General features: G+C 42.0%; 4 protein-coding genes and 1 long non-coding RNA gene across 6 annotated transcripts in view; 3 read left to right on the forward strand and 2 right to left on the reverse strand.

Moving 5' to 3' along the window:
- The first annotated feature begins 24,866 nt into the window (after positions 1-24,866).
- LOC134087019 (uncharacterized) lies at positions 24,867-27,308 on the forward strand. Its single transcript, XM_062540219.1, has one exon. The coding sequence runs from the start codon at positions 24,867-24,869 to the stop codon at positions 27,306-27,308; it is 2,442 nt and encodes an 813-aa protein (XP_062396203.1).
- Positions 27,309-33,961: 6,653 nt separating this feature from the next.
- On the forward strand, positions 33,962-36,364 carry LOC134088264 (uncharacterized). Of its 2 annotated transcripts, XR_009939935.1 has the most exons (5): positions 33,962-34,024; positions 35,034-35,126; positions 35,225-35,351; positions 35,778-35,870; positions 35,969-36,364. It is a non-coding gene; the product is annotated as an uncharacterized LOC134088264 (long non-coding RNA). The 2 variants fall into 2 exon arrangements; XR_009939934.1 differs by lacking the exon at positions 33,962-34,024 and having other exon boundaries at positions 34,968-35,126.
- Positions 36,365-39,257: 2,893 nt separating this feature from the next.
- LOC134087372 (interferon-induced very large GTPase 1-like) lies at positions 39,258-64,937 on the reverse strand. The gene is made up of 8 exons (XM_062540822.1): positions 64,728-64,937; positions 59,085-59,159; positions 55,440-55,695; positions 55,202-55,238; positions 54,831-55,094; positions 46,873-47,130; positions 46,509-46,778; positions 39,258-45,359 (listed from the first exon to the last, which is right to left on the reverse strand). The coding sequence occupies exons 2-8, from the start codon at positions 59,090-59,092 to the stop codon at positions 40,624-40,626; spliced, it is 5,829 nt and encodes a 1,942-aa protein (XP_062396806.1). The 5' UTR covers positions 59,093-59,159; positions 64,728-64,937; the 3' UTR covers positions 39,258-40,623.
- Positions 64,938-69,177: 4,240 nt separating this feature from the next.
- LOC134087373 (ribonuclease inhibitor-like) lies at positions 69,178-112,666 on the reverse strand. The gene is made up of 7 exons (XM_062540823.1): positions 112,644-112,666; positions 111,238-111,442; positions 108,233-108,337; positions 90,220-90,393; positions 80,359-80,532; positions 70,964-71,137; positions 69,178-69,828 (listed from the first exon to the last, which is right to left on the reverse strand). Exons 2-7 carry the CDS (start codon positions 111,321-111,323, stop codon positions 69,645-69,647), a joined length of 897 nt encoding a protein of 298 aa, XP_062396807.1. The 5' UTR covers positions 111,324-111,442; positions 112,644-112,666; the 3' UTR covers positions 69,178-69,644.
- Positions 112,667-125,553: 12,887 nt separating this feature from the next.
- LOC134087374 (transmembrane protein 198-like) overlaps positions 125,554-126,199 on the forward strand; it is a 9,306-nt gene continuing 8,660 nt past the window's right edge. Inside the window, exon 1 of the mRNA XM_062540824.1 lies at positions 125,554-125,578. The gene's annotated coding sequence lies outside the window, so the exon portion shown is untranslated. The remainder of the gene's footprint in view (positions 125,579-126,199) is intronic.

Consider the following 126,199-nt stretch of genomic DNA (forward strand, 5'->3'; position numbering starts at 1 on the left):
TGTGTTCTCTGCCGTCACTGTCACTCCAATATCAGATAACACACACACACACACACACACACACACACACACACTCACATGCGCACGTGTGCACACACACACACACACAAACACACATACACAGGCACACACTCACACACGCATACACACACACACACACACACACAAACACACACACACAGGCACACCCAGAGAGAGAGAGAGAGAGAAAGAGAGAACACACACAGAATACACACAGATAACACAGACACAGAGAGAGAGAGAGAGAGAGAGAGAGAAAGAAAGAGAACACACACAGAACATGCACATACACACATATACACACATGCAAACACACAGATGGGCACACAGAAACGCACCCACACACACAGGCTATAGTACATCACACACACATTCACTTCTCAGCTCCGGTAGTCTCACAGAATGTACTCAAAGATGTGTGTGTGCATGTGTGTGTGTGTGTGTGTGTGTGTGTGTGTGTAGGTGTGTGTAAGGGTGTATGTGTGCATGCGTGTGGGCGTGTTTGTGCATGTGTTTGTATAATGTTTTATGTACATGTGTGTATGTAGTGGTGCGTGTGTGTGTAGGTATGCGTGTGTGTGTGTGTGTATTTATGTGTGTGTGTGTGTGTGTGTGTGTGTGTGTGTGTGTGTGTTCCTGCATGTTTGTTGCACCCAGAGCAACCATTCTCTTTTAAAACATATTTGGAAACTAGTTGATTAAAGGTTTCTAATGGTGTCACTTATATGTTTCTAGGACAAAAACTAGCAGAGATTGAGATGTTTGGAACAGTTTTTGAAATCCCCAGGGGGGGATTTAGACCACCATCTACTGGCCGATGGGTATACAGTCCTGAATGTACACATAAATCCATTTATTTTATAGCCCCCCATGGATGAAATTCCACAAAACTTGGCATACTCCCAGAGGGTGTCAGGTTAATCATACACATGAAATTTGGTGCAGTTCATAACATCTCATCTGAAGATAGGGGCAATTAAAGCAATATTACATTGCATTTTCAATTTTTACGATGGGGGGGCAAATCAAAAATGACTGGTTATAAGCTAAGTTGATGCAAGCTCTAGAGAACAACATACCATAAACATTTTGTCATCCTCGGTGCCACGGTTCAGGTAGTTATGTAGGAAAAACTGTCATTTTTGGGCTTCGGGCGGGGGCAGCGCGGGGGTGGAGTGACCCCCGGGGACGAAACGAAAATTTTCCATAGAACTCTACTGGGGCTACATGCCCACCAAGTTTCATGCGCGCCGGTGTTACGGTGTCCCGGGAATCGTTGACGAAAAATGACGGGAAAAAAGAAAAAAAAAAAAAAAAAAACTTTGACAACAACTATATGACCGCTTCGCTAGCTACGCTAGCGGCGGTCATAATGAGGAAAAGGGGATAGAAAGGAAAAGAAGAAAGAAAGGAGGAAGAAGGAAGAGAGGAGATGGGAGGAGAAGAGAATAAAAGAGACAAGAGATTAAGAAGAGAGGGTGAATAAGAGTGGAAAGAGGAGGAGATTGAATGAATACTAATGGCTCTGCTATTAGCCATTTTAAACCAGAGACCACACACTTCTCCACATCACTCCCCCTTGTCTCAAACACGTCTCCTTCACATCTCAAACACGTCTCCTTCACATCTACACGTCTCTCTCACATCTCAAACACGTCTCCTTCACATCTACACGTCTCCTTCACATCTCAAACACGTCTCCTTCACATCTCTAACACGTCTCCTTCACGTCTCAAACACGTCTCCTTCACATCTCTAACATGTCTCCTTCAAACGTCAAACACGTCTCCTTCACATCTCAAACACGTCTCCTTCACATCTACGCGTCTCCTTCACATCTCAAACACGTCTCCTTCACATCTACATGTCTCCCTCACATCTCAAACACGTCTCCTTCACATCTCAAACACGTCTCCTTCACGTCTCAAACACGTCTCCTTCACATCTCTAACATGTCTCCTTCAAACGTCAAACACGTCTCCTTCACATCTCAAACACGTCTCCTTCACATCTACGCGTCTCCTTCGCATCTCAAACACGTCTCCTTCACATCTACACGTCTCCGTCACATCTCAAACACGTCTCCTTCACATCTCAAACACGTCTCCTTCACATCAACACGTCTCCTTCACACCTCAAGCACGTCTCCTTCACATCTCAAACACGTCTCCTTCACGTCACACGTCTCCTTCACGTCACACGTCTCCTTCACATCTCAAACACGTCTCCTTCACATCTCTAACACGTCTCCTTCACACCTCAAATACGTCTCCTTCACATCTCAAACACGTCTCCTTCACATATACACGTCTCCTTCACATCTACACGTCTCCTTCACATCTCAAACACGTCTCCTTCACATCTCTTTAACACGTCTCCTTCACACCTCAAACACGTCTCCTTCACATCTACACGTCTCCTTCACATCTCAAACACGTCTCCTTCACATCTCAAACACGTCTCCTTCACATCTCTAACACGTCTCCTCCACATCTCAAACACGTCTCCTTCACATCTCTAACACGTCTCAGTCTCCTTTACATCTCAAACACGTCAAACACAGACAACAGCACTACAATCATCTCCTTTCATTGCCAGTTTCTTTTAAAATGTTAGACCCCTCAATCCACAACAAATAAACAATCATACTTTGTCTTCTTTGTTACTAGAACAGTTCAATGAATGAAGTGCAAATACATGATACAAATCTTACATTATTTAACCAATATTGTATTGTGTACCTTGTAGAACCTAATGATGTAATAAATCCCAGATCATGTAATAACCCTGATAATGTAATAAAAAATTGCACTTGCATCCATTGAAAATGTAATAAAACCTGATAATGTAATAACTTCCCGATAATGTAATAAAGTGCAAGACTGACTACAATTAATCCTTGAAATCTTTAGAATTTGATCCAATCCAATGGCGAAAATCCGATCAGATAACTTTTGACCATTTGGCCTAAGGAGCTTTATAGGACCTCTTTCAACCTACGATGGATAGGTATTTAAAAGCAAGAGCAAGAGAGACCCCTAGTGGTTAAATCAGGTACTGACCTCTGTGCTGTTGAGTCTGAGCGGATGAGAGGTGAATGCTACACTGTTTATTTATTCACCCGGGCATAAGACAGCCATCTACACACACACACACACACACACACACTCACGCTGCCTCAGAAGAATAATAAAAAAGGAAAAAAACGTCACATCCCTCCCCCCACGAGCAGCTTCACACATCAGATCAGCTTGTGGGCCATTAGTCTATATAATCTTATCACATACACTTGCGACTGTGCGCACACATGCACAAACACATGAGAGTGCGCACACACACACATTCACTCACACACACACATTCACTAACACACACACACACACACACACGCGCTAAAAGTGCCTAAGATAGTTTATTTCCTACTTGCTGGGTTTTGATGATATATATGACAAAGTCATGCTTCTCCATCAGACTTACAGCACAGGTCAGCTCAACGGGTGTGTGAATGCTTCCTTCCCTAGTCAACCTTCACAGTAAATCTGAGGATGTTCTAAAATGTTCTAAATGACAGACCTGTTCTGTCTAATGTACATTAAGCTGGACACTCTACCGTCATTGAAACTGAGGTGTTCAAGAGGATTTAAATAAACTTTGGGTTTCAGTACAGCAGCAAGTCATGACTATAAGTACAAAATTGCTTAATTTAAGCCACAGGTTGGGGCTAATTACCTCCGCCAAGGAGGTTATGTTTTCTTTGGGGTCTCTTTGTGTGCCTGTCTGTTTGTCTATTAACTTAGCAATATAACTCAAAAAGTCAGAGATAGGTTTCGATAAAATGTTCAGGAAAGGTCGGAAATGACCAAAAGAAGAAAGGGTAAAATATTGGGAATGATCCAGATCCAGACCACCTGGAACCAGGAGGCAGGGTTTGTTTAGGAGGCGGGGGGTTCAACATTCAACATTCAACAGTCAGTTATTTTTTACCATAACAATGAAAAACCTACTGTACATGTTGCATATTTAAAGCAAAAAAGCAAAGGAAAATACACCCATGAAACAAATATGGTTACTGTGTGATTTATTGAATACTTACAGTAATCAAACACGTTATTAAATCATAAAATCACTGAGGCCAAGGCAGTGAAGATAAATCAGCTCTGTGTTACTGCAATACAGTTTATGTACTGTATTGCATGGATACTACCCCTCAATTAGCTTTGTAGGGTTTGTTATACAGTACACAACTTAAGTCCCCCACTCCCAACTGTCAGAGTAAAGTCAGAGTAAATTGTACAACAAAATTATAGAACTAAAACCATTTTTACAGTTTGGTCTAAATGCAATGCAATGAATGAAGTTCTAATGTACAAAATATTGCAATCTTGTCATAACACCATCACCAACGAAAGATATACAAAATGAACTAAATAAATCACTTCACTGAAAGGGCTGCAGAATAGAACGAATACAGTTTTGATTAAAACAAAATAAACTAACTCTACTGTACTCTAAGTGATTCTGAACAACATAGTCTGCAAAGGGATAATGAATGATATGGAGCAAGTACATGTATAGAATTAATAAAATAAATCATTAGGGTTGCTGAATTGATAGAATATCAATTATGCACCATTAAGGAAAATGAGAATGTCACAGTGGCCCTCTATGCCAACACAATTATTTTGCAAAGTCATTAAATCTTGTAAAACCACCACATGGAACAAGTATACAATTAAAAAACATAAAATCACTTTACACAAAGGGCTGCAGATTTGATAGGATAAAGTTATATACAAACTACTTTAGGTGACTGAACATAGCCTGCAGAGGGATAAAACACCTGATATGCTAACATTAAAGATAGGCTGGAGATAGGATACCATAGTTGACAGAGCAATTATGTGCCCTATAGCCTATCATTGACCATCAAAAGCAATTCTAGCTACTCCAGTTTACTCTGTGAATACTGTGGAGAAGGAAAAATAGTTCATACGAGTTGCAGGGTTCAGATTTCCCATAGGCTAACACTACTCCTAATAAAAACACTACACTAAAAACCAAAAGACAGAAATCCCCTCATGTGATGTTCAAATATGAACTACAGTGGGTACGGGTTGAGAATGCACCTTCTCCCGCGGGACTCCCGAAGAGATCCCGCAGTGCGTCAAACCGATTTTTTTCGAGGCTAAGGCAATGTACCCAAACAACCACCAGGTGGCAGAAAGTTTCAACTGCATTTAATGATGAAGACCGCATATCCGTCAATAGTCGACTCCTTAATCTCATTGAATCATTAAAATGAAGGTGATGACTGGCGAAATTATTCAAACGACACTTCAATGAACCATTGTTGAAATGAATGAAAATGGTTATAGAAATCGCCTACAGCCAGCGTTATAAGAAATATATAAGTAGCCTAATAGTTAAAGTCTTCTTCCGTATTAAACAGATAGCCTACGGGACGCTCTTTGTTCCGTAGGCTATTTTAAGGAACTACTCAATGCACACACACTGGGTAAACTGGCGCGCTACAAACATTAAAATGTCAAATCATATTTATTTCTCTTTGTCGCCATGATATTGGGGGAAACGCGGAGAGGCGAGATGGTCAGTCCTCGTATTTGTTCTTCGCGTTTCGTTATAAGAAATATATAAGTAGCCTAATAGTTAAAGTCTTCTTCTGTATTAAACAGATAGCCTACAGGACGCTCTTTGTTCCGTATTTTAAGGAACTACTCAATGCACACACACTGGGTAAACTGGCGCGCTAAACATTAAAATGTCAAATCATATTTATTTCTCTTTGTCGCCATGATATTGGGGGAAACGCGGAGAGGCGAGATGGTCAGTCCTCGTATTTGTTCTTCGCGTTTCGTTATAAGAAATATATAAGTAGCCTAATAGTTAAAGTCTTCTTCTGTATTAAACAGATAGCCTACAGGACGCTCTTTGTTCCGTATTTTAAGGAACTACTCAATGCACACACACTGGGTAAACTGGCGCGCTAAACATTAAAATGTCAAATCATATTTATTTCTCTTTGTCGCCATGATATTGGGGGAAACGCGGAGAGGCGAGATGGTCAGTCCTCGTATTTTTTCTTCGCGTTTCGTTATAAGAAATATATAAGTAGGCTAATAGTTAAAGTCTTCTTCTGTATTAAACAGATAGCCTACGGGACGCTCTTTGTTCCGTATTTAAAGGAACTACTCAATGCACACACACTGGGTAAACTGGCGCGCTACAAACATTAAAATGTCAAATCATATTTATTTCTCTTTGTCGCCATGGTATTGGGGGAAACGCGGAGAGGCGAGATGGTCAGTCCTCGTATTTTTTCTTCGCGTTTCGTTATAAGAAATATATAAGTAATAGTTAAAGTCTTCTTCTGTATTCTCTGCCACATTCGACAACAGCATTCAAGTCAGTGATGCGCGGGCTGATCCAAATCGAGCGGGCGACCGCGGTCACCCGCGGTCACCCGCGGTCACCCGCGGTTATGGGTCAAGAAAAAATATTTTTAATGATATGCGGGTCATGTTTGGTCGGGTCGGTAAAAAAAATATGCCCTTATTTTTTTGTCATTTAATAACATTTAACATAATTGTCTTTAGAAGAGAAAGACATAGGTTGCAGCATTCCCACTGAAACGCGATTCTATCCCCCACATTTTGTCACGAACATGTAGAAATGCACTTGTTGTTTCTGCGTAGACAGACCCTCGGCTACACTTGACATGCAGTTGTGTTCTGTTCTCAGAGCATGCTTTCTCTGTCTATGATCTGCAGCTTTTTTCTCGAACTGGCCAGCAGAAAGTGGCAGAATCGTCTACTGAGCAGCGAAGTTGCCGATGCAATGCGTGCTTCTCAAGTCTGATAATTTGCAGCAAGATCGAATGGTATGGAAAGAAAAATAAACTAAAAGTTTCCCAAATCAGGAAATACTTCTTAATTTAATGTCATCAAGTCATATAGCCTACAATTGGTATGAGCATACAATGTGCGTCCTTGCGCAAATTATATAGGCCTAGTGGCTCGTTGGAAAGCCCCACGTCTGCTCTTCCCCACGTCGTGCAATAAAGGTTTCATCTCGCTGAAATTTATAATCGCGGAGCAATGGACTTTTGGTCCATTGATGAAGACGTTAATAAAGAGTTTCTTAATAATATTCTATGCCTGCATTTCATGCTTGGGAGAGCTTCAAGGCATTCATGTGAGGAACGGCTGAAACAGAATTTGTATAGGAAAATCCTAGGCTAATTATGATCAATGTTGAGTCAAATAGCCACATTTTTGGATGAATGGTGACACGGAACAAAAAAAAGGTAGACTAAATGCATGTTTCCCAAATTCTGAGCAATTATAGGCTATATATAATTAGGCAATATATATTATTGTTTTACATGCATATGAGATAGGCGTAGCTCAATGACGCTACTACTAAGTTAGACTACTTTTTACAATAAGCGGGTCGGGAAGCGGGTCGGGTCCTGTATTTCAATAATTATTTTTTGCGGTCCGAGTTGCGGTCGGGTTAGTTGTAGACGGCGGGGCGGGGCGGGTCGTTCAGACACGTACCCGCGCATCACTGATTCAAGTTCCTTCTCAGCACGAAGACGTGACTTTGCTTGCTGTTGGCCCAGAACAACATGCTCGGATTCACCAACAGAGTCGCGGCAACGTTGGTAGATACGGATGCCTGCTCTTCAGAGCCATCACCACAAAGGAGCACTACAGAGCCTGGTGCAAAACCACCAACTGGGATGGATCGAAGGGCAAGCAAGCACTGCCACACAACGTCAAGACCTTTGTGTTGTCAACAAGCAGAAAGTTTCCTACGATGGGGAGAAGTGGCCGCAAGGACTGCATCGATAAGATCAACGAATGCCTTGGCAAGCCCCGAAACCCTGGCGATACATTTTCTTTCCTTTAATTCAATAAAACATTGTTTATCTGAAGAACTTTTCCGAGGTTGTCTTGTCTACCAAATCCTAAACTTAAATAGAGTAAACATTTTATCTTATGAAAAAACTCTTAGGGGGAACAGTTAGGCAGCCCTTCCTCCATTATCGTAGTAGGACTATAGGCAATTTATTAGAGGGGTAAAAAAAAACTCATAAAGTAGGCTAGACTAAATGTGTCACTTTAGTGATTGGCTCTTTCAAATGCAAATTAGGTGGATGGGCTTTTGAATGGGCCTGCTGCAGGTGAGAGGACAAATCCTAAGAATTTATTGTTTTTAGAAAGTGCCATTATCATTGCCATATTCTCTTAAAACATAGGCTATATATTTGAAAACGAGTTGATTAAAGGCTTCTAATGGTGTTTCTATAATATGATAAAAGCAGAGATTGAGATGTGTGTTTGGAACAGTTTTTCAAATCCCCCGGGGGTATTTAGACTCCAGGGTGTTAAGCACTCATTCACAACTGTCCCATCGCTAAATGCTCTCTTGTGTTGCGTGATCACACAAGTATACCTGTCGTAGGCTAGTGTGCTTTTAATTTGATAGGCCTAATTATTATCTCCGCCAAGGATATAACAAAGTCTATGGATTTGCTATCCAGTAGCCTAATTAGGCTATGTGCCACGTCCGATTTCGCAAGTGGTGTAGTAGGCTACATTTAAAAATCGACAGCCGCCTGTGAGATTCATTTCATGAAGAGCAATTCTCTTGTGCGATCATTCCCCCTCCCCCACACTCGTCTAACCAGTTCACTACATTATAGCCTAGGCTACCTATAGGCCTATGCGGCACTGAGGACGACACTTGAGCCCGACACTATGTCAATGTAAAAATGTGTGTGAGTGCGCGCTGAACCACGAATTAACATATTAACTTTTCTTTTCAGCAGACATCGCAAACATAAAAAGAATCTCAAAACAGAAAGTCTTTCATTTTTCTTAATAAATCGATACATTTTGTTTTGATGGTTTCCGGAGAGGTTCCTCGACTGGGTTTTGAACGCCGGTCGCTGGCGTACGACACCTATGTTTCAACCTCTCGCGCCACAGCTGGATGTGATCTACGACAGGCTTTATTCGGCAACTGTAGCCTACTTGAAACGCCGATCGAAGGTTCTGACATGTTAAACTGACGTTATTAATTCACCACATGATAAAATGCTGTCATATAGCTTGACGTCCAGCAGCCTATGGTAGTCTATGCCTATCTCTGAATAAACATGAACATCCATACGATACATAGCCTACGTTGCTAGAAACTTATTTTGCGGAGCTAGGCCTGCTAGTCGATGGTTACAATGAATACCCTCACTGCCCTATCGCATATCTGACCATGACAATGTTACAAAATGCGCGATCTTCTCCATGCATGTAGCCTACGGTTATAAGTAAAGTGACAAGCATAGGCATGTATTAAAGAGATTTCTGTTAAATACATTTTATTTTCAGTCGTCAAAAGTGGTGGGGACAAAATCTGTGACAAGTGCTGGGTACATAGGCTACCCAGCGTCGCCGGTTAAAATTAACATGCCTCCGTTTTAAAATAGCCTACACATTTCTAAGTATTCCTAACATGTTAATGTTGCCAAAATGTCCATCTTGTCCATCTCTTTCGTCTTCGCCTTGACGTTGACAATAATAGCCTATCACGGAAATGCGGTCTTGTAACCGTAATGAATTCATGAATTAATCTAAGGTTGCCTTTCGAGTATTTCAGGTTGAATTGAAGGCTATTTCCTTCTGATAGGCCTATATGTTTCTAAAACCATTTTCATTCATTTCAACAATGGTTTATTGAAACGTCGTTTGATTAATTTCGCCAGTCATCACTTTCATTTTAATAATTAAATGAGACGGATAGGTATGCGGTGCATTTCTCTCCCTCTCCATTGACCAAAACGTTGCTCTGGCATCTCTGCTGGACTGACTGAGTTATAGGCTACGTCGAGTGAGAGAGCTGTGAGGTAGGCTGTAAACATTCGAAAACTCTGCAACTGCAATCTAACATGCCGAGCGTCATGTCTCTTTTCTCCGCTTGTCACCAGCGCGGTGTCCTCGGGTTTTTCCATGAGCCGAACCTTCATATTATTAGGGCGGTCTATGTTGCCCCCTTGCGGTTGCAGTTTTCCCGATGCTTCGGGAGTCCCGATGTGCGGGAAAGAAAGGAGCATTCTCAACCCGTACCATCTGTATACAGGTGGAGGTTGGGTTGCAACCATATTATAAGCAGTTTCTGGTTAGACTTCAAGTTAGCTCCATATTAGACGTCTCTCGTTTTCCTTGGAATTTAGATTGTAATAGTCCTTCATCACATCCTCTGAGGGTTCAAACACATCATCTCAAGCTGATTTGAGAAATCATCATACATGTCAATAGTTGTTATCCCTCCACACGGTTTGCACTGGGGCTTATTATAGGACATTTTTAAGCCCATCAGTGCATCCTCTGGCGTCAGTCTTTTCCACTCTTCTGGGATGTCTGCAGGTTGTCCATCATAAGCTTTTGCAAACTCCTTGTTGAACTTCTTTAGCACATATTTCCAGTAGTCTGAGGCCTCCGTGTTTGGATTTCCTTGTATCTCCCACTCAGGGTAGATTTTCATATACTCTTTATCAAGCCAAAATTGTCCCTTTGTCTCAGGATTGCGAAATCTCACATCATTGGTCTTTCGTGAAAAATATTGTTTAGGAGAAAAAACATGTTTTTTATCAGAACTCACAACACAAGTGGTGCATATGTCTATTACCAGTTTCCTGGACTTCCACCACCTATATCCTTCGAAAGCTTGAGGGCGGTGCATGGTGCAGAAATGTTTGCGATGTCTCTTACCTGCTGCTTCACAGCGCATCCCACAGAAAGGACACTGATGCCTACATACATACAGACTAGTGAAGAGCAGCTCAAGGGGACTGGAGGGGAGGTCTGTAATCATTCTATCAATATCAATGTCAACACTGCCATCATAATCCTGAGATAATGAGTCCTCTAATTTCTGGATGCACTCTGAGAGATACATGGCAAACTGGTCTGTCTTGGCCTCATTGAGGCTCAAAAATGTGCGTAAATCATCTTGTGGGAAGACCAGATCATTTCTAATATGATCGTAGAATTCTTTAATGAACACATGCAGGGCTCCATTCTTTGAACTACTGGTGATTGCGTTCATTATTTTTGGAACAACCTTATAGAGCAAGTTTTTCTGCAGTTTTGCCATTTGTCCACATTCTGACATTTTCTGGATGATTTGTGTCTTTATCCAGTCTCTAACAAATGTTTCATTTGATGTTGCATAATCTTTATAGTCCTCAAATGAGTCCCTCATAAGCAGTTGTTTTAAAAGGGCAAACTGGAAATCAAACTGTGAGCTGTAGACCTCTCCTCCGTCTCCTGTTTTCATGTCATCTGCGATCGCCTGCGATCCTTAACTAGTGGGGCCACACATGTGTTTGTGAATTCAGCAGCTTTCCTCTGGCACTGATCTTGTTCACTGAAGAATTCTAAGAATTTCTCCTGAAATATGTTTTTCGACTCCAACAGACATTTCTGTGGATTATTGCGGACATTGAATTCTTCTTGTTTTCTCTTAAACAGCTTTGCAGTCTTGCCACAGATGTGAAACTTCAGTTTAGCTTCACATTCTGCAGTAATATGACTGTTATTCACTTGGTCATCAATAGCCTCGAGGACCTCTTTGATGTATGTGTCATGGTAAGCAGTGTTATTTTTCTCCATGGCCATTATACGTTTTGCAACAAGAGCATCACAGTTTCTGATGATGTGGTAACAACTACCTTGAATTTTAGCAATGAAGTCATTTGCAGACAAAGACAGGTCAGGAAACCAATCAGTTCTAACAATGAAATTCCCCTCTCCACATGATTTCAGGTTGAGTGTGCTGAGCATTTCCGAGATAGATCCGCCCTTTGATTTTAAATTCAAATTGAGTAGATGGCTTACATCCGTATAAACGTCTCTGTCTGGGAGGCAGCCAGTCAGCTCAGACATGATTCCTACCCACATTTTCTCAAACTCCTCTTCCAGTTCTTCTTTAGATACACCTGCCTTTTTGCCATCATACTGTTTAAGCAACTTACGGACCTTTGTCTCAATTGTGTCTATTTGCTTCTCCTTGATCTTGTTCACCATCTCCATCCCCTCTTTGATTTCAACAACCCTCTCCAGAGAATGTTTTATCAAATTAGTTGTCTCTTGTTGGAGAGACACGGCACTTATATGGAATTCCTGTCTATATTTCTCAACTAAAAAGACTTTGCTGTCTTTTTTCTCAAAGTAATTGTCAAGGTTTGACAAGATTTTCTGCCCTTCTTTCAGCAACATTTCTGTTGCTTCATGTATTGTATCTTTGAGTATGTCTCGTAATTCATCCTTTTTAGTCCACCCAAAGTTGGATAACATTGTTTCCTTAGATGTAAGCCACTCATTTATCTCCTTCTGGAAAGACCACTCCCATTTGTTGTACTCGGTGCATAAATTTGTATATGCATCAACCATCAAGCTGTTCCTGAAATTAAAGATAACATTTTCAAATTTCACACTATTCCACAAACTCTTTGTCCACTTCAAAAACTCCTCTGCATGACTGCTCATAATGTCATCAGACTTTCTCAAGGAGTCAATCAAACTCTTCCTGAGTTCATACACAGCTTCACTGTAGTCGGCATTCACTGGCGCCATAGGAGGAGTTCCATGCCAAAGTCCAGGGATATAGTAGCTGTCTTTATCAGGGTCATATACCATCACATCAGTGAACTTAGTGTTGGCTTCCATTTTCTCCATTTTGGCTGCTACTTGGGTCATCTCATTCAGCTGCTCTACCAGCTTTTTCCTGTCTCTCATGTTGCTGTCATGAGCAGACATGTCTGACACGTTCTGATGCACAAACACACATCTGGGCTTCTTCCCAACCTCAGTCATCCTGAGAAAGGCATGGACCACAATCTGCAGAATGTCCTTCATCTCAACATTATTCTCCATGGCTACATTCACAATGGTGATGTCACTGAGGCCTATAACTAGCGTAGCTAGTTCATTGTCATGTTCATAGCTTGTGTCTAGTGCTGCTAACTCAGGTGATTTTAAGCCCTCTGTGTCAATGACCATAATGAGGTCACATTTGAGCTCAGATCTGAATTTCTCAGAGACTTTCATCAGCTGCATGAAGGCTCCTTTGGTGCATCTTCCACTGCTGACTGCAAACTGAACTCCAAACATGGTGTTGAGAAGCGTGGACTTCCCAGTGCTCTGTACTCCCAGCACAGTCAACACCAGGATCCTACTCTTGGAGTCCACCAGCTGATGTAGCTGAGTCAGGACCTCTGATATCCACTTCATTGGGATGTTTGCTGTGTCTCCATCAACCAGCTCTACTGGAAACCCATCCAACAGCAACTGAGCACACAAAACAGGTAGGTGCTGGACTTGTTGTCTGGTTTGGTGGTCTTTTGGAAGAGAGCTAGCAGACTCATAAATCTGGCCCAGCTCACGGAAGAAGTGCTCTGGACCTAAAGAAGATTTTGAAATGCACTCATCTAATTTTGAAATCTGGTCTTTGTTGACTGGTGTGTTTCTACAGCAGTCTTTGTATTTCTCTCTGAGTTCAGACAGTTTACGTCTACAGAGGGTGTCCAGCTTAATTTTCAGCCACTTCATGACGTAGAGACGTTCTGTTCTGAACTGTGAGATTCCAACAATGAATTTCTCCATTGTGTCGGACACATTCATCCTGTGTTGTTCCTCTCTCAGTTTCCTTTCTTTCACATTCAGTGAACTCCTGTAGTGTTCTATGCTCTTCTCTCTGTCTGCTTTTCTCAATCTACATCTCTCTTTCCCCAGTTGACTGATTTCCCTCCAGGTGTTTCCATGTAAAGGCAGTTGGTTCTCCTTGAATGTCATGATATCTTTAATATGGCCAGTGATTTCTTTAGCCTTCAGTCTGCTATTTTTGCACTCTTCACAGTCCTCATCAACAGAAATTCCAACCCGATGAGCAACATCAGCCACGTTTTCCACTGCTGTCTTGACTGGACTCTTTTCAGCAATGCTACTCACGTGCCTGCGTAAAGCTTGCACAAAATCAGCACTGTTATGACTTTCCTTGATGAGCACATTTGTTTCCTTTATTTTGTTTCTTCTGCATGTATCTCTGAATGTCTCCCTGTTGAAGGTCTTACTCTGAGAGTTAGTCACCAGGAATAGCTCTGCTTTGCATTCAGTGTTGGCCACAGTGTTGAAGTCGCCCTCTAGTTCATCACTGAAGATGAGAACTGCTGCTGAGGTCTGACACAGGAAGGACATCTGGGTCTTAAATGACCTGCCATCTCCTCTCAGATTTGCCAAAGCCAATGGCTCTGTGAAAATGTCATTATATCCCTTCCCACGGGGAAGATACCAGCTGATTTCAACAAGTCCATCTGAGATCTTCCTGGGCACATTCCCATATTCCATGTCATGGTCAACAAACGCATCACTGTGCTGATGAGAACTACTAAGTAACTTATTCAGAATCTGAGATTTGGGCAAACTGCTCTTTCCTAGTCTGACAAAAGACAGCAAGGGAATATTCATTTCTACAACTCTGTCCTCTATAAACGCACTACCACCTGCTAGAGATTGAGGCCTGTACTTTTTAACCAGTTCCCTCATGGCCCACAGCATCAGAGTACACTGCTGTGTGTCACAGTTAGGCAGAAGCAGTGGAACAGCAAACTGGCACATGGACATTTTGGAGACCATTTCCTGCTGGAGGAAAGGATCTGCACAATGGAACAGAGCAGTAATAAGATCTAGAGGATTCATGACATCAGAAGTTTTACATCGTTTTTTACCAATATCAGCAGGTTTGTCTTTCTGCCTTAGTCCATATTTCCATTTTCTAGAATTAACATTGGACATACAGAGTCTCTTTAAGAAGTGGAGTGGTAGGTGCTCCAGACGTTCAGCTGGTTCATCAGACACTGTGTGACTACCGATCTCCAGGACTGAGCTGAGTGTGAGCTTCCCTCCTCTGTAGTCTTCCAGGTGTAATGCAGACAGCACATCAGAGAGGAGGACCCCTGTTAAAGACCAAACACCAGATAATGCTTAAAGAGACCCTATGCAACTTTTTCATAGTCACAAAATCGCTTAGAAATCGTTGTTTTGCTTGACTGACCAGTTTTATCAAAAACAGTCATATTTCCTCCCGCCCCCAGTGTCCCTATCCGCTATTGTAACCTTGCAGTTTGTCTAGGAGGTGATCGCTCCTTGTTTACATCTGGAAGTCTGAAACGCGTAAGGAACAAGAAGAACCACGCTTGCAATTTATAAATATATAGTCTATATATGTATAAATATACACACTAAAGCTGTAGGGGAAGCTCTGAGAAATATGCAAGCATAAAACGAGCGAAAACGAAAAGCGAAACCGAAACCGGAGATGAATGCATAGTTTCTCTTTAAACTAGATGTACCGCCAAGTGGTACAAACTCTAACCGCCGCTCAGTCCTGCACATTCTCTCCACAAAAATAAATTATGTTTTTCAATTTGTTTCCATCTTCTACTCCATCACCTACTGCAACTTTCATGTATGTAAATGAGTGTGTGCATGTGAGTGCTTGCTTTTGTGTATGTGTGCTTCTCTGTCTGTGAGTTTTTGCTTGTGAGTATGTGTGTGTGAGTTTTATGTGTCTCTGTGTGTGTATGTTCACTTGTGAGTGTGTGTGTGTGCGTGTGGGTAATGGTGTGTGTGTGTGTTTGTGAGGGTGTATATGTGCGTGTATGTATTTATGTGTGTGTGTGTGTGTGTGTGTGTGCAGGTGTGTGTGCATGCCTGCCTGTCTACTGTGTATGTATGTGTGTCTTTGTGGGTGTGTGTTTATGCCTGTGTGTGTGTGTGTACGTGCATGTGTGTGAGTGTGTGCGTACCAGTGTGTAAGTATGTGCATGTGTGTGTTCATGCTTGTGTGTGTGTGTGTGTGTGTGTGTGTGTGCGTGTGTGTGTCTGTGCTTCTCTCTCTCTCTCTCTCTCTCTCTCTCTGTGTGTGTGTGTGTATGTGTATGTATGTGTGTATGTGTGCTTGCATGTGCGTAGTGTACAGTCACTAAATGTGCACATATATCGGGTAGGCAAGGTAGGCAGAACTGATTGTTTCTTGAGGTCAACCAGTACTGTCGGTACAAAAAAAGGAAAGAAAACAGATTCCTATGAGAAAAATCGCCGGAATTCTTCTATAATAATGCTTACACTTGCCTTTGCAGCGGAGATGTAGAGTTGTGGCCATAAGTTTACATACACATGTTAAAGTTGGCTAAAAAGAGGTATAAAAAAACTTTAAAGACACCAATTTTCTTTGTGAAGGAATAATGAATTGAAATAAATAAATGTTTATACACATACCTCACTATTTCTTAATTAAGGCAATGGCATTAAGATCAATTTACAAAAGATTATTTTGTAAACCTCTCTAGGGTCAATCCACGTCAAATCAACCAGAGCACACGCACTTGCGTCTCAAAAAAATCTGAAAAAAATACCATGCGTGCCTATGTTACTCAGGAGACACTCTGTAAAATGTTTTTTGTGCTACGATCAATACTTTTCAAGTAACAGACAGTTTTGCGGGGGGGAGGGGGGTGTCAAATTTGTTCTGCCTCTTTTTTTTGTCAAAGTTCACAAGCTCGTTGCTCAAGAACTAGAATCTGTAGGAGGCTCACATTTTGCAGGCTGGTGCATAAATAGGAATATGCAGTCAAATCACCACGAGTAGTCTGGATGATCCTCCATGGTCATAGCAGTCCCTCAAAGTTTATCAAAATGTTTTTGGAGTTCTTGGCTGGGCTCTGTTTAGGCTTACAGAACACACATTTTTACTCAACATAGGCTCTTGATTTTTTCCCCCTTATTGAGATTAGGGTTGGGCATCGATAACCGGTTCCGTCTTGGAACCGGGTTTAACTTATCAATTCCATCGACATCGTACGTCTTTTTTGTTATCGATTCCCTTAACGATTCCCTCAGCCTGCATGACGTCGGACTTTTTCCGGTTTTCCTGAAACCTCATACTACAAGTCAACCCTGAGAGGAGGAAGAGATTCAAAGCCTGGCCCCATTTCACTAAACGTGATGAATATTCTGCCGTCTGCAACCAGTACAGTATTGTTATCGGTAGTAATACCAGCAATATGTTAAAACATTTGTCCGTGAAGCATGGGATTAAGCTCCAAGGGTGTCATGTGTTCGACAGCCTACGGAGGGGTGCTAACGTTGCCAGGTCCAGGGCTCCAGAGTAGCCTACATATGTGCCCAAAATGTTTAAGAGTGTGCCTGAAATTAATTCTAGGTCGTACTGGTGCACCTGACGCTGCTCGGGTGAAAGCATGCGTTTCCTTCACAAGTTTTAATTGTAGACTATGCGTGCAACTTTGCCAAACTGTATAGAAGTAACCCCCTTGGCCCGCTCTCCAGGGCCGTCGCTAGGCGGGGGTAGCTTATGACAAGTATAGGGGCCCATGATTGAGGTGGGGCCCAGCAAAGTCCAAATATTGTGATGCTAAAAGACAAAATTTTGATTATAATAAAATGATTAAATGTACATTACAGTTTTGCAATTCCTTGGTGTCTAAAACATAGGCTATATGTTTGGAAACATTAATGCCCATTGGGCATGCCCCCCTCTCGATTATCGTAAATGGTTCATTCCGAAATCCACATGTCAGGCTAGAGGACGAGCTGACACACAGCTGACTGCGCAACAGAACGGCACAGCAGCATTCACCAGAGAGTGAAAATGCCCCACAAATCGGGCAGTCAAAAACGAAAAGAAAAAAAAGGGAGAGAGATAAATGAGGCAAAGGGTCGACAGTATGTGACCCAGTATTTCCTTTAAAAAGGTGGGTATTTGTAGGCCTAGTAGTCTAAATGTTAGCCTGCTTATTCTAGCGAACTTTTGGGCAGGGGTAGGGTTGAATAGTTTTGTTTAGCCTATAAGGTAGGCTAGGGCGTTAGGTAGCCTAACGTTCTCGCCATGTTGCCAGAAAGAAACCTTCTTTTCATTTTGTAGGCCTATGTTTTAGGTAAAATATCAATCCAGTCAAATTTAAGCTATTATAGCCAGGCCAACTGACATGCCTCTTATCTGTGGAAATGGCTCGTTCTGAACGGGCAAAACTAAAAAAGCAGACCGCATCACACTCTCTTTCTTTGAGTTCGTTTTAAGACTATCCCGAATATAATGTTTTAAGCAATAGCCTAGGCCTTTCTCATCTATAAACGGGCTAATAGTTATGTAGCTAGGCTACTAGAAACCCCCCATTTGCTGCTAAAATCCTCTCAACAGTAGCAAGTGTGTGTGGTCTCTTTCATTTTTGACACTATAGGTAGGCCTACTGTTTTTAAAAACGGCAGCAACTGTTGCCCAGTATTTTAGCTCAATGTGAAATGCAGTCAAACATACTTTGTCAAAATGATGCCTTGTTCAAACAGATTCAAGTGCACCAGCAACTTCTGCTGTCTCCCAACCCCCAACTCCAACATCCCCTGAATCACCCCCAGCGCCCCCACATGAAGATGAAGGTGAGCGGTAGGCATAATGTCTCAAAGAAGACAGGCACATAACATAAGGGGCAGGCATGGAAAAGATTATGCTACATTAAATTAAATTAAACCAGTCAAAATAACATGTTCAGCCTATACATAATAAATAACCTATAGGGCTAGTAGGCTATAGGCATAGGTATTAGCCTATTTCACTTGAATTACACAGCCTCCATCTTCATGACCAATGACACTTAGCCTACAGTAAGGAAAGTGTGCAGAAGCTAGCTTAAGGGAATGTTATTGAAAATCACGTTGTCTTTTGCATTTTTAATAAAATCAGCTTAAAATAAGAAATAAAAATGAACTCTTAGCCTTTATTATAGGAAATGCTCTCTTATGTATTTCACTTACACTACAGAGTGCAATTATGGGTTTCCAACTCATGAATATAATGTAAATAGGAAATGTTACCATGGTCTTCTATGTTGAGGAACCCAGTTTATATTGCCCTACATTGGCATTGTAAAAATAAGTGAAAGCTTGATTTTGTTTCATAAGTTAATTAAAGATAGTCAAATGTTTCATGAAATTGTGTTTTGCGTGACATATTTACTAGGCCTATTCACTCAAAATGAATGCTAATTCTATACAGTTATTTCTATACAGTTATTTAATTCCATTTGCTCAGTGTGCTCCATTGTAAAAGCCCTCTGAGCACTATATAAATACATGTCATTATTATTATTATTATTATTATTATTGTTATCATCTCAACTGTCTTGTTACAAAATGTGAGTGATATAGTCCAAATACCATATGCACATGATTTTATGTAGGCTAAATCAATATTTTAAAACATCATCTGTGTAGGGGGGGCCCAACCAAGATTATTGTTATAGGGCCCCAAATTCCTAGCGACGGCCCTGACTGCACCCATACCCCCCCCCCCCCCCCCCTCCCCGCCCACAGCACCCCCTGCCGACCCCCAGTAGCCGCAAATCCAGCGCAAAACATAAACATCAGACGTGCCTGTGACAACGTGCACCGTGAACATGTGACTTGCACTTGCACTGCTGCAGCCAGTGCCTTCTCTCACTTCTGTTGCACATCTCCTGATTTCGTGAATGTAGGCTATGGAATTTCAATGCGTGATGAGACGCCTGTGACCAGCCTGTGAGCAACAGACTTTTACAGTATAAAATAAATAATTAAAACTGCGTTAATGCGAGATAAAATAATTGTCGGCGTTAAATGATTGATGAGTTAACGTGATATTAACGCGTTAACGTGCCCAGCCCTAATATATATATATATATATATATATATATATATATATATATATATATTATGATGTAGCATACAATAACCTTTTCTGTGCCACAAGGGCATCAAGTAAACACATGGAATGTCGAAGCATTGTGACACGCATATTTAGGAGAAGTTTAGGAAGTGTGTAGGCTACCATCCCATTGTAAAAGCCTGAGCTGCTTCATCTTGGGTATTTAAGTATCTTTGCTACTAATATTTCAATCACATATACGTTGTGGTTGCTAGGTAACGGTAAATAAATTAAAAGATCGTAATTCTTGATGTTGCTTACAAACGGACGGTTTTACCCGTTCACTGAACAAAGTTTATGGGAATTTAGCACCACGTTTCCATCAAAACCAGTACAGTTTTCAGTTCAGCCCCTTACAAAGCTTTTTCATTAGCTTATGAGGCAGAATAACTAGCCACCCAAACAGGCAAACTCAAGTGACCAGGCATTCAAATGTTGATTCTACTGTGGAAAATAACATTAACTTGTGATAGTTTATGTTACCCAGGATATTGTTACTAATCTTTCAACCAAGGTTAGGGGTCATGTTAATTAGGTGTGTGCAGCACGGATAGGCCTAAACTCAATATATAGCCTACAGATTTTTCCAGATGTTGGATGGAGAAATTGATGAGAAACTTACTTCTGGATCTGTTTCGGCCTCACTCTGACCGTCACTACGGTCTAAAAAGGAATGATCACCTTCGTTCTGCCTATCACCGAGACCATATGTCAAAATAGTCATGTCCATGACCTCCGGAAGCAGAACGACTTGCGTTAATAAATAGCAGAGAATCAGGGGCGGTTCTAGGGGCGGGGCCACAGGGGCCCTGGCCCCTACTGAAATCTGATTGGCCCCCGAAGTGCCCCTGTTCCATTAATCGCGATGAAAGAGCAACCAGAGTCTTTTTACTACGGTCACAGATGCAATACCACACCAAAACAGTTGGCGGCAGTAATGAGTTGATGCACACCTGGAGCTCTTGACCTTGCTTGAAACGTTGGCTACCAGAGCCAGAGCTAGCTAACGTTACCAGAGCTGGTAGCCAACGTTTCAAGCAGTGTTGCCAACTTAGCAACTTTGTCGCTAGATTTAGCGACTTTTGGCCGTCTCTGGCGACCGAAAATCTTATCTAGCGACTGACAACAAATCTGGCGACTTTTTCGTGTGTCTGGCCGGCGACTTTTCCTCCTCCTTGTCTTGCCTTGTCACTGCACTTCACGCAGCTCTGAGCTCTCGTCCTCCCTCCCTCTCCCGACCCCGGCCGCCTCTCCCTCCCGCTCCCTCCCCAGCTGTGCACCACCACGTTCGGTTCGACTGACGTTCTACAGGCAGCCGCGTGCTTTAACCCAATGAGCCCGACAGACGCAAAGTGCGTCAAAAAACGCACACATTTTCTTTGTTACATTGCTCCGCTATTATTAGTCACAGCGAGATGAGACTTATATTGCAGGAAAGAGCAGAACCGGGGCTTTCCAACGGTACTAGACACTTGTCTGTACGATCAAGTATGAAAATAAAATAAAATCATGAAGTTAAATCAAAGTATATCATATTTACAGTCTATAATGCTCTGCGTTCACCGGCGCATCCAGAACTCTCGCTTGAATTACTCGCGGACCACGCATCGCACAGACATGACACGCATATCAAATGAAAGAGGAGAAGCAGAGCTTTGCATTGATACCAAATACATCGATCATTTCGTATTATAAAATCAGACGAAGTTACAAACAAATAATAATGTCATATAGCTTTGGCTACCTTTACTCTCGTTTGATTTCCTCGTGAAACCGCTATCAAAAAGATATGGCACGCATGTCAGATGAAAGAGGAGAGCTAGAGCTATCCACAGATACCAAATACAACCTTCTAGGCCATAAAACAGACGAAGTGACAGCAAAATAATAACTTCATTTAGCTCCACTTACCTCGTGTTTTTGTGTGGCATAATAGCCTATGTTCATAATCCAATGTTATCATGTGTTTCTCTTTGACAAGTCACGTTCATAACACGGTTTTGAGATCCTAGCAAACTCCTGTATGGTATCCAATTCAAGACTCATATTGCATCCAAATTTGTTTGACAAATAAACACTTTTTGCCTTTACTGTGTTCATTGCAATGCAGTAAAACAAATATTATAGAGAATCATCATCTGTGCACGTCATGTGTGCTATCGCAAACAAGTCATGTCAGATCAGCTAGTGTCACAAATATGGAGAGCAAAAAGTGCCAAAAAGTCATTTTTTCATCACTAAATAAAAATTGCCATTTATTTCTGGGGTAAGGGTAAGAGTATGTGTATCAGATCAAGAGAGTGCTGGATAGGATAGAAAAAAGTGACCACGCTCCTTGAGTTTGTTGCTTTTCTGGAGTCTTTCAAATAGATGTTCCATGAGCTTTTCAGGCTTGGCAGTATTGCTGTAGTAATGTGTGTGTGTGTGTGTGTGTGTGTGTGTGTGTGTGTGTGTGTGTGTGTGTGTGTGTGTGTGTGTGTGTGTGTGTGTGTGTGTGTGTGTGTGTGTGTGTGTGGTCTATGCATTGTTGTATGCAGTGTAGCCTACCCTTTATGCTTAGTATAAATAAGAGTAAGGGTAAGAGTATGTGCGTGTGGTGTGTTGCATTCAATGCATTGTGTCCTTTACGCACAGTATAATAAATGAGAAAACTTGAACTGAATAAATGATTTTTTGTGCTTGGATGTACCCTGTACTCGGCCCCTGAATGTAACATCTGGCCCCTTAATGGCCCCTGTTACAGAAAAATCCTAGAACCGCCACTGCAGAGAATGCTCCCGGGTCAGTCTCTTTCTCCTTCTCGCCTCAGAGACCTTGTGAGTATTGAAGAGACTTCGAGACTTCTGTAAGGTAAGGCATCACTTACGTAATTCGCTACCTGCGTGGTACGGGTGCATATTATTTGCCCCCGAGGATTGGAGTGGTGTTTTTCTTTCAGCTGAGCTAGCTTTTTGTTTAGCTTACATTGCTGTTTTGAGCGCTAGTTTCCGGGCTATTTTGTGTTGTTTACTGTGCCTAGACGCCTGTTCGCAGCCGTGGGCTTTGTGCGAGCCCACTAGGTGCGTGCGCGCACTGGTGTGGGCCGCCGTGCGTCTGTGCTTTGTTGTCGTTGCAGCCGAACTTTTTCGTAAGTCTGCCTGTTATCTTTTGTGTGTTACTGCGTTGTGCAGCCGGATTTTGTGTTGGCCTGTCAGTTTGCAGCAGGCCACCTAGCGCTAGTGTATTGTTTATTCTTACACGGTAAGTGATTACGTTATTTTGATATTGTGTGGTACTCTAGCCTGCTTGTGCAGTGAGAGGTTTAGTATTGTTGCACGGTTAGTAATACTGTTGCTGTAATATTTTCTGTTGCTCTAGCCTGCTTGTGCAGTGAGGAGTTTATTATTTATTGTAGCACGGTAAGTAATCACGTTGCTGTAATTTTCTGTTCCTCTAGCCTGCTTGTGCAGTGAGGAGTTTATTATTTATTGTAGCACGGTAAGTAATCACGTTGCTGTGATATTTTCTGTTACTGTAGCCTGATTGTGCAGTGGTTTATTGTTGAGTGTACCTGGATTTATTTCTGGGGTGTTCTCTGTTGTTGTATAGCCTGTTTTTTGGCTTTATTTGTGCTGTTATTGTGTGCTTCTTGTTTGATCACTGCAGTGCTCCTCTGTGTCGCCTCCCCTGCCACGCCCTATACCCCTGTTCGCAGCTGGTGGGGCTAGTGTGCGCCTGCTAGGTGCATTCGTGCGCTGGTGCGGGCCACCTCTCTGGTTCTGTGGCACCCTAGACCGCTGTTCGCAGCTGGTGGGGCTAGTGTGCGCCTGCTAGGTGCATTCGTGCGCTGGTGCGGGCCACCGGACTACCCTGGTGGACTGATCGAGGAGGGCTCCAGTCATCGACACCGCCTAGGCTTCTTGGGCCTGCGATGGCTTCACACTGCTGCAGGATCTGCAGGGCCTCCATGAATGCCAGTGATGGACACAGGGAGTGCCCCATGTGTCTTGGGGCCGCACACGTCCTGGAGGACGTCGACCACCCCTGCAGCGCCGCCTGCGACCTCTCCAGGGGTGAGAGACAACGCCGGGCCGCCCTGATATGCGGCCACGTGCATGAGGGCCGACAGGAGAGGCGACGTTCCCCTGTCCAGCCACTCCCTTTCAGCGGGCATGGCCGTAAGCACACTCACAAGCGGGACCGACGGCGTGGGTCCCCCCACAGGCCGTCCCAGGGAGCTGCACCCACTCCAGCTAAGCGTCCGGCTGAGCGTCCGGCTGAGCGTCCGGCTGAGCGACCGGCTGAGCGTCCGGCTGAGCGTCTGGCGACAGCTGCAGCGACCGAGGGTGGTAGCGCGGAGTCGCTCCAGATCCTCTCTGCTCTCCAGGCTCTGGCACAGAAGATGGACCGGCTGGTAGATCGCCAGGCCTCTTCTCAAGACACCCTGCCCCCTGGCCAGGAGGGCACCCTCTCATCCAGGCCTGAGAGCCATGGTGAGGAGGAGGAACAGGACGATGCGGATGTGCTATCCCTCTATGCTCCCCGAACAGAGTCAGACCACACAGGTGACGACCTCATGGGCGATCTGCAGACGGGCTCTGCAGTGCTGGGTGACAGCTCCGTGGGCGCGGGAGAGGTCCCCGTCAGCTCCCTGATGGCGCGGGTGCTGAGCGCTGCCAACATCCTGGGCCTTGAGGCGCCCACACCTGCTCCGGCTCCCATGGGAGGTATCTGGGAGGGCATCCCTTGTGCTACCCCACCACCCCCCGTGCCGGTGCCGCCTGACTACACGGCAATGCTGTGGTCGTCATGGGGTAAGTTGACGCAGCTGCCGCCAGCTAGCAACAGCCACGTACCCCGTGGAGACTGGACTCGGGGACATGCCACCGGTCGAGCCGTCAATGGCCGCGTTGACATCTCTGGGCCTCACTGGGGTGTCGCCCAATCCACGCTGCCCCCGTAAAGAGTGCGCGAAGACGGACCACCTGGCCACTCGTACGTTTAATGCAGCAGCACGAGCGGCCCGGATGGGTAACGCTCTGGCCATTACGCTGGCGTCGCTTCGCAAGACACTGAGTCGAGACGACCAGGACGCCAGGGCCCTGCTGGATGCAGCTCTGTCATCCCACGCCCAGCTGACCCGTGATGTGGGAGACGCCATGGGTTCCGCGGTGTTGTGCCGCAGGCAGGTTTGGCTGGCACAGACCTCCCTGCCAGAGCCCATCAAGCAGGAGCTGCTGAACCTCCCAGTTGCCCCTGGGCATGTTTTCCACCCAGGATCCCAGGAGGTGCTCGACCGCGCTGAACGTGCTGCAGCGTCAAGGGAAGCTGTCCAGCGTGTGTGCCGTCAGCCTGCCTCAACGGTCAGCAGGGCGCCCGTGGGCGGATATAGGCCGCGGCTGCCGGCCCGGCCTCTGCCGAGGGGGAACATCCCACAGTCCTCTGGTGACCGACGATTTCGTCCACCCGACCGGAGATCGGCCCCATATCCCCGTTCCAGGGGTAGAGGGGGTCCACAGCGAGGCACAGGTAGGGGTGCGGTAGTGGTCCCGCATAGCATCCCAGGGGCGCCCGTCGATTGTCCTTCCCAGTTGTCACGGACCTCCTGGGAGGGGATTGTCCCAGACCCTTGGGTCGTAGCCACGGTGGCTCGTGGCTACCGATTGCAATTTCGACGACGGCCCCCTATGTTTTCAGGGGTCAAGGTAACGTCTGTACAAGACCCGGTTTTAATGTCCGCACTTGCCACAGAGGTTCAAGAGCTACTTCTGAAAGGGGCCATCTCAGAAGTACCGCCCAGCGCACAGCTCGCTGGGTTCTACAGCAAGTATTTTATCGTCCCAAAGAAGGATGGCGGTCTTCGGCCCGTTCTCGACCTCAGGCCCTTGAATCGGTATCTCAAGGTGCTGCCCTTCAAGATGGTCCACACAAGGGTGGTGATGCAGTCCATCCGGCAGGGGGAGTGGTTCACATCTTTGGACTTAAAGGACGCCTACTTCCACGTTCCGATTTGCCCGGAACACAGGCCCTTTCTGCGCTTTGCCTTCCAGGGCAGGGCATTCCAGTTCCAGGTCCTACCTGTCGGCCTTTCACTCTCCCCACGAGTTTTTACTCGCGTGGTGTCAGCCGCGCTCTCCCCCATTCAGGCTCGCGGTCTCAAAATACTGCCGTATTTGGACGACTGGCTCGTCTGCGCCCCCTCCCGAGAACAGGTAGTGCGCGACACGGAGACTGTTCTGGCCCACATTCAATTCCTGGGCTTCAAGGTCAACCACAAAAAGAGCAACCTGCAGCCCCGCCAACAGGCAGAGTTCCTCGGTGTCCTCCTCGACTCGGTCGGCATGACGGCGTCTCTCACGCCACGGAGAGCGGACAGCCTGCTCGGCATGCTGGGTCATTTCCGCTTGGGTGGTCTTGTGACTGCTCACAGAGTCCAGAAGCTGCTGGGTTTGATGTCAGCAGCTGCAGCGGTAGTTCCTCTTGGCCTGCTGAGGGCACGCCCCCTGCAGTGCTGGTTCAACGCCTTCGGTCTTCACCCGAAGAGCGACAGGCAGGTGAGACTGCGTGTGTCCCGGGCTTGCATCAGAGCCCTGCGCCCTTGGAGGGACCGGGAGTTCTTACTCCGAGGTGTCCCACTGGGGGGCCTTCCACACAGGAGACAGGTCCTTTCGACGGACGCGTCCCTGACAGGCTGGGGAGCTGTCTGGGAAGGACGGACGGCGAGGGGCATGTGGCAGCCCCCATGGACGTTGGAGCACATCAACGTCCTCGAACTGAAGGCCATCCATCTTGCCTTGCAGAGATTCCTGCCAGTGTTACAACACCAACACGTTCTCGTGAGGACGGACAGTACTGTGGTGGTGTACTACGTCAATCACCAAGGGGGAACGAGGTCCCAGCGGTGCCTCAAGGTGGCGGAGGCCTTACTGACTTGGGCATGGCCGCGGCTGTCTTCCCTGAGGGCAGTGCACATCCCGAGTGTGGAGAACAGAGCAGCCGACATTCTCTCCAGGACGGGGCCACTCCTGGGAGAATGGAGATTGAGCGCGGAGGTCGTAAGCCAGATCTGGATGCGGTACGGGATCGCACAAGTGGATCTCTTTGCATCGGCGGAGACGACACACTGCCCGGAGTGGTACTCCCTCACAGGGCAGGGGGGCAGTTTGGGCCTGGATGCTCTGTCACAAGAATGGCCGACAGGCTTGTTGTATGCTTTTCCTCCACTCCCGCTCATAGCGCAGGTTCTCCGGAGGATCCAGGAGGGCCATCACTCAGTCCTGCTGGTGGCTCCACGGTGGCCAGCGAGGCCTTGGTTCCCGGACCTGCTCCAGCTGTTGCAGGGTCATCCATGGCAGTTGCCATGCAGAGCGGATCTTTTGTCACAGGCAGACGGGCGGATCTGGCATCCGAACCCAGGGACCCTCTGTCTGTGGGTCTGGCCCCTGCAGGGCCCGTCGTTGAGCAGGTAGATGTGTCTGTTCAGGACACGCTAAATAACGCCAGGGCTCCATCCACTAGAGCTTGCTACGCACTCAGGTGGGGGATCTTTTCAGATTGGTGTGTTGGCATGGGCCTCGAGCCAGCGACTTGCCCCGTGCCACAGGTTTTACGTTTCTTGCAGTCCGAATTGGATCAAGGCAAGGCGGCCAGTACCGTGAAGGTATATGCTTCAGCGATTTCGGCCTTTCACCGGGGTGTGGACAATGGTCCCCTTGGTAGGCATCCCTTGGTTTGCCAGTTCCTGAAGGGAGCCCGCCGGTTGCGTCCAGGTTGCACTTTGCGGGCACCGGGCTGGGATCTGCCCACGGTTTTAACGTCACTTACTGTAGGCCCGTATGAGCCTATTTTAGACGCAGATTTGCGTTCCTTGTCGCTTAAGACTGCATTTCTTTTAGCCCTCTGTTCGGCGAAACGTGTCGGTGAGCTGTGTGCTCTCTCCGTTAGTGACGACTGCCTTAGGTGGCAGGCAGGAGGTGCTAGCGTGTCACTTTGGCCGAATCCAGCTTTCCTGCCAAAGGTTCTTAACCCTATGAGCCCTAAGCTGTTTTAAGGGCATTTTCACTACCTCTAGTTAGAAGCATTTATTCTGGTCATTGTAAGTGCCATTCACACATGCTCCATATTGTTTTTTTCAGCACAGTCTAGGCTATCCAGATCTGCCACAATATCATGTATAAATACTTGCATTGATTTGATTTAGATTTTTAAATAATAAAAAGTTGAAAAGCGTACTATACAAATTCTTACATTTTGATGTGTATCTCACCACAGCAAGCTCACATCTCGACCAAACTTACATGGTTATGTAGGCCTGACTGTCCTGAACACGGCAATATAAGAACCATGGTGGAGGTATACTTTGGGGCTGAGTAATTTACAGAAATATGTGGTGTGTGCCTTCCAGAAATAAATGGCAATTTTTATTTAGTGATGAAAAAATGACCTTTTGGCACTTTTTGCACTCCATATTGTGACACTAGCTGATCTTACATGACTTGTTTGCGGTAGCACACATGGCGTGCACAGATGATGATTCTCTATAATATTTGTTTTACTGCATTGCAATGAACAAAGTAAAGGCAAAAAGTGTTTATTTGTCAAACAAATGTGGATGCAATATGAGTCTTGAATTGGATACCATACAGGAGTGTGCTAGGATGTCAAAACCGTGTTATGAACGTGACTTGTCATAGAGAAACACATGATAACATTGGATTATGAACATAGGCTATTCCACACAAAAACACGAGGTAAGTGGAGCTAAATGAAGTTATTATTTTGCTGTCACTTCGTCTGTTTTATGGCCTAGAAGGTTGTATTTGGTATCTGTGGATAGCTCTAGCTCTCCTCTTTCATCTGACATGCGTGCCAAATCTTGTTGATCGCGATTTCACGAGGAAATCAAACGAGAGTAAAGGTAGCCAAAGATATATGACATTATTATTTGTTTGTAACTTCGTCTGATTTTATCATACGCAATGATCGATGTATTTGGTATCAATGCAAAGCTCTGCTTCTCCTCTTTCATTTGATATGCGTGTCATGTCTGTGCGATGCGTGGTCCGCGCGTAATTTAAGCGAGAGTTCTGGATGCGCCGGTGAACGCAGAGCAATATAGACTGTAAATATGATATACTTTGATTTAACTTCATCATTTTATTTTATTTTCATACTTGATCGTACAGACAAGTGTCTAGTATCGTTGGAAAGCCCCGGTTCTGCTCTTTCCTGCAATATAAGTTTCATCTCGCTGTGACTAATAATAGCGGAGCAATGTAACAAAGAAAATGTGTGCGTTTTTTGACGCACTTTGCGTCCGTCGGGCTCATAGGGTTAATCCGCAGTCCATTAACCAGGTTCTGGAGGTGACTCAATTCCAGCCTTCTTCCACCTCACAGGCAGAGCAAGACAAGTTGCTGACCCTGTGCCCAGTCAGGGCCTTGAGGGCCTATCTGGCCCGTACGCAGTCCTTGCGGAAGGCGCACTCTCAGCTTTTCATCTGTTACGGTGCAGCAAGGCAGGGGCTTCCACTCTCCAAGCAGAGACTCTCGCATTGGCTGGTGGAGGTTATTTCCCATGCATACAGGGCGCAGGGAATACCGGTTCCTTCTGGTATGAGGGCTCACTCTACCAGGAGTATGGCTACGTCTTGGGCTGCCCTTAGGGGTGTAGCAGCAGACGATATCTGTGCAGCGGCCTCATGGTCGACGCCATGCACTTTTACCCATTTTTACAGGGTGGATGTCACTCGCCCGCCTCCAGTCGGCGATGCCGCCCTCATGTCCGTGACTGAGCGAGGTTTTAATAATTGATTCTGGGTTCCTCGCGACCCTTTTGGTATGTGTCATCCCTTTTTAGACTGTAGTGACGGTTAGAGTGAGGTCGAAACAGATCGTAGGTTACGAATGTAACTATGGATCTGTGAGACCGAGGGATGACCGTCACTATCCTTGTCGCTCGGACCATTCTGAGGCGTTCAGGGATAGGAGACTGACCCGGGAGCATTCTTTGCTATTTATTAACGCAAGTCGTTCTGCTTCCGGAGGTCATGGACATGACTATTTTGACATATGGTCTCGGTGATAGGCAGAACGAAGGTGATCATTCCTTTTTAGACCGTAGTGACGGTCATCCCTCGGTCTCACAGATCCATAGTTACATTCGTAACCTACGTTCTCTCGTTCATCCCTCAGCTGAAGGCTGGCAGCAGACTGCTGGACTCCGCCTCCACCAGACATTTCCTCTGCTGGGTTCAGCTCCTTTGAGCCAGCTGCTCCTTCAGACCAGGATTGCTAATGAGCACCCCCTGTCTGCTCCTGGTAGGAACTCATCTTCGAGGAGCCTCCTCTCAGTCTCTCTTCCTCTAGAAGTTCAGAGTGAAAATGGACCTCATTAAAGGGATATTCCACCATTTTTGGAAATAGGCACATTTCCCACCTCCCCTCAAGCAAAACAACTGATATTTACCTTTTTCCAGTTCATCCATTCTGTGAGATTTCTGTGAAATTTCTTTTGTTGGGGGGGGGGGGGTCTAATGTCACACCACCATTCTTGACTGATTAAGATCTGTTGCCATCTGTCTCTCTTGCTTTCTTGGTGGGACCACAATGGAAATAAGCCTCAGGGCTTTTTTGTGTAATCCTGACTTTCTTGTTGAAAGAGACGGTGCGGTCTATGATCTGTATCATGTTCTTTTATTTTAAATATGAGTTGGTCAAATAAATCAAATCAAATCAAAAAAAAAGTCTGGCAATACAACTTTTAGCTTCAGCCTAGCATAGATCATTGAATCGGATTAGACCATTAGCAAAACGCCAGCTTTAGTTGGTCTTATTGCACTCTCTAACTTGAGAAGAGACACGTTTTAAATGGGAAAATTACCGGAAATCTTTAGTCACTTTTAATGTAAGCATGATGCTAGCAGTTGAGATGCTAATGGTCTAATCTAATTACACTATGAACCTTTGCAAAACTAGATGTAACGCATAGCGGTACACAATATGACCGCCGCTCAGTTCTGCACATTCTCTCCACAAAAATTAATTACGCTTGCCAACATTCCTGTATCTCTATTTGTGCAATTTATAGGCCTATGCATATATCTCCTACTCTTGCAGCTAATGTGTAAATGAGTGTGTGCATGTGTGAGCTTGCTTTTGTGCATAAGAGTGTGTGTGCATGCATGTCTGTGTGTGTGTGTGTGTGTGTGTTCCGTATTGAACTAGGAACAGGGAATGCACTTTATCCCGTATGTGTTTCTCAAAGCCTACCGCAGCTAGCGGTCTGTGTGTTTGTGTCGAGATCACTCTAACAGGATGAGTGATCTTGTCACATCGCACCCAAAGATTTTAGAATGCCGCTGTTCCGCATTGTTGTTCAATGAATCGTTTATCATGTGTCGTGGCAATGCTGATAATGATGAAATTTACAAAAAAAAGTAACAATGGCCACGCCAAGCAATGTTAGGAAACATTGTAGCATAGCCTACTTGAACACAGTAGCCTAAATAAATTGCTTGCTGTTCTTTCATCTTAATAAATAAATGTTTTACTTCAGTAGGCTATTGACATGAAAAATGGTAGGCATGGCCATCTCTAAAATGCACCAGAAAACAGGAAATCACATCCACAATCCAGCATTTTTCTGGGGGAGGACCCCCAAACCCACTCTTCAACAACTGTTTGATTTAAGATTATACTGTATAATCGATACACCGACATTTAAAGGGTTGTTCTGTTTTCATAGGCTAAATATTATTATTATCAAGTGTTTAGTTTAAGCGAGACATTCACAATCGAAAGTAGCCTAAAATAAGCAAACTGTTAAAGTTGATCAGTCTAGTCTAAACTGTATACAGTATAGCCTATATTTAAAAAAAAATCTTTGAGAGTATGGCCAAGTTAAGCCATCTCTGATTTGTTTTAACATTATGTGCATGCTAATTGAATTAAATGGAAAAGAAAACCAGACGTTAGATTATAGAAACCTAGATGCCACACTCACCTGTAAATCGAGACGCAGTGATTTGCGGATGAATCCAATAGCCTAAGGCAAACGTTTCCTGGTCGGATTAAGGATGACAATAGTTGTCATGGTAAAATAATTTTAGCTTTTATAGAGTTATAGAGATTGATATAGTCAGTAATTTGTGGTGAATCCATTTTATAAACAGGGTGGGCCTACACAGACGAAAGTAACAACACAATCTCCATGACAGTCTAGGAACTACTTATCCTTCCACTTGTATAGTAGGGGTGTTGCGGTTTAAGAAAGGCCAGAGTCCATTTACGCGTATGCATATTCAATCTGACCTTTGGGATGGCTCAGCCATAGATACAATAAAGCTTTATTATATCTATGGGCTCAGCCCCCAGGAAGCAGCTGACAGTGACACCCACTCTTGACGAGGAATTATGAGGATACCGAATTTAATCCATTTTTTTTTTCATAGATTTTTCATAAATTGATCTTTGATTATTCAACCATGATGTACAAGTTCCAAACTGCTCTTCCCTGCTCTTCTCTTTCTCATTAGTAAAACATAAATAACATGAATATTTAAAGAGAGACTAGAATCTTATCCATGAAATAACTCTAAATATAGTGTACTTTCTTTTTAAGGTAATACGTGATGTGGTAACAATAAATGCCCTTTTCTCACTTGATTCCTCCAGGTCTTGCACCCACTGAGTGTCCTCTCTCTCTCCATCCTGCTTGCCCTCTCTCCTTCTTTCTCTTACATGCAAACCAAATGTCTTGTAAGGAAGTAGTTATAACCCTTTATAATAAGACATGAAGCAAACAAGCCTGAATCTGCATTGAAAATTATCCTGTCTTTTGTTTTGCATTTTTAATTATTCTTTATTTTAAATGATTTTACCTTGCATTTTACGTTTTCTTTTTTGTTATGATCTTTACCTTTTAACCCTTATAGGATCTTCGTTTTTTGGTTACACAGGGGGTCCTGTCGGGTCTGGTAGACCCATGGCATTTTGGGGTCTTTAATCCAACATATTGAAACCTTTTTTTGTTAAAATTCTCAGCAGATGTTTACTTCAACCTATTTGCAAGTCATATAAACAACATTTGTTACATTTGTTGCCTTTACCTTTGTTAAATCACATGTTATGCACAGAAGTGCTACTCGTTTTTGTTGCACAAATGCAACAAACTTAGGAAATGCATCCTAAAACAGCCATAACTGGACAATGATCAACTAATGTACAAATGAAGGATGTTTTTCCAGAACTATAGTGAATTATTTATTAGAAATTGAACTTTCTCACTACATCTGCCATGATCCTCAGATTCTGAAACCTCTTCCTCTGCATCATCTTCAAGTCCCCCTGTCTCTTCCAGTATCAATTCTAAGGCAGTCTGAACTGAGAATCGCTTTGCCATCTTGTGTGGTATTCATTCCCGCAGGACAGATGGTAAAATGTGTGGGAATATGGGTGCAGATATTGTTGGGTTAGGGGTTGGGTTAGGGTTGGGTGCTCCAATTTTGTAACAATGTTGCAACCTTGTGCGGGAACTGCACTGGTGGCTCACACTAAGGGCCCATTTACCTGCTTTACTCTCTCTCTCCCTCTCTCTCTTTCTTTCTCTCTCTCCCTCACTCACTCACTCTCTCTCACACACACACACACACACACACACACACACACACACACACACATACTGTACACAGGCCCAGAAACCTAAAAGGGGAAATGAGATAACACAGGACCTATGATTTCCACACATTATAGCCCCGGGTCCAGTAGACCCGCGAAGAGCCTGTATGTAATAGAAATGTGCAGGGGGGGGATGCAGGGGGGGTTCAATTATTTTTTTTTCTGAATTATGCACTGTAAAAAATGAATCCTGGTGCCACGGATATTACACAGAAAAAATCAAGTATGTCTTGATTTCCTTAAGTAATGACCTTAAAAGAATAATGACTATGTATTTTCCCAAATAAATCAACTACATTTACGAGAAAAAAATGCAGAGAAAGTGCTCCCTAAAATAATTGCGGCAAGTTGCACAATTTCTCGCAAGTAAATGTGCAGCCCCTTTTCCTTAAACATTTCAAACATCCTAACTGCCACTTCACAAGCCGTTCACTCTCCACACACACCGCGACTGGATTTGAAGGCTCATGCAGGTCGTCTGTCAACATCGGCAAAATCTACTAATCGAGGTAAGTTCTAAAATAAATATTTTCCACAGCTCGATCTGTGCGTGTATCTGTAGGTGATATTTTGTAAAATGATAGGAACTGGTTATTCCTTTGATAAATGGTTGGCTAATAAGCTAACATGTTAGCTATATGACGGGGGGATTTAGAGGCTCATTTACACTATCTGGATTATTTGAATGAACACATACATCTGTAATAGATATATTTACTGACAGGGCACAAATGGAGTGTTTAAATCCTAGGTAGCTGCTAAGGAAGTTATTGGTTGCTTATAGATTTTGAAGTAGCAGCTAGCTGCTAGCAAGCTAAACGGTTTCTGAAACGAGGGGACTGGCGTTTGCGCCATCGAAGGAATGTGTTATATAATGCAGATTACTATTTGTGTATAATACTCATAGTAAAGAACTACAACAGATACTGTTTCTCACTCATAAGACCACCATGTCCATGAGGATCGCACATTAAACCTGCCAGTTCTTGATGCTGTTGGTTATGGTTAGCTAGCTCAGTGACACAACTGTGTGTCGAACGGCGCTGCTGCAACCGTCAAGGTGAGGCTGAGAGATGCCTATGCAGAGCGGGGGTAGGCTGACATAATCTGCAAACGTAGACGACCAGTGCCATCTATTCCATTTACTGTAATAACTCTATACATCTTGCCGTCACTCTGACATCAAATAGCGTTACATATGAAGCTTCAGCCTCTGTATGAACACTTTTGTATTTCTATACAACATTTTGGAGGCCAATATGCAGACTATTTCATGAGTAGTTTGTGCATGGGCATTCTATCATGTCTCCATTTATAGTTTCCCGTGTTATTTATATATATATATTAAAAATCAACAACAAGTATTAGTATTAAATGGATATGGGGGAAGAGGGAGGGGTTGTGCATACACACATGATACACACAGAAATAGACAGGCAGTCAGTCTAGAAGTTGTATCTTGTCGAGGAGGACTACAGTACCATTTATTTTTGTATTTTTGTATTTCACCAATTTCAGACTTCCTCTATTGACAGAAGCAGAGAGATGGTTTTGCAAGGGCTGATTCGATACCTGTGTGAGAAACCAGGAGACTTAATCCAGGAGTACAGTGTAAGTATCTGTGATGATATAGTGTACTGTACTAATCTATTCTGGTTTATATGTACAGACTCATAGAATGATCTTTTGTATTTTTGTGTGCTCTACAGTGAGAGGCAGCGGTTCAAGGAGACTTCATCAGACCTCAATCCAACAGAACAACTTTGGGATGAATCAGTGGAAACTGAGAGCCAGTCTCCTCATCCAACATCTGAGAGATGCCTATGCAGAGCGGGGGTAGGCTAACATATCTGCAAGTGTAGACGACCAGTGCCATCTATTCCATTTACTGTAATAACTCTATTCATTTTGCCGTCACTCTGACATCAAATAGCGTTACATATGAAGCTTCAGCCTCTGTATGAACACTTTTGTATTTCTATACAACATTATGGAGGCCAATATGCAGACTATTTCATGAGTAGTTTGTGCATGGGCATTCTATCATGTCTCCATTTAGTTTCCTGTGTTATTTATTTATATATATATATTTTTAAAATCAACAACAAGTATTAGTATTAAATGGATATGGGGGGAAGAGGGAGGGGTTGTGCATACACACATGTATACACACAGAAATAGACAGGCAGTCAGTCTATAAGTTGTATCTTGTCGAGGAGGACTACCATTTATTATTGTATTTTTGTATTTCACCAATTTCAGACTTCCTCCATTGACAGAAGCAGAGCGATGGTTTTGCCAGGGCTGATTCGATACCTGTGTCAGAAACCAGGAGACTTAATCCAGGAGTACAGTGTAAGTATCTGTGATGATATAGTGTACTGTACTAATCTATTCTGGTTTATATGTACAGACTCATAGAATGATCTTTGGTATTTTTGTGTGCTCTACAGTGAGAGGCAGCGGTTCAAGAAGACTTCATCAGACCTCAATCCAACAGAACACCTTTGGGATGAATCAGTGGAAACTGAGAGCCAGTCTCCTCATCCAACATCAGTGTGTGACCTCACAAATACGCTTCTGGAAGAATGGTCGAAAATTCAAATGAACACACTCCTAAACCTTGTGGAAAGCCTTCCCAGAAGAATAGAAACTTTTATACTGTAGCTGCAAAGGGTGGACCAACGTCATATGGATTAAGAATGGGATGTCACTCAAGTTCATATGCGAGTCAAGGCAGGCAACTCAGTACTTTGGCCAATATAGGCTAGTGTAGTGAGTAGAACGATGCTGCGGTCGTCTTGGAAGGTCATCTTTTGTATGTCAGGTTAAATGTACACTGAATAAATGTTGTTAATTGAAATACTGATTGTCCATTTGTGTATAAACACCACATACCACATCCTTTGAAAAAATATGGTAACAGACTTACTTTAAACATGCGTAACTGCTCAAAATAAGTGAGGCAATTATATTACGCATGATTTTATCATGTGAAATAAACCAGAAAAAATCAAGGACATTTCCTTGATTTATTTTGAATATGCTTAATTGCATTGAGATATTTTACACAACTTTTTTTTGATATACATGAATAATTTGAGTCAATTTCCATGATTTTTTAAGACTATTTTCTTGAAAATAAAAGGGTTATATTTTCCCCTAATATTTTCAGTCGTAATAAATTGCCTCAATTTTTTCTTGCATTTCCACTGTGTCATTTTTTACAGTGTGTTTCTCACACAAAATGAGCCAAGGCCAATGAATCTCAGTTTGAAAAAATAATTATTTCTTAAGATGAAAACTGAAAACGGGTCCCACAGACCCGAAGAGCTTATAAGGGTTAAACTATGCTTTGACTATTGCCCTTATGCTTTTATTTGTTATTAGGCTAGCTGTTTGCTTTTGTCCATATAGGCCTACAGCACAATGCATGTATGAAATGCGCTACAGTATGTAAATAAATTTCACTTGACTTATTATTTTTTTCTGAGCATTTGGTTTTTGATTGACAAGAGTGCAATATTAGATTAGAAAAACATTACTTGTTAAGGCAATAATTCATGTGATTGTTGTTTCATTAAGCACCAGTCCACCATAAACATCTTCAAAAAACATTTTTTATTGTCCATATACATTGCTGGTCACTAGACTTTAACCTTGCACTGTTGCACTTATTTGCACTACCACCTTGACACACACCTCATACTGGATCACAATCCTCAGTACATTCATGCGCATCTTTATCTTTAGTATATTTGACTGTTCTTTTTAGTCATGTTGACTTGAAGATTTGCTTTTTATCATCCTGTTTACATTGTAGTGTATGTTGTGTGTGGTGTCTTAAGCTGCTGGGACCTTGAATTTCCCCTTGAGGATCAACAGAATATCTATCTATCTACTGTATCTATCTATCTATCTATCTATCTACACTGAAATATTTTGTGCCTGCCAGCTGGAGCAACATCCTCTTTCTACTCTGCCTGTTTAATTTGCATTAAACTGAACACAGGTGTGTGATGCCTTGGGTCCAGCAAGCCCCCCTCTAAACACACACACACACACACACACACACACACACACACACACACACACACACACACACACACACACACACACACACACACACAATATTATTTACATTTAAAAGGTTATTGGTCAGGGGGCACTGTGGCATAACTGAATGCAGCGCCCGAACCACAGTCGGCTCCAGGTGCCCACACACTCTTAAAAAAGGGTTCTCGGGGTGCCATATAGAACCTTGCAGGCTTTAAAGAGCATTATTATACGGCTCTCTAGAATGTTGAGAGAGCTCCCATTCACTTTGAATGGGCCTCACCAACGTTCTACCGGTGAATAATATATATAATCACCGGTGAAAGTATATAATGACCGCTGTCAATGGCAACGGGTTTTGTGCTTCTAATTCACGTCTTTCATATCAATCCGCAACAAAGCCGTTCGCTGGTTGCAATGGAATTTCATTGAAAGTAAAACCAAAGATTCTAGAGCACATACAACTGTCAACTGTGGCGAACTATTTATTTTGCTAGAAGTTAGCGGAAGCCACCAAACGGTAGCCAAGTCATTGCTAAAGACATTGAGTTAAGTTTCATTTCTCGTTTTGGCAAGTAGCCGTATAATAAGCGGGATAATGTACAGAACGCCGGTCATTATCGGAAAATAATTCCCTTCAGGACGAAGCAAAACCCCTCCGCTGCGCGTCGGGGTTCTGTTCATCCTGTCGGGAATTATTTTCCGATAATGACCGGCGTTCTATACATTATCCCTTACTTAAAAAATGGCAGAGTTTTAGTGTGTGAGTCTATATCAGTCAGTGTTGAGCGGGTACATTCACAAATGTCCTCTTTCCACAATATCCTCGTGTTCTAAACCCCATCATCCATAACCACGGCCTACTAACAGCATCCATACAGTATGAGAGGAATTTAGAGCTGCTGAGAGAATATGGTGCAAATCCAGAGATGCCAATGATCTTAGTAACTACCAGTCTTGGAAGGGTTAATGAAAGGAACCCATTAGGTAAGGGATAATGTATAGAACGCCGGTCATTATCGGAAAATAATTCCCGACAGGATGAACAGAACCCCGACGCGCAGCGGAGGGGTTTTGCTTCGTCCTGAAGGGAATTATTTTCCGATAATGACCGGCGTTCTATACATTATCCCGCTTATTATATGGCTACTTGCCAAAAAGAGAAATGAAACTTAACTCAATGTGTCTTTAGCAATGACTTGGCTACCGTTTGGTGGCTTCCGCTAACTTCTAGAAAATAAATAGTTCGCCACAGTTGACAGTTGTTAGGTGTTGCCTGGCAACATACTTGGTAACTTTCAATGAAATTCCATTGCAACCAGCGAACGGCTTTGTTGCGGATTGATATGAAAGACGTGAATTAGAAGCACAAAACCCGTTGCCATTGACAGCGGTCATTATATACTTTCACCGGTGATTATACATATTAATCACCGGTAGAACGTTGGGGAGGCCCATTCAAAGTGAATGGGAGCTCTCTCAACATTCTAGAGAGCCATATAATAAATTCTGATTAATATATAATGTTGTATAGAATGTTCATGAATATATATGTATGGATGAAGCCATCAATGAATGTGCATTAATGAACAGCCAGCCATTTTTAGCATAACAATAAAACACCTACATGTTGCATATTTAAAGCAAAAAAGCAAAGAAAAATACAGTATATCCATTAAATATATGTTTATTGTGTAATTTATTGAGTACATGCAGTAATCAAAAATGTTATTAAATCATAAAATCACTGACAGCCAGGTAAGGTAGTGAAGATCACTCAGCTCTGTGTTACTGGAATACAGTTTAAACAGTACTGCACCACTAATGCATGCATACTAGCCCTCAATTAGCTTCTGTAAGTCTGGAGTGATGCTGTTCATTGGAGTTTGTGATCTTTATTACTGTTTATTCTACACAACTAAGTCCCCCACTCCTAACATGAGCTTTTATGGACCAATAGGAAAAATAATAATGTATCACTTTGACCCTGTATGCCAACACAACTGATTTGCAAAGTCAGAGTAAATTATAAATTATAAATTATAAAATTAAAGACATTTTTACAGTTTACTTAAAATACAATGGTCTAAATGCAAAGCAATGAATGAAGTTCAGATTGCAATCCTGTAATAACATCACCACCATGTGTGGGTGTGTGTGTGTGTGTGTGTGTGTGTGTGTGTGTGTGTGTGTGTGTGTGTGAGAGAGAGAGAGAGAGAGAGGGGGTACAGTATGTACAGGGGTAGATGTATGGTATGTGGGTGTAAATGTATGTTGTGTACTGTATATGGGCCTAACGTGTGATTTGTGTGAATAGAGATAGACTCCAATACAATCTCTGAAGAGCAAATAAAAATAGTTTTGAAAATATTTTTTTTGAAAAACACCATCACCAACGGAATAAATACAAAATGAATAAAATAAATCACTTCACTCAAAGGGCTGCAGAATAGATAGAACACAGTTTTTTTCTCTTTTTTCAAAAACTAACTCTACTTTAAGAATTCTGAACAACGTAGCCTTCAAAGGAATAATGAATCTCATATCGAGTATACAATTAATAAAATAAATCATTTGGGCTGCAGAAATGTATAAGCCGCAGTACAGTGTTTTATGCAAGTTAAAATAAATGAAACCATATTAACTGCCCCTGTGTATTAACCTCATAGCTGAAGAAATTTAGCAAAATCAATGTATAAACTGTGGCTAATAGTTGGGAAATTAGGGTAGTTGACAGAGCTATTATGTACCCTATAGCCTACTGTATAGTTGACCATCAAAAGCAATTATATCTACTCCAGATTACACTGCGGAGAAGGAAATAAATGTGTTCATGAGTTGCAGAGTTAAGATTAGGCTAATACTTCCAGTTAAAGGACTACACTAAAAACCTAAAGAAAGAAATCTCTTCATGTGATGTTCAAATATTTACTGTTATAACCCGTTTCTGGTTAGACTTCAGCTGTATAGCTCCATATTAGAGATGATATCTCTCATTGTCCTTGGAGTTTAGCTTGTAATAGTCTGTCATAGGCTCTCCATATGGTTTGCATCACATCTTATTATAGGACATTTTTAGGCCCATAAGTGCATCATCTGCCGTCAGTCTTTCCCACTCTTCTGGAATGTCTGCAGGCTGTGCATCATAAGCTTCTGTAAACTCCTTGTTGAACTTCTTTAGCACATATTTCCAGTAGTTGGAGGTTTCACTTTTGGGATCTCCTTTTATCTCCCAATCAGGGTATATTGTCCTGTACTCTTTATAAGGACATGTTTTATGTGTCTTATCAACAAAGCTCCTGTCCTTGAAAAAAAGCCCTAACTTTCTCCAAAATCCACAAAACAACCTTACAATAAAAACACGGGTCTTATCAGGATCCACAACAAGAGTGGTGCATATATCTATTTCCAGCTTCCTAGAGTTGTCACATCTAGAGCCTGTGAAAGCTCCGGAGCGGTGCATGCTGGAGAAATGTGTGCCATGGCCCTTACCTGCTGCTTCACAGGGCATCCCACAGAAAGGACACTGATGCCTACATGCATAGAGACTACTGAAGAGCAGCTCATGGGGACTGGAGGGGAGGTCTGTAAGTAGTCTAACGATACCAATGCGAACATTGGCATCATAACCCTGAGATAAAGACTCCCCTAATGTCTTGATGTACTTTGAGAGAAACATGGCAAATGGGTCTGTCTTGGCCTTATTGAGGCTCAAAAATGTGCGCAAAACATCTTGTGGGAAGGCCAGATCATTTCCAATATGAAAGCAGAATTCTTCAATGAACACATGGAGGGCTCCATTCTTTGAACTACTTGTGATTGCATTAATTATTTTATGAATAATCTTACTGAGCAAGTTCTTCTGCAGTTTTGCCATTCGTCCACTTTCTGACATTTTCTCTTTGATTTGTTTCTTTATCCAGTCTTTAACAAATGTTTCATTTGACTTTGCATAATCCCTGTACTCCTTAAATGAGTCCCTCTCAAGCAGTTGTTTTAAAAGGGCAAACTGGAAATCAGAATGTGAGCTGTAGACCTCTCCTCCTTCTCCTGTTTTCATTTCATCTGCGATCGCCTGCCCAAGGTGTTTAGACACGTAGTCCTTAACTTGTGGGGCTACACACGTCTTTGTGAATTCAGTAGCTTTCCTCTGGCACTGATCTTGTTCACTGAAGAATTCTAAGAATTTGTTCAGAAATATTTGTTTTGACTTCATCAAATGTGCCTGTGGGTCATTTCGGATATTGAATTCTTTGTGTATTTCCTGAAAACGCTTTGCTGTCTTGCCACAGATGTGAAACTTCAGTTTAGCTGCACATTTATCTGTAATATGAGTGTTTTTCACTTGGTCATCAATAGCCTCAAGGACCTCTTTGATGTATGTATCATGGTAATCAGTGTTGTTTTTCTTCATGGCAACTACACGTTTTGCAACAAGACCATCACAGTGCTCAATGATGCGGTCACAGATCTCTTGAACTTTGTCAGTGAAGTGATATACATCCATGTGCTTAATGGCACACCAAACTGCTTTTGCAGATGAAGTCAGGTCAGAAATGTAATCAGATGTAACAATGAATTTCTCCTCTCCAGATGACATTAGGTTGAATGAACTGAGCATTTCTGAGCCAAATCCAGCCTTTGCTTTTACATTTGATATGAATAGACGGAGTACATCTGGATAAGCATCTCTTTCTGGGAGGGAGGCAGTCAGCTCAGACATGATCCCTTCCCACATTTTCTCAAACTCCCCTTTGAGTTCATTTTCAGATAGAACTGTCTTTCTCTCATTACACTGTTTAAGCAACTCATGAACCTTTGTCTCAATTGTGTCTATTTGCTTTTCCTTGATCTTGTTCACCTTCTCCATCCCCTCTTTGATTTCAACAACCCTCTCCAAAGAAAGTTTTATAGAGCTCTCTGTCTCTTGTTTGAGAGACTTGGCACTTATTAGGAATTCCTGTCTATATTTCTCAACTAAATAGGCGTTGCTGTCTTTATTCTCAAAGTATTTGTCAAGATTTGACAAGATTTTCTTCTCTTCTGTATGCAACATTTCTGATGCTTCATGTATTGTATGTTTGAGCACGTCTCGTAAACCTTTCAGTTGGTCACTGGATAGCATTGTCTCCTTAGATGTAAGCCAATTGTTTATCTCCTTCTGAAAAGACCACTCCCATTTGTTGTACTCAGTGCCTAAATTTGCATATGCATCAGCCACCAAGCTGTTCCTGAAATTGAAGATAAAATTTTCGAATTTCACACTATTCCATAAACTCTTTGTCCACTTCAAGAACTCTATTGCATCACTGCTCTTGATGTCATCAGATATCAGGTAGCCAATCAAACACTTCCTCAGTTCATACACAGCTTCGCTGTAGTCGGCATTCACTGGCGCCATAGGAGGAGTTCCATGCCAAAGTCCAGGGATGTAGTAGCTGTCTTTATCAGGGTCACATACCATCACATCAGTGAACTTGGTGTTGGCTTCCTTTTTCTCCATTTTAGCTGCTACTTGGGTCATCTCATCCAGCTGCTCCACCATCTTATTCTTGTCTCTCAAGTTGCTGTCATGAGCAGACATGTCTGACACGTTCTGATGCACAAATACACATCTGGGTCTCTTCCCAACCTCAGTCATCCTGAGGAAGGCATGGATAACAATCTGCAGTATGTCCTTCATCTCTGTGTTGTTCTCCATGGCAACATTGACAATGGTGATGTCACTAAGGCCTATGACCAGTGTAGCTAGTTCGTTGTCGTGTTCATAGCTTGTGTCTATTGCTGCTAACTCGGGTGATTTTAAGCCCTCTGTATCGATGACCATGATGAGGTCACATTTGAGCTCAGATCTGAGTTCCTCAGAGACTTTAATCAGCTGCATGAAGGCTCCTCTGGTGCATCTTCCATTGCTGACTGCAAACTGCACTCCAAACATGGTGTTTAGAAGGGTGGACTTCCCAGTGCCCTGCACTCCCAGCACAGTCAACACCAGGATCCTGCTCTTGGAGTTCACCAGCTGATGTAGCTGAGTCAGGACCTCTGATATCCACTTCATTGGGATGTTTGATGTGTCTCCATCAACCAGCTCAACTGGAAACCCATCCAGCAGCAACTGAGCGCACCGAGTAGGTAGGTGCTGAACTTTTTGCCTGGCAGGGTGGTCTTCTGGAAGGGAGCTAGCAGACTCATAAATCTGGCCCAGCTCACGGAAGAAGTGCTCTGGACCCAAAGAAGACTTTGAAATGCAATCATCTAATTTTAAAATCTCGTCTTTGTTAACTGGTGTGTTTTTACAGCACTTTTTGTATTTCTCTCTGAGTTCAGATAGTTTGCATCTACAGAGGGTGTCCAGCTGAATCTTCAGCCACTTCATGAAGTAGAGACGTTCTGTTCTTAACTGTGAGATTCCAGCAATGAATTTCTTCATTGTGTCTGACATATCCATCCTGTGTTGTTCCTCTCTCAGTGTCCTTACTGTCATATTCAGTGAACTTCTATAGTGTTCTATGCTCTTCTCTCTGTCTGCTTTTCTCAATCTACATCTCTCTTTCTCCAATTCACTGATTTTCCTCCAAGCCTTTCCATGTAAAGGCAGTTGGTTCTCCTTGAATGCCATGATATCCTTGAATGATATGATATTGCTAGTGATTCCTTCGGCATTTTTCCTACTATTTTGGCACTCTTCACAGTCCTCATCAACAGAAATTCCAAATTGGTGAGCAACATCAGCCATGTTTTCCACTGTTGTCTTGACTGGATTCTTTTCAATGACGTTACTCACATGACTGCGCAAAGTCTGCACAAATTCAGCACTGTTATGATTTTCCTTGATGAGCACATTTCTGTCCTTTACTTTGAGTCTTCTGCACGTGTCTCTGAATGTGTCCATTTTGAAGGTCTTACTCTGAGAGTTAGTCACCAGAAACAGCTCTGCTTTGCATTCAGTGTTGGCCACAGTGTTGAAGTCTCCTTCTAGTTCATCACTGAAGATGAAAACTGCAGCTGAGGTCTGACACAGGAAGGACATCTGGGTCTTAAATGACCTGCCGTCTCCTCTCAGATTGGCTATAGCCAATGGCTCTGTGAACACGTCATTGTGTCCCTTCCCACGGGGCAGATACCAGCTGACTTCAACAAGACCATCTGAGATTTTCCTGGGCACATTTCCATATTCCATGTCATGGTCAACAAACGCATCATTGTGCTGATGAGGACTACTAAGTAACTTATTCAGAATCTGAGATTTGGGCAAACTACTCTTTCCTAGTCTGACAAAGGACACCATGGGAATGTTCATTTCTACAACCCTGTCCTCTATAAAAGCACTACCACCTGCTAGAGATTGAGGCCTGTACTTTTTAACCAGTTCCCTCATGGCCCACAGCATCAGAGTGCACTGCTGTGTGTCACAGTTTGGCAGAAGCAGTGGAACAGCAAACTGGCACATGGACATTTTGGAGACCATTTCCTGCTGGAGGAAAGGATCTGCACAATGGAAAAGAGCAGTAATCAGATCTAGGGGATTCATGGCATCAGAAGTTTTAAATTGTTTTTTACCAATTTCAGTAGGTTTGTCTTTCTGCTTTTGTTCATATTTCCAGTTTCTAGAATTAACATTGGACATAATGAGTCTCTTTAAGAAGTTGAGTGGTAGGTGCTCCAGACGTTCAGCTGGTTCATCAGACACTGTGTGACTACTGATCTCCAGGACTGAGCTGAGTGTGAGCTTCCCTCCTTTGTAGTCATCCAGGTGTAATGCAGACAGCACATCAGAGAGGGAGACTCCTGTACAGTAAGCAGAATTTAGGCATGGCTGCATGAGACATTTTTACAGATCAAAATGGCATAACCCACCAGCTGTTTTGAATTAAGGCTTTATTTTTGTTGTTAAGCTTATTGAATAACTTCCTGATAGAGAAGACAACCCATTTTGTGGAATGATGCATCATTGTATGAAATCAAAAACATTCTTTGATAGCATATTAAGTGACATGTCGCTCTGTCTGCCACTCGTTAGCATGTGTGGTATTCTGAAATGTAATAACATTCGGGATCATTAGCCTATTGCACATTTCAATTTGGGACCTTGCAGTTGGAATTGTTGTTTGTTTATTCAAAGTCCAAAGTAGCCAGGGCTATTCGAAGTGTCAGTTTATTGCACATCATTTTTACTTCACTTTGAAAAGCCACTGCATACCCGTTGAATAGCCACTGCATACAGTGCATGTTGTTGCACAATCCGCAGAATCATTTTATTCCAGCAAACTGCATACAGGGAATCTTTGTTGTTGACGTCAGACGAGATAATCATCCAAAAACCTTCACCCGTGCTGTGCCCTGATTCAGTGTTGTAAAAACTCTGCTTACCCTCTCTGTCTCTGGTCCTACGATGTGCTATGTTAAAGGGGGAGTGGCTACAGTCCAGCGGAAAAACCCAATGTGTGCTTCTTATAGGCCTACCAATACATTTAACAATATAATTTCTAATCCAAACAATGCCAAACTTGACGCTACACTTACTGGTGCCCGTAGCAAGGCACCTGCCAAGTCTGAAATCAATCCTTCAAGCGGTTCACTACTATAGTGGCTATAGTAGACTAGCGAAAGCCAATGTGTGCCTATTTTACCAATGTATTTTGCATTTCTTATCCAAACAACGTCAAACTGGCACTGGCACTGCCTTGAGGCCATAGAAAGATATCTGGCAAGTTTCAAACCAATTGGGACAGATATGAGGCACACACAGACATTCCTGCATTTTGTCGATAGACAAGTCTAAGTCCTACTTTGTACCATTATGTGGTACATCTAGTTTTCACTTGCAGTTCCACAGTGCATTATTGCTCTTCTTTATGTAATGACTTTATGGGATGACTGGTTTTGAGGTGGTAAAACATGAAATTTAGCCGAAAGTTGATGGCATAAAAATCTTACCTGTTTTGATTTGATCAGAAGCAGGCTGACTCTTTCCTCCAGATTGTAGTGCAGTGTAGACACTAACAGTGTACTCAGCTCCTGGTTTCAGGCCTGTGATGTCTGTGCTGCATGACTCAGTAGAGATGTTCATTGGCTCAGTCCCTTCACAGTGGTAAGAGACCAGGAAGCTGTGTGGAGTCTGCTTCATCTCACTAGACACACGCCAGCTAAGACTAGCAGATGAAGAGGTGATGGAGCTCACAGACAGCTGCTCTGGGACTGGAATACCTGGAAAGAAATAAACATGGTCTGTAAACACTACAGCAATACATAAAATAATTATTAATTCTAACTGTACAGAATTCTTTTTTTTTCTCCTTACGAGTTCTAAAATGTTTTGAAGTGCTTTTGCTATGACGACCATTTTTCAGCGTAGATACTTGGATGGTGTATTCAATGCCATGTTGTAAGTCAGAGATGGAATGATTGGGCACATCTGTATGAATGCTCCTTGGTGGTTTGTCCTTGCTCAAAAGTTCCAGAAGGTAGGAAACCTGGTCTGCTCCATCTGGTTTGGTCCACTTCAAAGACACATGGGAGGTGTGTGATTCTACAGTCAGATTCTCTGGTGCTGGAACGTCTGCAGAACAGGAGATGTTACATTTGAGCCATTACATGTAAGAGCAGAAGGGTACTCTTCAGTGGTTTGGAAAACAAGGATGAAAATTTTTAGCACAGGATATTTCTATCTCTTTAATAAGACATATTTAATAAGAGCACAATGTTTAACACTTTGCACTGTTTTAAATATTGTAAAGCAAATATATTGAAGGAACATATATTTTCCAAGGGTGTGCATGGATATTTCAATAATCGGTTAACCGTTTGAGATATGTGACTCTCCACGGCAAAATCAGTCGCTTGTCGCAACAGGCGTTTCTGAGAAAAAATGACCATTTATGTCACTTGTGCTAAAATCGTGGATTTTTTTGTGTGTGTGTTTTGAAACAGTGGGAGGTCTACACTGTACGGTCGTGAATACATTTCGCCGAAAAACGTACCTTTTCTAGTCTAAAAACGTGAGTTTCTTGAGGTGAGAAATTAACGTCTCGTTTTTGCCGCTCTATTCCAATATTTACGGTAAATGCACTCATTGACAACCACCAAGCCATCCGCGTGCTGTGTCGCTGATACAAGTAAGTACCATAAATCTTAAAATAGCGGCGACCTTACAAAGCGTTCGTGAGTGTTGAGCCGACGGTTAACTTTAGAGGCAGATTTCTCAGTTTTTCTCTTGGCATGACAGGATGAACTCAACTCCTTTGAATGTTTATATTTCAGTGATATGTTCAATTCATTAGATAAAGGTATGGTTTTGAAGGTTGATTATGCCCCTTCCTGAAAACTTAATAACTATGATTTTGAAAATTTCGCCGTGGAAGGTCACATATACCATGCCAACATTAATATCCCAAGTAGTGCTTCAACTCCATGAGAATATAGTTCCAAGTATGCCTTATTACAGTGCATGCAAATGCACTGTTCTGTTCTTCCTGGGCTTCTTCTTATTACAGTGCATGCAAATGCACTGTACTGTTCTTCCTAGACTTCTTATTACAGTGCATGAAAATGCACTGTACTGTTCTTCCTAGTATTCTTCTTATTTTTCTTCTTCTAACGCTCGCAATTCAGCTTGAACCGTTTAACGTAGAAACGTCATTCAAACTTTGTTGCGTAGGTCTTGCTTATGCCATATGTGCTTTGTATTTTTCAACTTTGTAACTTTTATACTTTTTAAACTATTAGTTAAAAACTATTACCATTTCTCCCATAGACTTAACATTGCTCATTATGACATCACGGCAGCAATTAGAATGTTACGCCAGGTGGCCAGTCCAGGTGCAGCAGCTCTCTCTCTCTCTCAGGCTCTTGAGACTACATTTTCTGTTCCCCTGTATCAACTGTATCAACATAAGTCTTCCTAATTCCATCGAACTTTCTATCCATTCATCTTCTTCAAACCATTCACTCATCCACCCATTCTAAACAGTCTGCCTATCAACATCAATTAGACGATCTACATTCAACTTTTAAACAATCTACTCTGTCTCAGGCTCAGGTATCTCTACACTCTGGCTCTCTTAAGACTAGCCAGTTAAATTGATTACACCTGTATCTGTATCTACTACTCTCAGTAGAGAGCTGTGTCTCTCCATTCTACAAGAATATAAGGCACATTCCATTCAACTTTCTATCCATTCATCTTCTTCAGACCATTCACTCATCCACCCATTAAACTGTCTATCAACATCCATTAAACTCTCTGTCTATCAACATTAATTAGACTATCTACATTCAACTTTTAAATTATTTACTCTGTCTCAGGCTTCAAGAATATACACTCTGGCTCTCTTAAGACTAGCCAGTTAAATTGATTACACCTGTATCAACTACTCTCAGAGAGCTGTATCAGTGTCTCTCTTAACAAGAATATAAGGCACATTCCATCCAACCTTCTATCCATTCATCTTCTTCAGACCATTCACTCATCCACCCATTAAACTGTCAATCAATATCTATTAAACAATCTGCCTATCAACATCCATTAAACATTCTGTCTATCAACATTAATTAGACTATCTACATACAACTTTTAAAGTATTTACTGTGGGTGCCTCTCAAGCAGCGTTTATATGTCCTCCCTCGCTCCTCGATCCTCAATGATCTACATAAAGAAAGATAGAAGAAGGGCTAGACTATCCCATTGTTGCCGCTCCATCATTCTTTATGCAGATCAGTGAGGATCGAGGAGCGAGAGAGGACGCGTAAACGCTATATGAGAGGCACCTTCTGTCTCAGGCTTTAAGCATACAATCTCATTAAGACTACAGATCCTGTTTCACTACTTCCTCTGTCCACAACTGTTTCAAAATACAGGTCCTCACTGCAATAATACACTATTAAATCATTTAACCATTGTAACTACTCAACTATTTAACTGTTCAACCATTCCAACTGTCAGTTATCAACTATGCCTCCAGTCAACTACACGAAAACTCCATGTACCTAGCAACCAACATATCAACCATTAAAATTAAGCGTTTTTGACAGTTTCCATAGCAACCAACATGATTATACTACAGTAACTTATTTATTCCTGATAGTGGGCACCATGGATACCCTGGCAAATACTGTTTCAAAATAAAAGTCCTCACTAGCAAGTTAGCATTGTTAACCTGGTTAGCATAGTTAGCATTGTTAGCATAATTAGCATTTTTAGCAAAACTGCTAAAATGATTAGCTAAATTAGCTAATCAACGTGGTTAGCATTGTTAACATAGTTAGCAATGTTACCATAGTTAGCATTTTTAGCATTACTGCTAGAAATCATCAGCTAAGTTAACTTATCAACCTGGTTAGCATTGTTAGCATAGGTAACATTTTAGAATACCTGTTAGAAATTATTAGTTAAGTTAGAACAGTAATGTTTAAGCTTTAAAATGTCTACCTTAACACTATCAACTCTCTTTAAACTATGCAACCACCATGTTTACCCTAGCTACACCTTAGTAACCATATCTACATTTTTTTGCATTTTCATGCACTGGTAATTCCTTGGAATTGCATTTCTAGTTACAGTGCATGCAAATGCACTGTTCTGTTCTTCCTAGGCATCTTCTTCTTATTACAGTGCATGAAAATGCACTGTACTGTTATTCCAAGTCTTCTTATTACAGTGCATGAAAATGCACTGTACTGTTATTCCAAGTCTTCTTATTCTTCTTCTTCTTCTAACGCAGTTAATGCAGCTTCAACCGTTTAACGTAGAAACTTCATTCAAACTTTGCTGCGTAGGTCTAACTTAGGCCATCCGGGCTTTGTTTTTTTCAACTTTGTAACTTTTATACTTTTTAAACTATAAATTAAAAACTATTATAAATTTCCCCATAGACTTAACATTGGCCTCTATGACATCACAATCGGATCATTAAGCAATTAGAATCTTATGCCAGGTGGCCAGCCCCACCTGCAGCAGCCCTCTCTCTCTCATGCTTTAAGCATACAATCTCTCTGTGAAGACTGCATATCCTGTTAAACTGTTTCCTCTTTCCACAACTGTTTCAAAATAAAAGTCCTCACTGCAATAATACACTATTAAATCATTTAACCATTGAAACTACTCAACTATTTAACTGTTCAACCATTCCAACTGTCAGTTATCATCAACTATGCCTCCAGTCAACTACATGAGACCTCCATGTACCTAGCAACCAACATAGCAACCATTAAAATGAAGCGTTTATGACCGTTTCCATAGCAACCAACATGATTGTACTGCAGTAACTTCTTGTTTCCTGATAGTGGCCACCATGGATACCCTAGCAACAAATGTTTCAAAATAAAAGTCCTCAATTGCAAGTTAGCTAGTTAGCATGGTTAGCATTCTTAACATTTTTAGCATAACTGCTAGAAATTATTAGCTAAGTTTGCTAATCAACCTGGTTAGCATTCTTAGCATTTTTAGCATAACTGCAAAAAATCATCAACTAAGTTAGCTAACCAACCTGGTTAGCATTGTTAGCAAATTTAGCATAGTTTGCATTTTTAGCAGTATTGCTAGAAATCATCGGTTAAGTTAGCTAATCAACCTGGTTAGCATTGTTAGTAAAGTTAGCATTGTATCCATAGTTAGCATTGCTAGCATAGTTAGCATTTTTAGCATAACTGCTAGAAATCATTAGCCAAGTTAGCTAATCAACCTGGTTAGCACAGTGAGCATAGTTAGTATAGTTAACATGTTTACTATAACTGCAAGAAATCAGTAGCTAAGTTAACCAATCAACCTGGTTATCATTATTACCATAGTTAACATTTTAACATGAATAGAAATCATTAGTTAAGTTAAAACTGGAATGTTTCAACAAACTGTCTACCTTCACACTATCAACTCTCTGTAAATTATGCAACCACCATGTTTACCCTAGCTACACCTTAGTAACCATATCTACATTATCTATCTATTTTTGCATTTTCATGCACTGGTAATTCCTTGGAATTGCATTTCTAGTTCTTCTTCTTCTTCTAACGCAGTTAATGCAGCTTCAACCGTTTAACGTAGAAACTTCATTCAAACTTTGCTGCGTAGGTCTTACTTAGGCCATCCGGGCTTTGTATTTTTGAACTTTGTAACTTTTATACTTTTTAAACTATAAATTAAAAACTATTAAAATTTCCCCATAGACTTAACATTGGCCTCTATGACATCACAATCGGGTCGTTGAGCAATTAGAATCCTATGCCAGGTGGCCAGCCCCACCTGCAGCAGCCCTCTCTCTCTCAGGCTTTAAGCTAGGGTTTCTCAACGGGGGCGGTACCGCCCCCCAGGGGGCGTTCGGACATTGTTGGGGGGCGTTGTGGACGAGGCAGCATAGAGGGGGGCGCTCGGGCACAAATGGGGGGCGTGAATCACTGTTATTCATCTCAACTTTTAAGCCTCTGACAGTGACTGCACATACAGTGTACATTTGAATTTTGATTAAAACGATGTCTTTGTGCAAATGATTGAATTGATGTCAATGCTTCATGGTACTAGTTCTCAAAATGTATGGGCCGCAGGGTCCGCAACGTGAACACTGCAGGCCTACGGAGCCACATAGTAAAATTATTCCCGGCGCTTCGTCTGATTTGCAACTGATCAAGCGGACCGACAGAAAAAGAAAACAAAATTTCGGGAATCAGGGATCAGGAAATACTCGCTAGTTTGCCGTCTTCAAACATACAGGCATGCAATTAAGTGGTATTATGAGCGTGCATTCAATGCATGCATGTGCGCGTTTACGCGAGAGAAACTGAAACTAGGCCTACTCGATAAGAACGTTGGTAGCAAATCTCCGCTGCAACCGGTTGGAAGGCTATTTAATTATGTACAACATTTAATAGAACGACGTGGATTCTTCCAACGTCCATAAAAAACATAGCAGAGACTATAATACAGTCGAGTATTGAGTATTGTTTTGCTAAATTTGAATATAACATGGCCAAAAGCTATTGAAGCATATCTTCCTGTTTACTGTAACTCCAAGTCAGTAATGTATGCCTATATGCTCGGTTACTTACCATACACAAAGTTTGAGTTGTGTTTCCTAAATCCTTACATTAAAAAAATAAGGTTATTAAAAATGTTTCCATTGGCCTACCAGTGTATGATGCTTGCATGAGGTAAACATCCAAAAACAATGGCACCCATATACTGTAATTGCTGTTGTTTTGAGAAGTAATTTTCCATGCAATCATTATGCAACCATGAAAAAGCAATGAAACTTGTAATTATATTTTACATTAGTAAAGCAGTCCACTGATGTGCATATGTTTTCACCAACATTTTGTGAACAATGTTAGCAATGTTGACTTGAAGTGCATGTACAAAATAGCATAACAATAATTGTGGTAAGGATGATCATTATGATATATTATGGGGGGAGGGTTACTTAATTCCTTTTCTACAACATAGGTTTCATTACTTATTTTATTTTTATTTTTTTTTTTGGGGGGGGGGGGGGGGGCGTTAAGAGGATCATCAAGAGGTTAGGGGGCGTTTGTCCAAAAAAGGTTGAGAACCACTGCTTTAAGCATACAATCTCTCTGTGAAGACTACATATCCTGTTAACTGTTTCCTCTGTCCACAACTGTTTCAAAATAAAAGTCCTCACTGCAGTAATACACTATTAAATCATTTAACCACTGAAACTACTCAACTATTTAACTGTTTAACCATTCCAACTGTCAGTTATCATCAACTATGCCTCCAGTCAACTCAATGAAACCTCCATGTACCTAGCAACCAACATAGCAACCATTAAAATTAAGCGTTTTTGACAGTTTCCATAGCAACCAACATGATTATAATACAGTAACTTCTTTATTCCTGATAGTGGGCACCATGGATACCCTAGCAACTACTGTTTCAACATAAAAGCCCTCACCAGCAAGTTAGCATTGTTAGCATAGTTAGCATTGTTAGCATAGTTAGCATTTTTAGCATAACTAGCATAACTGCTAAAAATGATTAGCTAAGTCAGCTAATCAACCTGGTTAGCATTGTTAGCATAGTTAGCATTTTTAGCACAACTGCTAAAATGATTAGCTAAGTTAGCTAATCAACGTGGTTAGCATTGTTAACATAGTTAGCAATGTTAGCATAGTTAGCATTTTTAAAATTACTGCTAGAAATCATCAGCTAAGTTAACTTATCAACCTGGTTAGCATTGTTAGCATAGCTAACATTTTAGAATACCTGTTAGAAATGATTAGTTAAGTTAGAACAGGAATGTTTAAGCTTTAAAATGTCTACCTTAACACTATCAACTCTCTTTAAACTATGCAACCACCATGTTTACCCTAGCTACACCTTAGTAGCCATATCTACATTTTTTTGCATTTTCATGCACTGGTAATTCCTTGGAATTGCATTTCTAGTTATTATTATTATTCTCCTAACCAGGTCCTATTCAGCTTCAACCGTTTAACGTAGAAACTTGGTTCAAACTTTGTTACGTAGGTCTTAAAAATAAGACTAAGTCTATCTATATTTCAGTTCTGTAAACTTGATACTTTTTGAAATATTAGCAAAATATTTTTCCCCATTGACTTTTCATAGACCTCTGAAGCTGCCCTGTTGGCCATATAAGGAGATCCGGGAGTTAATTGAAGCCAACTGCCCATATATGGCAAGCTTTTTTGTAGGCGAACTTCAGAGGTCTATCGCACTGCACTGCTGATTAAGCTGATTTGCACCTGTGTCAAGAGCCAGCTGCTCAAGGCCCTATCAAGTTTAATTGACAGCCAGTTAAATTGAACCTGCATTATCAGCTCTCTCTGTCTACCCATTCACTCATACACACACACACACACACACCTGACTGCAGCACTTCATAAACCACACTTCTCCATGCACACAACATTCTCACCTTAACCTAACTCCCCCATTTCACTGCATCATAGAAAGCCATGCTCCTTACATCCACTTACATCAACTCACACACACACACACACACACACACACACACGCACGCACGCACACTCACACGCACTCACACTCAGAGGTGGAAAAGTCAAGCTTCAGAGAGTAAAAGTCCAATCACGTATTGGTTTGGTTTGTAAATTTAAGTTTGTTTCACATTTTATCTTATGTCTTGCTTTTGCATGCACTGGTAATTTCCTCGAAATTACGTTTTCTAGTTTTCCATTGGTATTTGCACAAGTTGTAATTATAATCGTGTAAAGAATAAGCCAATGGTTATACGTGTGTGAGGAAATAAAAAAATGCAATCTGATCCTCACCTGTGAATGTAGAGTTCTCTGTCCAGGAACTCTGATGGCCGTCTTCACTGAGGGTGGCCACAGCAAAGTGATACTTCTCTCCAGGAAGAAGCCCCCTCACCTCCACTTCTGGGCCATTTACCGTCATGATTTGCTGCTCTTGGCCTCGTCGCCAGATCACACTATACTTGTAGGGACCAGAAGCGCCCTCTGGTGGTGGCCATCTTAAGGCCACTGTGTTTGGGCTCACTGACAAAAACTCAATTGGCCCAGGTGGAGGAACACCTGAGAATGACAAAAGTAGAGATAGAGAAACTAACACATGGGATTTCTAAACAGAAAAGTTAATATATTTTATAATATTACAAATATGTAACAAAAAATAGATATACCTTTTTTTTTGGCTAATATGGTGTGTGTACTCATATTCTGTTCAAACAAAAACAGAAGATTAGTCACAATAATAAAGCTTTACTGTATTTGTTAATATCACAGAGGAACGGTGCTAAATAATAAACACATCCATCAGCAGCTATTGGAAGTGTGTTTAAAAAAATGATGTTTCCTGTACTCTGGAACCTGTTTATAGATTAATGAAACTTGTAACGTGGAATCTCTATCTGTCCCCACCTGCTCAATGACATCATGTCCTTTATGATTGTGGAGTAAGCAGCGTGAGCAGACGGCCGACTGGTCGGTTAAGCAGTAGTATTTCAGCTTTTTGTCGTGCTGCTCACAGCGGTCCTGATGTTGGAGGTCCCGTAGCTGGTGTCTCTGCAGGTCTGAAGATGTGTAGTGGTCCTTCACATGAGTTGTGCAGTAGTAATCACTACAGGTCAGACAGAACTTCACAGCTGGATCTGAGCATTCAGTGACATCACATGGTCTGCAGCAAAGAAAAAGCCTCTGCGAATTAGTTTTGGTAGAAGTCATGCAGCATAATCCAAAGATTAAAAAGACAATATTATATAGACCATGACATTGTGAGGTTGACTAATTTTGAGCTGTTTTCTTCAACATATCAAATGTTGAAAATTACAAATTTAACTATTTCATGGAAAATATAAGCACATTTGTAATTTAATGCCTGCAATACCTCTCACATGACATCAAAATTCGGAAAGCAGCAACAAAAGGCTGTAACAGTAGTGTCGTGATGACAACAAAAGGAAGAACATTACACCACTAATTAGGTTAACTGGCACCATGATTGGGCATAGAAAAATCTTGAAATGTCTATTCTAAGCCAGGATGGAATGATATTATTGTGTGCTGGCAAACCAGTTGCTTTGAAATCGGTAGAATGATTAGAAATGGTCTGGATCAGTGTTTCACGCGGAGCTTAACAGTCTAAGAGACCGCCTAAGCAGCAAATACCTTATCTACGTTGTTCAAAGAAAAAAAAATAATATGATAATTTTGCTAAAATCGATCCCTAAATCTTCAACGTCTGCAAATCCATTACATCCACTTTTGATGCAGTACATACATAGAGACAGGCTGGAGGGCTTTATGACTTTACAGTTGAGGGAACGGTTTAATCCAGCCCCAGACAGAAATGGCCATTTCTCCATTTGCTCCACCAAGGCGGCACAGAAGGTGTGCAAAGGGAGGCGCTATTATGCTGGTGTGTGCTACCCTTGACTAATACATTAAAATGTGTAACACTTCCATCATCATCTTGATATGCAAATGAAGTGTTTAAAATGCACAACATTGCACACATCTTGTCTTGCACTGCATGTGAAAAAAACTTTAAGGCTAAGATTGACTTCAATTTAAAATATAGCCGCAAGCGGCGATGGCAGGCCCGAGCACCTGCGGTGTGGACCCGTGACATTTCGGAATCTAACAAAGCAACACGTACCTTGTTGGTGGGCATGTGTGTTGCTCATGCACATGCCCACCAAATTTGGTTGATTTTCATCAATGTATGTGTCAACCACAACAGACAACAGGCTAGGTGGCGCTATAGAGTCCCTAAGCCACACCCGAGGTCAGAGCTCTGTCTTTGACTAGCGGTAGCAATAACACACAAGCCCACCATATTTGATTAATTTTCGTGAATGTTTGTGTCAACCACAACAGACAACGCGCTGCTAGGTGGCGCTATAGAGTCCCAAAGCCACACCTTAGGCAAGAGCTCTGTCTCTGACTAGAGGTAGCAATTCCACATATAGCTGCCAAATTACATCCAAATTATAACCTTTTTTCTGCCTATGACACCAACTTCCTGTTTCTTTAATAAGACGCCATAATTCAAACCTTCGCCATTTCAATATGCTTCGAAAATTCAAAAATCTGTTCCCAATTCCTCTCGGGCAACCCCTCAAGATCATTTTACTGCTCTTATGACATGATTTTGATAAACCGTCTAGGAGAAGTGTTTCAAAATACATGACGTGCAAAAATCATAATCATAATAATAACTCAAATTCTTCTAAGATTCAGTGTGTAGTTTCAATGTAAAAGTTGTTCAGATTACTACAACACATATGCCCACCAAATTTGGTTCATTTTCATGCATTTATGTGTCAACCACAACAGACACCGTGCTAGGTGGCGCTACAGAGTCCCTGAGCCACACCCTTGGCCAGAGCTCTGTCTCTGAGTAGCGTTACCAATTCCACATATAACTGCCAAATTTACTGCCAAACTGCCGAGTTTTAGAGCATGCCAAGTTGCTAAAAAAAGGCCAAACATGACCTGTAAGAGGATTCCACGGGAATAATAATAACTAGATGCACCGCATAGCGGTACACAATATGACCGCCGCTCAGTTCTGCACATTCTCTCCAAAACGAATTACGCTTGTCAACTTTCCTGTATCTCCGATTTGTGCAATATACTGTATGTATATATCTCCTACTCTTGCAGCTCATGTGTATGAGTGTGTGCATGTGTGAGTTTGCTTGTATAAAGATGTGTGTGTGTCTGTCTGTGTGTGTGAATGTGCATGTGTGCGCATGTGTGTGTGTGTGTGTGTGGAATTCGTGGAAGTGTGTTTATCTGTGCGTGTGAATCTGCTGATGTGTGTGTGCGAACTTAGTTACTTTTCAAACTGAGCCCCCTTCCGGCTCAACATAAAAATGGCAATCGGTTTTGCCAATAGCCTACTCACTATATTGGAATTTAACAGTTACGCCATTTTAACAGTAACTGTGCGTTCAGACTAAGACCGTCAAAAGCGTCAAGAGCGCTGGAAATCATTCATTTTCTATGGCTATGGAGAGTCGGCGTTACTGGCGTCAAAAGCGTTCTGGGCGTGAGCGTGGCTTCATGAGCTTCACAGGCGTCAAAAAAAGGTTGAGCCTCAGTTAACTTTATGGTAATGAGCTATGACACGGTTCGGCGTCAACTAATCAGAATGTCAAACTCGCAGGATTGCTGCTTGTGGTTTGTCCGAATGTTTCATGTCATGGCTTTGACGTTTTCGGCGCCAAACTGGGTTGAGCGTTGAGCTATGAGCTTCACCAGCGACTTTGACGCTTTTGACGCTCTTGGTCTGAACGCACAATAACGTCAACAATATATAGAAGACATCACAACCTACATCACAACCTGCAAAAAGTAATTTCAGGGAGGTGTCTAAAAAATACTTTAACCTACTGAGATACTGAAATACAGATGAATAGCCTATGTTTGTTCAATAATGTCTAGTCAGTATACCAAATAAGAGAGGCCTATCTAGATAGAAACTGTGGTAGGCCTAATAAAATATGAAGATTTTGGTAGTTTGGGCTTTTCGTGTATCCTTCTACTGTAGCCATTTAGCCATCTACTATAGGCCTGAATTATATGGCAATGAAATTACACTTGTTAAACTCACCTCAATAAATATTTTGCAATCATTTAATCCACCATGGGCAATGCTAAAGTTACTGTTACAAACCAGCGGCAGAGTTGGCAGTCCAACGGCGGTACCCACCAGTGGCCCGCTGGAGTTTTGCTCATCAGTTCTCTGGCGGTCCACCGGCGGCTCAGAAGCGGCTCCAGATAAAGGGCCACCCTTCCGCTTACTACCCACCAGCTTCTAATTGGCCTTATTTATGGCCATAATAATGAAAATGATGTACTAAAATAGCAATTGAGCTGAATTTACTACCTTTTCACTACCATCAACACGTTTTCTACCACAAAAGCAAAAGGTGAAGAGTATGTAATTGCAATACCTTTCCAAAACACAATAACACATTTAAGAACAACAGGATTTAACAATGAACAACTGGCATTTGAACAGGGGTGTGTAGGCTGTCAATTAGGCACTGTATTTACCGCGGCATGGCTGGAGTTGATGAAGCTTGCTGGGTGGTGTTGCTGGCAAAGGTGTAGTGGTCTGACTGGCAAACTCTGTTGAACAGATTGGATATGAAAAGACGTATTTAGTGAGATGATTACTGCAATGGTATGACACCTGGCACATGCTAACTAGCGCCTAAAGTACAATTACAAACACTTCTAAAGGATATTTCCACTTAATTTTCAGACAAACCAAGCAAGGGACCACATGTACAGACTCTACAAATGCTAACCATGATATCCATTTTTTATTTAAATGACTTGAAAGAGATCGTCAGGTAAATGCACCATACAGTAGTGGCCAGTTCATTCATTCAGATGCTGTTACATGCTAACTAGCGCCTAGAGTACAAACACTTCTAAAGGATATTTGTACTTAATTCTCAGACAAACCAGGCTAGGGACCACATGTACAGACTCTATAAATACTAACCATGATGTCAGTTTTTTTATTCAAATAACTTGAAAGAGATCGTCAGGTATAAATGCACCATGCTAGGGGCCAGTTCATTCATTCACATGATGTTACATGCTAACTGGCGCCTAGAGTGTAAACACTACTAAAGGATATTTCCACTTAATTTTCAGACAAACCAAGCTAGGGACCACATGTACAGACTCTATAAATACTAACCATGAGGTCCGTTTTTTATTTAAATTACTGGAAAGAGATCGTCAGGTATAAATGCACCATGCCAGTTCATTAATTCAGATGCTGTTACATGCTAACTACTGTAGCGCCTAAAGTAGACACGGATGTCCACTTAATTTTCGGGCAAACCAAGCTAGGGACCACATGTACAGACTCTATAAATACATTTTGGAAACAGGTGTTGGCTAGAATTACGCTTTAAATACAGTTTTTAAAATGAAAATAGTAGAGATATTAGAGAAGAGATGTTTACCTAGTCCTAAGCCTGCTACTGGTGGTTTGAGTACTGACATTGTAGGCTATTCGCATCTGCTTGGATGAGTTTGCTTGATTACGTTTCTAAACGTAAAGACATGTCATTTACCAACTTCTTTATCAGTCTGATGGTTACACGGTTACGTGCAAGAACAACAAGTCACGTAAGAGATTAAATCGTTTAGCTTACTGCAACATGAGAAATCAAGTAGTGTGAAACTAGCGACAGTAAAGAAAATTCCAATATGGCCGCCATTCGGAACTGAGAAATCAGAACTCCATCTTCTTCGTTTGTCTTCTTCTCTCTGATCTGATCTATCACTCACTGAGCAGCGCCAGCGCCACACACCAGTGGCAGCAGGCTGCAGTGTTTGAACGTTGCATTAGTTCTGCTTTTGACGTTCTCATAATATAAAATCGTAATAAATACATAATTGTTTTATTTGGTAAGCACAGGGTAGCCACGGGAGTGGCCAGTGACACAGCTACATGGGGCACGGGCCATCCTAGCCTTCAGTGTAGAACAGCCACGTTGAGGGACCATTCACTAAATGCACACATAAATACATTTATTATAGCCCCCCATGGATGAAATTCCACAAAACTTGGCATACTCCCAGAGGGTGTCAGGTTAATCATACACATGAAATTTGGTGCAGTTCATAGCATCTCATCTGAAGATATGGGCAATTAAAGCAATATTTCATTACATTTTCAATTTTTACCATGGGGGTGCAAATCACAAATGACTGGTTATAAGCTAAGTTGATCCGAGCTCTTGAGACCAACATACCATAAAATTTTTGTCATCCTCGGTGCCACGGTTCAGGTAGTTATGTAGGAAAAACTGCAATTTTTGGGCTTCGGGCGGGGGCAGCGCGGGGGGGGAGTGACCCCCGGGGACGAAACGAAATTTTTCCGTACAAGTCTACTGGGGCTACATGCCCACCAAGTTTCATGTGCCCCGGTGTTACGGTGTCCCGGGAATCGTTGACCAAAAATTCAGAACCGATGACGAAAACAAAAAAAAAAAAACTTTGACAACAACTATATGATAAGTAGACACTAATAAGTAGCACCATGTAGCCGGTGGACTTTGTCCCTCTGTTCTTCCCTCTCACTGGTCTGCTCTCTCTCTCTCTGCAGGTGTGGCAGATGTCACATGTTCACTCAGTGATTACTGGCCTGACTGTATACATACAGACGGCATCTCGTCATACTCATGGTTCCCGCCCCCAGTTACCGTGGTTACCATGACTGAAACATCCCCGTGGGGGAAAACATTCGTTTCCACTGCATGCAATCTAATGGAGGTGGACGGTGTGAGTACAGAAAACACCTTTAAAAAGATTAAATATTTTAACAAAGATCAATAAACGGCTAAACCACGTTTGGACTGATAGTTATCTCTGTATCACCGAGGTTAAGAGTAACATTAAGTTCCCTCATTTTGGTAATTCCAGTTAAATAGCCAGAACTGTCTCGAGTACACCCATTGTAGAACTGGTGTCAATGGCCAGACTGAGTAGCTCGGTTTAGCAAGCTAAGTCTTATGGCATAACACCACATACACATAAGTTGCTTCTAAATGTATTCTCACATTAATGTACATTTCCTACAATGTCCGTGGGAATAGTTTTAATACGTAATGTGTACGTTGGTTATGTTAAACTGATGATATTAAAGTTAGCTAGTTAGCAACCTAATGAAGCTACCATCGAATATTAGCTTCCAGCGAAGCTTGTCATCAAAATTGGGAAACTGAGAGTGAGTTAAGTTGTTAGCATACACTGGACAGTTAGGTAAACACAATTCCTTCACATCATTGTCTTCAGAAACAAGCAGAGCTGCATTGGAAAGTAAAACGAATATATAAAGTGTAACTGTTAGCGAGTTCGCCCATTCACTTTCACTGTGCGATGTTAGCATGTTTTCCCCCACAGAGGGGGCGGCAACCATAGATATGTGGGCGGCAACCTTCTAACCGTCTGTATCTATACTATGACCCGGTAAGAAGCTGCAGATGTAAATGATCTTTTCTCAGTGTTTTTTACACTCCTAAAATGAATGTGTTGGAAACAACACACCTCTGTGTCCAAAGAGGGACAACACCATGTGTCTTGTTTTTAACACCACAACGTGTGTTGTTTTTTTAAAAATACACCTCTGTGCTCAGATAGTGCCAACACAGTTTGTGTTATCTCACATTAACACATTATTTTGCTATTTGTTACACAATATGTGTTGAAAATGACAACTTTCAGTTGAAAATAACATAATATGTGATAAGGACACAGTGTGTTGTTTCCAACACATTCGTTTTGAGAGTGTATGAGTTCTGGCTTGACCAGAGGCAGGGCCACTCTGAGGGTGCTTATGTGCAGTAACTCCTGTAGTGATCTGTTTGCAGTGGTCACTGGAGTGAAATGTGTGGAGCTTTGCATCTAACACTGTCTAATGGGGAACAGAGTGTCCTGTGTGTTAGTGTGCTAGTGTGAATCTAACCTTGAATATACACTGTCTAATCGGAACGGAGAGTCCTTCTGTGTGTTAGTGTGTATCCAAACGGCACCTCTTACAGTTTTTCACAATACCTTTTTTGAAACTCTCTACCTTTTCCCTCTAAACTGTAAACACAAAACTCATTTTTCAGACTACATTCTCGAAACCATTGATTCTTGTTACAAAACTGAACAATCACCTCAAAACACTTTTAACTTTGCTCAAACGACCTAATGGTCTCAGATCATTCACACATCAGGAAAAAAATAGACAATGCAATATCAGACAACACACCCAGGGTAAAATCGATGATTGATTGTTCAACTGAGGTGGAAAATGAGTATAATTCCCCAAATGGTGGAATATCCCTTTAAGGCCTTTAAAAACATAAACATAATCGATCAGAGGATTAGACTAATAATTGGTAAGAAATTATATTTAACTGTATGATAGACAAAATATTTCATGGCTACCAGGTGGAGCCTCGGGTCTAATTTCATGGCCACCAGGTGACGCCATTTCACTTCAGGCATATTTAGGCCCAAAGTGTAGTGCAGTAGCACCATCAGGTGGCCAAAAGGTAGACTGCAGGCGCCCTCGAATATCTTATTTTAGGAGCTAGCAGTTTTCATAAAACTTCCCCACATTGCTTTGATGGATTTATATATATATATATATATATATATACAAATTATGAAGACATCTGTGTTGCAGCGGAATTGTTAAAAACTATCTTAGAAACTCAGGTTAAAAATTGGGACTGGGGTCCAGCCTGAGCTCACTCCTCATCTCTCTCTCTCTCTCTCTCTCTCTCTCTCTCTCTCTCTCTCAATTCCTGTATGATCTTCACTATGCTTTTAATGAAAGCTAAAAAGTCAAAAGTTAACAATCTGTAATCTGTTTAATGTGCTTAATTTTCCCACAGAATATGTAGTGCTATTGCAATTGCATTGCTTGTTTGTAAGGAAGGAACGAATGACTTTATGCAACGTCTAAAACATCATTCAAATTATAGCACCTAGATGAAGCTCATCATGTCAAGCTTCAATGAAAACAATTAAACAACAAACAAAAGGCTTTAACAAAATGTTTTTTTGTTGAATGTTGAATACTTAAACAAACAACTGAAATGTTACACAGTGTAGGCCTACCTTTAGCAGTTGAGTCAGTGATTGCCTAGCACGACAACAAAAGAAATGCAGCAAACCATTCTATACATAGAGTCAATGCAGCAAAACAGCTCTTCTTTCAACAGTAGTCTTTAACAACAAAAAGCTTTGCCTTTTATAACCTTCAAACTGTCCCCTGTCTGATCCTGCACTAAGCCTCTGACCTCAATGCAGTAATGCCCGAGTAACACTGAAGTGCATGAAATGTATGAAATGTATGAAATGGCTATATCTTTCTGTATGAAATGTGCTAAGTAAACTTGACTTGCCGATAGGAGAACAAATGAGAGGCTATTGATTTCTGATATCTGCACAGTGAGACCCAAACCACTGAGAACCTGTGGGACAACACTCTTAGAATCCTTTCAGGCAATACTAACATTATGTTCTCACCCACTCCATTCCATTCCATTGAATGGTGAGCCACACATTCTAATGAATGTGGAAACCGGTCTAACCGGTCTAACTTGAACTTAACCCCCCCCCCCCCCCCCAAGTAGCCATTTAAACATATATTCACTCGTAATTGCAAAATATAGGTATTTTATGTGTTTGCTTGAAAATGTATGTAAATATGTAGACTAGCCTATACTGTTCAATAAAAAATGAGCACTTACAGATGACTGACTATCTAAGTATCTAAGCTGTGGGTTAGGCCACTATATTACTCAAGACAAGTTTGAACTAATTTCTTTGACTCCGCACAATACAAAGTAACACCTTGGAACATAAGGTGTGATTAGACAGAACAGTCCAGTAAGTACTACGGTCAGAAGGCAAATGGCGTCCAGTGCTTTTCCTCTCTGAGTTTTCCTTTTGCAATTCTCAGGGCTCTCAGAGCGCTCAGTGCTGATACGCAGCAGGCGGAACACTAATCAACAAAGAAAAGACACTTCACACTGCAAATACAGCGTCCTGTCTGATCGACCTCACAGATTATTATGACCTTCCTTGACGCTTTTTCATCAAAACTATGATAATGATTATTAGGCCTACCTGAGTCAAATGAAGTGAAGTAAAAAAAATAAGTTTAAAACTCACCTTTTGCTTGTTTGACTTGCTTGACTTGCTCAACTTAATAGACACCCGATTCTTCTTACTGCTTAGACCATAAAAATGAAGTTTGTTGGGCTAGCAGCAATTTGTCATCAGGTAGGCTATTCATTGCATTCACAGATGACTAGTTGGCGAAGATTTAAAACAAACGCTACACTACTTTTCCTAGTTCTTATGAGAGTGTTGTTTGAACAAATCTGCCTCTGTTGAATGATGGTGCTCTGATTACTTTCACTTCCCTCTCTGCTGGCTGGTTCATCTGGTTAATCTGCATGCCTGTGTTCAAAGTCACAGCATAGACTACCCAGAGTTGTTCACAGAAGGAAGATAATAATGAAAAGTTGAGGAGAAAATGCAATATGTAGGCCATCTTAATCATCATCTAATATCTCTGGTATATTCATGTCGGCATCCAGTTCAACTCGCTGACACAACAATGATGCGTCTCAGATTGTTTTGCAGACAACTAGACTACACTTTAGAAAACATCTTAAATAAGGTGTCACCGGTGCTAAACTGGTAAATTATCCATAACACAGACTGATTTCATTGTAGCATGCGCTACATAAATGTAGCACTGTACAGTTCAGATCAGTTATGTTTATTGTTGTCATTGTTACAGAATAACAACAACATGCTGTTAGAGCAAACACTGACAGATTTGGGTCATAATTGTCCATAGTTTAACCATATATAATATATATAATTTACCCATAGATGACCCCAAAAGTTAACCTGATAAAAAGCACAGAATAAAGTGCTGCTGTATGTGCAATATATGGGGTTGGGGATGCTAATGCTGGGGAAGGAGATGCTAATGTACAGCCTTGCACATTAGCGTTTAACTTGATAAACTTCACTAGGGTCATGAAGAACCATTCCTGCTGATGCTTAGGTTGGCTTATTCGCTAGCTGAGGAATGTGTAGAAATGTGTGAGTGAGTCCATGTCGTCAAGAGATCCAAAATTGACACACCTGCCAGAAAACACTGGGTAGTGGACCTGGCCACAACTTCAGATAATGTAATGGCATGCTCAATTGTTACGGTTATGAGGGGGTCTTTTTCTTCCCCAAAAGGGGTCCTCGTTGGAACGAAAAATGGAGAACGCCTGGCATAGGCTATGTTAACTGCACAGGTGACACAGAGTCATCACCCCCACATGGGAGTCATAATTTGGCCCTTTGGCTTTCTACAAACACATGCAGCCAGGTAACCAGACAAAACAAATTCTCTTTGTAACTAATCCCAGCACAAACTAGGGCATGTAGAAAAGGCAGAGCTTGTGGGCCCCCAACGGTGTCTTCAAGGCAGTCCTGCCTGGAAGGCGGTTAGGCATGGGTTAAGGTTAGGGTTAGAGTCAGGGTTAGGTTTAGGATTAGGTGCCTGTAAGATGACAATGGCAGCGTTGCCTGGAAGATGACGTTGAGGGCCCAAAACACCATCGAGCGTATAGTCTGGCAGAGTAAGATAGACAACTTTTAAATGGGAATGTTTCCTCTCTTCTGTCATTGCAAATTCACATTCAAAAGTGATTTACTCATGACTGGACTGGACAAGACAATGCAAGAAAAGGAATCAAAACATACATATTCCAAATCAGACCATATACAGGACTGATGCTAGCCAAGAAATCTGGACGCCCCTAGCGGCAGCAAATGTAATTTGGCTGGCGGGGCAGTCTAGGCACGATCCATTGAGTCAGGGAGCTGAGAACCCCCAGCACCAGCGGGCCAATCACAGCGTGTAGAGAGTCGGTGGGTGGGCTTAACATAATGGTGACTGACATGCGACCAGAAGTTGCGACGGTAACGCATCCTGTTATTTGAAAACAAGAAGATGATTCGTTTAGCGTTATCCTATTGCGTAGAGAGGGAAGGTTACGCATCCTGCTACTTGAAAACAAGATGATGATTCGTTTAGCGTTATCCTATTGTGGGGAGGGAATTTGAAAGACAACTGTTTATCCCACCCCTCCGATTGAGCCCTGTCTACGGTGAGTGTCCAGACCCTACATCTTGATGTGGGTCTGGCTCGTCAGGCTAGACTGATGCTTCTCTCTACTGTTTTTCTTATTGATAACAAGAATGTGAGTTGTTAGAAGGAGGTAAAATGTACAAACAAAGATTGTGTGTGTGTGTGTGTGTGTGTGAAAATGGTTGTGTCTGCAAGTCCTTCACTGTCCCTCAGGGTGTGTCATGTTGATGTAAACTGGGCAGCAAGCCGGGGGGCTCCCTGAACACCAGCACACACAGCAGAGGGTCCATCAGCAGCAGCTGCAGCTGCAAGCTCATCACTGAGAACAGCGTCACCCACACCACCTCTGGGACCACGGCGTTGGGCTGAGAGCACGAGGAGGGGATCAGCCAGCTCCCTAAGCACACCAGCGTGAGACACGGGGCGCACAGGTCGTAGGCTGTCACCATAGCAACTGCAGGTGCAGTCGGGCCAGGACGTGTGAGTCAGGTAGGTTGGTGAGGAGGAGCACGTCAGCAGGCAGCTGGCCACAGGTAAGGCCAGAGGGAGTGTGCACAGGTGAGGGTGCTGATGAAGAGTACACCTGAGACACAGGTAAGGCCAGCGGGAGTGTGCACAGGTGAGGGTGGTTATGAAGCTGGAGTACACCTGAGACACAGGTAAGGCCAGAGGGAGTGTGCACAGGTGAGGGTGCTGATGAAGCTGGAGTACACCTGAGACACAGGTAAGGCCAGCGGGAGAGCGCACAGGTGAGGGTGCTGATGAAGCTGGGGTACACCTGAGACAGGTGAGACCTGAAGAGGCCCAAGTACAACAGGAACCCTGAGCCACATGATCAGACACAGGCAGAGAGCAGGGTGCAGTACAGAGTACAGAAAGCAGGGGGCAGTACAGAGAGCAGGGGGCAGTACAGAGAGCAGGGGGCAGTAGAGAGAGCAGGGGGCAGTACAGAGAGCAGGGGGCAGTACAGATAGCAGAGAGCAGTACAGAGAGCAGGGGGCAGTACAGAGAGCAGGGGGCAGTAGAGAGAGCAGGGGGCAGTAGAGAGAGCAGGGGGCAGTACAGAGAGCAGGGGGCAGTAGAGAAAGCAGGGGGCAGTAGAGAGAGCAGGGGGCAGTACAGAGAGCAGGGGGCAGTAGAGAGAGCAGGGGGCAGTACAGAGAGCAGGGGGCAGTAGAGAGAGCAGGGGGCAGTACAGAGTACAGAGAGCAGGGGCAGTAGAGAGCAGGGGGCAGTACAGAGAGCAGGGGGCAGTAGAGAGCAGGGGGCAGTACAGAGTACAGAGAGCAGGGGCAGTAGAGAGCAGGGGGCAGTACAGAGAGCAGGGGGCAGTAGAGAGAGCAGGGGGCAGTACAGAGAGCAGGGGCAGTACAGAGAGCAGGGGGCAGTACAGAGAGCAGGGGCAGTACAGAGAGCAGGGGGCAGTAGAGAGCAGGGGGCAGTACAGAGAGCAGGGGCAGTACAGAGAGCAAGGGGCAGTACAGAGAGCAGGGGGCAATACAGACAGCAGGGGGCAGTAGAGAGAGCAGGGGGCAGTAGAGAGCAGTACAGAGAGCAGGGGGCAGTACAGAGAGCAGGGGGCAGTAGAGAGTACAGAGAGCAGAGAGCACCATAGCAACAGCAGGTGTGGCCAGGTCAGGACGTGTGGGTCTCTGCTGCAGGTAAGCAGGTCAGTATGAGGAGGAGCACGTCAGCAGGCAGGTAATAAAAAAGGTGGAAGCTAAAATCGCTTTTACAACGACTTGTAGCTGAGCGGAGAGGTGCACAACTTTGCTCCTTAGAGCCGCACATGGGCATTAAGACTCACACACATAAGTTACCATTCACCTAGGAAACCACTTTTGTTGATTTCTCTCACATGCAATTTAACTTTTTTTTTTTACTAATGCCAGTGAATAAGGAATTGCATTGGCAAATACAGGAAGTGATGAGTACCTGCTGCTTCTGCATATTCCAGGTGGGGTAATGGGTGGAGTCATGCAGGTGGAAGAGTGTGTTTTTAGTGAGTGAGTGGATGTGGAGCTCAAAGCTGAATGAGGGTTCTAGAATGATACCGAGATTGTGAACTGCTGTGGAGGGTTTGATGTGAGAGCCCCAGACTGAGATGGGCTTGCTTGGAAATGAGGGGACACTACCACTTACACAGTGTTTCATTTAAAACAATACCATTTACAATCTGTTTTATTTATAAAGGTCACTTTAAAACAATACCACTTCAAATATTAATGTGAAGCATCCAGTACACAAGGAAGAGGGAGACATGATTAGAGGATAACAGAACAGGAGAACAGAAATAGAAACATCTTCCAGAGTAAAAACAGGCAGTTAAAACAGGCTACAGTACCTGTATACAATGCAAACAGACGCTCTTGCATTCCTGTTATACGCTCAGGCTATTTCCCTGGAGAGGTAAAGATACAGAGGCAGGCCTGAGAAGCAATAACACACAGCAACACTCAGTTTTACGTTATCAAAAGCTTCAACGTTTATTACAAGAATCCCCCAGTATACATTGGCGTATTGACATACAGATTGGCGTATATGTATCAAAATCACAATACTTGACATCTAAAAGAATCACAATGAAGAACATCTGATAAAGAGAAGAGTCGTGCATTGTACATTCAAGGATCACAAATGAAGCAATAAGCAAAACCAAAGCAATACATTTGTAAAGGGATCTTTCAGAGCTAAAGTGTTCCCATCCCAAAGTGTTCCCATCAGCATCAGTTTCAATGTGTCTGTGTGTGTGTTTGTGTGTGTGTGTGTGTGTGTGTGTGTGTGTGTGTGTAGGAATTGACTGTAGATGAGAATAAAAGTAACACAAAGACATTTCACATGAGCATACAGAGTAATACTCAGATACAGCACAATACAGCCTTCAGAGTGAAGATTCTCAACGAGACATTGTTACCGGACTGATTCATTTAAGGTCCATGTATTTTTAAATGTTTACTGTTTGGATCTTCCTGAAGTTCAGAGAGCAGCTGCTGTGCTGAGGGTCCAGGCTGATTCTTCTCCAGATGGAGCTCTTTGAGGGCTGATGGATTTGATCTCAGTGCTGATGCTAAAGCTCTGAAACCTTCATCTGTTATACTACATGCCCTAAGGCTGTAGGAGGAAGAAGAAAACACTTCATCAGATCAGCTGAAGGACACACAGAGACCAAAGAGCAAAGCTGTTATTATGGACATGTAAAAGTGTGTTTATGAGTGTGAAATGTGTGAGTGTGATGTAGCAGGAGAAACTGTGTGTATGACCGTGAAATGTGTAAGCTTAAGATTCAACAGGAGGAACTGATGTGTCTGTGTTTATGAGTGAGGCTATTATATTTGTAACTATAAAATGGTTAAAATTAATGTTTACAAACAACTAAAACTTCTGTCGAATTTACAATTATTAGTCTCTCCCTCTCTCTCTCTTTCTCTGTGAAGAAATAAAGTAAAGTAAGAGGAGTGTCTAAAGGTGTTTGTACCTACATTAATAATAACCTTCAAAATTAATAAAATATTAAATAATATCATACAATATGTGCATGGGTGTGATGAAAAAGAGAAGACGTATTTGACTAGGATTATGGACAAAGAGCTGACTTTACCAGATTCATCAAGGGCGCTGAATGCACAAGGTCTAAACTAGAGTATAAACCCACTACATACAGTAGCACAAATTACAGTACATACACTTTGCATACAAGCTACATAGCTACAAACACTGACAGTGCTTGCATCTGACTGCGGCACACACACACACACACACACACACACACACACACACACACACACACACACACACACACACACACATACACACACACACACACACACACAGTTCAAGAGCAGCAGCTCAGTAGCTGGGGACTCATTTTGATGGAGCACAGCTGAGAGAGCACTGCCACAGGCTTACAGTATTCACATTCACAGTGTTTCAATAAAGAAGTGTTTCCAAATTAATATTTTAATCTAGGACATCACTCATCAATACTTCAACTTTCGCCCCAGTTCAGTATAGATTAAGGTGTTTCCTGTATGTTTACAAAATTACTCAGTTAGCCTATGTATGTACTATGGAAATCAAATATTGCAGTGAATTTAAACATGAAGTTTAAAATAAGGTGTATTTCTCCAAATGAACATTACACCATCACATGTGAATAATTCAACACTTGTGTGAAAAGAGCACAATAATTAACTGTCAATGTCAAATTCTCTGATAGCAACTCAGCATTTGATATTGTGATACTCACTCTAGCTTTTCCAGTTTACAGTTGGGATCCTCCAGAAGAGAAGAAAGATGCTTCACTCCTGAGTCTCCTGCTTTATTCCAACTCAACCACAGCTCTCTCATGTGTGAGGGGTTTGATCTCAGTGCTGATGCAAGAAGTCTGAAGCCTTCCTCTCCAATACTGCAGCTCATCAGGCTATAAAGACAAATTGAAAAAAATGCTTATTCTTGATGTCCTTTTGACCATCAAATCTTACTGTACAATTTGAAAAAAAATCTGCAAATAATATGTGTTTAAAATTGTGTGTATAATACAGTATATACTAGCCAGTGGGAGAGGTGCTGTATAGATATCACCTCCACTAGCCAGTGGGAGAGGTGCTGTACACTAGATATATCACCTCCACTAGCCAGTGGGAGAGGAGCTGTACACTAGATATCACCTCCACTAGCCAGTGGGAGAGGTGCTGTACACTAGATATCACCTCCACTAGCCAGTGGGAGAGGTGCTGTACACTATATCACCTCCACTAGCCAGTGGGAGAGGTGCTGTACACTAGATATCACCTCCTCTAGCCAGTGGGAGAGGTGCTGTACACTAGATATCACCTCCTCTAGCCAGTGGGAGAGGTGCTGTACACTAGATATCACCTCCACTAGCCAGTGGGAGAGGTGCTGTACACTAGATATCACCTCCTCTAGCCAGTGGGAGAGGTGCTGTACACTAGAGATATCACCTCCATTAGCCAGTGGGAGAGTCTTTGCTTTGATAGGTGCGCTCGTTCAGTGTAGGCACACAGTGCTCTCACCAAGGAGTTTGTAGTCAGAGCTCCTCTGGCTAAGAGGCAGCTACTCCAAAGGGTTGAGGTCAGCAACTTACAGATGGTACGGGTTGAGAATGCTCCTTTCTTTCCCGCACATCGGGAATCCCGAAGCATCGGGACTTTGTAATTAAAACTGCAACCGCAAGGGGCAACATAGACCGTCCTAATAATATGAAGGTTCGGCTCATGGAAAAACCCGAGGACGCCGCGCTGGTGACAAGCGGAGAAAAGAGACATGATGCTCGGCATGTTAGATTGCAGTTGCAGAGTTTTCGAAGGTTTTACAGCCTACCTCACAGCTCTCTCACTCGACGTAGCCTATAACTCAGTCAGTCCAGCAGAGATGCCAGAGCAACGTTTTGGTCAATGGAGAGGGAGAGAAATGCTCCGCATATCCATCTCATTTAATCATTAAAATGAAAGTGATGACTGGTGAAATTAATCAAACGACGTTTCAATAAACCATTGTTGAAATGAATGAAAATGGTTTTAGAAAATCGCCTATAGGCCTATCAGAAGGAAATAGCCCTCAATTCAACCTGAAATACTCGAAAGGCAACCTTAGATTCATTCATGAATTCAGGTTACAAAACCGAATTCCGTGAATAGGCTATTATTGTCAATGTCAAGGCGAAGACGAAAGAGATGGACAAGATGGACATTTTGGCTACATTTACATGCTAAGAATACTTAGAAATGTGTATAGGCTATAGGCTATTTTAAAACGGAGGCATGTTCATTTTAACCGGCGACGCTGGGTAGCCTACATGTAGCCTACCCAGCACTTGTTATCACAGATTTTGTCCCCACCACTTTTGACGACTGAAAATAAAATGTATTTAACAGAAATCTCTTAAAGGGATATTCCGCCATTTTTGGAAATACGCTCATTTTCCACCTCCCCTCGAGCAAAACAATCGATATTTACCTTGTTCCCGTTCATCCAGCTATTCTGTGAGTCTGGCGATACAACTTTTAGCTTCAGCCTAGCATAGATCACTGAATCGGATTAGACCATTAGCTTCTTGCCTGCTAGCTTCATGTTTAAAAGTGACTACGATTTCTGGTAATTTTCCCATTTAAAACGTGTCTCCTCTCAAGTTAGAAAGTGCAATAAGACCAACTGAAAATGAAACCTGGCGTTTTTCTAGGCTGATTTGACATGGAACTACACTCTCATCTGGCGTAATAATCAAGGCAACTTGCAAACGTACCATAGGCGCAGTGATATCGTACGCAGCATTTGAAAATAGTCCCCATAGACAACAAGCAGTAGTAGTGCCAGTAGCTGCAAGTTGCCTTGATTATTACGCCAGATGAGAGTGTAGTTCCATGTCAAATCAGCCTAGAAAAACGCCAGGTTTCATTTTCAGTTGGTCTTATTGCACTTTCTAACTTGAGAGGAGACACGTTTTAAATGGGAAAATTACCAGAAATCTTAGTCACTTTTAAACATGAAGCTAGCAGGCGAGAAGCTAATGGTCTAATCCGATTCAATGATCTATGCTAGGCTAAAGCTAAAAGTTGTATCGCCAGACTCACAGAATGGCTGGATGAACGGGAGCAAGGTAAATATCGATTGTTTTGCTCGAGGGAAGGTGGAAAATGAGCGTATTTCCACAAATGGCGGAATATCCCTTTAAATATATGGCTATGCTTGGTGTCACTTTACTTATAACCGTAGGCTACATGCATGGAGAAGATCGCGCATTTTGTAACATTGTAACAATGGATGGTCAGATATGCGATAGGGCAGTGAGGGTGATTCATTGTAACCATCGACTAGCTGGCCTAGCTCCGCAAAATAAGTTTCTAGCAACGTATGTATCGTATGCATGTTCATGTTGATTCAGAGATAGGCATAGACTACCATAGGCTGCTGGGCGTCAAGCTATATGACAGCATTTTATCATGTGGTGAATTAATAGCTAACGTCAGTTTAACATGTCAGAACTTTTGATCGGCGTTTCAAGTCCATGGCGCGAATAAAGCAAGACAGTGATTACAATCGAGCTATGCCGCAAATGGTTGAAGCATATATATTGTACGCCAGCGACCGGGGTTCAAAACTCACTCGAAGAACTTCTCCGGAACCCATCAAGAGAAAAGGCGTCGTTTTATTAAAAAATGAAAGATTTTCTGTTTTGCGATTTTTTTTATGTTTGCGATGTCTGCTGAAAAGAAAAGTTAATATGTGAATTTGTGGTTCAGCGCACACTCACACACATTTTTACATTGACATAGTGTCTGGCTCAAGTGTCTGTCGAGAGAGAAGAGGGGGAGGCAGTCGTCCTCAGTGCCGCATATAGGTAGGCTATAATGTAGTGAACTAGTTAGACGAGTGTGGGGGAGGGGGAATGATCGCACAAGACAATTGCTCTTCATGAAATGGATCTCACAGACGGCTGTCGATTTTTAAATGTAGCCTACTACACCACTTGCGAAATCGGACGTGGCACATAGCCTAATTATTAGGCTACTGGATTTAATATAGCAAATCCATGGACTTTTCATGTTCCATGTTCATCCTATATATACAATAAGTATAAAATCCGACAATCCAAAACGATAACGAGATCTCCCAGAAACGAAAAACAAGTTTGTTGAGTAGCCTAGTCCTTCCAACAATCTCAGCTTTTGCGTTTGATAGATAAAAGGCATCCTGTCCTGCTGTATTCCAATGAGAAAAAAAAACATCCACAAGGTATAGGGTCACGGTAATGCAGCATGCATGAATCTCTCTCTCTCTCTCTCTCTCTCTCTCTCTCTCTCTCTCTCTATATATATATAGAGCTGGCTTAACAAAGTTTTGTGCGTTATATAACGCACAAAACTTTGTTAAGCCAGCTCCATACATAACAATAGCTGCCGCGCGCTCTCCCCGGCCTCCATTTAAACTAAGGGCAAACCCATTCATTCGTGCCCAAAAAATTATTGTCAGTAAGGATAGGTCATATTACCAAATGGCGAACCTCGAACATTATTTAGGATATAGAGCCGTGTCCATTACGCACTACAGTTATTTTTTAGGCTATTGTTTTATTTGAGTGTTTTTGTCTACCATGGCAAACATAGTTGAAACGTTCGCTCTACACTTATGTATTTACAATCAGCTTTCACAATCAGCTTCAGCTGCGCTGATGATCACCATGAAAACTTGCAATGTCTATACAGAACTGCTTTCACTTCCCCGAGTCGCGAACGCAACGTGCACAACAATATACCGATATTTAGCAAACACATGTATTTCCAGCTCTCAAAACCGATGGTCCAGATCTCAGTGGCCTCATAGCTGCCTACAGCCATGCATAGTAAGCCTAATGATAGCCTTGCCAAACAAGTCATCAGTCACACACCCCTAATCGCGGGGTTGACCTGTTCCTTTCACACTGAGCCCCGATGAAAACAACCTCCTTGGGAGATAATAATTAGGCCTATCAAATTAAAAGCACAATACGACAGGTATACTTGTGTGATCACGCAACACAAGAGAGCATTTAGCGATGGGACAGTTGTGAATGAGTGCTTAACACCCTGGGCCCTGTAACTCGAAAAATCAAACTTAACTTTACGTTACGCATGACTTACGAACTCGTAAATCATAACGATCCGGGTGTAACTGAAACTTGTCGCAAGTCACACGTGAGATGCACGCAACTTAAACTGTAACTCGAAAGAGCAACCACTGTAAATGTTGTAGTAACAAGGGAATCAGCGTCCGTTTCCCCCCTGACAACTTGAAAATGCTGTTCGTCCAAGCTGCTCTTACAGCTGAGGAATGGAAGCTCTTACAGCTACCTAATGAAATAACTGTCACTTAGGTAGAGGGATTTAACAAATATATATGTATTCTCAAGCTGACGAACACAAAGATACATTCTAGAAAGAAGATTTGGGACGTGAAAACAGAAACCGTAAACAGCTGGGTGAGGAGCACACAAGACGCGACTATAAATGGCAGGAAACGAATGCTCAATTGCCAAAATAACGGAGGCGAAGAGAATGCAAGAGGGCAAGCATGAATGCAAGCGACAGTAGCCTTGGTTATCCTAGGTTGTTCAGACACTTAAGACAGCGTTACGTGTGGTATGAAGCAGTCGTAACTTTTGTCTTAAGTTACGTTACACATAGACTTGCGAATCATTTGAGTTACATGCGTATCTTTTTACGATAGGCTTAAGATATGCGTAAGGTCTAAGAGCAGCTAACGTGTGCTTCGAGTTACAGGGCCCTGGAGTCTAAATACCCCCCGGGGGATTTGAAAAACACATCCCAATCTCTGCTTTTATCATATTATAGAAACACCATTAGAAACCTTTAATCAACTCGTTTTCAAATATATAGCCTATGTTTTAAGGGAATATGGCAATGATAATGGCACTTTGTAAAAACAATAAATTCTTAGGATTTGTCCTCTCACCTGCAGCAGGCCCATTCAAAAGCCCATCCACCTAATTTTAGAGATGCACCGATCGACCGGCCGCCGATTGGAATCGGCCGATTTTCACGTGATCGGCCACGACCGGCGACCGGCCGGTCAGTCTGAGACATGCCGATTTTATGCCGGTCAAATGCACTCGCACGTATTGTAACAACATCACACTCACACAGCTGAGTTTGCAAAGTTTGATGAAGCTAGGCCAACAGTCAGGGCTGGATAAAGCGCTAATACTGAGTTTTTCTATGCAGCGAACGCTGTGCTTTGCCATATTGCGTGGAATTTACTATACTAAGCTGTCACTTCAGGTTACAGCGCTCATCAAAGCCCGTCCTTGCCGCTAATTGCGTGCCCACAGCTGAACCACAAGCGCTATCAATAAGCAGCGACATAGCCTTTGCTCAACTTAAGGCGAGACACGGCAGGAATAAACATAGTTTTGCTTCGGTTTGCCAACTTATCATGTATTCTTTCACACTACTACAACAACTAAGTCCGATTTACACATTTAGAGGTTTATTTCATTACCTTTTGTCTGATCACGCCTGTATATTTCTTCTAAATTCGCCAAAAGTTAGCATTCTAACGTGTCATAAACTAGCCTACCGCGACCGTGATACAAAACATATCATGCGTGGTGTCGTTGGAAAGCTGTGTTTCGATCTCCTGCATGACGTTATGCCATCCAAATATGGACACTTCCTTAGTATCCGCAAGCAATCGCGAAAGTTCAAAGAAGAGTGTGGACTGAGAATGTATGTCATTTGCTGTGTTAATTTCAAGGCTTCTCAAAATTAGTTTTTTTTTGTTGTCATTTTCCAACATCTCAGCCTATGTAGCACTAACTTCAGTTACATTTCTAACATGTTGTAGGCCTATTAAAGAAAATAGAGGCTAGAAAATAACTCTTTGTTTGTGCTGTAAAGTGGTTAGAAGAAATTAAATCGGAATCGGCTAAAATCGGTATCGGCCGGTCAAACTCGATGAAAAATCGGAAATCGGAATCGGCAAAAAAATTGCAATCGGTGCATCTCTACCTAATTTGCATTTGAAAGAGCCAATCACTAAAGTGACACATTTAGTCTGGAAAAAGTAGCAGGCTAGCCTACTTTATGAGTTGTTTTGACCCCTCTAATAAATTGCCTATAGGCCTACTACGATATGGAGGAAGGGCTGCCTAACTGTTCCCCCTAAGAGTTTTTTCATAAGATAAAATGTTTACGCTATTTAAGTTTAGGATTTGGTAGACAAGACAACCTCGGAAAAGTTCTTCAGATAAACAATTTTTTATTGAATTAAAGGAAAGAAAATGTATCGCCGGGGTTTCGGGGCTTGCGAAGGCATTCGTTGATCTTATCGATGCAGTCCTTGCGGCCACCTCTCCCCATCGTAGGAAACTTTCTGTTTAGTGTTGACAACACAAAGGCCTTCACGTTGTGTGGCAGTGCTTGCTTGCCCTTCGATCCATCCCAGTTGGTGGTTTTGCACCTGTCCCTGAGTTATAGTCTATATGAGTGAGCGCTTATGCTCTAACCGCATAATAAAAGAAGCACCTGCATTCCACAGCAGTGCTTATGGCAAGGCTATTAACACCTGTCACTGAGCTATGGACAAACAGTTATGCTCGAAAATTATCATAATAACAGACACACCTAATTGTATGGCTCTATGTTTAAACACATCAAATTAGCAAGTATTTCCTCCCGATAGCAGCAACGTTTGCTTTCTTTTTCTGTCGGTCCGCGGTTGCTTGGTCAATTGTGCAGCAAATTATCAGATGAAGCACCGGACCTAAACCTCCATGTCTCGCGGACCAGCAGCAGTCTCCACGTTTCGCGGCCCATAGTTTGAGAAACGCTGCATTAAATTGTCATTAGGTTGTAGGCTATATGTTTAGTGTTTTCTTTGTGTGTTTTTCATTGTAGTGTGTGTGCATTGAGTAGTTCCTTAAAATATGGAACAAAGAGCGTCCCGTATCTGTTCAATACGAAAGAAGACTTTAACTATTACTTATATATTTCTTATAACGAAACGCGAAGAAAAAATACGAGGAATGACCATCTCGTTTCTCCGCGTTTCCCCCAATACCATGGCGACAAAGAGAAATAAATATGATTTGACATTTAAGCTGATTGTTGACAAATTTGCCACACAATTCGGGAGAAGCAGCGGACAGGAGCGCCACCACAAGCAAGCACTTCTAGCCCAAATTAACATGGCAACGTTGCCTATGACTAAAGTGTCTAAGTAGGCTAGTCCTACTAATATTACATTTGATTGGTAACATGTTTGTAGCGCGCCAGTTTACCCATCCCCTACATCAAAACAGCTTAGAATCAATCAAAGAATCAGCTGTGTCGGCGTTAGGCTGTAGGCGATTTTCTATAACCATTTTCATTCATTTCAACAATGGTTCATTGAAACGTCGTTTGAATAATTTCGCCAGTCATCACCGTCATTGTAATGATTAAATGAGATTAAGGAGTCGACTATTGACGGATATGCGGTCTTCATCATTAAATGCAGTTGAAATGCGGGATGAAACTTTCTGCCACCTGGTGGTTGTTTGGGTACATTGCCTTAGCCTCGAAAAAAATCGGCTTGACGGCCTGCGGGATCTCTTCGGGAGTCCCGCGGGAGAAGGTGCATTCTCAACCCGTACCCACTGTAGAAGGGGTCAGGATGTCAAGGCCAGTGAATAGTGCAGTTTTGAGGGAGAGTGTTTGAGCTCAATCATGTCTAGAGGCTCAAAGGGGCACCAGCAGGGGCTGTTAGCAGCACTGTGAAACCCCACGGGGGCGTTGATTCTGTTGAAGGGGGTCTGAGGGGCAGAGCGCCCTTTAGGACACAGAACACCAGGGGATGTGGGGAATGACCCGGTCAGATTCATATGGACCCAAGTGTGGTATGAGCACTGGAAACAACTTTTTCAAAAATCACTATCAAATTTACTGACAGCAACTCAGTGGTTGATGTTGTGAAATCCACTCTATATTAGGCAGAGATTTCATGTGACTGAGCAAAAATGTGTGTTTTTGTGTGAGAGAAGGAGTAAAACAAAATATAGCCGCAAGCGGTGATGGCGGGCGTGCATCAACCACAACAGACAATATGCTAGGTGGCGCTATAGAATCCCTAAGCCACACCCTAGGCCAGAGCTCTGTTTCTGACTAGCGGCAGTAATAACAAACAAGCTCACCAAATTTGATTCATTTTCATGAATGTATATGTCAATCACAACAGGTAGCACACTAGGTGGCGCTATAGAGTCCCTAAGCCACACCCTCGGCCAGAGCTCTGTCTCTGAATAGCTATAACAAAACACATGCCCACCAAATTTGGTTCATTTTCGTGAATGTACGTGTCAACCACAACAGACAATGCGCGAGATGGCGCTATAGAGTCCTTAAGCCACACCCTAGGCCAAAGCTCTGTCTCTGACTAGCAAAAGCAACAACACACAAGCCCTCCAAATTTGGTTAATTTTCGTGAATGTTTGTGTCAACCACAACAGACAATGCGCTAGGTGGCGCTATAGACTCCTTAAGCCACACCCTAGGCCAGAGCTCTGTCTCTGACTACCGATAGCAATAATACACAAGCCCACAAAATTTGGTTCTTTTTCGTGAATGTATGTGTCAACCACAACAGACAACGCACTAGGTGGCGCTATAGGATCCCTACGCCACACCCTAGGCCAAAGCCCTGTCTCTGACTAGTCATAGCAATAACACACAAGTCAACCAAATTTGGTTAATTTTCGTGAATGTTTGCGTCAACTACAAAAGACAACGTGCTGCTAGGTGGCGCTATAGAGTCCCAAAGCCACACCTTAGGCCAGAGTATGTGTCAACCACAACACACAACGCAATAGGTGGCGCTATAGAGTCCCTGAGCCACACCCTAGGCCAGAGGTCTGTCTCTCAGTAGAGGTATCAATTCCACAGGTAGCTGCCAAATTTCAAGAGTTTTAGAGCAAGCCAAGTTGGTCAAAAAGGGCAAAACATTCCGGTAAGAGGAAAACACTATAATAAGAATAATCTGAGCAGAAACAATAGGGCCTTGCACCTATGGTGCAGCCACTTCAGTGGCCGCACCTCGGTGCTCGGGCCCTAATAATGAGAGCAATTCAGTATTTGGTCTTGTGATACTCACTGTAGTTCCTCAAGTTTACAGTTGGGATCCTCCAGAAGAGAAGAAAGATGCTTCACGCCTGAGTCTTCTGCTTTATTCCCACTCAGCCACAGCTCTCTCATGTGTGAGGGGTTTGATCTCAGTGCTGATGCAAGAGCTCTGAAGCCTTCATCTCTAATACTGCAGCTATTCAGGCTGTGGAGAGAAGAAGAAATACTTCATATTAGTTTCCATAACAATCAAATGGTACTCTAATTATCTGTTAAATTAGGTTGTGTGGACAAATACTATGTGCACATGGATGGATGTGGATGAGACAGTAACACGTGAATGACTGTTTGTGTGAGTGGTTTGTGTGCATGTGTGTGCATTTGTGTGTGTGTGTGTGCCTGTATGACAATCACATTTGACTGTGCAAAAAAATATCTAAACCGCTCACAAAAAGTAAGGAAACTTGACTTTGGCCCATTATATCTCCCCTTTAGTAATACCAGCCAGTAGAGTGTTTCATATCATTTTTATCGTTGATTTGTCATCTTTACAATGAGGTATAGCTTGTAAGCATAGGGCAATCATGGGATGAGCAACACAAGCAAACGTGTAAGTAGTGCCAACGAAAAATGTGCCAAAATGGCCTTTTATGCTATTGGAATTCACCTTTGTTACTTCAAGCATTGACGATTGCACTCTCCCACAGAAATGAGGAAAACAAAACATGTTAGGCATACATTTGTTCATTTTATACTCAGTGTCAGGGTCCTCAGTAGCGTGTAGAGGATCCATATGCAGCCACAACAGCTTGGCACCTTCTTCTCATGCAGGTCACCAACCTGGCTACATTCTGCTGTGGGGTGACATCTCCCTAACTCGAAAGACAGACCTTGCTATCATTGAAGGCAATCATCATGCAGTTAGATACCGGGATGAGATTCTGGAGCCAGTGGCAATTCCATATCTCCAGAATATGGGACCAATTGCCATCCTCCAGGATGACAACGCTCGCCCCCATAGAGCTGGGATCTACCTCCAGAATTTGGGAGTGGAGAGGATCTAATGGCCTGCCGTGAACACTTGTGGGATCCGCTTGGGCATGCTGTACGTGCCAGAGTCACCAACAAAACCAGGTTGGCTGACTTACAACAGATCCTTATCGAGGAATGGAATGCCATCCCACAGCAGAATGTAGCCAGGTTGGTGACCAGCATGAGAAGAAGGTGCCAAGCTGTTGTGGCTGCATATGGATCCTCTACACGCTACTGAGGACCCTGACACTGAGTATAAAATGAACAAATGTATGCCTAACATGTTTTGTTTTCCTCATTTCTGTGGGAGAGTGCAATCGTCAATGCTTGAAGTAACAAAGGTGAATTCCAATAGCATAACAGGCCATTTTGGCACATTTTTCGTTGGCACTACTTACACGTTTGCTTGTGTTGCTCATTCCATGATTTCCTTATGCTTACAAGCTATACCTCATTGTAAAGGTGACAAATCAACGATAAAAATGATGTGAAACACTTTACTGGTTGGTATTACTAAAAGGGAGATATAATGGGCCAAAGTCAAGTTTCCTTACTTTTTGTGAGCAGTTTATATAAATTAGGGCTGGGCAACGATTAAACATTTTAATCGCGATTAATCACATGATTTCCCTGATTAATCATGATTAATCACATTATTATACGCAAAACTCAATAATGAATTCAAAAGTAATATATAGCACATTTTTTTTAAATGTGCTGCCATATGAACGCCAGTGCCATAGCATTTTTTCTGCAAACATTTAACATCAGCATTTTGTTTATACAGTAGCAGCTAAATAAATCATTTAGTGTAAATCTCAACTTACACAATGTAATCAAATAAACAAATACAAATGTAAACAAATACAAATGTAAAGCTTATTGTACACACACTTTTTTGGTAAAGCCTTTAACAGTGTGTGTAGTCAGATATTTCCATAATACTTGTTGTAATAAGCCTAGCCTAGTGTAATGTCAAAATAATTTTTTTATTGAGGCCTATAGGGGTGGGTGATATGGGCAAAAAATAATATCTCGATATTTTTGGTGATTTTGACGATAACGATAATTAGTCGATATCCTTTAAATTTGTTTTATTTTTTAAAGTCTGAGTTACTTTACAGCTCATTATTTCTGAGTTGCAACATTACTTTTATAATCAATTACCAACCTGTGACGTTTTAAATAAATCAACCAATGCTTGTCACGCTGACATTTGTAATTCTGCCCCCACTTGTGTGTGTGGTAGCCTAATGATGAAGTCTAACCAGCTACATTAGAATAAATGGATATAGGGCTAACAGTTTCCCAAGGGAAACTCTGATGCTGAAATTCTTTTCAAACTTTTACTGTAAAACTAAGCAGAACAACAGAGTACATTTCAGTTATTTCCTTCCATGTTTTGTTAGACTGCAGCCAGTCACGTAGGCTATCATTCCAAGTTAATAGAAACGAATGCGTTAGCTTATGGCTAATGTCTATGAGAAATCCAATAGAAATGCTAACGGTTAGCATAATCGATAAAATTAGATATTTAGAGCAAACTTCAATCCATTTACAGCTTGGGCTACATAGGAAGATGTCTTTGTTTAAAACTGAATATTAAAATAATCAAGGCTTATGTTTTCTTTCCATACAACAACGTTACAAAAACGACTGTTTAACTTCACCAATGCCACTTGAACAAAGTAGCCGCAAAACCAGCGCAAAACATAAACATTAGGCGTGCGTGTGACAACGTGCACCCGGAACATGTGACTTGCTCTTGCACTGCTGCAGCCAGTGGCTTCTCTCACTTCTGTTGCACATCTCCTGATTTCGTGAATGTAAGCTATGGAATTTCAATGCGTGATGAGACGCCTGTGACCAGCCTGTGAGCAACAGACTTTTACAGTATAAAATAAATAATAAAAACTGCGTTAATGTGCGATAAAATAATTATCTGCGTCAATTGAATGATGAGTTAACGTGATATTAACGTGTTAACGTGCCCAGCCCTAATATAAATATGTGTGTCAAATTGTGTGTATAAATAATGTGTGCACAGAGAAGTGTGTGTGGTAAAAATAGCAGGGGGAATGTTTTTACTCCTGACTTCACCAGTCTACTTCAGAGAACAGAGGTCACATCCATAACCATAAGTTCTCTTTCAGTCAAGTTCACTCAACGATACCCAATGGGAGCACATCTACCACAGTGTCTCACTGGTGACTGTGGACAAGTGCTCACCTCACCAGATTCATCAAGGGTGCTGAATGCACAAGGTCTAGAGTATTAACCGACTACATAGCACAATTGACATACACTGCACAGGCAAACTATAGCTACATACACATCTGACTGTAGCACACACACACACACACACACACACACACACACACACACACACAGTTCAGGAGCAGCAGCTCACTGGCTGGGGACTGGTTTTGATGGAGCACAGCAGAGAGTGCACTACCACAAGGTTCCAGTACTCACATGGGAGACTGTTCTGAGCGCCCAAACACAGTGGTGAATGCAGGCCTGTACATAACATAAGGAGAGTACTGACGAGTCTTCATATCCAGTCGTGGCTGATTTGCGTAGTCAGCTCAGAGGAGAGGTGCAGCTGAAGGTGGACAGCTTAGTCACCTATCACCAATGGGTGGAGCATGTGTGGTATATGTGGGCAGTTGGCCACCTGAGTGTGTGGGATAAGATCAGAGTCTATTTGTGGGGCTCCCAGACATGGGGATAGATATCACCTCCAGTGGGAGAGGTGCTGTACACTAGATATCACCTCCACTAGCCAGTGGGAGAGGTGCTGTATAGATATAACACCTCCTCTAGCCAGTGGGAGAGGTGCTGTACACTAGATATCACCTCCACTAGCCAGTGGGAGAGGTGCTGTACACTAGATATCACCTCCTCTAGCCAGTGGAAAAGGTGTTGTACACTAGATATCACCTCCACTAGCCAGTGGGAGAGATGCTGTACACTATGTCACCTCCACTAGCCAGTGGAAAAGGTGTTGTACACTAGATATCACCTCCACTAGCCAGTGTGAGAGGTGCTGTACACTAGATATCACCTCCTCTAGCCAGTGGGAGAGGTGCTGTACACTAGATATCACCTCCACTAGCCAGTGGGAGAGGTGCTGTACACTAGATATCACCTTTCAGATATCTTTGCTTTGATAGGGCATGGACCACTGCCTAAGCCCCATAGCAGATGAACAACGAGGCTACTCAGTCTTTTTACCATATGCGTTCAAAAGAGTGATATATTTGCACCACAAAAACGTTGTCCAGCTGTCAGTAGCGCGCAGTGATAGGAATCGAGAAAAATAGTGCCAAGTGATAACGAGGTTTGAATTTTTCCTGGACAACGTTTTTGTGGTGCAATATATCACTCTTTTGAACGCATATGGTTTTGAGAAGAAAAACACTTTACTTTCGTGACCCCAGCAACTTGCCGGACTACTTTCTTCAGCATCAAAAACGATCAAAAACCGGCTGGATCTCGGCTCACAGGACGCTGTCGGGGGGTAAGTCAGTGCTGATGCACAACGTTGCTGACAGGGAACCCAAATAACTTTGTGTCTTAAAACCCGAACTATCCCTTTAAGGGCATTTTCACTACCTCTAGTTAGAAGCATTTATCCTGGTCATTGTAAGTGCCATTCACACATGCTACATATTGTTTTTTTCACTGGCTGGGGACTGGTTTTGATGGAGCACAGCAGAGAGTGCACTACCACAAGGTTCCAGTACTCACATGGGAGACTGTTCTGAGCGCCCAAACACAGTGGTGAATGCAGGCCTGTACATAACATAAGGAGAGTACTGACGAGTCTTCATATCCAGTCGTGGCTGATTTGCGTAGTCAGCTCAGAGGAGAGGTGCAGCTGAAGGTGGACAGCTTAGTCACCTATCACCAATGGGTGGAGCATGTGTGGTATATGTGGGCAGTTGGCCACCTGAGTGTGTGGGATAAGATCAGAGTCTATTTGTGGGGCTCCCAGACATGGGGATAGATATCACCTCCAGTGGGAGAGGTGCTGTACACTAGATATCACCTCCACTAGCCAGTGGGAGAGGTGCTGTATAGATATAACACCTCCTCTAGCCAGTGGGAGAGGTGCTGTACACTAGATATCACCTCCACTAGCCAGTGGGAGAGGTGCTGTACACTAGATATCACCTCCTCTAGCCAGTGGAAAAGGTGTTGTACACTAGATATCACCTCCACTAGCCAGTGGGAGAGATGCTGTACACTATGTCACCTCCACTAGCCAGTGGAAAAGGTGTTGTACACTAGATATCACCTCCACTAGCCAGTGTGAGAGGTGCTGTACACTAGATATCACCTCCTCTAGCCAGTGGGAGAGGTGCTGTACACTAGATATCACCTCCACTAGCCAGTGGGAGAGGTGCTGTACACTAGATATCACCTTTCAGATATCTTTGCTTTGATAGGGCATGGACCACTGCCTAAGCCCCATAGCAGATGAACAACGAGGCTACTCAGTCTTTTTACCATATGCGTTCAAAAGAGTGATATATTTGCACCACAAAAACGTTGTCCAGCTGTCAGTAGCGCGCAGTGATAGGAATCGAGAAAAATAGTGCCAAGTGATAACGAGGTTTGAATTTTTCCTGGACAACGTTTTTGTGGTGCAATATATCACTCTTTTGAACGCATATGGTTTTGAGAAGAAAAACACTTTACTTTCGTGACCCCAGCAACTTGCCGGACTACTTTCTTCAGCATCAAAAACGATCAAAAACCGGCTGGATCTCGGCTCACAGGACGCTGTCGGGGGGTAAGTCAGTGCTGATGCACAACGTTGCTGACAGGGAACCCAAATAACTTTGTGTCTTAAAACCCGAACTATCCCTTTAAGGGCATTTTCACTACCTCTAGTTAGAAGCATTTATCCTGGTCATTGTAAGTGCCATTCACACATGCTACATATTGTTTTTTTCAGCACAGTCTAGGCTACCCAGATCTGCCACAATATCATGTATAAATACTTGCATTGATTTGATTTAGATTTTTAAATAATAAAAATTTGAAAAGCGTACTTTACAAATTCTTACACTTTGACGTGTATCTCACCACAGCAAGCTGACAGCTCGACATGACTTGCATGGTTGTGTAGGCCTGACTGTCCTGAAGATGGCAATATGAGAACCATGGTGGAGGTATACTTTGGGGCTGAGCAATTTACTGAAATATGTGGTGTGTGCCTTCCAGAAATAAATGGCAATTTTTATTTAGTGCTGAAAAATGACTTTTTGACACTTTTTGCGCTCCATATTTGTGACACTAGCTGATCTGACCTCCCTTGTTTGTGTGGTACTAGCACACATGACGTGCACAGATGATGATTCTCTATAATATTTTTTACTGCATTGCAATGAACAAAGTAAAGGCAAAAAAGTGTTAATTTGACAAACTAATTGGGATGCAGTATGAGTCTTGAATTGGATACCATACAGGAGTTTGCTAGGATCTCAAAACCGTATTATGAACGTCACTTGCCATAGAGAAACACATGATAACGTTGGATTATGAACATAGGCTATTATGTCACACAAAAACATGGGGTAAGTGGAGCTAAATGAAGTTATTATTTTGCTGTCACTTCGTCTGTTTTATGGCCTAGAATGTTGTGTTTGGTATCTGTGGATAGCTCTAGCTCTCCTCTTTCATTTGATATGCATGCCATATCTTTCTGGTGGCAGCTTCACGAGTAAATCAAACGAGAGTAATGGTAGCCGAAGCTATATGACATTATTATTTGTTTGTCACTTCGTCTGATTTTATGATACGAAATGATCGATGTATTTGATATCAATGGAAAGCTCTGCTTCTCCTCTTTCATTTGATATGCGTGTCATGTCTGTGCGATGCGGGGTCCGCGAGTAATTCAAGCAAGAGTTCTGGATGCGCAGGTGAACACAGAGCAATATAGACTGTAAATATGATATACTTTGATTTAACTTCATGATTTTATTTTATTTTCATAGTTGATCGTACAGACAAGTGTCTAGTCTCGTTGGAAAGCCCCGGTTCTGGTCTTTCATGCAATATAAGTCTCATCTCGCTGTGACTAATAATCGCGGAGCAATGTAACAAAGACAATGTGTGCGTTTTTAGACGCACTTTGCGTCCGTCCGGCTCATAGGGTTAATGCTGTTGAAGGGGGCCTGAGGGGCAGAGCGCCATTTACAGTGGGTACGGGTTGAGAATGCACCTTCTCCCGCGGGACTCCCAAAGAGTCAAGCCGATTTTTTTCGAGGCTAAGGCAATGTACCCAAACAACCACCAGGTGGCAGAAAGTTTCATCCCGCATTTCAAAATGATGAAGACCGCATATCCGTCAATAGTCGACTCCTTAATCTCATTTAATCATTACAATGAAGGTGATGACTGGCGAAATTATTCAAACGACGTTTCAATGAACCATTGTTGAAATGAATGACGCGTTTCGTTATAAGAAATATATAGGTAATAGTTAGTCTTCTTCCGTATTGAACAGATAGGCTACGGGACACTCTTTGTTCCGTATTTTAAGGAACTACTCAATGCACACACCTAAAATGAAAAACACACAAAGAAATCGCTAAACATATAGCCGACAACCAAATGACACTTTAATGCAGCGTTTCTCAAACTATGGTCCGCGAAACGTGGAGTGAAATTAGGTCCGGTGATCTGATAATTTGCTGCGCAATTGACCAAGCAACCGCGGACCGACAGAAAAAGAAAGCAAACGTTGCTGCTATCGGGAGGAAATGCTTGCTAATTTGATGTGTTTAAACATAGAGCCATACAATTAGGTGTGTCTGTTATTATGATAATTTTCGAGCATAATAGCTCAGTGACAGGTGTTAATAGCCTTGCCATAAGCACTGCTGTGGAATGCAGGTGCTTCTTTTATTATGCGGTTAGAGCATAAGCGCTTACTGATATAGACTATAACTCAGGGACAGGTGCAAAACCACCAACTGGGATGGATCGAAGGGCAAGCAAGTACTGCCACACAACGTGAAGGCCTTTGTCTTGTCAACACTAAACAGAAAGTTTCCTACGATGGGGAGAGGTGGCCGCAAGGACTGCATCGATAAGATCAACGAATGCCTTCGCAAGCCCCGAAACCCCGGTGATACATTTTCTTTCCTTTAATTCAATAAAAAAATGTTTATCTGAAGAACTTTTCCGAGGTTGTCTTGTCTACCAAATCCTAAACTTAAATAGCGTAAACATTTTATCTTATGAAAAAACTTAGGGGGAACAGTTAGGCAGCCCTTTCTCCATATCGTAGTAGGCCTATAGGCAATTTATTAGAGGGGTCAAAAAAACTCATACAGTAGGCTAGCCTGCTACTTTTTCCAGACTAAATGTGTCACTTACCACGAATTCACATAGGCTATTAACTTTTCTTTTCAGCAGACATCGCAAACATAAAAAAAATCGCAAAACAGAAAATCTTTCATTTTTTAATAAAACGACAACTTTTCTCTTGATGAGTTCCGGAGAGGTTCTTCGAGTGGGTTTCGAACCCCGATCGCTGGCGTACCTTGCACATGCTCCAACCAGTTGCGCCACAGCTCGATTGTTAACACCGCCATGCTTTATTCGCGCCATGGACTTGAAACGGCGATCAAAAGTTCTGACATGTTAAACTGACGTTAGTTATTAATTCACCACATTATAAAATGCTGTCATATAGCTTGACGCCCAGCAGCCTATGGTAGTCTATGCCTATCTCTGAATCAACATGAACATGTGATACATACGTTGCTAGAAACTTATATTGCGGAGCTAGGCCTCCTAGTCGATGGTTACAATGAATCACCCTCACTGCCCTATCGCATATCTGACCATCCATTGTTACAATGTTACAAAATGCGCGATCTTCTCCATGCATGTAGCCTACGGTTATAAGTAAAGTGACAAGCATAGGCATGTATTAAAGAGATTTCTGTTAAATACATTTTATTTTCAGTCGTCAAAAGTGGTGGGGACAAAATCTGTGATAACAAGTGCTGGGTAGGCTACATGTAGGCTACCCAGCGTCGCCGGTTAAAATGAACATGCCTCCGTTTTAAAATAGCCTATACACATTTCTAAGTATTCCTAGCATGTAAATGTAGCCAAAATGTCCATCTTGTCCATCTCTTTCGTCTTCGCCTTGACATTGACAATAATAGCCTATCCACGGAAATGCAGTCTTGTAACCGTAGCCTAATGAATTCATGAATTAATCTAAGGTTGCCTTTCGAGTAGCCTATTTCAGGTTGAATTGAAGGCTATTTCCTTCTGATAGGCCTATAGGTTTCTAAAACCATTTTCATTCATTTCAACAATGGTTTATTGAAACGTCGTTTGATTAATTTCGCCAGTCATCACTTTCATTTTAATGATTAAATGAGACGGATATGCGGAGCATTTCTCTCCCTCTCCATTGACCAAAACGTTGCTCTGGCATCTCTGCTGGACTGACTGAGTTATAGGCTACGTCGAGTGAGAGAGCTGTGAGGTAGGCTGTAAACATTCGAAAACTCTGCAAGTGCAATCTAACATGCCGAGCGTCATGTCTCTTTTCTCCGCTTGTCACCAGCGCGGTGTCCTCGGGTTTTTCCATGAGCCGAGCACTGGAAACAACTTTTTCAAAAATCACTATCAAATTTACTGACAGCAACTCAGTGCTTGATGTTGTGAAACTCACTCTAGATTAGGCAGAGAGATAAGAAGGGTTTACAGTAATGTCAACCGATTTCATGTGACTGAGCAAAAATGTGTGTTTTTGTGTGAGAAAAGGAGTAAAACAAATCACTGAGAGCAATTCAGTATTTGGTCTTGTGATACTCACTGTAGTTCCTCCAGTTTACAGTTGGGATCATCCAGAAGAGAAGAAAGATGCTTCACTCCTGAGTCTCCTGCCTTATTCCCACTCAGCCACAGCTCTCTCATGTGTGAGGGGTTTGATTTCAGTGCTGATGCAAGAGCTCTGAAGTCTTCCTCTCCAATACTGCACTTATCCAGGCTGTAGAGAGAAGAAGAAATACTTCATATTAGTTTCCACAACAATCAAATGGTACTCTAATTATCTGTTAAATTAGGTTGTGTGGACAAATACTATGTGCACATGGATGGATGTGGATGAGACTTAACAGTAACACGTGAATGACTGTTGAGTGGTTCGTGTACGTGTGTGTGTGTGTGTGTGTGTGTGTGTGTGTGTGTGCCTGTATGACAATCACATTTGACTGTGCAAAATAATATCTAAATATGTGTGTCAAATTGTGTGTATAAATAATGTGTGCACGGAGCAGTGTCTGTGGTAAAAGGACCAGGGGAAATGTTTTAACTCCTGACTTCACCTTCTCCTTCAGAGAACAGAGGTCACATCCATAACCATAAGTTCTCTTTGAGTCGAGTTCACTCAACGATACCCAATGGGAACACATCTACCACAGTGCCTCATTGGTGATGGTGACTATGGACAAGTGCTCACCAGGGCTGCCAGTCTCACGCTTTGAGCGTGAGAGTCACGCAATTTGACCCATTCTCACACCACACGCCATACTTGACATTTCTCACGCAAAATATTTCCCCATTCAGTGCACTATATGTATTTATTTCTCATGATGATAAACTTTGGTCTAGTGATGCACCGATGTTGAAATAGTGGCCGATACCGATAACCGATGTTACAGTTTTTTACGATTGTTTACACACTAAAATATTTTTTTTCGCACAATTAGCAAAATTTTACTCCAAGGAGCAAAACACCTCCACAGATTTGCACAACATTACACACAATGTCTGCTTCACCCTTTTTGCAAAACTTTACACACAGTGATTTGTGAAACTCTACACACATTTCCACACCTTAGACACAGATAAGGATTGTGAGGTTACTTCCTTGTCATTACAAAGCCCCGGATTGCCAATGACTACACTAATGAACGAATTGGATAATCACATCCACCAGGTGTGTAAGCACACATGTGCAAAATTGAACACGCAGCACTCAGGTGTGCTATACAGTCTTGTTGCTTTTGCAGTAGCCTAGTTGCTCTTCAGAGTCAAAGTGTATGTACTTTATGCAGTAGTTTTTGTTTGTCTACAGATTTTATTTGTTCAATTGATTTCATTGTTGGTTGATTACTGTAACTGATTATAGTTAGAAATACTGTAAGTATTGAAAGAAATACTTGAAATATTCAGTCTACAGCAGTCTTCAGTGTTGTACAGTGCAAGTGCAAGTTTATAGACCTATTTATGTACACTTTCCCTATGTCGAACTAATCATGAAGAATGTTGTGGGGTTGTCACTATTTTTTGGACATCTAAATGATCCCTTACATAACAATGTCTGGGCAAAAATCTAGCACATGCTATCTCCTAATTTTTCTTTTTACAAATGTGTTTTGCATTTATCACTGCAGTGTGAAACTGGCTGCAATAGTGTCTGATCATTGATGACTGTGTTTGTTAAATGACAACTAATAGCATTTTTACAAATATGTGTATATGTTTTGAATGAAGTGTGTATGTTTTGACTGAAGTGTGTTTGTTTTGACTGAAGTGTTTCATTTTGCAAAGAATCTAGGAATTATGCAAACTGAGTGTGGCGCCTGTGCACCTGTGCTTAAATTTTGTTAAAAAGAACTCGGTTTGAAAAATTGTGTGTAAGCAATTGAAAAAAACGGTAATATTGCTGTTTATGGCCGATACCGATATTTACCGATGTCGATATATAGAAAACACATTTTTAGATAATCAAATAAATCATGAATCCTCAATAAATCTTTTTTTTTTTTTTTTTTTTTTACTTTTGTATTTATTTTCAGAAATAGAATTTTGCACATAACATCTATTTTAAATAACTTTATTGAGAATATCTAAGTCATCTAAGTCCAAGTCACATGTATTCTGTGAACATTATAGGCCTACAACAGTTCAAAATGTTAAAGTAGGCCTAGTAGTAGTCCTTAAATGGTCAAAGCTAAGCCAGAACGAACTGGAACGTTTAAATTTTAAGCAGGCTCGCCTGCAGGTGTGCGTACCATCAGGCTACTGACAAAAGATAATTTCTCTTGTGTGTATTCACACCAAATTGGCCTACGATAACTCCCCAACTCTGTATCCCATTACCTACATGTCAGTAGGCTATTTACATTTTTGTGTGAAGTTAGTGAACACGTTATCAATTTAATGCAGAACTATGCACGCGCGCACATTTTGTTTGAGCAGGAGAAAGAATACCATGCACGCAGGCACGCAATTAGGCTGTTGTTTACTTTTACTCGGCCATCTATTTGGTTATCATGTTAGGCTAATTCACTAACTCAAGACTCGTCATGGATAAAACACGTTTTTTGAAACAACGAAAACAAAGGATGGAAGCACCAAAGATAGGAGTCATTTCAGTTGGAACAAGGTAGACAACGTTAAGCTTACGTTTCACAAAACTAAAGGTAACGTTAACGTTAGCCTTTATAGGGCTGTATAAAGTCCTTGTCCTTGTCAGGCAGAAAGCTACTATGTGGGCTACTTTTGGCTGACCAATGCACGAACCTAAAACCGGAAAAAAAGGACAAATATTGTCAACGCAGAACGTTTCCTTGCGGGCGGATAGTGTGCGTGTGTGTGTGTGTGTCGGTGCGAGCTGAGTCAGTAGCCTATGTAACCAAGTTAGAAACATTGTGGTTGCAATGTCCCATTTAGGGATGTGACTTTTTGCCAAAAACACAATTCGAAAATCGATGACAACTATTCGAATATTAATCGAAAATCGACGTAGGCCTACTAGCCTACAAACACGATGACCGAAAGGCATGTTCAAAAAGAGCTCTGTTAAAGGCCGATGGTGTTCTTTGATAAACAGCCTTTAATTTATGAAAGAACACCGTCGGCCTTAACAGATCACTTTTTGATCATGCCTTCCTTAAAAAAATGATTACACTAAGATCTCAATTCTAACAATGCATGACCAACCACATAGGATAGCTTATGCGGCCGCGCTGTCAGCTGTGCATGCCTGACAGCAGAAGAGTGACATTTTTACACCGGGAGCATGGTGGATTCAGCGAGAGTTGCTGCATTCCCTGCAGCGTGTTAGAGATGGAACATACAGTGACATAGGGCGCTTTACCTACACCTAATACTTCCTCCGATCATCACTAACAAGTGTGGAATTTTTTCGCGATTGCGTTCACATAGCACCTGCGGTAGGCAACTAGCCTACTAGGTCAGCAACAGGAAAAGTTCCGGTAGGCTAGTAGATATATTATACGGACATATGAAAAGTCTGTGAACCTTACGGAAATTATACACGCCTGTCGGAATGTAAACGAAGTCTAATGCAGAACTTTTACTCGTAGCCTATCGGTCTCTGGATTATTCCTATGGATTATTCACGCCATGCTTTCTTCTTCTTCTGTTATTTTAGAATACAACAGTAGGTCTACTCACCAGCGCACCTTCAGGTTGAATAAAGCGTTACATTAAATAGCCTGTTTGCGTCTTCATTTCTGTTCCATGTTTTTCCCCACCCTTAATTGAGATATGGCAAATAATGGTATTTGAATTAACTATTTGATATTCGAACGTAGATCGAATATTCGAAAAATCGAAATTCGGGTCTCATCCCTAGTCCCATTGCCAACCAACTAAGTTGCTAACAGTTAGCGTTAGCAACTAAGGGTTTTGGAAAAGGATTCAGACACTTTGAAGAACGACCAGACAGACGACATCTCTGCTTCCCCACCAAAGGCACTGACTTGAATTTTTGAGTTTTTACTGCCTCCAGCACTTGCTTCAGTAACGTGTAAATTTAAAAACAAAAACAAAAACAAAACAAAAAAAAACACCAGGCCCTGCCCCCACACTCACATCTAAGCCTACGCACATGCCAAATACACAGGAATAATTATCGGCCTGTTCACATCGGCCCTATTCTGACATCGGACCGATACCGATGTGTTGAAAAATGACCATATCGGCGGCCGATATATCGTGCATCACTACTTTGGTCCTTCCCTTGCTGTGGTTCGAGCAACTCTGATTGACTGACCGCAATTACCAATCCATCAGTCCTTTGTGCCTAAATCTAACCAACCACGGAAGGCATCACGCAATATAAACAAACCAGGCAGAAGGCGGGTCTTGGCATCTCTAACTTATCTTTCACACACAACAGCGCCGAATCCGAAAATTAGATTAAAAACAACTGTGTTGGTACACTTATTACTCTTTGATACAGTGACATAAACCCATAACAAGGTTACAAGACAATGACCCCTTGACTGGAGCTAAGAATGGTTTGTATATAAAATCTTTCATGACCAGATTTACCCCATCCAGCAGGTCTCAGGTCAGCCCTTTGCCTCTGATGAAAAATGTAGGCAAATTGGCAAAGACAAAGTTTTTGTAAAGCACTCAGTATTACAATGTAACAACTATATGTAGGTACCCACAAATACATAATGCAAGTACAATGATAGTACCTGATAGTACATGTTGTTACACAGGTTGTACCACTGTACCTAATTAGGTAGGTACACTGTAACAGCGACACCTTAAACTAAAGTGTTAACAAAAAAGCTATAGGCCTTTTGTTTCTACAATTTAAGCTAACTTCTATGTGAATTCGTGATTCAGCATTGAGAAACACATTTTAACGTGTTGAGGAGACAGAGCTGAAGCCCACTGGTTAGAGCTTTGGCCCCTACGCCTAAGAGCTGCTGGTTCGATCCCCGACCTGTTTATGGCAGAAGTTCTTTTGAGCAAGGCATCAATAAAGTATATTCTATTCTATTCTTTTCTATTCACACAACTACACGCACGCTGGCGAATTCGAACATTCTGAAACGCGCATATGCGATGAAACATGATTGCGCATTCTTCCACGAGTTGCATGTAAACAACAAACAGCCAGCCTACAGCCTATGCAGGGGGCAGAGAGAGAGGGTGAGGCATACACGCCCTACGTACATAAATAGGCTACGACGAATTTCAGCTGAAAATATTTTTTACACACGTAGGCCTCAGTGGCGGTTGCTGCTCATTGGAATAGGGGAAGCTCTGATAAAAATGGTCAACTATTAAATTAATGGTAACACTTTATATTAAGACACACATATTCACCATTAGTTAGCTGCTTACTAACATGTGTATTAGTAGCATATTAGCCATTTGTTAGTCATTATAAGTAATTAAATAATACCTTATTCTGCAAGACCTTATTCTACCCTTACTAGACTCTTAATTAAGAATTCCCCCTATGTAAACTCCTAATTACCCCTTATTCATACTTATTAAGTAAGTTGTTGCATATGAATTATGACTTAAATATGCATGGCTCAGTATGGGGCTTGTAAGGTGGTACCACAAGAACAGTTATTCACCCCTGATAATACTTATCAAAGATGGTCTATTCAAATTGAACTAGACACTAAACCACAAGTGCTAATAGTGTACAAATAATTAATAATTAAGTCTTTGTAATGCCAAATATGTTCCCTATTCTAAAGTTGGATCTTTGTTCACAATTAATTCACAATTAATTTGACATTGTACTGTGTCACACTAAAGGAGAACTCTGGTGTGATCCAATCCAAGAGTAAAGTGCTGTCCGTAGGGGAAAGAACAGAACATTTTATACAACATAGACCAAATAGGAAACCAACAACTAACACTAACTGAATGGGGCATGGGTAAATAAAACTGATAGTGAGTCTCTGTTAGTGTTAGCTGCCTGTTAACTATAGGTCTTTGTTGAATCAAATTTTCTCATTCTGAGTCTGTGACCTCAAACAGCAGAGCTATAGATTGATTCACAACGGATGTCTGTTTTACCATGTGACCCTATACTTTAAAAAAAAATGTTTTGAGGTTGAGACTTTTGATTACTCAGGAGCCAAGAAAGTTAGCATACAAATCTATCCAGGTTTGCCTTTCTCACTATCTCCTATTCAGTATGAAAGAGATATTCTTTTTATTTGTGCTAACTTGGCTGTCTGCTTGTTGTGTAGCCTACTGCGTGCTGTAATACAGTTAATAAGTGTGAATAGGAGGCAACTTTAGTTTAGGGAACACATGGGGGTTAATAAGTGCCAAATTAATTGTGAATTAGATGTGAACAATGACCCAACTTCAGAATAGGGAACATATTTGGCATTACAAAGACTTAATTATGAGTTATTTGTACACTATTAGCACTGGTGGTTTAGTGTCTAATTCCATTCAAATAGACCATCTTTGATAAGTATTATTAGGGGTGAATAACTGTTCTTTTGGTACTACCACCTTACAAGCCCCATACTGAGTCATGCATATTTAGGTCATAATTCATATGGAACAACTTATTTAACTAGATGCACCGCATAGCGGTACACAATATGACCGCCGCTCAGTTCTGCACATTCTCTCCAAAACGAATTACGCTTGTCAACTTTCCTGTATCTCCGATTTGTGCAATATACTGTATGTATATATCTCCTTCTCTTGCAGCTCATGTGTATATGAGTGTGTGCATGTGTGACTTTGCTTGTATAAAGATGTGTGTGTGTCTGTCTGAGTGTGTGTGAATGTGCATGTGTGCGCGTGTGTGTGTGTAATCCGTGGAAGTGTGTTTATCTGTGCGTGTGAATCTGTTGATATGTGGGTGTGTGAACTTGGTTACTGAGCCCCCTGCCGGCTCAACATAAAAATGGAAATCGGTTTTGCCAATAGCCTACTCACTTTAATGGAATTTAACAGTTACGCCATTTTGACAGTAACGTCAACAATATATAGAAGACATCACAACCTGCAAAAAGTAATTTCAGGGAGGTATCTAAAAATACTTTAACCTACTGAGATACTGAAATACAGATGAATAGCCTCTGTTTGTTCAATAATGTCTAGTCAGTATACCAAATAAGAGAGGCCTATAGATAGAAACTGTGGTAATAAAATATGAAGATTTTGGTAGTTTGGGCTTTTCGTGTATCCTTCTATTGTAGCCATTTAGCCATCTAGGCCTGAATTATATGCCAATGAAATTACATTTGTTAAACTCACCTCAATAAATATTTTGCAATCATTTAATCTACCATGGGCAATGCTAAAATTACTGTTACAAACCAGCGGCAGAGTTGGCGGTCCAACGCGGGTACCCACCAGTGGCCCGCTGGAGTTTTGCTCATCAGTTCTCTGGCGGTCCACCGGCGGCTCAGAAGTGGCTCCAGATAAAGGGCCACCCTTTTGCCGCTTACTACCCAGCAGCTTCTAATTGGCCTTATTTATGGCCATAATAATGAAAATGATGTACTAAAATAGCAATAATACATTATAACACTTTCCATTTGCCCTCAATCAGAACAATTTACAATTATTTACAGGGCTTACCAAAGTTACCAAATTTACTAAGGTGAAGACAGTGCCTGCTGATGAGAAACCTATAAATGTATTCTGTAATTTAATAATCCAATATAAAAACATTTATCCTCAGCAACTATCACACAGACTCACCACACATAGTATTAGGTTCAATACATTTTGTTTATTTATTTATTTTACATGCTTTTGTTTATTTATTTTACATGCTCATTTACATGCTTTATTTATTGTACATGCTTAAACAATTTATTAAAATTATTTTTAATAATGATATTATGCAACACACTCTTCAGATGTAAGGACTTAAAAGCCACCTTTCCTGCTGCACCAGTCTAATTAATTTGGAGCGCCAGGGACCTCCTCAAAGCCCGGCCCAGCATCCTCTTAAACAGCATCTTTGGTGGTGTTTCCTCCCAAAATAGCAAAATTGAGCTGAATTTACTACCTTTTCACTACCATCAACATGTTTTCTACTAGCCTACAAAAGCAAAAGGTGAAGAGTAATGTAATGCAATACCTTTCCAAAACACAACAACACAGAACAACAGGATTTAACAATGAACAAAGCTACTGGCATTTGAACAGGGGTGTGTAGGCTGTCAATAGGCACTGTATTTACCGGCATGGCTGGAGTTGATGAAGCTTGCTGGGTGGTGGTGCTGGCAAAGGTGTAGTGGTCTGACTGGCAAAGTCTGTTGAACAGATTGGTTTAGTGAGATGATTATTGCAATGGTATGACACCTGGCACATGCTAACTAGCGCCTAAAGTACAAACACTTCTAAAGAATATTTCCACTTAATTTTCAGACAAACCAAGCAATGGACCACATGTATAGACTCTACAAATATTAACCATGATATCATTTTTTTTATTTAAATGACTTGAAAGAGATCGTCAGGTATAAATGCACCATACAGTAGTGGCCAGTTAATTCATTCAGATGCTGTTACATGCTAACTAGCGCCTAGAGTACAAACACTTCCAAAGGATATTTCTACTTAATTCTCAGACAAACCAGGCTAGGGACCACATGTACAGACTCTATAAATACTAACCATGATGTCAGTTTTTTATTCAAATAACTTGAAAGAGATCGTCAGGTATAAATGCACCATGCTAGTGGCCAGTTCATTCATTCACATGCTGTTACATGCTAACTGGTGCCTAGAGTACAAACACTACTAAAGGATATTTCCACTTAATTTTCAGACAAACCAAGCTAGGGACCACATGTACAGACTCTATAAATACTAACCATGAGGTCCGGTCTTTATTTAAATTACTTGAAAGAGATCGTCATGTATAATGCACCATGCCAGTTCATTAATTCAGATGCTGTTACATGCTAACTAGCGCCTAAAGTAAACACTTCTAAAGGATATTTCCACTTAATTTTCGGGCAAACCAAGCTAGGGACCACATGTACAGACTCTATAAATACATTTTGGAAACAGGTGTTCGCTTTAAATACAGTTTTTAAAATGAAAATAGTAGAGATATAGAGAAGAGATGTTTTACTTACCTAGTCCTAAGCCTGCGACTGGTGGTTTGAGTAGGCCTACTGACATTGTAGGCTATTCGCATCTGCTCGGAGGAGTTTGCTTGATTACGTTTCTAAACGTAAAGACATTTACCAACTTCTTTATAAGTCTGACGGTTACACAGTTACGTGCAAGAACAACAAGTCACGTAAGAGATGAAATCGTTTAGCTTACTGCAACATGAGAAATCAAGTAGTGTGAAACTAGCGACAGTAACGAAAATTCCAATATGGCCGCCATTCGGAACTGAGAAATCACAACTCCATCTTCTTCGTTTGTCTTCTCTCTGATCTGACCTATCATTCACTCAGCAGCGCCAGCGCCACACACCAGTGGCAGCAGGCTGCAGTGTTTTAACGTTGTTGCATTAGTTCTGCTTTTGACGTTCTCGTATAAAATCGTAATAAATACATAATTGTTTTATTTGGTAACCACAGGGTAGCCACTGGGGTGGCCAGTGACACAGCTACATGGGGCACGGGCCATCCAAGGCTTCAGTGTAGAACAGCCCCTTGAGGGACCATTCACTAAATGCACACATAAATACATTTATTATAGCCCCCCATGGATGAAATTCCACAAAACTTGGCATACTCCCAGAGGGTGTCAGGTTAATCACACACATGAAAGTTGGTGCAGTTCATAGCATCTCATCTGAAGATAGGGGCAATTAAAGCAATATTACATTACATTTTCAATTTTTACCATGGGGGTGCAAATCACAAATGACTGGTTATAAGCTAAGTTGATGCAAGCTCTTGAGACCAACATACCATAAAAAATTTGTCATCCTCGGTGCCACGGTTCAGGCAGTTATGTAGGAAAAACTGCAATTTTTGGGCTTCGGGCAGGGGCCGCGCGGGGGGGGAGTGACCCCCGGGGACGAAACGAAATTTTTCCGTACAAGTCTACTGGGGCTACATGCCCACCAAGTTTCATGTGCCCCGGTGTTACGGTGTCCTGGGAATCGTTGACCAAAATTCAGAACCGATGACGAAAAAAAAAAAATAAAAAAAACTTTGACAACAACTATATGACCGCTTCGCTATGCTAGCGGCGGTCATAATAATCTGAGCAGACGCAATAGGGCCTTGCACCTACGGTGCAGCCGCTGCTACAGCGGCCGCACCTCGGTGCTCGGGCCCTAATAAGCAGATTAGATTGCTTGGTGAATTCATTATGGGTAGCCTAGTAAAACATCTTTCCATTACAGAGAAATAAGATATAAGCTAATGTACCAAAATTTTAACATTTACCAGTATTTTGATTGCAGGCTCCTTATTTAATAACTTGGCCTGTTCAAATTTTTTTTTGCCAATAGATCTTCGTCAATACATGATACAGGCAGCCTTCCATTTATGTTAAAGTAGGAATGTTTAATAGCCTAGCCTACTACTAGGAAAGACGACCTTTGTGTCTTTTGAGTGTTCAACATTTCTGTGAGTGTGTGGGTATTTTGATAAAACAGCAAGTCAGAGATTTTCCTACAGTGTATTACCCTTCTGTTTTTAAGAGGAACTAAGCAGGTTTGGCGATTTCTTCGCCGTTTTCTCATTTTACGCTTGCAGGTTTCTCTGCAGAGCTTCCCCTACAGCTTTAGCTTGCATATTTTACGACACTCCTCAATCAGTCCGTCTGCCTTTTCATGAGCATGATCGTGAGGCTGCGATACTTTCTGTTTGTCATGCACAAACTTGCAAGCTTAGTTTTTACGCTCACAGGTGCTAGGGGGAAGTGAGGCCGCTATCATTCAACCCGGAATAAGTCAAATAAGCATTACAATGACTCCGAAGTAGATAAAGCAGTACACCAAGGCAACAAAGGGAAAGGAACAACCCAGCAAAAAGTTTTGGTTCGGGGAACGTTCCATGGACGTCTGCTGAAGGGTGTGGGAAGGTTCACTACTGACGTTCTCTCACAGTCATTCAGGATAGTTTTCTTGATAGTGCCAGAATGTTCCTTCATGGTTAAATCTTAGGTTCCAGGAAAATCCTTGAACATTGAACGTTCTTTGAGCTATTTTCAAAACTCGAGCAGATAGTTTACGTTATAACATCTTTAGATCCTTTCAGTCAATGTCTATATCCTCTGCATACGATATGGAGAAGGTTTTGCATTAGTAAAAATTCTACTAGGTGGGCACAGAGAACGCTATAATTTGGGAGATATAGGCTAGAGAGAGAAAGAGAGACTAGAGAGAGAGAGACTATTCGCCTTGCATATATCTGATGTGATTATTCATCATTATTCATTCATTCATGCTATTATTTGTGATCGCTGCACCTCACATCAGCCTACAAATACAGTACAATACCCGCAGTGAACTTTAGGTGGAGACATCATGGTGTGGGGCTGTTTTCCATCTCATGGTACTGGCAGGCTTAATACATTTAAAGGAACAGTGGATCTCTAAATCTTTTTTTATAGATTTTGTGAATGTTATTTTGTTGTTGTTGTTGTTGGAATTTGTGTAGGGACTTTGTCTTACTTTAAAAAAAAAAAAAAAAATAGATCTGGGGATTAACTGCTTGGGGTGTCCAAGCAAATGGGTCAGAGTTTGGTCTGCGTCCCCATGTTGTTTGCATTCCAACATTAGCTGCATACACACTACAGGTTAGTGACTCACTAGAATACTCAGCATGTACAGGTAATCACATTATTTTATCATTAGCCCCAACAATTAGAGACCCTATGCAACTTTTTCATAGTCATCAAATCGCTCAGAAATCGTTGTTTTGCTTGACTGACCAGTTTTATTGAAAACAGTAATATTTCCTACCACCCCCAGTGTCCCTATCCACTATTGCAACCTTGCAGTTTGTTCAGGAGACGATCGTTCCCTGTTTACATCTGGAAGGCTGAGACGCATAAAGAACAAGAAGAACCAGGCTTGCAATTTATATATTTATATGTAGCCTATATGTATAAATATACACGCTTAAGCTGTCGGGGAAGCTCTGCAGAGAAATATGCAAGCATAAAACGAGCGAAAATGAAAAACGAAACCGAAACTTAAGATGAAATCGCCAATCCTGCATAGTTTCTCTTTAATGTGTTTACCTGGCAGATCCTTCCTGATTGAAGTCAGGTCTGGAGCCTGTGGGTGACTGTCTACGGGTGGAAACAATGGGTACAGGAGAGTCTGGTGTCTCTGTGAAATTCCTGTGGGCAATACGCACATCATAAGACTCATAACATCACTAAAAGTTTCAGAAAGAGTTTAACAGGGGGGGGCGCTCTCGACCCTGTAGAGGATGGCAGCATATTGAGAAGCTCCTCAGAACTTCGCACAGAAAATTACCCCAAACCCTATTTTAAACCTGCCACTTGCCGATAACCTGCCTTGGATTGACTATGCCAAACCCCAAGTCTGTAAAGGAGTGTGACATTTTCAAAAAAGCAAACAAAGGAGGTAAGAAAACCCCGAAGACAGCGTCGGACGAAACCGGTAACGAGGGGGACAAAATGGCGATAGCAGAGGTGCTAACCGAGCTGAAGGCTCTCCGATCAGAATTTGGATCAAAACTCGATGTAATAGACGGCCATCTGGATGCAATGTCCAACTCCATTTCAGCATTGGAGGACAAATTTTCAGATATCAGACGAGACGTCTCCTCCAACGAAAAACGCATTGGCGAGGCCGAGACCCGCATCTCTGATACAGATGACACGCTACATCACATGGAGGCATCTTTAGCTGCGGCCATGAAAAGGATTGCGCAACTCGAATCAAAGACGGAAGATTTGGAAAATCGTGGAAGGCGTAAAAACATCAGGCTATTTGGTCTTAAGGAAGGCGCAGAGGGCTCGCGCTCACTTTTTGACTTTGTGCGTGAAAAGTTACCTGTATGGCTTGGACAGGACCCTAGCCAACCCCCTGTACTGGAAAGAGTGCATCGCACGCTGGGTGATGTAAAGCCGGATCAGCACAGAGCCGTCCTCATTCGCTTTCTTAACTTCCGAGAGAAAGAGCTCGTCCTCCGTTTAGCAAAGAATCACAATATCACACACGACGAAAGCAAGATCTACCTCACCCAGGACCTGTCGGCCGAGACCATCAGACGTAGACGCAAGTTCGACCGTGTTAAACAGCTGTTCTTGGACATGGGGACTTTCCGAGGCTTTCATCCACATCCTTGCAGGCTCAGAGTACTCCATGAAGAAAAGATTCGACACTTTTCCTCACCAGAAGACGCTGAAGATTTCTACCGCAGCATCACAGGTGGGGGTTGCCAGAGTGGTGGTTGCCAGGTAGGGGAAAACTCCACTTCAACTGAGGGGTGAGTGGTATTATGACCTATTTTCACATACAATCTCATTGAGCCAAACAAGAACTGAAACCTTAATGGAACTCTGCAGATATGGACATTGATTTAAAACCAAACGTAACATTTTTTTAAAACATTTTTGACAAAATATTTTTCTTTCTGCCCTACCTATGACTTTTATATGATACTAAGTTTTCAGCTGATCTGAAACTTGTTTTTTGTGGCTTGTGAGACCCTTTTGGTTTTAAAATAGGGGGAATTTATAATTATTATTTCTTTGCTGTGCATTGTTCAAGGGCATCTGTTGTACATTCTGTTAGACAGTATCAGGGTTATTTTTGCAATGGGTCTGCCTTGTCAATTGGGGACTAGGCTTCTGGGTGGGGGGTGGGGGGGAAGGTTTGTCAGCGTTGAGAGGGATTTTTGTCTTGTCTGCCCTTGTTTCATTTACTTTATTGTTTATACTGTTGGTATATTTTGTGTCTTTTTTTGCAAGTGTATTATATGGTGCGATATTGTTCATTTCACATATGGTAAACTCACTTAATGTGGTAACATTTAACGTCAGAGGTCTAGGTCATCCAATTAAACGTAAGAGAGTCCTTTCATTTTTAAAAAGCAAGAAAGTAGACATTGCGTTTCTACAAGAAACTCATCTTTCAAATGAGGAACATAAAAAACTGAAGAGAGACTGGGTAGGACAGGTTTATTTTTCAAGTTATACAAGCAATAAAAGGGGAACAGCAATACTTATCCATAAAAATTTGCCATTCATCATCAAAGAAGAGCACTATGATCAGGAAGCCAGATATGTCTTGATTCGTGGGCTATTATATGGTCAAGAAATTCTTTTGCATAACATTTATGCACCAAATGAAGACTGCCCCAAATTCATGTCAGACATGATAACTCTGTTTACTCAACATCATAAAGACCTGGGAGTGGTGGCTGGCGACTTTAATTGTAACTGGGATGGTAATTTAGATAAGTCATCTCATTTAATATCCAATCCAAATGCATCCAAAGCGCTACAGTTGGCCTGTAGCGATGCAGGTCTGGTTGATGTCTGGAGAGAATTTAACCCAACCATTAAAGATTACACATTTTACTCAACTAGGCATAAAACATATTCAAGATTAGATTACTTTCTTTTACCTCAAGACCAACTTTCCTTTGTTACCTCCTGTACTATCGGATCAATCCTTATATCTGATCATTCTCCAGTGTATCTCACATTTGCCATAGGGCATCAGAAACAACAAACCAAATACTGGAGATTTAATTCATCACTTCTCTCAAACACAGAGGCCTGTCTAAAAATTAGGCAATGGATAAGTCAATACAAACAGGAAAATTCAGACTCCCCAGTTTCAAATGCCGTAATGTGGGATGCGGCCAAAGCAGTAATCAGGGGACATCTTATCTCATATACAAGTGCTAGGAAAAAGGCTGCCAATGAGCGTGCTTCTCAGCTTCAAAAAGAACTTACTACCCTTGAACAGTCCCACAAACAAGCGCCTACAGAGGACAACTTGAGGAAACTTAATGCTGTCAAGACTGATCTCAATCTCATTCAAACAGAGCAAGTAAAAAAACTTCTATTTTTCACAAGGCAGCGTTATTATGAATATGGAAATAAGCCCAGCAGACTTTTAGCTTACCAGCTCAAAAAAGAACGAACTGATCGTACCATAAAACACATACGTCAGGCAACAGGCCAATTGCGGTATGATTTGCAAAGTATACAGTCCTCATTCCTAGACTTTTACAAAAATGTATACACTTCAGAAAACCCCTTAGAATCAGACATTCAGTCATTTCTAGAGCAACTATCCTTACCCACACTGTCAGATGAAGATAATGCACATCTAGGTCGCCCTTTTACTTCAGAGGAGGTGCTAGAGACCATTAAATCTTTACCACTAGGAAAATCCCCAGGATTAGACGGATACCCCGCTGAATTTTACAAAACATTTTGGCCTGACATTGAGCCCCTTTTTATGCCCATGGTTCAGGACTTTTTTAAGAAAGGACTGCTCCCTGACTCCATGAAAACAGCTGTGATATCACTGATACACAAGAAAGACAAAGATAGTGCTGAATGTTCCTCATACCGTCCAATTTCCCTACTTACAGTTGACTTAAAAATCATATCCAAACTGATCACACGAAGACTGGAGAACCTACTACCCATGCTAGTTAACCCTGACCAATCTGGTTTCATTAAAGAACGATATGCCTCAGATAACATTAGGAGGTTATTGGACGTCATTGACTACTCTTCCCTGTCTGAACGCCAGGCACTGCTAATCTCACTGGACGCTGAAAAGGCGTTTGACAGGGTGGAGTGGTCCTACTTATTTGCTGTCTTGAAGAAATTTAATTTTGACAAAACATTTATTGGGTGGATTTTAAGTCTTTACAGGGATCCTCAAGCACAAGTGTGCGTCAATGGGTCTTTGTCTGAAAGGTTTAGCCTATTCAGAGGCTGTCGTCAAGGCTGCCCTCTGTCTCCTCTTTTATTTAATTTGGCTATTGAGCCTCTTGCAGAGGCAATTAGAGCAAGTAAAGATATGGATGGCATTGACATTGGTAGAAAAGAGAATAGAATTTCTCTTTATGCAGACGACGTGATATTATATTTGTCTACCCCAGAGAGATCAATTCCAGTAGTACTGGACCTAATTAGTAAATTTGGAAGAATATCAGGTTACAAAATTAACTTGACAAAATCCAATGCCTGTCTACTTAACTCAGATATTCCAGCTGAACTTAAAAGAATTTCTCCCTTTACTTGGGCACAAGGTGGTTTTAAATACCTGGGAATAAATGTATCTCCTAATCTAAAAGACTTATTTCAAATAAACTACACCCCCCTACTTAGCAAAATCAAAGAGGAACTGGAGTTTTGGACTCTGCTTCCTATCTCTTTTATTGGACGAATAAACGTAATTAAAATGAATGTGCTACCACGATTTAATTATCTCTTCCAATCCTTACCATGTTATCTTAACAAAACATTCTTTCAGTCAATTAACAAATTGATAAACTCTTTTATATGGAAAAAATCAACACCTAGGATCTCACTGAAAACCCTAACAAAATCTAAAGAAAATGGTGGTCTGGGTCTTCCAGATTTTCAACTGTACTACTGGGCAGCACAGACTAAGGACACCATTAGTTGGATACAGAACCGGATAACTGCTCATTGGACAGATATTGAAGCTGAACTCTGTTTTCCCAGCTCAATCACTACTCTGCCATTCATCAATAACACAAAAAACATAAAGTCAATATCTAAAACATATGTTATAGCAAACTCTCTTCAGGCTTGGCAAGATGTAAAGAGATTTTGTGGATCACATACCACCATTTCTACTCTGGCCCCTCTATCATTTAACCCAGACCTGCCACCCCTGATAGGGGAAGCTCTTACTAAGTGGAAAGAATATGGCATACATCAGTTCCAGAACTTATTTGAGGAGGGCTCTTTAAAATCTTTTCTAGACCTCAGATCAGAATTTGACATCCCAAACCAAGACTTCTATAAATATCTACAGCTTCGTCATTATATAACCACATTGGAAAAGTCAGGACAAATGTCCTTTACTTTATCAACTATTGAGGAAATTATTGTAAACTCCACAAAGCTGAAAGGGAAGATTTCAGTGATTTATGGAGCATTACTAGACCACAATAGCTCCTCATTGATTTCACTCATACAACTGTATGGCAGAAAGACGTAGAACAAGACCTTGATGATGAGCTTTGGGACAACATGTGTAATAACGTTTTTGTTTCTTTATCTTGTAACAAAATCATAGAGCAAAATTACAAATTCATGCACAGAATGTACCTGACACCAGTACGTCTTAGCAAGATGTATCCCAATGTGTCCTCTAAATGTCATCGCTGTAAGACATATACTGGTACTCTTATCCATGTATTTTGGAATTGCAAAGAACTGAAACACTTTTGGAATGCAGTACACAATCTGACAAGCAAACTTTTGCAAATCCAATTCACACTATCACCTCTATTGTATCTCTTTGGTACAGATCCAGATCACACATTAGACCCCATCTCAAATAAAAGAATTGGTATAATTGCATATGTAGCCAAAAAATGCATACTGCTCAACTGGAAACAAGCTACAGCACCCACAATTAATATGTTTAAAACAATAATGAACGATACAATGCAACTTGAACACCACACATACCACTTGAAAGGTAAAGGGGATCTTTTTGCTCAAACACTGGGACCTTTAATAATCACCTGACACCTCATTTTGATCCATTATATGACCTATATCCATGTTTACCTGTCTCTATTTTCTTTTCTCTAAATTAGGACATTAATAACACTAATACACTTGATTTTATTTTACTGTATTTATGTATATTATTTTCATTTTATTTATTATGTTTATACTTTTGTTTTTCTCCCAACTTAAGCATGCACCAATATTTGTAATACTTTAATTTCTCCCTCTCAGTTACTTATGTGTTGTTGTGTTTGTGTATGTAAAATGAAAATTCAATAAATAAACAATTGAAAAAAAAAAAGAAAGAGTTTAACAAATAATCTGTGTACAAGTAATCAAATACCAAAATAACACATTTAGCTTAAATGGAATACTAATGGCTGCTACACGCTACTGTGAGGGGACAGGTGACTTACTCTGTGGCCCCTTGTCCTTTGAAATCAATAGGCTCTCCCATTGACTTGTTACTCGCCATGGACATCACACTGGGAACAGGAGAAGGGGGTCTTTCTGTGCACGATCTGTAACCACCAGACACAAGAGGATTTTAAAGTACTGTTACCATCAATTTTGTGGGATGGGACGCCCATTAACTTTAAAAACCAGACCACCAAAAATACTTTTACTCTTAATCGCCAATATGAAACCAATACTCAACTGTCATGCACTGTGCCATAGACACACTAAAGTGAGGCTTCAAAGCAGTGGTTTATCACAAAATATTTGTTTTTTGAAAGCTCAAAAACTTTAAAAGAAGCCATAAGCATGAGCCCAAGAACTCCATGGTGGTCTCACTGGCCTTCTTTTATCGACTGTAGAAACCAGCACAGACGTGGAGGAGCAATATAGTGACGAATCTTGCTGGTTTACCTTGGTATTTTCTGATTGAAGCCAACGGCCAGAGTGGCAAGAAGTCCAAAATGGCAAAAGCACAATAGCAGCGCCAACTAGTGTTGTCAAAACTGCAACGGAGTTTCGCCTCTTGTTACTTCTATACTCTTTGGTAAGGGTTAACAAAATATATAAAGTTTAGGGCCTACATAAATTTCAAAATATGAAAAAGAAACCTGTGTCATAAGCCATCACGTTCTCCAAAACAATCATTTTTTCTCAGTAAAAGCCAGTGTAACTTCAGTTGTGTGTGTGTGGGGGGGGGGGGGGGGCTAGCCCCGCTACGATGGGCTCTTTGACATGACCATTCCTAAGATCATACCATCCATGGCCAATCATATATGTAAAGTTTACATGCATACTACACCAGTGCTTCTCAAACTGAGATACGGGTACCACTGGTGGTACACAGACTGTCTGTTGTGGTACTCTGGAAGTCTCCAAGATGTTTAATTTCATAAAGACAAAATAATCACTTCAAATGATATAAAAACTATATAGTGATTTTTTTTATCTTTATTGGGAAAAAAAAGCTAAACAATGTACAATGAATGTACAACGTAAAATATATTTAGATTGGCCTACGCTACTTTAATGATGGTCATAATGGTGGTACTTGGAGAGCCAATTGTTCTCTGAGGTGGTACTCATTGTAACACAATGGGCTCTATTATCAGGATCAACTGGGCATTGTCGCAAGTCACTCGCGCTAGTTTCTTTGGGGGCGGTCCTAGCGCAAAAGGCTATAATGACAGCTTGAAAAGTGAACATTGCGCTCAGCGCAAAGTGAAAAGGGGTTGTCTTAATTTAGTTAATTAGTCGTGGGTGTCTTTTGGGCGTAGCATGCTATAAACCAATTAGATTTCACACTCTCATTCCCTTTAAAAGCCTGGCGCATTGTTCAATGGTCTGTTGGTATTATCATGGCGGAGTTACCTGGGCGTCTACTCCAGAAGAGACCGACTTGCTCGTGCGTGAGGCATGGGCAGCGCGTAATGGAGGCTTGGGAAGGCTTCCTAAGCCTTCCCAACTTTTATGCTGGGAAATTGTGAAAATAATGTACATGATGTGTGAATATTATTTTCTAACACGGATAGTTCCGGTCCTTGATGATGATTGGCTGAATCGCGTTCGATGCTGTTATAAAATCCAACACAAACATACACCTTGACCGCATTTCGTTAATGCACTACCACAACTTGCACAAAAGTTAAAGTGGCTGCGTCTCGATGTTGCATGGCAACCATTCATATTGGCGGAAGAATGATTACTGTATCTATGAAAACATCGTTACATTTGTCGTTGCTGTGCCTTTGTTTCATGAAATCAGATCGACATATTACCGTTTTAGAAAAGCAAGCTTATGACTTAAATAGATGATTTCAGAATGAACGCAGTAGCCAGAAGCCAGTTCTCACTATTGATCATTATCATTATTACATTTCCCTTGTGTGTGTGTGTGTGTGTGTATTCACACCAAATTGGCATGCCATACCTACCCACCCAATATGCACAGCATCCCATTAGCTGCCTGACATCAGGCTATTTACAATTTTCTATTTTAAGAAAAGGTCAGTCAACACGTTATCAAAATTAACTTAATGCGCTATAGAGCTATATCCACGCGCACATTTCGTCTGAACAGGAGAGATTACGCACGCAGGCGCGCAACTAGGCTACTTTGTTGTTTTCTTTTACTCCGCTATCAGCACACAATGTGAAGCTAATTCACTAACTCAATAGCCTACTCATCATGGATATCGCAAGTTCTTTTAAACAAACAAAACAGAAAGGATGGAGGATGGAGGCAGCTAGAGGAGTTATTCCAGATGCAATGACAAGGTAGACAGTTGTCAGAACGCTACAGCTGTTTAATGCAAGACGTTAAAGGTACCAGAACAAAACTAAAGGTAACTTAGCCATAGGGCTGTGTAATGTTGTCTAAATGAGCAGGTCAGTGTTAGACGTTATTGTTGTATTATTGCATGTGGATGTTGTTATGCTATGTATGCTACTTTTTGCTGACCAATACACGAACCTAAAACCGAGAAACGGACAAATATTATTTAATTATATTCCAATATTATTTAATTATATTCCGGCTGCACGCTCCTGCTGATGAAAGAAGTAGGGTGTGTGCGCGCACGGTGCAGTCTTCCATATCCCCAAGCCTCAGGCGCTCATAAAATAGCCTTTCAGCTATGCGCGAGTGATTTCCGACTAGGTTTTTCCTGGTCAGTGGCGCACTTACTTTCTGCATCCATATATTAGCGACTGGCGAGCTTTGCGCCGGACCACACCTCTTCTCTTCACTGACACGCCCGTTAGGGCGCAATATCATCTCCTATTTAGAGAACGTACATTTGCGCTGGACAAATGAAGGATGCGCTCGCAGAGAATAGTAATTATAGGTCGCGCAAGTGGCGAAAGCTCATTGCCCGGTTGGCAAAATAGGGCCCAATGTCAAACTTGGCTTCATCTATGTGTAAAACCCTGCATCCACAGAGAGTCAGATGTGAATGTAACCTACCTCTCAGGCTGCTCTGCTTCATCTGCCCGTTTCCCCCTCAGCTGAAGGCCGGCAGCAGGCTGCTGGACTCCGCTCCCACCAGACATTTCCCCTGGAGGGTTCAGCTCCTTTGAGTCAGGTGCTCCTTCAGAACAGGATCGCTCATGAGCACCCCCTGTCTGCTCCTGGCGGAAACTCTTCTTGAAGTAGCCTTCTCTCAGTCTCTCTGAGAAGTGCAAGCTCTAGCAATTATTTACTTTTACCTGCAAACAAATATGCTATAGGCGTTAATTGTCAAAATTAAACCAATTGGTTACTTATAATTGTATGTATTCATTAATAGTTGTAATTAATCAAAAGGTTTCTCACTCCCTAATGTCTGAAAAAGAAACTCATAATTGCCATGGGCACCTTTTGGAGCAACACTGTTTATCATTTGAGGCCAAGCAGAAAGCTGCGTTTGTGGTTCTATCCTTTCTTATTATTCAGCCAATCCTGACTAGACTTCAGATACTAGATTGGTCTACAGTAATTGTAGTTTTAGTAACCGCATCTTCTTTTACACTATAATCATAATCAATTCATCATTGTATTTACAGTGGATTAAAATGACAGTGAATTATTTCACCATTTAAACTAGTAAAACTAGAAAGAAAGGTTACGTATCTCAACAAAAAGTAGGCCTAGCCTATAGGCCTACGAAATGTAGCCAGGCCATCGAGGGACACTCATTAACTCTGGAATAGGCCCCATGGCTGCACCCAGGATGTAGGCTAAACATAACATAAGGCTAATTGTTTTAAAGGTTTAAATAGCCTATAGCCTATACACTATGGGCCTATCCATCTTAAATAGATTGAATGTCAATCGATTTGGGACTCTTTCTGACTGAGTTGGATACGCGTCCATTTTTACATTATAATTCAGTATTTTTTTTTACCGACATTAGGCCTACAATTCATTTAACCTAAACAGATAGCCTACATATTAAAAAGGCTAAAGTATAATATTCTAGCAAGTCCAACGAATTGTTGTCGTTTTGATTAGCTATGATTAGTTGGCTAGAATGGGCAGTCGCGCGCGCCGTCCTTTAAACGGCAGCCTCCATATCCTGGGATAACATATTCACTGAACGACTCGTGAGCACTGATTTATACTTATATCATCAATACACTGACATCTAAAGGGTTGTTCCTGGCCGTTTTCATAAGCTAAAAAATATTAGGCCAACGTCGTTTAGGCGACCACTTTTAAAATCGAAAGTAAATCAGTGGAAGTAGGCTAAAAGTAGACCAGTCTACTACAAAGCACTTTTAAAAATCTTTGAAAGTATCTCGTTGATTTTTAAACGTTATGTGCATGCTAGTTGAATTCAATGGAAAAGGAAACAAGACGTTAAACTAAAGAAACCTGAATGCCACGCTCACCTGAAAGTCTGATACGCAGTGATTTGCGGAGACGCAGTGATTTGCGGATGAATTCAATGATCTTCTTAAGACAAACGTTTCCTGATCGGATTAAGGATGAGGGTAGTTGTCATAGTAAAATAATTGTAACTTTTTATAGAGTTATAGAGATTGATATAGTCAGTAATTTGTGGTGAATCCATTTTATCAACAGGGTGGGCCAGGGCCTACACAGAAGAAAGTAACAACACAATCTCCACTTCTAGGAACTATTTATCCTTCCACTTGTCGGTATGGGTGTTGCGGCTTCACGTGATTCCAACCCCCAGGAAGCAGCTGACAAAGGAATTATGAGACTAACGAATTTAATCAATCCAGAAGTATTCAACCATGATGTACAAGGGTCCGTTCCAAACTGTTCTTCCCTGCTCTTCTCTTTCTCCTTAGTAGAACATAAATAACATTAATATTATGCGAGACTAATCTCTAATCCATAAAATGACTCTAAATATACTGTAATGTACTTTCTCTTTAAGGTAGGCCTAATAAGTGATGTGGTTAGCAATAAATGTTCTTTTCTCACTTGATTCTTCCAGGTCTTGCACCCACTCTCCATCCTCCATTCTTCCATGAAGAAAACAAGCCTGAATCTGCATTGAAAATGATCCTGTCTTTTGTTTTGCATTTTTAATTATAATTTATTTAAAATTATTTTACCTTGCATTTTATTTTTTTATTTTTTGTTATGATCTTTACCTTTTAAACTATCATTTGACTATTGCCCTTATGCTTTTATTTGTTATTAAGCTACTGTTTGCTTTTTCTTGAATTTCCCCTTGGGGATCAATAAAGTATCTATCTATCTATCTCTAACTTTATGTAGGCCTACAGCACATTGAATGTATGAAATGTGCTACAGTAAAATAAAATAAATATAGTATATTTTTGGGCTTTTTATGCCTTTAATGATAGAGACAGTGGAGAATGACAGGAAGTGAATCGGAGAGAGAGCAGGGGTGGGATCTGGAATGGACCACGGGGCGGGAATCAAACCCGGGTCGCTGGTGTATGGTGCAGGCGCCCCAGCCAGTTGCGCCACAGCTGGGGCCTATCTTAAGTATTTGATTTGCTTTTCATCATCCTGTTTACATTGTAGTGTATGTTGTGTGTGGTGTCTTACTGTAAGCTGCCGGGACCTTGAATCTCCCCTTGGGGATCAATAAAGTATCTATCTATCTATCTATCTATCTATCTACACTGAAATATTTTGCACCTGCCAGCTAACATCCTCTATAGTGTTGGTAATGGGCAGTTGAGTCTTTGACGGCTTTGTTTAAGTCTAGGAACATGGCAGACTGGAAGCTTCCCTGTGCACAGCGTCTCAACTACCACTAGTGTGTTGACCCATCCTGTTGGCTCTGTTACCTTGGTGATGACCCCTGTGTCCTCCATGTTTTGTAACTCCTTCTGTGGGCAGTGGCACAGGGCTATGGGAGCCCTTCTCAGTGGGCATAGGCCTACTATTGGTGCTGCTGTTGGGTCAAGCTACATGCTAGTGATACATCTGGTAACATCATGCTTCTCCATCAGACTCAGAGCACAGGTGAACTTAACAGGTGAGCTCAACAGGTGAAGTAAATCGGAAGATGTTCTTAAAGGTTTCTACTCTGCCTTGTGGGCAGACCTGGCCTGTTTAATTCACATTAAACTGAACAGAAGTGACTATTGGGTTTAAGTCCAGCAAGCCCCCTCTAAACACACACACACACACACACACACACACACACACACACACACGGTTTAAGGTCTCCAGGTCGCTTCCCACTGACTGCTGACTTGGAGAGAAACCATGAAAAAACATTCTCAGATTAGCTGAAATTTTAGTCCACCACCACTAGATGGCGCCTCCAGCCTTCATTCATGAGAACCTCTAAAATGAGAAGAATGACTTCTGAGTGTAAGTATATACTGTAGACTCTTTTGATCCTCTTTTGAGGGAAATTTAATCTCTGCATTTATTCCAATCCGTGAATTAATGAAACACACACAGCACACAGTGAACACACAGTGAGGTGAAGCACTCACAAACCCGGAGCAGTGAGCTGCCTGCTACAGCAGTGCTCGGGGAGTAGTGAGGGGTTAGGTGCCTTGCTATAGTGTGTGTGTGTGTGTGTGTGTGTGTGAGGGGTTAGGTGCCTTGCTCAAGGACACTTCAGCCGTGGATGTGGGCATGGGAGTGCAGTGCCCCAACCACATTTTTTTACAGGTCAGGGATCGAATCGGCAACCGTTCGTTCACAAGACCGAGGCCCTAACCAGTAGTAGACCAGGAGCCCAGAGGGGTCAGCCTAGTTGGGAAGGTTACCAATTTTTATTAATACTACGATGTCTGGCATGGTCCCCAGATAGAGGACCGGCACGTCTGCCGGGTTCCCTCTGGTGGGTGTGGCCAGGGGGGGTGTAAAACTAGCACCCCAAAAATGGGCTAGATTAGTTGGTGAGGTTACCACTTGAAACCTGTTGCAAATTGTTTGCCATGGTCCCCTGATTGAGGAATGGCCACTGCCAGATGTTTTTAGTGGTGGGCGGGGCTTGCCAGACATCATTAAGTGAGGGGTGGAAAATGGGCTAGATCAGTTGGTGAGGTTACCACTTGAAACCTGTTACAAATTGTTCATCATAGTCCCCTGATAGAGAAATGACCACTGCCAGACATTTTTAGTGGTGGGTTACCCCCGGCAGACGCCCCCGAATGATGACACCCCCAAAAATGGGCTGGATCAGTTGGTGAGGTTACCTATTCAAACCTGTTTAAAAAAATGTCAATATGGTCCTCTGACAGAAAAATTACCACAGCCAGACATTTTTGTTGGTGGGTTACACCAGCAGATGCCCCTGTATGATGGCACCTCAAAAATGGACTAGATCAGCTGGTGAGGCTACCAATTGTTAAACGCCTGCAACTGCCAGAGTTAGGCCTATTTCAGACCAGAATGGGGAATTGGGACGAGACGAAAGCGATTTTTACCGGCGGTGGCGAAAATGGAAACAGAACTTTGCTTTTATTTTTATTTTATTTCAAGTTATTTTATTTTACATCATGTTTATCTTACTTTACTGTACAGCACATTGAATTGCATTTATGTATGAAATGCACTATACAAATAAAATTGCCTTGCCTTGCCTTCCACACCAACACGATGGTAGACAGGCGGCAGCGGCGCGGGAGCTGCTCTGCATTTGGAAAATAGAGCTTGAGCAGAATTTTGACGGCAGTGGCAGGTAGTGTCCTGTTGAAATGAATGGCAAAGTAGCAAACTAGCATTGTATATGGGGAGATTTTGAACAGGACTGGCTGTGCTCGCCAACACTGTCGGTGCGAAAGGCCGAGTAGAACACACCGCCTGATACCCGGCTGTCTTCTCGCTGCTGACACGCCACGCTCTTGTGTGTATCTGGCCCTATATCCCAAAAACGGGCCACAAAGCTTGCCCAAAAACTTTGGCTTGCCACACAAAGCGACTTCATGTATTATAGAGTACAAACTCACAAGATTTATTGCAAAAAAGGTTGACCATCTAGACAGTGAAGGTCTCAAGGACTGGTGGAAATTCGAGCACTTCTTTAAATTTAATGAGCAAAACATAAAGTCGCCTGTATTAAAAGTCGGTCATTGTAGAAGCCTTGGCCTCCGAAATCAAATCTTTTTATGTACCAATTATAGACCATTAGCACACAAAATTTGGTGCAAATCTGTCCACTCTTTCAAAAGGTAAAGCATTTACACAAAATACCTTTCTGAGTGGCCAGCAAAAAATAATAATTTCAATCAAAAAGATCCATGTCACTCACACTGTACGGGATAAAGGAGCTGATCCTTGCCACATGTACAGTAATATCCCATCATCTGAAGGCCTCAGATCACCACTCCAGATTTTTTTTTTTCAAATCTAAAGTGGTCAATTGATGGGATTGGACTGTCATTTGGATCGAGCTGAAGACTGCTGAAGGTTGGTTCAAACATTTTCTATTATCATTTAATATAATTTTATATCATTATATAGTCCTATCTTTCTTTGCCCCTTATTGTTGAGCTCTACATTTATGTATGTATGTATGTATGTATGTATGTATACATGTATGTATGTACGTGTGTACTAGGGCCGTAATGATATTGTATCGAACCGAGAAATTGTGATACACAGATTCACAGTACTGTATCGCGATACAAGGAGGCAGTATCATGATACGCCCTTTTAACGTTTTGATACCGATCAGGCCAGAAAACTACATGATATGAAGTGATAGTGCTTCCAAACAATCATTATTATATAGAAACTTTTAAAAAGTAACAGTAGCCTCTTGTAACCTGTTCTACCTATAAACTATCATAGTTTTTATTCATAAAGTTTATAATGTTGGCAAATGTGAAATAGTGTGGTGTATCGAACTGTAGCTCATGAATAGTGATTCAAACCGAATCGTGAGTTGAGTGTATCGTTACACTTCTAGTGTGTACATATCTCTGTATATCAGAAGGTTACAAAATCACTGCCTGAAAACCCATTCTTCCAGATGGCTTAGGATCTAAGAGACTAAGTATTTGAATTGATAGGCCTGAATATTTAATTGATAGGCCTAAGAATTATGTAAGTCTATAGCCTCCTACAATGAATTCTGTTGGTCATTTGATCATTATCTTATCATCATCATCAAGAATGGGTTTTCAGGCAGTGATTTTGTAACCTTCTGATATACAGAGATATGTACACACTAGAAGTGTAACGATACACTCAACTCACGATTCGGTTTGAATCACTATTCATGAGCTACAGTTCGATACACCACACTATTTTACATTTGCCAACATTATAAACTTTATGAATAAAAACTATGATAGTTTATAGGTAGAACAGGTTACAAGAGGCTACTGTTACTTTTGAAAAGTTTCTATATAATAATGATTGTTTGGAAGCACTATCACTTCATATCATGTAGTTTTCTGGCCTGATCGGTATCAAAACGTTAAAAGGGCGTATCATGATACTGCCTCCTTGTATCGCGATACAGTATTGTGAATCTGTGTATCACAATTTCTCGGTTCGATACAATATCATTACGGCCCTAGTACACACGTACATACATACATGTATACATACATACATACATACATACATAAATGTAGAGCTCAACAATAAGGGGCAAAGAAAGATAGGACTATATAATGATATAAAATTATATTAAATGATAATAGAAAATGTTTGAACCAACCTTCAGCAGTCTTCTGCTCGATCCAAATGACAGTCCAATCCCATCAATTGACCACTTTAGATTTGAAAAAAAAAAAATCTGGAGTGGTGATCTGAGGCCTTCAGATGATGGGATATTACTGTACATGTGGCAAGGATCAGCTCCTTTATCCCGTACAGTGTGTTAGAAAAAAAGTGATATGGATCTTTTTGATTGAAATTATTTTTTTTTGCTGGCCACTCAGAAAGGTATTTTGTGTAAATGCTTTACCTTTTGAAAGAGTGGACAGATTTGCACCAAATTTTGTGTGCTAATGGTCTATAATTGGTACATAAAAAGATTTGATTTCGGAGGCCAAGGCTTCTACAATGACCGACTTTTAATACAGGCGACTTTATGTTTTGCTCATTAAATTTAAAGAAGTGCTCGAATTTCCACCAGTCCTTGAGACCTTCACTGTCTAGATGGTCAACCTTTTTTGCAATAAATCTTGTGAGTTTGTACTCTATAATACATGAAGTCGCTTTGTGTGGCAAGCCAAAGTTTTTGGGCAAGCTTTGTGGCCCGCTTTTGGGATATAGGGCCAGATACACACAAGAGCGTGGCGTGTCAGCAGCGAGAAGACAGCCGGGTATCAGGCGGTGTGTTCTACTCGGCCTTTCGCACCGACAGTGTTGGCGAGCACAGCCAGTCCTGTTCAAAATCTCCCCATATACAATGCTAGTTTGCTACTTTGCCATTCATTTCAACAGGACACTACCTGCCACTGCCGTCAAAATTCTGCTCAAGCTCTATTTTCCAAATGCAGAGCAGCTCCCGCGCCGCTGCCGCCTGTCTACCATCGTGTTGGTGTGGAAGGCAAGGCAAGGCAATTTTATTTGTATAGTGCATTTCATACATAAATGCAATTCAATGTGCTGTACAGTAAAGTAAGATAAACATGATGTAAAATAAAATAACTTGAAATAAAATAAAAATAAAAGCAAAGTTCTGTTTCCATTTTCGCCACCGCCGGTAAAAATCGCTTTCGTCTCGTCCCAATTCCCCATTCTGGTCTGAAATAGGCCTAACTCTGGCAGTTGCAGGCGTTTAACAATTGGTAGCCTCACCAGCTGATCTAGTCCATTTTTGAGGTGCCATCATACAGGGGCATCTGCTGGTGTAACCCACCAACAAAAATGTCTGGCTGTGGTAATTTTTCTGTCAGAGGACCATATTGACATTTTTTAAAACAGGTTTGAATAGGTAACCTCACCAACTGATCCAGCCCATTTTTGGGGGTGTCATCATATGGGGGTGTCTGCCGGGGGTAACCCACCACAAAAAATGTCTGGCAATGGTCATTTCTCTATCAGGGGACTATGATGAACAATTTACAACAGGTTTCAAGTGGTAACCTCACCAACTGATCTAGCCCATTTTTGGGGGTGTCATCATTCGGGGGCGTCTGCCGGGGGTAACCCACCACTAAAAATGTCTGGCAGTGGTCATTTCTCTATCAGGGGACTATGATGAACAATTTGTAACAGGTTTCAAGTGGTAACCTCACCAACTGATCTAGCCCATTTTCCACCCCTCACTTAATGATGTCTGGCAAGCCCCGCCCACCACTAAAAACATCTGGCAGTGGCCATTCCTCAATCAGGGGACCATGGCAAACAATTTGCAACAGGTTTCAAGTGGTAACCTCACCAACTAATCTAGCCCATTTTTGGGGTGCTAGTTTTACACCCCCCCTGGCCACACCCACCAGAGGGAACCCGGCAGACGTGCCGGTCCTCTATCTGGGGACCATGCCAGACATCGTAGTATCAATAAAAATTGGTAACCTTCCCAACTAGGCTGACCCCTCTGGGCTCCTGGTCTATAGGCCCTTCTGTGAGTGTTCTGGACATTACTGAGCAATCAAGTAATACTGATAGATGGTGATAACTAAAGTTGTACCACCTGCATACTCCAAGACTCTTGCGCACACGCACACACACACACACAAACACACACACACACACACACACACAGACACACACACGCACACACACACACACACACACACACACACACACACACACACACACACACACACACACACACACACACAGAGTCGGGTGCAGGTGCCCATAGACTCTTAAAAAAAGGGTTTTTGGGGTGCTATATAGTAGAACCATGCTGGTTTTAAAGAACCATTAGGGGTTCCTTTGATGAAATGGATTAAAGAACCATTTAGGGGTGCCATATGAGCATGCAATAGAACCATTTTTGGTTCTATATACAGTGCCTATAGAAAGTCATCATACCCTTTTGAAATAGTTACTTTTTTTGTCTTACAGCCTGAAATCAAAACCCATTTTAAAAACAATCTTTTCCAGTTTTATCTACAAATGTAGCTGTACAACTTCAAAATAATTTTTAAAAAGTCAACCGTTCTGAAAATTATTAAAAAAATAAAAACTAGAATAACAGGGTTGGAAAAGTCATCATACCCCTGACTTAATACTTTGTATAGCTTCCTTTTACTTTCATTACAGCCATCAATCTGTTTGGATATGTCTATTATAGCGTTGCACACCTAGATTGGGGAATATTTGCCCAATCTTCTGTGCAAAATTTGTTAAAATCCAGTCAAATTCTGTAAGGAACGGCGATGGACTGCTCTCTTCAAGTCAATCCACAGATTTTCTATAGGATTTAAGTCAGGGCTCTGACTTTGCCACTCAAGGATATTCACCATCCTATACATAAGCCACTGCTTTGTTCTTTTGCCAGTATGTTTAGGATCATTGTCGTGTTGGAAGGCGAATGACCTGCCCATCTTCAGCTGTCTAGCAGAGGGACACAGGTTTTCCTCGAGAATTTGGGGTGTACTTGGCAGCATCCATTTTCCCTTCTATCCTGACCAATTGCCCAGTCCCTGCTGAAGAGAAACATCCCCACAACATAATGTTGCCCCAACCATGCTTCACACTAGGTATGGTGTGTTTCGGGTGGTGTACTGTGTTTGGTTTTCACCAAACATTGCGCTTGGAGTTCAGTGCAAAAACACATCTGGAATATTCTGCTACCATGTGGAAAAAGCTTTTATGGTCAGAAGAGACTAAGATTGAACTTTTTGGAGACTAAGATTGAACTTTTTGGACTGACCTCCAGGCGCTTACCAAACACAGTTTACACACCCAAACACACCCAAAACACACCATACCTAGTGTGAAGCATGGTGGGGGCAACATTATGTTGTGGGGATGTTTCTCTTCAGTGGGGACTGGGCAATTGGTCAGGATAGGACGGAAAATGGATGCTGCCAAGTACACCCAAATGATTGAGGAAAACCTGCTGCCCCCATGCTAGACAGCTGAATATGGGCAGGTCATTCGCCTTCCAACACGGCAATGGTCCTAAACATACTGCCAAAAGAACAAAGTAGTGGCTTAAGGATAGGATGGTGAATATCCTTGAGTGGCAAAGTCAGAGCCTTGACTTAAATCCTATAGAAAATCTGTGGATTGACTTGAAGAGAGCAGTCCATCGCCATTCCCTACAGAATTTGACTGGATTTTAACAATTTTGCACGGAAGATTGGGCAAATATTCCCCAATCTAGGTGTGCAAAGCTATAATAGAGACATATCCAAACAGATTGAGGGCTGTAATGAAAGCAAAAGGAAGCTATACAAAGTATTAAGTCAGGGGTATGATGACTTTTCCAACCCTGTTATTCTAGTTTTTTTTTTTTTATTATTATTTTTCAGAACTGTTGACTTTTTTTTCATTATTTTTATGTTGTACAGCTATATTTGTGAATAAAACTGAAAAAGATTGTTTTTAAAATTGGTTTTGATTTCAGGCTGTAAGACAAAAAAAGTAACTATTTCAAAAGGGTATGATGACTTTCTATAGGCACTGTATAGCACCTTTTTTCTAAGAGTGTGGGGACCCGGGTAATTTCCAGATCCCACCCCATCTCGCTCTCCCACACAATTCCTGTCAGCCTCTTCACTGTCCTATCATAATAAAGGTATAAATAGGCCACAAACATATTGTAAAAATAAGGTGGTCACAATAAAAAAAATTGCTCAAAAGTTTCAATGCATCAAAATCCTTCCGCCCTCACTAGCCACAACGACAACCTGTGTGTGTTGTTACCAGTGATGTGTGTGTTGTTAAAAGAAGGGTTCTTGGGGAAGCTATATGGGTTCTATCATAGGTAAATAGGTCAATAATATATTATAAGGTCATTGGTCACAACAAAAAATGCTCAAAAGTTCACAAATTACAGAGCAAATCCTCGAGCAGCTTTAATGCCCCACAAGCCACAACCACAACACACACCTCAAATTATCAAAAACTTCACACTGTCACTGTTCAAATCTGCACACATTCATTGGAGGGCCAAATCTCTGCTCAGCTCCCAGATGTCCATACACACACAGACAGACAGACACACACACAACCACATACACACACCCCTCCTTGAGCTCCCTCACCACTTCCTGTCCCTCCACCTACACAGAGGAAGAGGATCACACACATACACACACACACACACACACACACACACACACACACACACAAACAAACACACACACATACACACAGGAAGAGGATGATGATGAAGCCAGTGGGAACACAATTCCTCTACTGACCACACACACACACACACACACACACACACACACACACACACACACACACACACACACACACACACACACACACACACACACACACACACACACACACACACACACACACACACACACACAGTGACCCTTTCCCTGACTCTTCTTCTGAGTGAAATATGTAAACCCAAAAAGCATAATGAGACTACCAGGCATGGGTCAAAAGACACACACACACACTCACATACACACACAGCTGCGCTATACTCAGCTACACACACACACACACACACATACTCACACACACACACACACACACACACACTCACACACACACACACACACACACACACACACACACACACACACACACACACTCACACACACACACACACACACACACACACACACACACACACACACACACACACACATCTGCACTATACTCAGCTACACACACACACACACACACACACATTAAAAGAAAACAGTGTTGGCATATCAACAGATGCCTTAAAGCTCAACCAGGTCAGTGTGTGTGTGTGTGTGTGTGTGTGTGTGTGTGTGTGTGTGTGTGTGTGTGTGTGTGTCTGTGTGTGTCTGTGTGTGTCTGTGTGTGTGTGTGTGTGTGTGTGTGTGTGTGTATCAAATACACCAACTCTCTGTTTTTCGACATGATCTTACGGCTTGGGTGACGTGTATCCTGCGTCTGTGTCTGGATGTGTAACAGGACAGGAGTTAGATGGTCGAGTGAGTGAGTCAGTGGATGAATTAGCATGTTTGAGTCACATTAGAGCAGTGGATCTCAAAGTCTAGAGACATGACAGGTCCTGACATGACATGACCTTCCTTCCTTTGACAAGGAAGATCATATATGTTCAAAACAAATAGCCACACAACATAGGAGTCATAAACAAACCGACGTAGGAATCAAAATAACATCTTGGTCCAGCGGATCGTGATGGGGAATGAAATGTGGAACCAAAATGTGGGGGGAAAAAGATTTTTTAACGTTACCATTTTGCCAAGTGGGCAATGAAAGTTTAAGAACCACTGCATTAGAGAGTGAATGAGTAAGTTAGCCTGTCAGTGTGGAAGTAAAGAGTGAGTGAGTGAATGAGGGAGTTAGCCTGTCTATGTGGAATGAGTGTTAGCCTGTCTATGTGGAAGAGCGTGAATGAGTGAGTTAGCCTGTCTATGTGGCAATAGAGAGTGAGTGAATGAGTGAGTTAGTCTTTCTGGGTGGAATTAGAAAGTGAGTGAGTGAATGTGGGAGTTAGCCTGTCTGGGTGGCGTTGCAGAATGAGTGAGTGAGTAAGTTAGCCTGTCTGGCCTGGTCTCAGTCAGCCTACAGTAGTCTAGCACCCCCAATGGCTGGACCAGTGAATGGGGCGTCGGGACAATAGGCTTTAATTGTATTGTGGCTGTTGGACCAATGGGGAGTTGGGGCAATAGGCTTTAATTGTATTGTGGTTGTCGGGCCAATGCGTATTTGTCGAACTATTAAGTGGCCGGATCAACAGAGTCAGAACAATGGCATGGCACCTCTCAGCCAGCCTATGCAGTGGCATCAGAGAAGAGGCTCCTGAGATAGGTCTATGGATAAGACATCTAAAGGATCACCACAAAGAGCAGTGAACAACATCAGGGAGGAGCCTCCTGAGATAACAGACATCACAAGGGTCAACACAAAGAGTATAGTGACCACCCTTGGAGTGCGATGTGTATGTGTGTGTGTGTGTGTGTGTGTGTGTGTGTGTTTTTATTAGATTAGATTATCTTGGGGGGGGGGGGGGGGGGGGTTAATTACTGCTAATTATCTCTCCCCCATCACTGTAGGGAAGTAGAAGACTCAGCTCATATCAGGTAGGCCTACCTGGGGGATGTCTGCCAGATCGGGGACAGGTCCCTCCAAAGAGAAGGTCCACAGCAGACTGGGTAAGCCCAGCTGGAACTGCCGGCGATTGGATTTGCCCCGCAGCTCAGGCTGGAAAACTGCACATTTATCTCTCCTGCTTGTCCACGTTGGCTGGAACCAGTCACAAACTATCTTATCCACCAGACGCACGCGGATCGTTGGTCTGATTGGTTGAAGGACTATCCAAGTACAGAGTCGTTTCAACTGTGCCTGTTGATCTCGCCTCTTGTGCAGTATAGAAATACAACGCAGACTCCTCAGACTAATGTTCAATCATAAAAGATTGAGCTTAGTCTGGTGATAACCAGGCTAGGTCCACAGGGATCTTATATTTTGTTGTTTTATTCATTTAAATTAAGTGTTTAATTTGGCTGAAATTCAGTGGCCATTAATCATCTGCAGACATACTGTACCTCATCTCCATGTCTAAAATCGCTAAAAAAAAAAAAAAAAAGTATCTGGAAAAGACCATCTGGTCATAGGCCTAATAAATCTATCAACTACTAACTTTTAATAGCGCTGATGCAGGAGATCAGTTTCCTCTTTATTTTATATAGGCTACAGTATAGGCCCAGCGATACATGCAGCTTACTTCAATTATTATGCTTGAGAATGCAACAATGAGGTTATGAAGGTTGTTTAGCCTACTGGGGCGAAAACAACGGGATTTAAAACTGAGTTGTGATATTTGAAAATAAATAAGTCCGTTGGCTGCCTGAATGACAGCCAGCAGGTACAATTCAAATGGAAATGAGCGGGCCTCCTCTAAACAACGCTCTGCTTCCCTCTCCGAGCCACAGCGCGAGTTGCCAGATCCCTCTCTCTGGTGCAAGACGGGGCCCCTCGCCAGCACAGGAAATGGAACGGTTAAGACGTTGATTTTCTGGCAACCGCATGCAGACTGTAGCCGCTTCTCTGCGCGCATTACCGCCACAGCAGATGGCCCCGCTATGATGTCAAACGTCGTCAGCTGAGCGTGTGGTGGCAGACGCAGATTTAAACTTCAAGTGCATGACTGGCCGACAGCTTGCCTGCCGTTACCCCAGCATCACAGGAGGACTATGCATTATTAGATCAGCAACACACTTCTCAACCTTCACATTACGCATCGGTTTAAAGAGACTAGAGTTTGGATAATATGCCATTTAAGTCCGAAAAGAAGTTTTCTCTTCGCTGGGTGAGTATTTACATTTTCTAAAGTTTCATTGTAGCTGTGTCGAGTCTGACAAATTAACCATCAGCTCTTGTGTTTGTGAGTTTAGAAGCAACATGTGGTCTTCTGGGGTGTTCTTAAAGTAACGAAGGCTATTTGTTTTATTTTGAGTAGCCTAACTGGGACTTTAGATTAGCTTTTCTTTTAAATATAGGCTACAATTTAATCTACCTGCTCTGTAAAAAAAAAAAGTAAGCTGCGTCACCAATGAAATGATCAACAATGAGTGTTACAGACTGTCCCGTAATGGTGATGTGACATTAGAGACACTCCTTACTGAGATTTGGCTGAATTAGTTGGTTGAACTGCATGTCTGAAGTTGCTGTGTTCCCTTATTTACGTGAGGTAGCCTACAGTAGCGCAGCGGTGTAAAGACCGGAGGTCGTAGGCTACGAAGGGACACGAGCCTACACGGTCACTCAAGCCTACTCTCACCTGGAGACCTTTCATGGTTCTCCACAACTCTAATCCTGAGAGCCCAGTCCGGGGAGGGAGGCAGGGAATGGAGCAAAACACCACCTAATTCTCCCGGTAATTCAATTTAGAAACGACACGAGCAACAGCGCGAAAGCCGCTTAGCGCGAC

The sequence above is a fragment of the Sardina pilchardus genome, chromosome 7 (assembly GCF_963854185.1).
Source record: "Sardina pilchardus chromosome 7, fSarPil1.1, whole genome shotgun sequence".
Lineage (NCBI taxonomy): Eukaryota > Metazoa > Chordata > Actinopteri > Clupeiformes > Clupeidae > Sardina > Sardina pilchardus.

Coding starts and splice junctions, on each gene's coding strand:
- LOC134087019 (XM_062540219.1), top strand. CDS start 24,867: ATGGGTAACGCTCTGGCCATTACGCTGGCGTCGCTTCGCAAGACACTG.
- LOC134087372 (XM_062540822.1), bottom strand. Junction 55,239..55,439: donor GACATGATGTCATTGAGCAG/GTGGGGACAGAT, acceptor TTGTTTGAACAG/AATATGAGTACACACACCAT. Junction 55,095..55,201: donor CATATTAGCCAAAAAAAAAG/GTATATCTATTT, acceptor TGTCATTCTCAG/GTGTTCCTCCACCTGGGCCA.
- LOC134087373 (XM_062540823.1), bottom strand. CDS start 111,323: ATGTCTGGTGGGAGCGGAGTCCAGCAGCCTGCTGCCGGCCTTCAGCTG. Junction 80,533..90,219: donor TGTAAACTGGAGGAACTACA/GTGAGTATCACA, acceptor TTCTCTCCACAG/CCTGAATAGCTGCAGTATTA. Junction 69,829..70,963: donor TGTAAACTGGAAAAGCTAGA/GTGAGTATCACA, acceptor TTCCTCCTACAG/CCTTAGGGCATGTAGTATAA.